The 144179-nt window shown below is 39.3% G+C and overlaps 2 protein-coding genes across 2 annotated transcripts; both read right to left on the minus strand.

Annotated features, from left to right (window-relative positions):
- Positions 1-27496: 27496 nt before the first annotated feature.
- On the minus strand, positions 27497-87887 carry asrgl1 (asparaginase and isoaspartyl peptidase 1). The gene is made up of 7 exons (XM_062058844.1): positions 87755-87887; positions 72057-72263; positions 54633-54775; positions 47758-47912; positions 45423-45544; positions 39521-39631; positions 27497-27746 (listed from the first exon to the last, which is right to left on the minus strand). Exons 2-7 carry the CDS (start codon positions 72247-72249, stop codon positions 27532-27534), a joined length of 939 nt encoding a protein of 312 aa, XP_061914828.1. The 5' UTR covers positions 72250-72263; positions 87755-87887; the 3' UTR covers positions 27497-27531.
- Positions 87888-125645: 37758 nt separating this feature from the next.
- soul2 (heme-binding protein soul2) lies at positions 125646-129797 on the minus strand. The gene is made up of 4 exons (XM_062057734.1): positions 129611-129797; positions 129387-129513; positions 127012-127177; positions 125646-126759 (listed from the first exon to the last, which is right to left on the minus strand). The coding sequence occupies exons 1-4, from the start codon at positions 129731-129733 to the stop codon at positions 126588-126590; spliced, it is 588 nt and encodes a 195-aa protein (XP_061913718.1). The 5' UTR covers positions 129734-129797; the 3' UTR covers positions 125646-126587.
- Positions 129798-144179: the final 14382 nt, after the last annotated feature.

Here is a 144179-nt window from a genome sequence, read left to right on the forward strand (position 1 = left end):
CTTCACCACTTATTTGAAGGTAGTCAATCTTTTGAAATATGTAACTAAAATGCCAGAAAGAAATCAACACATCACACAATGGCGACAAAAGTGCTTAGAAATGTTTAAGAAGTGTAGGTAGAACCACATTATAGCAGAAAGTAAGCAGTTATTAACAGGAAATTAACAAGTAGACTAATAAGAGTTTAGAGAGAGGATAATCTAACAACTGTTGACAAGTCAGCACTGTCATAGTCTGTCTACAACACGTAAGAGGGCGGATCGATCCTTGGTCGTGTCAACCGTGTCGATACTAAAAGGTAGTATTAGTATATGGTCGATACAAGAGTGATCAAATCATTTTTTTTATTCTCTCAATATTATTTTTTGTCGTTTTTGTTAAAGATTACAAATTCATGGAATTCCTTGGACCCAGAAGGAGATTGAGGGCAAAAACCAAAGGATTTTAAAGATTAATAGATTTTGCTCTTGTTTAGTTATTCTGTACTATTGACTTTGTTTTGTAAGGGGTATAGAAATTGGATGGATGGACTTGGTTTTGCTTAATATTAGGAAATAGTTTAAACATTGAGTTGATAATGTTAAAATGTTAATTTCACTCACCATAAAACATTTTAAAAAGGTGAAGTTTTTACATGTGTCAGTTCTGCATTGTATCAGCCTATTTCACTCATGAATAATCAGTATCTTAATCTGCAGCATAAAACCCTGATCGTAACATCTCTAAGTCTAACATAGGGCTGGGCGATATGGCCTTTTATTAATATCTTGATATTTGTAGGCCATGTCACGATACACGATATATATCTCAATATTTTGCCTTAGCCTGGAATTACCACTTGATGCATGTAATCACAGCAGTATGATGATTCTGTGTCTACATTAAAACATTCTTGTTCATACTGCATTAATATATACTATTTTTAAACTTTCATGCAGAGAGTGAAATCACAACTAAGTCAATTTTACCAAAACTGTATTTATTGAACATTTGTTAAACAGTGACACAAACATTCATGTAATTTCAAAACAGAAAGTGCAAGATTGTCAGAGACATTTTTAAAACAAGCTATCAGTGCACTTTTGTGCATGATGCCACTAAGATGACATATCAAAACACTAAATTAAATTGCACTTTTTGTACAGAATGCCACTACAACAGTTTAAAACAAATAGAGTGCACTTTTGTGCATGATGTCCCACAATATATTTCAAAAACTGTCAAATAAAAATTAGCTGCATAATAGGAAATCAAATAGTGTATGTCTGCGGACGTTATCTCCTTCTGTTGTTGACTATTTTTTTCATACGGTGTTGATTTGGTTGCTTGGGCATTTTGTTGGGTGGCACAAAACGGAGATGTTGACATGCGGAGTTTCAAGCACTCTTCACTCTCTAGCGGGTGACTTTTCAAATGATTGTACACATTAGCAGTGGTGCTACTTTTTGTAGCAACGCTTTTGCCGCATACTTGACATATTACGGTTGTCTGTTCTACATCATGCCGCTTGAAGCCAAATCACCGGCAGACGATGGACCCCGTGCGGTTTTTCTTGGGAATTAATTCTTCCTTCATTTGTTACCAGATTCGCATCTTCTTTCTCTCGTATTACCACTCAAACCACAGCTAACGTTACCCATGCCGCTACCTCTCTGCTCGGCGAGGGCGTATGACGTTGCACGCACGACAGTATGTGACATATGGAAGAAGGTGCGCTTGTTTTACGTCTCTGTGAGAAGGAGAGACAAGAAAAAGTGAGAAACGCCTGTAGTGTAATGCCCGCAGCTAAAAGCAACTGCGTGAGAACGTATACTTGAATATCACGATATAGTCATTTTCTATATCGCAGAGGCAAACCCGCGATATATCGAGTATATTTGATATATCGCCCAGCCCTAGTTTAACATTAACATTTCTAAATCACAGACTTAAATACTTGTTCAGGATCTTATCATTGTCTTTATTTCTGTAACTAAACTAAAAAGGACCTCCAGTGTAAGCTATTTAATGAGGTAAAAATACTTTCTCTCCTGTCTTTCACCTGGGAACATAAGGAGCACTTAACTTTTTGTTCCCAATTGTCTGAATGGTCCTAACTCCAAGAGGACCTCTGTAAAAAGAGAGAGTTAACAATGCAGTGCAAACATAATGTCCCAGGAATGCTTCTTATTTAACAGCATGTGTTATTTAGGGCTAATTGTGGGACAGAGTTACATAGTTGTGTACAGTTTGTCAGAGAAATGCAAATATCGGCATTTCTACGAAGGTAGATCATTTGTCCTTATGTACAACAACCAATGTATGAGACCAGGCAGCATAGCAGCCTTTAAGATACCACTCAGTTTCTCTCTCTCACTCAGGTCTCTAGGGGAACAAAGCAAACTTTATCAGACCACTGGATGCCTACATTCCCTAGATTCTTGGCAACTGGTTAACACACAGAATGAAGAGAGAAAAAGGGAGGGAGATAGGAGGAGGAGGAGGTGAAAGAGAGGAGAATGCCAATCGAGGTAGATGTGAGGAAAAAAATAGAGCAGGTGTATGCACTAATCTTTGTAATTACCCCACAGTTCAAGTGCAACCTACCAAATTACAGTATGTGCTGTAAATGACTTTTGGTGCGCATGAAAATGAATCAATGTTTCAGTTTTGCCTTTTTTTCAAAAATTAAAAGAAGACGGTCTATAAGTCATGAATTCAGAGAATGTCGAGCATACACAAAATGTACAACAAAATTAGACCTTTGGAAAGTACGACCCATCCCCGCCTGTCCCTGCTAAGCCACATTAAGAAAAATCCAAATTCAAAAATACAATACAAATAAATCAATTTAATTTGTTAAACAAAACGACTATGCTTTTATTTCGAAAGTTATTTATTTTGTGAATCATTCAACAACTCTCAATTCAATTTGATTCCGATTTTTGGGAATGAATCACTTCTCCATTCAACACAGTTTTTATTTCAAACTGATTCTCGATTCACAATCAATACTATTTTAGTAACCCAGCAAATTCTAGGATTAACTATATTTTTTAACGCTACGGTCTCTGTATGCCTGCAAGTTGCCTGGCCCTCTTCTACTAGGAGTATTAACAATACCGCTAGGTGGCAATCAATAATACGATACTTTATTGCTATGGCAAAAAAGAGGTCTCACTCTGTCACGGAACATGGCTGGTGATGTTTTATGTTGGTATAAGCTTGAATGTAGTCTTGTTTTCTATCCATCCATTAATATGGTGAAATACTACATGGACAAAGTTGTGTACATTTGATTTAAAGTCAGGACACACTTTCATGGAGAAGGATGTTGTTTTAATCGCGCGTGCATGTCATAAGGCGCAGGCTCGCGAGTATGTTGCTGGACAAAATGAAACCATCACTGGTAAGTAAATAAGTTCATGTTCTGTCGTCAAATAAGGTTTAAAACATGATATTGTTGCACATTGTATGAGACAGCTGTGATTGCCTTTTGGTTTTGGCCTATTTGGGACTGCACAACAAGGGATGGCACTTTCATGACTTCTGCTGTGCTTTTTGGTGCTTTTTTGTGAACTTTTGGATCTGGCCATGTTTGCAACAGAGACTAGCTGCTGGCTCTCTGCCACACCCTAGTCTATGTGGAGACACCGGAGGAGATGCGGAGTAATAGACATGGAGGTGGTGCTAGCGGTAAGACGGAGAGAGACAAAAAATTTTTAAAAAATCTAATATGTATTAACTTCTAAATTAATTTGTATTTGCACCCACCAATAGGTGTGGTTAGTTATGAAATACACCAAGTAGCCATGTCCATCCAGCAATAATAAATACAGCAAGATTTGGCACAACTACCGGTATTTGAAAATAGAAGGAATACAGTCAACGGTCAATTACCCTTGCCCTAGACAAGCACCATACAAGATTTCACATTGTGGGTGAGAGTAATTCTGAGAAAAATAAGGGCCACAATTACACAGGAAGAGCTTGGGGAGCTTGGACCACAGTCACCAAGAAAACCATGGTAACACACTTTCTGTAAGGGATTGAGATCCTGCAGTGCCCACAAAGTCCCACTGCTCAAGAAGGCGCATGTACAGGGCCGTCAGAAGTTTTCCAATGAACACCTGAATGATTTAGGCAAGGTTTGGAAAAATGTATTATGGTAAGAAGAGACTAAAATAGAGTTTTTTAAATCAACTTGTCATTATGGAGGCTGAAAATGCTGCATAAGATTCCTAGAACAGGGAGGAGGAAACATACTGTCGGGCTTTTTCTTTGCTAGGTAACAGGATGTCGATGAAGGGGGCTATACAGTCACTAGCTATGTGGACATGGACACATTTAATCGGATGAAAAGCCTGACCGAAATAAAAATGTTTCATGTGAACCCGCCATTCAGAATATTCTGACCCGATCACACACATTCGGATCAAAATTTAATTCCGATCAAAATGGGTGGTTTATGCCAATAGTCATTTGGATTGTAGCGCATGAAAACACTTTCCGGAATTCGGTTTGAAATTATCCTAACTGCGCATGTCTTTGATGTCAGCTAAACTTTGGTGGTCGAGGGGGATTACATTTAATAGTCTCAGAATGAAGCAAATGTTTTGCTGCTGTCTCCCCCCCATCCAACATGTACAGATATATAGCGTTGTATGCTGTCGAGTTTGTTGCTTTAAAACGAGACTAGCAAAAAAAAAAAAGCATGGTGTGGAGTCTCATGTGTCGATGTAACAATAAAAGAAAGGATCCATTGTCTTAACGAGCAGTTTTATTCACAACATTACAGCTACTCCAAGTGCTAACTGCTAGCCTCAAACACATACACAGAATGTCGTAACATGAAGACGCGTCGCAACCCGTACATAATCACAACATGAAGAGCACTGAACAGCTCTATTTCAAAAAGAGAGTTAAAACAAAAGTAGCCAACGGAAGGAAAAACATGATAAATAAATATTATGATAACTTCGGAAAAGCAGAAATGCACAAATCCATGTATGTTTACAGTGGAAGTCTGCTGCTTCTTCAGCGCCTGCAGTGAGCAAACTTGTCCAAAAGATGGAGTCGTATCACAAATAACAACACACCTTACTGTTTATGTTAGGTTCTGCGCATGACAAAGTAAAGTATTCCGATTGAAGGTGTGATACATGAAAATGCACGTCATAATCAGATCATTGTTTTCAGGGTCCATGAACACAGTAACATTTTAATCTGAATGATGATCAGATTAAATAAATGTTGTCCATGTACATGTGGCTATTGATGAGTCTTCCAGAATGACAAAAATCAAAAATATGGCCAGGGCAATAAAGGAGATGCTCAAGAAGAAGCTCATGAAGATCTTGGCCTACCAAGTCTCTGGACTTTTAATCCCAAAGCAATACTATGTTGGGAGATGATGCTTCGACTTGCCAAAGTATACAGTATACTTTCTTGTATTTTCTCATTTATATCCAAGTTTAATTTGTTTAGTATTGTCTCGGGTTTAACGGAATATTCGTTCGTATCAGAATTTTTCCGCAAGAAACCTTTGGTCTATTACATATTCCCAATAGGTACACAGTGTGAGGGACACAATGTGCCTTGCATCAAATGTCTCCACAGTAAAATAATGCAGGGCATCCCACTGCCCAGCCTTTGGTTTGTAGGAGTCATGGCTAGCGATAGTACTAAGGAGAAGACAACCCAGAGACTCTTTTCCGTAATGAAATGTTCTGTTTAGAAACAGTTGGTCTTTTGTAATAAATAAATATTAACTACGTAAATACAAAGACGAGTGGGAGATGGAAGTAGTGTGTCGCAATTGCCCAGTAGAGATGAGGAACAGTGTTAGAAACTGGAACTTGTAAAACACCAACTCGCCAAGTCTAAATAAAAGAAAATGTGGGCAAAAACTAAGAGTTAAGCGTTTAGCAAAGGCAACAATCATAAATGACAATTTCAGCACATACAGTGTTGACATCTATAGTTATATTTTATGAAATGCAACCTTACCCGAACAAAAACGATGCATAATTTATCTGGGAGAGTCTTGATACCAATTTCCTTGACCTAGCCACTAGAGATGCACGGTTTGCGGACACAACCGCGGAGTCCGCGGATAATCCGCAGATAATCCGCAGGTCGGGCGGATGCATGACGAAAAAAATAGATTTCAAATAGATTTGGGCGGGTGGCGGTTGAACCAATTCAGAAAAAAAAATACATAGTTAAATGTTGTTACCCACATACGAAAAACGAGCAGCACTCTTTTAAACAGGCAATTATTCATCAGGCACTGCTGCAGCTGTCACGCCAAATTTCTTACCCCCTACAAAAGCCTCCCCCCCCCCCCCATTTACTTCCGGGACTGCGTCCAATAAAGTCACAAAGTTGCCAGGGGTCCTTAACCTGCACACGACTGTCCTGTTTCGCGCCTGTACAAAAAAAAACAATAATCGATTTCTTCAGATTCCAGCAGCTGTCAAAGACGAAGTATCCTTCCAGCGACGGGCAGTCAAAGCCGAAGTGCTATCGATCGCTGTCAATGACGTAAGAGGAAACATGACCACGGAAGTAAATGGGGGAGGGGTGGAGGTTTGTAGGGGGAAGAAATTTGACGTGACACAGCACACCACAACACCACACAACAGGTGAAGAAGAAAAAAATAAAAAGATTGCAACGCCGGCTGCAAACATGATAGGCGACAAACTAAAAAAGGGAATACTAAAGACCAGGGAAAAAAAATAACAATAGTCAACACTTTCTTAATGGAAATGACAATAATATTATAATAATGATAAATAATATTATCACGCATTAATATCTCTTAGCCTCTAATGCGTGGCCAAGAGATATTAATGCGTAGCACGCATTGAATGTCTCTGAGGCATTGGATCAGTCTCCTTTCTGCCTTGCATCGTCTATATTAGATATATAACAACGGGTGGGTGGTTGTGGTTTTGATAAAATGTTAGTTCGGGTGGATGGCGGGTGGATGACGACTTTTGTGATGCGGTTGCGGATTAAATAATTCCCTATCCGCGCATCTCTACTAGCCACACACAGAAGAAGTCGTAGACCTCCATGCTTTTCCAAGTTTTAATCTGTTTTGTTGCGTAGAATGACGTTTGGAGCAACAGAGAGTTTGACATGTCTGGGAACGCAACCGACGGATAATCCTTGATATCACTTGACAAATATTTTATTGATAACGTATAGACATATATATTCTATTGCATAGTTTGATTTTTTTGCTTGTATGTGCTTTTAATGGTAAGATCCAAGACCCTTACGTACTCAGATAGTTCGCATTCTGTTTGTTGCACAGTAGCCATGTTGGTTTGGTGGCTCACCACTTCGTTTCCTTCCGTTCAAAAGTCTTGTGTCTTAATACAACCTATTGGAGAATTAGCTTGCTGCAATTTGTAGATTTTTTTGTTGTTGTTCATTTTAAATCCAAATCCAAATCGTGACCTTAGTACCGAGGAATGTACTGAACTGTGAGAATGCCGTACAGTTACACACTGAGAACATATACAGTAAATAAGTGGTTGCCAAGATATGAGTGCTCTACTTGCATTAGTGAGATACTGTCAATCAATGTCCTTCAGATGATCTCCAGCCGTGTGCCACAATTAGGGATGGGTACCAATTCTCGGTGCATGGGAATCAATACCCATACTCCAACCATCCATCCATAGGTATGAAAATATAGCATCGTTAGATTTTATGTGAATCGATACCCGGTAGTACTGTCAGAATTTGATCGGTGCCTATAAAAGTACCAAATTCTGTACCCATCCATGTCCAAAATATCAACAAATGACGTTAAATAAAATGCAAATCACAGCTTTTTGTCGGTCCTTTAATAATTTTGAAGTACAGTATAACTTTGCTGTAAGATATTCTATTCAATTGTATTTGAGATCACACTAGTTATAAAACATACAATGTTTTACCAGTCAGAAACACTGCTACTGCTACTTGTCTTTTGAACGGAAATGTAATTAGTGACTTTCTACATACATTTCTGTAGAGTCACGCAGAACCTCCATTCATCTAGTTACAGCTCAGCTTAGTGGGTTTTACATTGACAGGCTTCTCAGAATGGCCCTAATGTCAACAGCATGACTTTCCACAATTAAGCTTGAGGGTATGTAAGACTCTTGAGATTCCACAGAACAGCTACTTATCTTTTAGGAGGCAACACCTAAATATCCCACAAAAACGCACAGCATTGTTCAAATGGTATTACTTAATCTATCAATATTTGACTGCAAATGAGGCAACCTTGCTATGTAACCTTGGCAACAGTGGAGCATGAACTCTTCAACACAAAAACAATCCTGCAAACAGCCTCAACCTTTGCAAGTTGTCTTCAAAGTTTCCATTCTTTATCAGTTAGACTTTTCTGGCACCCTCCCTTCCTCCTTCACTCAGCTTTCTATTGCTGACAAGTTGACTTTGTACATCAGTCCATCGCAGCAATTTAACAGGCCACCGGATATTCCGAACAGGGTCCAGAATACTAACAGAGCTGGTGGCCCGTGTAACCAGAACTTTGATGATTAACACGGTTGACTCTAAAACATTTAAAAAGCAGGTTAATGTCCCTTGAGAACCCGGGGTTGCTTGAAATAACTTGAGATTTATGGCTATCAAACATGGACAAGGCGTTTTAACCATTTACTGAATTTTAGCAACTTAGCTCCATGTGGGTTGAGATCAGGGGAGATTGTTGTGAGTTTATAAGGGCTATATGAATGAATTGTGATTGATTAACCAAAGATACCCTGTGCCGTGAAAACTATTTGGAATTATCTTTGTTTTGAGAAAAAACATTAAGAGTGGTCATCATAGTTTCGGACACGATCATTGACACGATGCTGGGGTCGACAAAACGTGGTGTCAATAAATTATTATTGTCCATCAAATGGACTCAAGTCACTGATCAGTCACTAAATTTATAAGATGGATTTCTTGATTCTATTTTGTACACTACTGTATGTGGTTGACTTTATTAGACTATTTACCAGTACTTTATTACATTGTCACACTATGAATAATGTAACTGAAATAGAAATCTCCCCCTGACCCTTTCCCATTCTATTCTTTGTCTGTCATGAGTTAACTCCAGCTCCCTGGCAAATAACACACTCTGGGATGGGCTGAGAATTCAGGAAGTGACTCTTGTCGTCTCTATGGCAACGTTGAGGTCAACCCTGCATGGCCGGAGACCCCTCCTCAAACACAGAGGCCCAGAGGTCTGGATCAACACAAACAACCTAGCTTGGCCACACACATACACGCACACACACACACACACACATGCAGAGATTAAGTAAATCTGTAATAAACTGTATTGAACTCAAGAGGTGCCTTTGAGCATTAAACAGCATATCACATGACAATAAAGTCTTGTGTCCATAAGACTGCAGGGGTGAGGTTTAGAAAAACTGATTTGCTAAAAAAAAAAAGTAATCTACATGCTACACTCCCAGATAGATAGACCAGAGGGGTCAATTTCAAGGCCCACAGGCCAAATACGGCCCTACATAATATTTTACACTAAAATAATGTGCACCATGTCAAATATGTTGTAGATGCTGTGTGTCTTTAAATGACAGATATACTCTTGGGTGTGCAGCCTCATAAAAGTGTTGTAAGGAGCTTCTGTGTCCTTAAAATGGGTACTGCTCTTTTTAGAATGTTTATCTTTTTTTCCCTGGTGTCCTAAATAGTGTAAAACTGCTAGCAAGGGGCGGCTAACAAAACAGGTATTAGGGAGTCATCGAAAAACCCTCTTAAAAAAAAGCATCCAAAAACTGCCACATCGCTCCATTTAAATGCCGGGACCTGCCAATTGACCAAGCCATAGCTACATTTTATTTTAAGAGCTAACACCTAGAAACTACTTTTATGGGGTAATAACACAGCTCCTTACTCATAGACACACTGCTCCCAATGGCCACTAGTGAAAATGAAGCTAGCTACGGAGCTGCTGCTGAATCTCCTAAATTTGGAAAAGTTAATGCTAGATTATAAAGAATGCCTTGTACTTGTATAGTACAAGGTTGTGGCCTTTGACCGAGGAGTTGGTCAACCTTGAAATTCCACACGTTACTAACTAAAACTCTGGGCCAACTAAATCACTGATTACTGGCTCTCAACATAAACCGAAGAACATCAATCAGACAACTGAGCAAGATGATAGGTTGTTCTCAGCATTTTTTACATGAGCTGACTTTGATCAATTTCCCAGCTCAAATGGTAGCACAAGTCTAGTGCTGAAATATACAACCATTGCATCTGTCAGCATCCCAGTGAGAGCGGACATTGTAAGTGACTCTTTTAGTATGTTGTTGATTAAACGTATGACACTAGTCCTACTAGAGGTGGGGGAAATCATCGATTTTAGATTGCATCGCAATTCGGACATGGACGATTATAAAATTGATTAGTAAACTTAAATAATCGATAATCAATGTATTTATTGGAAATAAAGTAATGCAGACAGTTGTAAAATTTGTCTGACTGCAGCGAGCCACCTCACCGAGAGCTCCGACCAGCTCAGCTTATTATAGGGCACTTATGTTCCAGTTTTTCACACCTTTTTTAATAAAAGTAATTGGAATTTATTTAACTCTTTCTTATTACAAATGCACTGTTTTTAAAAGTTGCAAGTGATTAACGTGTATTTACTGAAACGAAAAGAAATGTAACTACATCAATATAAATAAATTACAAATGCATCAATAATACATTTTTAATCAAAATTGTGGCTTCTGAATCGTAATCGAATCATGAGGTGCCCAATGATTCCCCACCTGTAAGTCCTAAATGCTAACACTTGGACAATGGCTTAAAGGCCTACTGAAACCCACTACTACCGACCACGCAGTCTGATAGTTTATATATCAATGATGAAATCTTAACATTATAACACATGCCAATACGGCCGGGTTAACTTATAAAGTGACATTTTAAATTTGCCGCTAAACTTCCGGTTCGAAACGCCTCTGAGGATGACGTATGCGCGTGACGTAGACCGGGGAACACGGGTATGCCTTCCACATTGAAGCCAATACGAAAAAGCTCTGTTTTCATTTCATAATTCCACAGTATTCTGGACATCTGTGTTCGTGAATCTGTTTCAATCATGTTCATTGCATTATGGAGAAGGAAGCTGGGCAAGCAAAGAAGACAGTTGTCGGTGCGAAATGGACGTATTTTTCGAACGTAGTCAGCCACAACAGTACACAGCCGGCGCTTCTTTGTTTACATTCCCGAAAGATGCAGTCAAGATGGAAGAACTCGGATAACAGAGACTCTAACCAGGAGGACTTTTGACTTCGATACACAGACGCCTGTAGAGAACTGGGACAACACAGACTCTTACCAGGATTACTTTGATTTGGATGACAAAGACGCAGACGTGCTACTGTGAGTATGCAGCTTTGGCTTCTAAACATTTGATCGCTTGACCGTATGTGCGCAACTTTTTTTTGCGTATGTACGTAACTTTTTTAAAATATATAAGCTTTATGAACCTTGGGTTAGGTGAACGGTCTTTTGGGCTGAGTGATTGTGTGTGTTGATCAGGTGTTTGAATTGTATTGGCGTGTTCTATGGAGCTAGGAGCTAGCATAGGAGCTAGGAGCTAGCATAACACGAACCGTACCGTACGTGCGCGTCACGTACGTAACTTTTTAAAAATATATAAGCTTTATGAACCTTGGGTTAGGTGAACGGTCTTTTGGGCTGAGTGATTGTGTGTGTTGATCAGGTGTTTGAATTGTATTGGCGTGTTCTATGGAGCTAGGAGCTAGCATAGGAGCTAGGAGCTAGCATAACACGTACCGTACCGTACGTGCGCGTCACGTACGTAACTTTTTAAAAATATATAAGCTTTATGAACCTTGGGTTAGGTGAACGGTCTTTTGGGCTGAGTGATTGTGTGTGTTGATCAGGTGTTTGAATTGTATTGGCGTGTTCTATGGAGCTAGGAGCTAGCAGAGGAGCTAGGAGCTAGCATAACAAACACGCAGGTGTTATTATGCAGGATTAATTTGTGGCATATTAAATATAAGCCTGGTTGTGTTGTGGCTAATAGAGTATATATATATGTCTTGTGTTTATTTACTGTTGTAGTCATTCCCAGCTGAATATCAGGTACCGTGAGTATGCAGCCTTGGCTGCTAAACATTAGATAACTTGACCGTATGTGCGCGTCACGTACGTAACTTTTTAAAAATATATAAGCTTTATGAACCTTGGGTTAGGTGAACGGTCTTTTGGGCTGAGTGATTGTGTGTGTTGATCAGGTGTTTGAATTGTATTGGCGTGTTCTATGGAGCTAGGAGCTAGCAGAGGAGCTAGGAGCTAGCATAACAAACACGCAGGTGTTTTTATGCAGGATTAATTTGTGGCATGTTAAATATAAGCCTGGTTGTGTTGTGGCTAATAGAGTATATGTATGTCTTGTGTTTATTTACTGTTGTAGTCATTCCCAGCTGAATATCAGGTCACCCCCGGCTCTCACAGCATCTTCCCTATCTGAATAGCTTCAACTCCCCACTAGTCCTTCACTTGCACTTTACTCATCCACAAATCTTTCATCCTCGCTCAAATTAATGGGGAAATTGTCGCTTTCTCGGTCCGAATCTCTCTCACTTCATGCGGCCATCATTGTAAACAATAGGGAACTCTGCGTATATGTTCAACTGACTACGTCACGCTACTTCTGGTAGGGGCAAGCCTTTTTTTTTATCAGATACCAAAAGTTGCAATCTTTATCGTCGTTGTTCTATACTAAATCCTTTCAGCAAAAATATGGCAATATCGCGAAATGATCAAGTATGACACATAGAATAGATCTGTTATCCCCGTTTAAATAAAAAAAATTCATTTCAGTAGGCCTTTAATGATTTACTGTAGTAGGGCCTGCTTAGCACCCAGCTTCTAAATCTTGTAGCTCATCCTCCGTATAGTTAAGCTCAAACAAATAAGGTCCTGAATCTTCATATGTCCCAAAGTAGTCGTCATCTCTCACCAAGTCTGCCATGATGAGCAGTAGCAAACACAGAACACACTATCGATATTGTTGTTGTTGACCGATGTAGCATTCCTTACTATCACCCAGTGAAATCAATGCATGTATATAAAATGTTGCAGGTTTTTTATGTTTTATAGGGGCTTTTATAGGCAAAGTAAATACATTTGGTTACCTGTATTGTTAGTCCTATTTACAACGTATAGAAACGTTTCATATAGGGATTGTGGATGGGGGGCAAAAATCACTTACAGAGTCTGCATCTGCAAAAAAAGACACTGTCAGACAACATTCGTCCAAGTGCAAATAGGGTTTTGTATCCTTTTACAAAGAACTGGAGATGAAGACTAATTTAGATATTGAAAAATATATCCTTGTTTCTACATATAGCAGACAGTATGTTGATCTCATCTCAACGTTGAGTTTCACCAGAGATAACAACTTGGTAATCTTGTTTTATCAATATGTGTACAACAGGCTAATTGAAGCCATTCATGCAGTAATAACTTGCTTGTTAATTTGTCTTGCAAATGTAATTTTCATTTTAGCAATATTATGATGCAATATAATACAATGAATGTTTTGGTACATATAGTTGTATGGGTTCCTATCTGCTTATCATTATGCAAACAGAGTTCACTGATGCACAGTAAGTTGTTCTCAGAAGGCATCAACGAGGGTCCCAATAAAAATGACACCCTGAGATAGATTATTGTCTTTTCTGACCGGACTACTATGATGTCTTGTTGGAATAATTCATACATTTTCCTAACTGTGCTTCATCCACATATTCTGCCTGGGAACCAAAGCAGCCATTGTCCCAAAGGAGGGTAAAGAGCATGGATAGTCATGGCTCTAGGGCAAGAGTTGGCAATCTCTACCATCAAAAGAGCTATTTTCCCTTCTTAAAAAAAAAGTCTGGATCTGCAAACTTGATACAACAACAACTTATACACTTTTAAAAGTTTCATTCTTAATTTTATAGGCAAAGGAATGTGTCCATGCAGAATTAAACTCTATTTTTTAAGGGGTATGTATTCATGGTTAGCTTCCAGCGGGGTTTACACACTCAAGAAGCCGACATCTCTCTCATCACACGCACACACTAGGGATGTAACGATTAACTGTATTAAAGGGCAACTGCACTATTTTAATTTTGCCTATCGTTCACAATCATTATGAAATATATGACGAAGGATTGTATTTTTTGTATGCATTCTAACTCGTAAACAAATTTAATTAAACGTCCGCTTACCATGGAGCCAATGGAAGATCCTCCATTACGCCGATAAAACCCAATAAAAAAACTCCCAAAAAAGCACCAACAATATTTGATTTACCGTAATTTCCGGACTATAAGCCGCTACTTTTCCCCCTCGTTCTGGTCCCTGCGGCTTATACAACGGTGCGGCTTATTTACGGCCTGTTCTTCTCAGACACCGACGAAGAGGATTTCGGTGGTTTTAGTACGCAGGAGGAAGACGATGACACAATGATTAAAGACTGACTTTTCATATACCGGTAGGCTGGTTATTTTGTTAACGTACAGGCGAGCACTTTGTATTACTTTGCACCGTTGTATTATTTGTACTCTGCACGAATGCTGTTCGCCATGTCAAAGATGTGAAAGTTTGATTGAATGATTGAAAGATTTATTGTTAATAAATGGGACGCTTCGCGTTCCCAAACAGTCATCTCTGTCCCGACAATCCCCTCCGTGGTAGCAGGAACCCCTATATACTACGGTAATTACACATCAAAACCCTGCGGCTTATAGTCGGGTGCGGCTTATATATGGAGCAATCTGTATTTTCCCCTAAATTTAGCTGGTGCGGCTTATAGTCGGGTGCGGCTTATAGTCCGGAAATTACGGTACATTTTGTGACTTGAATATTAACCAAGTTTTAGTGATATTGTTATTATAAGTGCTAACACAGACAAACTATTTAAAGCAGCGCCGTGATCACTAGAATGTGTGCCTATGTTTACCTCATCGAGTGATAAGCTGCTTCCCCGCTGCCCTGCTCATGAACGTTTTTTCTAAATCATATATCATGCCTCTTACCTGGATAGTAGAAGGACGAGGATTTGACAAGTTGGTACACTTTGACAGCTAACTTAGACCAAGAATGGCGAGAACGACACAAAAGGATGCTTGGTTCCACCCCATTTCTTCACGAGGATTAAGAGTCATTTTTCATCTAAAACGGGAATATAACAAGATTCTATAATTTGGCATCCTAATGACAGCAGACCTTATACAGTAAGTGATGTTTTATTATGTTTGTTAGCTCTCATGAAGTCTGCAGTGAGTAATAATCAGTGATGTTGTTGAAGAAAACAAGCAAATGTGATGCATTTTGTAAATTAATGCGCCGTGTAAGCTTAAAATGATCAAAATATGTAAAATATTAAATATTATTAATGTGCCTGTTACTACAATACATATGTACTTACAGTATGTATATAAAACCTTAATGGAGGTGTTTGGATGTTTTTAAGCACTTTATAGGCAGAATAGAGCGACTCCCATATGCTCCATTGTAAGCGGACTTTTGATCCCATGTATTTAATATTTTGAATGCATAAACAGAGAGAAACATATGTGATCTTGACTTACATAAGGATTGTGAATGATAGGCAAAAAATCCCCAAAAAGTGCAGTTCCCCTTTAATGATAAACCGCGATAAAAATCCTGAGGGTTAGTATTATTGTTTTGAATTAAAATTATCGACGAACCTTGATTGAGAACCAAACTTTAAAATACTCTAACTAGCCTAAATACTAACATGAATACAAGAGACATTACTGTCTTTGTCCATTAAAAAAACTACAAACACCAATCTACATTTATATAAACACATTGCTGTCTGAGTAACTAAACTATTCAATTGTGCACACTGAACCTACAAGCTGTGCTATAGAAGAGAGCGATTGATTTATACACGGAGGAATACAATAAAGGCAGAGGTGTCTAAAACAGGAGGTCAACCCACAAACCTTAAGTGAAGAGCACAACGTATGTTTTGCCTTTACCAATAAAAAAACAAACAAACACTCAAAACTTTACAAATTAAAATGGACGAAAATAAACATATTTAAACATTGAAATAACAATATGGCTCTTAAGAAGCCACAACAATAGGTAATGTTTCTCCTGCCAAGAAAGTGTTGGTGTCAATTTACTTTTTTTTTTTTTCCAAATCAAACTTGGTTAAAATATTTCATTGTGTGTGCTTTCTCAGCACCTTCAACAATACCGCGATAGCAATAATAATAATAATGACCATTTTGGTCTCAACAACAATGATATAAAACAGTTATATTGTTACACCCCGAACGCAAGCACACACACTTCTTCCACGTTTCTCTTGCTTTTCTTTGTGCTAATCCAATGACCAGTCAGTCAGGACACATTCACGACCGCACAGACAGTCAGAAATAATGAAAGCATTTCCCCCCACCCCCGTCCTGATGTTTCTTCTCTGAAAGGAACAATAAGCAGGCTGCAAAGTCACATTCAACTCCAGAGTTGAAAATTGCTGACCCCTACTCTAGGGTCACTTGTTATTGATTTTCCCTTAAATGAACTTACCTCTGTGATTTGGGGGTAAAAGGTTACAAGTGATCAAATCATAAGGCAAAGTTTACTGAAGATTACTAATTTGCTTTACAAAACACATCAAGACTAGTAAACATAAATATTCCTTACATATTAAGAGAGGGATGTCAAACGTATTTTCCATTGAGGGCCACATCACAGTTATGGCTGCCTACAGAAGGCCATTTGTAACAGTAAAAATAAATACACACACACACACACACACACACACACACACACACACACACACACACACACACACACACACACACATACATACATACATACATACATATATACATATATATATATATATATATATATATATATATATATATATATTAGGGATGCAACAGTGCGTGTATTTGTATAGAACCGTTTTGGTTCAGAGGTGTACCGAACGAGTACACATGCTAGCAGCGACCGGGCTAGGACAACATGTAAAAGTCAGAGCTGGAAGACCCTCCTGCCTCGTTAAGATCTCCGGTTTGGGAACACTTTGGCTGTGCGATACAACAATGGAGGACGGAGGTTTGTCGACATTGTTCAGCAGCTGCTTCTGACAACACGTCAAACATGTGTTGCACCTTTCCCGTTTCCGGCTCCAAGATCGTAGTCGAGGAGCGCAGGGGAGACACTCCTCCAGGGCCGATGTATTCTCGGGGGCAACACCCTTCACTCTACCCGGCAGTGGGTCTCCACAGCCCCGGACTACAGAGTAAATGACGAGTCTGGCGATTAGTTGCAAATCGTGGCTTTATTGAGGTCTTGCACACAGCCAATCCAACAAAACACTAGCCAATCCAACAAAACACTAGCCAATCCAACAAAACACTAGCCCCTCCACGCACTCACACTACCGCTCCCTCACCTTGCTCGCCCACACACTCACCTCACATGCTGTGACATATTAAAGGGCCACACACACACACATACGCTACTCTCATAACACATGCTAACCCATTTGAAGCGTCACAACCGCATTCAAGCAGCCTCTCCTCGGCGAGTCAGGCAGGGCTAAAGCAATAACAAATGTTTTTATAGCAGCAGATATAAGTCCATATTGCATTAAAAACTAGATTTTGACCCACTTCTATGGTGGAAGAACAATGAGCTCATATATCCTCTTACTGCCAAATTAGCCAGGCTGGGGGGGGAAAGAAAAGTTAATCTGAGTATGAGTTTACTTGAAACTGTTTAATGTTGCACTTTTTATATGTAGAAGAAAAGTTTTGTCATTTTATATAATCTGAGCAACAACTTGAGGCAGTTTAATGTTGATTAACGTGGACCCCGACTTAAAATAGTTTGAAAAACTTATTGGGGTGTTACCATTTAGTGGTCAATTGTACGGAATATGTACTGTACTGTGCAATCTACTAATAAAAGTCTCAATCAATCAATCAAAAAAAGTACTTTATATGTAGAAAGGTTTTGTTAAGAAACCATTCTGAGCCTTATCTTATTTAGTTTTTATTTAATATATGTTGACCACATTAACACTGGCAATGGACCCTGTGTGTATATGTATGTTATGCCATTGTTTACAAATTTGGTAAATAAATAACCAAAAAATTTATATTTTGTTGTTTTCTTACTGTTCGAAAATGAACCGAACCGTGACCTCTAAACCGAGGTACGTACCGAACCGAAATTTTTGTGTACCGTTACACCCCTAATCAAATATTGGAAATATATATATATATATATATATATATATATATATATATATATATATATATATATATATACACAAAATAGCCTCAAAATAATATTACACAATTGCCTATGCATTTAAACATATTTTTAAATGGCCAAAATTGATGGATAACTTGCTTTCCAATAACAAGCTAAGGTGACTCATATTTTTACAAAATAAATTGTGATACAGTATATACTGATATTTTTTGCATGATCATATATTAACGTTTTAATGTGTGCGATTTCATGCAGTAGATATTTTTTTTACTGTCAAAACAAACACATTTAGTAAGATGAAGTCATCTATTGACTCATTATTTCCAGGATTTCACAGGCCACATAAAATGATGTCGCGGCCCGGAATTGGCCCCCGGGGTTTTGAGTTTGTTTGAGTTTGAAGCTCTCGTACTAAGATATAAGTTAAATCAGTGGTGTGCCGTCAGGGCCAGCAAGGCCTTCTCTGCTGGCCTAACATAACCAGAAATCATGATCATAATTAAAGATAGCAGTAACTTTTAATTTACTTTCCCTAAATATCTAAAAGTATTCATAATCTCTTCATGTCACATTATGCTCCTTCCAGCGCTGTTGTTTTTAGTTTATAGAGTTTGTATCCAATCAGAACTCAGCTAGCTTATGTTGCCATGCTGTACCAAATCTGCCAGAAGCCTTCAGATTCAGCAATGCGGGCGTCCGTGCACTGTAAGTGAACGGAAACATACAGTGATAGACAGTTTGCAATAGCCAATCAGATCACACGTTGTTGTCAGTAAGGCCTTTGAGATGGCCTAAGGCAGATATATTGTGATGTTATGAGCTAGGTAACATAAGAACTTCATTACCCAGCATGCCACAGTAGTGAAGAGCATGCGCAGTAGCCCCATTTAGGTTGTTTAATGTAGACATGCCGGCAGTGGGATGTGTTTGATGAGCACGCTGTGGAGTAAACTTTCAGAACTCAGCCAACACGCCTCGTCTGCATCGTTTATGATTAGACAAGACAACACATATTTGCGAAGCCATTTTCAAGAAGGATATTTAAAGATAAACTACATCTTGTGCGACGATGTCAGCCAACTCCGGAAGCTAGCTCAGCTGTCGATGAAATGTGAGTTCAGATATTTTATTTATTTATTTTTTCACGTTTAAAATGTTTTTTGCAATTTTAATTTTGACAGTACCACATAAGATATTTTTAATTGCTGATGCGGGTTTATTGATTTTTTTAAATGACCCAGAAAATAACCCGTTTTGTACAATGCCCAGTAGTGCGTGAATGTGTTTCTGTATAGTATTTCTCCAGCAATGGTCATGTGGGGACATCAATTATGGTATTTTGAGAGGTAAGCATTGAAGTCGGACATCACTGAAGGCCTAGTTGGGAAACGCACGGCCCGCCACTGAGTTAAATATGTCATATGCAAATGTTAGCTTATAAACATTTTTGTATTTGTCAATATGTTATAACAGTGATTCTCAAACTGTGGCACATGTCCCACTAGTAGTACACCGGCTGCATTAAGTGGTATGCCAAAGAATCGCTTGATTAAAGTACAGTGTTTTAGTTTCCTAAATTCAAACAGAGTGTTACTGTTCAAACTGTGTGTAATGTTACAGTGGCCAAAAATGTTGAATATACCTGTAAATAAAATGAATACTTGGGCCTACTATGCTACTGTATTTGAATGTTGGTCATTACGGTGGTACTTGTTGAAACAAGTTTGAAAACGACTGAACACATATTTGACAGAGACAATTTGACCACTTATTTGTACTGTACATCCTGTGAGATCGGGTGTCACCTGCAGCAGACCTATCCATCCATTTTCTACCGCTTGTCCCTTTCGGGGTCGCGGGGGGTGCTGGAGCCTAGCTTCAGCAGACTTTAGTTTTAATTACTTCAGATATTTTATCCCGAAACATGTAACTTTGACAGAAGAAAAACGTGGGCAAGTCCACTGCGGAGGACGCGAGTTCTCGGGAGGATATATTCCATCATCCATGTTAAAATGTCTTCAAAGGAAGCGGAAGTAGGACCGTAATGTGGGACGCAATGACAAACAAAATAAATGTATACATACACATTAGCCAATAATGAAGTAGTTGAATATACAATTAGAATGAGTAAGAAGGTGACATTGCTCTTCGACGAAATTCAGTAACGTGCAGAAAGGTTAGTCGTCTAGGGATTCCGGATGTAACTTGAACTTACCATGAGTACTTCACTGCCGACACAAGTTGTGGGAAAGAGGGGCTTTCGGGCACTTTGCATATCAGGATGAAAAGGCAGCTTCCATCCCTCTGAAAACGTCAAAAATGTTAGGCTAAACGTCTAATGGAGGTCAAAAGCGAACTTCAGTGTTTCGTGAACGATGTGGTTCACTTGTCCTTCACGTCCAGCGTCGAGGATAAGATGAAGTCCGTGTAACTCCCGCTGGTTTTAAAATGGAATTCTTCAGGAGACACAACGAAAACAAGTTTCTTGTTGGAAAGTTGTGTCGTCGATGCTGACGGAGGTTTTTGTAGGCGCAAGAGTGGACGTCGTCCTGCCCCCTTTGCTCTGACCACTGTGGTTTTCTTTAGCGCCTGGTCACACAGCTACCCAGTTTCCGGTTTGTATGGTTCCATTCAAAATAGCATTATAATTATTATAAGTATAATTCTATATTCTAACGACACAAGTATAATAAATAAACAATATTTTATCTACCTTGTATGATTTCATCACCATTGCAGATGCAGTACAGTACATGGTGGACATTCTTACATATACGCAAAGCCTTTATTTTGGAATTAATTATTTAGTGGTGTGTTTTTGTCTGGCTATGTTTAACTTGACTGGACTATACTCACCTTGCAGAAGCAGTCTCTGTAAATTGATTTATTTTCAAATGTCAGCCCAAGTTTTTATAAAATACATTTTAATTAACAACATACTATGCATTCAACCCTCTAAATGCATTCAAAATGTAATTTAGCATTAAACAAGGATGCATAAAAAGGCAAACACGAAGACCACACTCCATTTTTTGTTTCAACCCTGTCGAAATAAATGTATAGAATATATAAACAAGTAGATTTATGTCTTTTTTAACTCTAAATTTATTTACACATGTTGAAAAATTCAAAATGTGTGTTGGCCCATCGCAGGCAACAATTGTTTCCTATGGCGAAGATGACTCATTTTAGTAACAAGACTGAAAGTAACATGAGTGAGTTTTTAGCACATGAAATATAGCCACATTGTATCTATACTAGTAGCACATTGACATTAGGCATATTTAAACAAAAATATATTTTAAGAATAAACAAGCCTGTATACGGTAACAGGACTGTCCTGTGATTTGAAACATATTTAAATATACAGAAAAATAAATGAGTCAATTTACTTTTAGCCTTCCAGTGGCCCGCAGAGCCTTTGAATGATGCCACTACCTGTGTACCATAATAAATGTAATGTAATTAATTTAACTTTGCTTTTTTTTTTAAAGAGAGAAAATACTATAGTACACGTTACATAAGGAATAAAAAATAATGTGGAAAAAACATAACATTTCTGAAGTATAAAATAATCACATTTCATACTGATAAGTCTAATTTTAGTAAACTTGGACATGCAGAAAATGTGTCTATGTAGTTTAGTTTCATCTTTTAAATTGTATTTATTAAATATCATATCAACATGCAGGAAACTATTCTTTTTTTTAGACCAAACATACATTCATAACATTGCAAAGTTTTATTTGTGCTACACTGTAGCCTATATTTAAATATATATTTTCAATGACATTGGTATATTGACTCAGATTTGTTTGCAATGTCTTCAGCTCAAATGAATAAGCAAATTAGCTCAAATAATATTGTATTTACTTGAAACATATTGATTATTTATGCTGGGACAACATGTCTAATACAAACTTGTAATTGTGCCTCAATTCAAATCTGAAAAATAAATGGAATATTTTCTGTAGGTCACTATTGCTATGAGTGTCAACTAATACCCACATCACACTGGTGCTTTCAGTGTAAACACTATACTCCTCCGCCCAGAAGTTTACTGTATTTTATCTGCTCACATATCTTCATACCTGTAGCTTTATAGTTTCCACACAAAACAAAAAAAGAAATAACATGGTGGAAAAACACAGCAGTGTTATGTGGGCCTCATGACTTGTTTAATGTGCACAAGCCGTTCTCGTAGCATTTAATTCTCTAGCATGTAGCTGGGCTGCACAGTCCACAGTGGTCCATGAGAGCTCTTACATTGGGCATACATTTATATTTATATTACGTCCTTATAGAGAAAAATGCATACTGGATTGGTGTAAGGTGAGGATAATGTGTGTTCTTTCCTCTGTGGTTGGGTGAGTTATTAAGTTAACATGTGCCAGTTCCCAAAGAGAGGGGGGATCATGCTCTCCTTCAGAATGCCAGAGTACATGTTAGAATTCATGTTACCCCCAATGAACCACATCTCCCCAGAGTTGTCAGCACTCATGCAGAAGTTAGACACGAGGTAAGACCCTATTGTCTTGGTGTTCTTTAATTTCCCAGCTATTTGATAATAATGAGGGTGTGCTGACATTTTTTTTAGTAGATAATAAATCTTTACAGCTATACAAGCTAAACGTTGACTACTCTAAAGTTTGTGGAGCTATTGTAAGGCTATCATTTAAATTTAAATGAAACACTACATTTGAAACAAACAAAAAAATAAAAATGTTATGTGAATTTTGAAAAAGATGTGTCTTCAAAATAAAAATTAGTTTTTCATGTCCGATATAGTTATGATCCACTCGAGTCATTCTTTTTAATAGATGATTTATTCGTATTTTACTTTGTCATACATTTTAATATTTAAGATAACACATTTCAGATAAAACCTTTTTTTGTACAATTTCTAATTTATTTTTTTTCATTTTCATATACAGTAGTATACCACCATTTACAGGCTTGAATGTTTCTGTGACAAAGTTTTAAGTCAAAACACTTGTATCTCAAATCAACATCTCCCACTGAAATTAAATTATATCAATTTATTTGTAGTTTGCCCCCCAAAAAGCTCAATTTTAACAGGCAACATGCCTTTTAAAACAAAACCAATTAAAAATAATAATTGTATTAAAAACAATATAGTATGATAGAATATACTAATAACAACTACAGTAGTTTTATTAAGTAATGTAATAACAATGTACAGCATTTACCTTGGAGAGTCGACTTCTGCGGTATCTCCAAGCTGCCTCTCCATCAAACACACCATCAGCAGTTTTCCATATGTTCGTGGAGAAATGTATACCGTTTGGATATTATTTTAACATCCTTAACTGACTCATTCTGCTTCTGTATGGTGCAGACTACAGTAACAGTGGTACGCTCAAATTGCTTCGCCAAGTTGGCGACAAGCCCCGTCATGTTTTTGATTGATTATGTCTTTCTTTAATTCAATGAATATCATCCACTTCTACTCAGTACTATCCTTCACACTCACTTTTTCTTTCCCATGGTAGAAAAACATAGTTACGTCCATCTCTAGCTAAGTTCAGATGTTTTGGTTGGATCTTATGGAGTTCACTGGGACATTTGATACACCAACTAATGGCGGGGATGCTTGTAACTTAAAGCATAACAATTATCTGAGAGACAGACACATATGGAGAAGCAGTTGGCATAGAAGTCCACTCTCAAAGGTAAATAATGTACAATATTATTACATTACTTTGTAAAACTACTCTACTTGTTTGTAGTGCATTCTATTGAATTGTTTGTATACAACATGTATTTTCCAAAGGTTTAATTTTCTTTTTAAAATGATGTGTTTGGAGGCGGGCAAGCACAAATTAAATTGATTTCAATTAATTTCAGAGGGAGATGTTGATTTGAGATACAAGTGTTTTGACTTTGAAACTCCGTCACAGAACCAACTAAGCTCGCAAATTGAGCTACGACTGAACTACTAAATGTGCATTTTGCAGTGATGTAGAATATGCAAGCTGTCATACTGAGATATTACATTTTGTAATCTGAACATGAAAAACTCCTTGTTTTGCGGAAATTCCAGTCATAGATAAATGAAAAGCTTACATTGTTAAAATTGTAAACACTGGAGAAAATGTACGATAGCTCATATTGTGCTCAATGTGCTGGTAATAAGTCCGGAAATGCAGTATAGTGTCATTTGACATAGGATATATGGCCTACGAGGTAAACTCTAATAAAAAGTAGATGGAAATCTTTTTCTATGGATTCAGACAAAAATGATCTTATCCATTTTCTACCGCTTGTCCCTTCTGGGGTCACGGGGGGTGCTGGAGCCTATCTCAGCTGTATATTCTAAAGAAAATTGTACCTTCTTTCCAAATGTAACTGTATGATCTGGAGTCTTTCCCAGCTGACTTCGGTACCTGAACTGGTCGCCAGCCAAACACAGGCTACACTGGAGTAGACACAAACATATGTACCAGGCCGTCCCTATATTTCTGTATGATGTCTGACAGTAGCATCCTCTAGTGGCAGCAAATTATAAAACACTCTGATTACAAGAGCTTCAGGAAAACGATTTAATAAAAATAAAAAGAATCCCCTTTAAATAGTAATGGCAATTGGATTATACTTGTAAAGCGCTTTTCTACCTTCATGGTACGCTTTGACACTATTTCCACATTCACCCATTCACACACTGATGGCGGGAGCTGCCATGCAAGGCCCTAGAGTATCTATTTTATGTACTGTATATCTGACTCCTTTTCTCATAAAAAGGCCGACGTAAAATAATTTGTGAAAACTCATTTTTCTAAAATTTTTATTTGAATGTCATCTTTAACAACTTTTTGTAAGTACTAGTCAAAGGTAAACATGATTACTAATGAAAGTTAAAGTACCAGTAGAGTGGAAAATCACAAAATGCCACAAATTCAGTCACACATTTTGAATATTCTGCTCCGAAAGCCTTCGGTAATTTCCGTAGATTGATGTCACTGGAGGAACACTTCTGCTCTCTGACCATGGTATCAAATCAGTCATACTGGAAATACATATGGTTTTCTCTTTTTTATAAATTCTAAGTCCTAGATAAATAAATACATAAACAGTCCATCAACTCTCTCTCTCGTTTGAGTCACACATTAAGAGTGTTACTAAAACGGCCTTCTTTCATCTCCGTAATATCGCTAAAATTCGTTCCATTTTGTCCACTAGTGACGTTGAGATCATTATTCATGCGTTCGTTACGTCTTGTCTCGATTACTGTAACATATTATTTTCGGGTCTCCCTATGTCTAGCATTAAAAGATTACAGTTGGTACAAAATGCGGCTGCTAGACTTTTGACAAGAACAAGAAAGTTTGATCATATTACGCCTATACTGGCTCACCTGCACTGGCTTCCTGTGCACTTAAGATGCAAATTTGAGGTTTTACTACTTACGTATAAAATACTACACGGTCTAGCTCCATCCTATCTTGCTGATTGTATTGTACCATATGTCCCGGCAAGAAATCTGCGTTCAAAGAACTCCGGCTTATTAGTGATTCCCAGAGCCAAAAAAAAGTCTGCGGGCTATAGAGCGTTTTCTATTCGGGCTCTAGTACGATGGAATGCCCTCCCGGTAACAGTTAGAGATGCTACCTCAGTAGAAACATTTAAGTCCCATCTTAAAACTCATTTGTATACTCTAGTCTTTAAATAGACCCCCTTTTTAGACCAGTTGATCTGCCGTTTCTTTTCTCCTCTGCCCCCCTCTCCCTTGTGGAGGGGGGGGACACAGGTCCGGTGGCCATGGATGAAGTGCTGGCTGTCCAGAGTCAAGACCCGGGGTGGACCGTTCGCCTGTGCATCGGTTGGGGACATCTCTGCGCTGCTGACCCGTCTCCGCTCGGGATGGTCTCCTGCTGTCCCCACTATGGACTGGACTCTCACTATTATGTTAGAACCACTATGGACTGGACTTTCACAATATTATGTTAGACCCACTCGACGTCCATTGCATCCGGTCTCACCTAGAGGGGGTTTCTCATAGTCATTCACATTGACATCCCACTGGGTTGTGAGTTTTTCCTTGCCCTTTTGTGGGCCTTGAACCGAGGATGTTGTTGTGGCTTGTGCAGCCCTTTGAGACACTTGTGCTTTAGGGCTATATAAATAAACATTGATTGATCAATGGGGGCTCTCTATTCTAACCACAAAACCCTCTAAGTAACCATCCAAAACTCATCAACAATACTCTATATGCATATCGTGACCTGAATATTAACCAAATATTAGCGATGTTGTCATTACAAGCGCTAAAACAGACAAACTATTATTTAGTGGCAGATAACGCACAGCTAAGTAGCCCTCTGTTGCTTTCCTGTGAGCCAGCGGCGATATCCTGCTGCTCCCGCATCATCGCTTCTCGGCTTGTCAAAGTTATTAAAGATTATAAATCATGCCTCTCATCTGGATATTAGGAGGACTTAGCCTTTAATCTAGAAGTTGTTCATCTGTGACATTAAATGTATACCCGGAGATGGAGACAACACACTCAACCGAAGACAGTGTCTGCAGGGTGACTTCCTTGTTAACCCTTCGTGTGCATCATGATTAATTCTTCATTAAAACGGGAATGTACGGACATCCTATCAGTCGTCATCGCAGTGAGAGCAGACATTGTACAGTAAGCTAACGTTTTATTATGTTTGTAGTTTGTATTTATTTTTTAGCACTTAGCAATACTGCTTCATGATGCTTAGTGTTTTACTAAAGCTGGATCTGTGTAGCAGAGCTTCTAAAACTTGTAGCTCATCCTCCTTGTATTCAGTAACAACAATATAAGTTTCTGATAATAATTTTTCCCAAAGTAATCGTTGTTGGCTCTCACAAAGTCAGCATTATTTGCATAGTTGTTGGTGATGAAGAGGTCTGCGGTTCCTACATCTATGTCACACGAGCACGTGACTGGCAAGCTCATTTTCTCTCAAAATGGCTTGGGAATCTCCGTGAGATTGATAGTATTTTGATGTATTTACTCGCAAACTTTGAAAGTCTTTCAGTGTCATACATCAGATATATATGATAATAGCCTTAATTTAGAGGCAGCTTGTTTTTCCACTCTTTTGGTACTTGAAAGACGATTACTAATGAAAGTTAAAATTGATTACTGATGAAAGTTAAAGATGATTACAAACCATAGTTAAAGATGATTGTGATTAGCCTCCATTTGTCAGTGGGGCTCATCAAGGCCTTGGGTAAAGTGCTCCCCGCTGTTTATGCCGTAGTGTAGCGTGTCCTTCTGGACTGCAGCCCATGCCAGTTGAAGACTGGAGCAGCGAGCGGCCCAGTGACCCTGAGGATCCAATGTCACCACACCGCCCAGTCCCTGCACTCTGGACTTCATGTAAGCCAGGGCCAAGTCGCTGGCTTCCTCTACTGATTGACCTGTGGACAAGTACAGTGCCTTTAAAAGAAGAATATATGCTATTGACATGCAAACCTTGATCAACTGTGCAAATGCAAGCAAGAAAGATTACATTTACTGTAGGCCATTACTCTATATGAAAAATGACAACTGTGCAACAAAATCAAGTAAAAGAACCTCATAAAAAGCCCACTAAGACTCATGATAGCCACTTGCCTTGAAATGTATTACACATGAGTAACCAGCAGATAGAGCTCGTTCTCGGATTATCAAACGTGTATCAATGTGGTTTACTTTGCAAAGCAGCCTTGGTTTCACCATTCCTAGATTGTTTTCAGTACAATTAACTTAGTGGTGTGTGATTAAACATAACATTTTTTAATGTGCATTTTCTAACTGACACACTTTTATATGTCCTTAAGGGTTAATAAATATAAGTGTTCCCACTTAAAACACCCATGTTTTGTTTGACTAGCTGTCATAACTGAATTAAGTAGATTGTAAGAAAGTCGAGTAATGAAGTAGTATGTGTATTATTCTTCTGAGCTTCTGGTTATGGCTATTTTGATGTCTATGTCTTTGACAGAATGGCATAAAAGGTAATGACATGGTTTAAAGTGTGGGTAAGCTTTGGTGTAACAAACGTGATCATAGTCAAGTATTGTATTGTTCATAGTGGATGTAGGTTCCAGTGAGTAAAGCTTTGCTTTGCAATTTCATTGTCAAATAATGTCATAAAATAATAGTTATAATCAAACTGTGTTATAAATGTATTTGTCACGATTGGCTAAGCTGTAGTAAGACCCCAAAGCAGAGAAGAAACAGTCAACAATAATAACAATGTTTAAAAACAAAAGGCGCAGAAGTTGAACATTTTTTCGAAAAGCGCAATCAAAGAAGGGGAGGAGAAACAAAAGACGCACTCAAAAGGAGTGGGGAAAAATACAACACAGCAATACCAGGACGCAGCCACTGGAAAGGTTAAATGTGAGGAGAGCAACGAAGGAATGTCCTCTGGGAAACACCAAGCAAGTGGAAGAAGTCCTTGGAGGAGAGTGAAACATCTACAATCGACTGGCACTGAGACAACTGGCAGGGAGGCTTAAAGGTGCCGTTTACAAATTCCTTACAGTAGCAAGCAAAACATATAACAAGAACACCCCTAGCTAGCTTATGTTAGTGGTTTAACAGAACACATTTGTTTGACAATTGTCTATTTTTTTCACAGATAGTAAATTTAGGTTATTTAAAAAAATGTACCGGCCCGAATAAAATTACGGCGGTCACTCACCCGGTATCGTCAACACGTATGCGCAGAGAACACGTGCACACATGCAAAAGCCAGGAGAAGCAACAAACAATTTACAGTCATGTTGTTGTTATGATAGAATATACATTCAATGACAGCTAACGCTAGCTATTAAGATTGCAATTATTAGCTAACAACACTCAAAGCTAGTGCACGTGCATATGTTACGCATGTATAAGAGCCGCAAGACGGCGGGATATATTGTGTAAAATACATTGGAAAGTTAGCGCCCTCTCGGAATCTGTGTAAATGTCCCAAACAGCCCCTTTAAGTAGGCCAGCAGCAAATCGGCAGCAGGTGTGTGTGGGTGGGTCCACCCCGGAACACCAAAACCAGGTACTGCAGAAAAAGGAGGCAGCAGAGCAGCCAAACACATAACAGTATTTCTGTATGATTCCAACTCTATTTATCATTTACTTAAACAAAACTCGCTTAATTTACTCATTTCCTGATCAAATACAGGGCAACAAGCTGAGATAAAGCAGCTGCTCGTCTTCCCTGCATTAGTACTGTATTCTCATTTTCAATGCACTGCATTCAGTACACTCACTCAGCGTAGGGCCCTGCCTGTTTCTGCTTGTCAGCATGTCGCCAAATATAACATTTGCAGAGAGATTTATTGCACACACTGACTTAGTACAGCCTGTGTTATGTTATTAATGTAAGTGTGACATGTTTATGTTTACTAATCAGATTATAAACACAGAAAAAATTGGGCTCTGTAATACTCCAGCATAGCTCGGACCTACTTCCCATTACTGTCTACGGCGCTAAACTTTCTGGGTAATGTTGTATATAAATATTTATTTCCTAATTAACATGTATTTATATATTTATTTAACAATTATTATCCAGGGTGAGGCAATTAAGACCACATTGTCATTAGCAATAATGTTTTAGCAAAGAGGCAGCATGTATGACTGAGATGTTGACGTGTGATGACCCTTAAGGCAAGGCAAGGCAAGGCAACTTTATTTGTATAGCACATTTCATATACAAGGCAGACTCAAAGTGCTTCACAGACAACAAAGTGAAATGAAAGAAAATAAAAGCAAAATTAAAATGCAGACAATACAAATAAAAACAGTGCGGACATTAAAAGTTAAAAGATTTAGCTGAAAGCTAAGGTGAACATAAAAGTTTTCAGTCTAGTTTTAAAAGCAGTCAGAGTTGGGGAAAGTCTGACATCTTCAGGAAGTTTATTCCAGCTATTTGTTGCATAGTGACTGAATGATGCTCTCCCTTGATTTGAGTTTACTCTGGGAACCGCTAACAGATTGGTCTCAGAAGATCTTAGTGATCAAGAGGGCTTATATAGTGGGAGCATATCAGTGATATACTTCGGCCCTAGACCATGTAGTGATTTATATGTGAGCAGGAGGATTTTGAAATCAATTCACTGATGTACAGGGAGCCAATGTAAAGATTTAAGAATTGGTGTAATGTGCTCACATTTTTTGGTCTTTGTTAGAACTCTAGCAGTAGCGTTCTGAACAAGCTGTAGCTGCCTGACAGTTTTTTTTGGGAAGACCTGCAAGGAGACCATTACAATAGTCTAGCATACTGGTAATAAAGGCATGTACAAGTTTTACTAAGTCTTGATCTTAAGGTTACAAGAAACATTTAAAACATTAATAGCAAATTCATAAAATCACAAGTTTATTCAATGTTATTTGGACACAAATGAAGTTTTAAAACATTGCAATGTCTGCCACAACTTTTTGAAAAAGCTGCCAAAAGATGCAAGAATTATATTGTGGACATTGTCCGTCGACTCAACACATCCAAAACAACATTACAATACTAGAAGGTGTTAATAAGTTACTAATGCCTGCTCCTAAAAGTAAAAAGTCTAACATTCCTAACTTTAGCGTCAGTGGTTTATTACAACTAGGCTCTTGCCTAGAAAATAATCTACAGACAAAAAAGGTTACTTTCAAACTAGGTCCGTTCAATTCTTTATGGACCCATAAGGCTTATTATTTCTCTGAAATAATGTTCACAAATCTACAGTGAGAACTTCTCATTTGCTGAGATAATCCATCAGATCAAAATGCTGACTAGACCACAGGATTATTGCACACAGGCGTGAAAGCATTTTTAATGATTCACACAAATACTGATGGAGATTAAAATGATTTACTTCAAGACAAGACTTCAACAAGTTAAAAATTAGAGATGGGATTTATGGCTCTTTGCAGAGAGCCGGGTCTCTTTCCTTTCTGAAAGAGCCATTCGAAAGACTGGCTCGTTCTTTTTTAAAGTAACTTGTAACTTGTTTGCATCAATCACTCCTGACAGTAATAAGATAAGTTTGATCAATAAATCAAAATGTATACATTACACCAATGTAGACACTGATGAAGAGAATTAGTTTGAAATATTGACCCCAAAAGGGACAAGCGGTAGAAAATGGATGGATGGATAATATTCTAATTTGGCTTTTGTTTCCATTGTAAACATTCCACAAGATGGTGCCATTTTCCCATTCTTTAAAAATGATGTCACTATGTAACCCTTAATCTTTCTTGCCAACACCCCCCGCGCATTGCGATGACGTGCATCCAAATGTTACATTTCCTTTAACTTTTGTTCATTTTGATTTATTTTCCAGCTGCTAATATCTCTTTATAATTCTAAATACAACGGCTCCAGTAATTTCAGGTGCTTATTAAACTCCTCCCCTAAGATAACTGCCAGAACTAGAGGGCCTGCGAATGGCAGCTTTCACATGAATAGAGCCTTTTGAGCGGTGATTTCATTACTCCTACAAGAAATAAAGCCAATAAAGCTAATTGATTTTGATTCTCATTCTGGTTAAGAGAGGGCAACGTGGGCAATTTGCATAAAGAACAGCTCTCAAACAAACAACTTACAAATGCGAATCAGTTCTAATTGTTCACTTGAAAGAGCCCTTAAAGGCCTACTGAAATGATTTTTTTTTATTTAAACGGGAATAGCAGATCCATTCTATGTGTCATACTTGATCATTTCGCGATATTGCCATATTTTTGCTGAAAGGATTTAGTAGAGAAAATCGACGATAAAGTTCGCAACTTTTGCTCGCTGATAACAAAAGCCTTGCCTGTACCGGAAGTAGCGTGACGTCACAGGAGCTAGTATTCCTCACAATTCCCCATTGTTTACAATGGAGCGAGAGAGATTCGGACCGAGAAAGTGACGATTACCCCATTAATTTGAGCGAGGATGAAAGATTTGTAGATGAGGAACGTTACAGTGAAGGACTTGAGAGGCAGTGATGGACGTATCTTTTTTCGCTCTGACCGTAACTTAGGTACAAGCTGGCTCATTGGATTCCACGTTCTCTCCTTTTTCTATTGTAAATCACAGATTTGTATTTTAAACCACCTCAGATACTATATCCTCTTGAAAATGAGAGTCGAGCACGCGAAATGGACATTTAAAGTGACTTTTATCTCCAAGACAATACATCGGTGACACACTTAGCTACTGAGCTAACATGCTAGCATCGTTTTCAAATGAAGATAGAAACAAAATAAATAAACCCCTGACTGGAAGGATAGACAGAAGAGCAAAAATACTATTAAACCATGTACATGTAACTACACGGTTAAAAATTCTCAGCCTGGTAAGGCTTAACAATGCTGTTGCTAACGACACTAAGGCTAATTTAGCAACTTAGCAACCGGAACTCACAGAACTATGTACTCTCTCCTTTTTCTATTGTGTATCACGGATTTGTATTTTAAACCACCTCAGATACTATATCCTCTTGAAAATGAGAGTCGAGCACGCGAAATGGACATTTAAAGTGACTTTTATCTCCAAGACAATACATCGGTGACACACTTAGCTACTGAGCTAACGTGCTAGCATCGTTCTCAAATGAAGATAGAAACAAAATAAATAAACCCCTGACTTGAAGGATAGACAGAAGAGCAAAAATACTATTAAACCATGTACATGTAACTACACGGTTAAAAATTCTCAGCCTGGTAAGGCTTAACAATGCTGTTGCTTACGACACTAAGGCTAATTTAGCAACTTAGCAACCGGAACTCACACACCTATGTACTCTCTCCTTTTTCTATTGTGTATCACGGATTTGTATTTTAAACCACCTCGGATACTATATCCTCTTGAAAATGAGAGTCGAGCACGCGAAATGGACATTTAAAGTGACTTTTATCTCCAAGACAATACATCGGTGACACACTTAGCTACTGAGCTAACGTGCTAGCATTGTTCTCAAATGAAGATAGAAACAAAATAAATAAACCCCTGACTGGAAGGATAGACAGAAGAGCAAAAATACTATTAAACCATGTACATGTAACTACACGGTTAAAAATTCTCAGCCTGGTAAGGCTTAACAATGCTGTTGCTAACGACGCTAAGGCTAATTTAGCAACTTAGCAGCCGGAACTCACAGAACGATGATAAAACATTAGCGCTCCACCTACGCCAGCCAGCCCTCATCTTCCCATCAACAGCCGTGCTCACCTGCGTTCCAGCGATCAACGGCGCGACGAAGGACTTCATCCGTGGGTTTGGCGGCAAGCATCAGCTAGGCGTCTTCTATCAGGGTAAGTAGTCCTTGTTGTGTTGCTGTAAGTATTGTACTTAGCCGCTAAGACACCGATCGATCCCACCTACAACGTTCTTCTTTGCAGCCTCCATTGTTCATTAAACAAATTGCAAAAGATTCACCAACACAGATGTCCAGAATACTGTGGAATTTTGTCGAAGAAAACAGAGCTTTGTGTATTGTGTCCAATAGGGCCCAAACACTTCCGTGCATTTTATGACGTCACGCGCATAAATCATATCCAAAGGAGATTTTCAACCGGAAGTGTGGCGGGAATTTTAAAATTGCAATTTATAAGTTAACCCGGCCGTATTGGCATGTGTTTCAATGTTAAGATTTCATCATTGATATATAAACTATCAGACAGCGTGGTCGGTAGTAGTGGGTTTCAGTAGGCCTTTAAAAAGACCCGACTTGTACACGAACAACACATCTCTATTAAGAATTAAATGAAACAGGGATAGGCTCCAGTACCCCCCGCCACCCCGAGAGGGACAAGCGGTAGAAAATGGATGGATGGAAGGACCAACTCTTAATAGAGCTATGATGAATAAAAACATTTCTGACTTATACATTCCGTCACAACGTTTGATCACAGCGAGGTGGACACACTAATTAAAGGCCTACTGAAATGATTTTTTTTTATTCAAACGGGGATAACAGATCCATTCTATGTGTCATAATTGATCATTTCGCGATATTGCCATATTTTTGCTGAAAAGATTTAGTAGAGAACATCAACGATAAAGTTCGCAACTTTTGGTCGCTGATAAAAAAAGCCTTGCCTGTACCGGAAGTAGCGTGACATCGCAGGTTGAAAGGCTCCTCACATTTCCCCATTGTTTACACCAGCAGCGAGAGCGATTCGGACCGAGAAAGCGATGATTACCCCATTAATTTGAGCCAGGATGAAAGATTTGTGGATGAGGAACGTGAGAGTGAAAGACTAGAGTGCAGTGCAGGACGCATCTTTTTTCGCTCTGACCGTAACTTAGGTACAAGCTGGCTCATTGGATTCCACACTCTCTCCTTTTTCTATTGTGGATCACGGATTTGTATTCTAAACCACCTCGGATACTATATCCTCTTGAAAATGAGAGTCGAGAACGCGATATGGACATTCACAGTGACTTTTATCTCCACGACAATACATCGGCGAAGCACTTTAGCTACGGAGCTAACGTGATAGCATCGTGCTTAAATGCAGATAGAAACAAAAGAAATAAACCCCTGACTGGAAGGATAGACAGAAAATCAACAATACTATTAAACCATGGACCTGTAAATACACGGTTAATGCTTTCCAGCTTGGCGAAGCTTAACAATGCTGTTGCTAACGACGCCATTGAAGCTAACTTAACAACGGGACCTCACAGAGCTATGATAAAAACATTATCGCTCCACCTACGCCAGCCAGCCCTCATTTGCTCATCAACACCCGTGCTCACCTGCGTTCCAGCGATCGACGGAAGGACAAAGGACTTCACCCGATCATCTGTGCGGTCTGCGGCTAGCGTCGGATAGCGCGTCTGCTATCCAAGTCAAAGTCCTCCTGGTTGTGTTGCTACAGCCAGCCGTTAATACACCGATCCCACCTACAACTTTCTTCTTTGCCGTCTTCATTGTTCATTAAACAAATTGCAAAAGATTCACCAACACAGATGTCCAGAATACTGTGGAATTTTGCGATGAAAACAGAGCTTTTTTGTATTGGATTCCATGGTGTCCGAATACTTCCGTTTAACTATTGACGTCACGCGCAAACGTCATCATACCTAGACGTTTTCAACCGGAAGTTTAGCGGGAGATTTAAAATTGCACTTTATAAATTAACCCGGCCGTATTGGCATGTGTTGCAATGTTAAGATTTCATCATTGATATATAAACTATCAGACTGTGTGGTCGGTAGTAGTGGGTTTCAGTAGGCTTTTAAGGCATTAAAGGTGGCCTATTATGTTTTCTTACCTATTGGTACCTGTTTTTCTATATTTGGGATCTGCATAAGTTCTGGAAATGTGAACTCAAAGCATAGAGGCATGAAGAAGGTATTTATAAAACAATATTGCCTTCCTTTCATCTTCCAAATAAGCTGTTTGTGATTTGCCGCCCGTTGTAACGTTTTACAATTGGTGACATTAACGGATATCTCCACATATGGTAGAGCAGGGGCGGATCCAGAATATTTTGAGGTGGGGGGAAGCACACTCAGTAAATTAGACGTGCCACCTAATAAGGACATAAACAAAGACAAGCGCCTAATTCTACATAGTTGCTCGGTCATGAATCATACAGAAAACAATGATGTTATTATCCTGTATATAAAATGCCTAATTAGTTTTTGTAGCTAACATCTGTTGATGTGAAAAAAGTAAAACAATTTCAAAATGCACGACACTCTCATGCACAGTTCCATAACTAATTAAACTAATAAAACAGATGAATTAAAACTGCTTCTCCTGTTGGAAACATTTCTAAAAAGTAAAATAGTTTTAAAATTAGTCAGTGAATATGTAATCTCCTGGTTCAGTATTTGAGCTTGACAGTGAGAATGTCAATACAAAGTTTGAAACGAAAATATTTCTTTTCTGCAGAAAAAACATACATTTTTCAGTGTAATTCAAAGCATTACAGAAAGTGAACTTTAACAAATGAGTGTCAACTATCTTAATTGAAATTGTACTTATAAAAAAACTGCATTACAGCAGGTAAAACTACAAACGGGGCAACTAAGTGTTTGTTCTAGTACAACAATATGCTGAAATACATATTCAGTTCTTGTTGGTGGTTGTGTGGCTGTACGCGTCGCAGTTTGATTGCCCCTCACTGCTTTCTCCTCACAGTGCCTTTTACTTAATAAGTGCCACTTCACTCGTACAAAACACGCATTTCAAAATGAGAGGTCGACTGTCCGCAATGCGGAACAACGTCTCAATTTGTGGGACGTGTGAAAAGAAATGAAAATGCACGACTGTCCTGCACAAAGCGGGACATCTTATCTTTAACCGGATGTCGCAACACTCCAATCACAGAATACGCAAACTTTGTGGGAGTGCCTTACCTGCAGTTGTCCTCTGTCACATCCTGTTTGTAAAACTTCAAATTGAAAGACCCTTTTTGCTTTAAACTAGGGCTGCAACTAACGATTAATTTGATAATCGATTAATCTGTCGATAATTACTTCGATTAATCGATTAATAATCGGATAAAAGAGACAAACTACATTTCTATCCTATCCAGTATTTTATTGAAAAAAAACAGCATACTGGCACCATTCTTATTTTGATTATTGTTTCTCAGCTGTTTGTAAATATTACAGTTTATAAATAAAGGTTTATTAAAAAAAAAAAAGAAAAAAAAAAAGATTTATTAAAAAAAAAAATAAAATAAAAAAGCCTCTGCGCATGCGCATAGCATAGATCCAACGAATCGATGACTAAATTAATCGGCAACTATTTCTATAATCGATTTTAACCGATTTAATCGTTTAGTTGTTGCAGCCCTACTTTAAACATAGCGTTTTGTCAAAATAAATACAAATACAGTGTTTAAAGGCATACTGAAATGAAATGTTCTTATTTAAACGGGGATAGCAGGTCCATTCTATGTGTCATACTTGATCATTTCGCGATATTGCCATATTTTTGCTGAAAGGATTTAGTAGAGAACATCGACGATAAAGTTCGCAACTTTTGGTCGCTGATAAAAAAGCCTTGCCTGTACCGGAAGTAGCGTGACGTCACAGGTTGTGGAGCTCCTCACATCTGCACATTGTTTACAATCATGGCCAGCAGCAGCGAGAGCGATTCGGACCGAGAAAGCGACGATTACCCCATTAATTTGAGCGAGGATGAAAGATTCGTGGATGAGGAAAGTGAGAGTGAAGGATTAGAGGGCAGTGGAAGCGATTCAGATAGGGAAGATGCTGTGAGAGGCGGGTGGGACCTGATATTCAGCTGGGAATGAATAAAACAGTAAATAAACACAAGACATATATATACTCTATTAGCCACAACACAACCAGGCTTATATTTAATATGCCACATAACAAACACCTCCCCCCTCCCGTCCATATAACCCACCAATACAAATAAAACACCCGCACAACACACTCAATCTCACAGCCCAAAGTACCTCCGTAAAGTTCATACAGCACATATATTTCCCCAAAGTTACATACGTGACATGCACATAGCGGCACGGACGTACGGGCAAGCGATCAAATGTTTGGAAGTCAAAGCTGTACTCATGGTAGCGCGTCTGCTATCCAACTCAAAGTCCTCCTGGTTGTGTTGCTATAGCCAGCCGCTAATACACCGATCCCACCTACAGCTTTCTTCTTTGCTGTCTTCATTGTTCATTAAACAAATTGCAAAAGATTCACCAACACAGATGTCCAGAATACTGTGGAATTTTGCAATGAAAACAGACGACTTAATAGCTGGCCACAATGGTGTCCCAATATGTCCGCACAATCCGTGACGTCACGTGCAAACGTCATCATACCGAGACGTTTTCAGCAGAATATTTCGCGGGAAATTTAAAATTGCACTTTACTAATCTAACCGGACCGTATTGGCATGTGTTGCAATGTTAAGATTTCATCATTGATATATAAACTATCAGACTGCGTGGTCGGTAGTAGTGGGTTTCAGTAGGCCTTTAAGTTTTGAATCTGGTTGGTGATAGAATAGAGGGTAGCAACTGCTTGGCTGATAGCATCAAGAGCCAATGAAATTTTGGGGTGGTACACAGGGGGGCCAACTAGATCACAAAGGGGGCAGGTGCCCCCCATGCCTTCTCGGAAGCTCTCATTGTGGTAGAGATTTACCCAAAGTGCTTTACGTTAGTCTGTCAATGTAATCTGACGTTGTAGTCTATAAGTTTCTTCTTTTTCTCTATCTTCTTGTGGGCCAGACTAGCTTTTGCATGCTGAGAGCTTGACCTCTATCTTGTCACATTTTATGTGAGATTCTCGGGCAATGAATTGATTGCAACGGGACTGTTCAGATGGTCTTAAAACAGGTGTCCCCAACATTTTTTTGCATCAGGGACCGGTTTAATGTAAGCATTATTTTCATGCACCAGTCTTCCATGGGTAGCAGATGAATACAGCAAAAATAGGTGAATGAAAAATACAACTCAACATATCTCCGAATTAGTGGGAGCCCTGGGCTTGTTTCTTTGCAATGGACTGCATATGGAAATGAGTCTTTGGCTACAATCTGGCACGTTTACATTTTATATGTTCATTAATGTGCAAAACAAATATATAACAAATATACCAAATAGTAACTTCCTATCACAAGTTATATTATACATATATGAATAAGGTTATTTGTGTGTCAAGTGGGACAGGCGAAAGCTAGGTCTAAGAAAATGCTTGTTTATAAATGATTTAATGTTTCTTTGTGGCCCAGTACCAAATGCTTCACGGACCGGTCAGGCTTCATCACTTCCAGATCCAAAGTACTGTATTTATCCTCAGTAAGAGGGTTCATGCACATAGGCGCCTATCCCGTGGGTGCTTCGGGGCGGGATCGGCGCCAATGCACCAACGTGGGATTGATGGCAAATCCTTTCTCCCCACGTACCAAGCAAAAACCGCGCATGCTCAGAAAAGTAGCGTCAGATTTACCGCCTGTCCGAGCACCCACTGGCAGAAATGCAGATCGGCGCCTATGTTCATGCACAACAAAGCCGGTTTTGCTCTATTGTGGTACAAACCAAATAGAGTAAACACATAAAAACCACAATGAAACCATCCTTGTCTGGGTATGTCCCCTCCTGTAGAGGATTTAGCCTGCTCAAATGAGAGGTCAAACAGTCAAGTTACGTTTGATTAAATGTCCTGAAAATACAATGTCCTGAATAAATTAAAATATGTGTGTGTGTGTGCGTACTGTATATACCGTACCTTGCTCCATGTGAAACAGGATGAGTCTGGCAAGTGTAACGGTCATAATGGCCTCCCCATGGCCTGTGGTTGACACTGCTCCAACCTGATTGTCAGCATATCCTCCACACCCTGATACACATAAAACATTACATAACTCACATTTCCTGAACATCCTAACAGGGTTGTACAGTATACCAGTACTAATAAAGTACCGCAATACTAATGACTTAAAAGGTACTATACTGCCATTGAAAACTACCGGTACTTTTTTTTTATCGTCATGAGGCGCGCCGTGGTATCATGGTATACAAGCTGCGGCGCATTATAGTCAACAAACGCACACACACAGCACTTACAAGCAGATAATGTGTGAAAACAGAAGAGGGACAATGAACATATTTTGGCTTAAAAACTAACAAAGTATGTGGAGCTGTAAATACGGAAACGCTGCTCTGTAAGCGGTGCTTTAAAACATAACGTCTCTCCTAGGTGTTTTAGCTACTTCTAAATCACTAATTATTGCCTCCATGCGACAGATGAACTAAGTTTCTTTAAAGTATCAATCCTGCTGGACGATGGTTAGCTTAATATGCTTTACTACACACTGTAGGAGGATACAAGTATTCACAATGCATGTTGAGTAATGATGTCATCCAAAGTATCCAAACAACAGAAGAGTAGTGCTTCTTACATTTTAATAGAAGTGTACAGGACATGTAAAACAGAAAGTAACCAGATCCATCCATCCATTTTCTACCGCTTATTCGCTTTGGGGTCGCGTCGGGCGGAAGGCGGGGTACACCCTGGACAAGATATTAACAGTAAATAAACAAATAAATTAAGAATCCATTTTCTACCGCTTGTCCCTCATAATTTGACAAAATAATAGAATGAGAAACGACACACAGTGTTAACTGCATACGTCAGCAGCCAAATTAGAAGACTTTGTTACCCGTTTGCTTACTTACTACTAAAAGAGAAGTTGTCTAATAGGGATGGGAATTGATAAGATTTTTCCGATTCCGATTCCACTTTTGAGTCTGCTTAATGATTCGGTTATTTTATTGGTTCTCTTATCAACACTGCTCCCCAAGGGGATGGGTCAAATGCAGAGGACAAATTTCACCACATCCAGTGTGTGTGTGACAATCATTGGTACTTTAATCTTTTAATCTTTAATTCTTATTTGGAAAAAAAGCTAACAAAAGATGGATTATAATCAGTTTTGTTTAGTTTAGTGCTAACAGATTTTACAAAGCCGACCGCGAGGTCTTAAGAGGCACATAGCAGAGAAATAAACTTTTGAAAATAAACAGAAGAAAATTTAATTCTGTTGAATATAACGGAATAAAACATATGTGGAAATTACACAAGAATGTAACATTTTGTATCATTTTTAAAACTTTTAAGAATCTTTGTCATCTGCCTAAAAATATATTGTGCAATATATCGTGCAAAGGTGACACTACTATAATGACAAAGGCTCATAACATGCAACACAAGATATTTCAAGCCTTATTTTGATATAATGTTGATGTTCATTGCTTACAACTTATGAAAACCTTGAATTGAAAATATCAGAAAATGTGTTGGGGTTTTTTATAAACTGTAAGCCATGATCATCAAAATTATAATAAATAAAGGCTTGACATATCTCCCATTGCATGTAATGACTTTATATCACCAGTTATGAGCGTAACAAACTACATTTTGCTACTACATACTTGGCGGTTGCTTAGCTACTTTTTTAACACGTAGCTTTTCCTGTAGCTTAGCTTGAATGAGAACATCCATACATACAGACGAAATCCATGATGAATGGTTGGTGTTCATATGATGAGCCACAATTGGCTAAGGTTAGGCCTATATCAATCAGAGGCAAGATAAGGCGGGTCATCAAAACCAGTAAGAAAAATCATAACAGACACGCACTCATGTCACATGACGACAAGGGAGTCAGAGATAGAGGGACGCTTCAAGCTGACTACTCCAAAAAAAACATACTTGAAAATGGCAGAGGGATTCTCTCCCACAGATTAGATTTTGAAAACAATGCCCAAAACATTAGTTTTGAGTTGTTTACTCTGTAAACCAAAATCATAACTGCCCTCATCTCGTGTGTTCTCGTGGAATACACATTTAGGAACACACGTTTTAAGTTGAATTCATGAAAAGTTTTACTGCACAATTGCACATAACCATTACCAACTGTTCCCAAACAACACACCAGTCATTTGTTTTATTTTGTTAAGATACAGATAGATGCTGTTTTTTTTACTGTAGGTAGAGAAAATGAATAACATTATAGGTGTGGGACAAAGAAAAGGCAAACTAAATAAATACATACCGTGGGGTGCGGGGACCCTTAGAGGTAGTTGTAGGGTGTCCCTAGCTAAATGACAGATAGTTAATAGTAATGGACCCTTACTGGGTCTATTTGTACACTCTCAATTACATTAACGTTGCTATTATACATGTGGGCCCTTAGATAGAAATGCAGTTAAATTTAGCTTTGGTGTAGGAAGCTACTTTTGCCGTGGAGCTTGTAGTGTAGTTTGTTACAATTCTCGGGGGATAGCTTCCCCTGTAGCTCAGCTACATTTAATCGAGAGTAATTTGGAGCTCAGTTTACTGCATTTTCCAAGTAGCTTGCCCATCACTGTATATCACATGCTAGTTTCACATTTGAAGGTGAATTGCTGACTTTTACACAATATTCTAATTTTATGAATTCCACCTGTTTAATATAATGACTGAGTGAAAATGTGGTTCGAGGAGGAAATATGCAACTTTTCTCTGACTACAATTAAACATTTACCTACCGAAGGAGCACCCATGTGGCAAATTGTTGTAAGCTTTTGACCACAAACTTAGTCACTGCTCAGTGACATTAGTTGTTCCTGGCCGAGTGGTATTCTTCTCTGCCGCGGTGAAAGCTAGCAGCAGACGTGAAATGCCCGCCTCAAAACCAATCGGAATATGTCTCTTCATGCTCATCTAAATGAGAAGGCATTCATTTCAATTTACCAGGTTAAAGTTAAAGTACCAATGATTGTCACACACACACTAGGTATGGCAAAATGATTCTCTGCATTTGACCCATCACCCTTGATCCCCCCTGGGAGGTGAGGGGAGCAGTGAGCAGCAGTGGTGGACGCGCCCGGGAATCATTTTTGGTGATTTAACCCCCAATTCCAACCCTTGATGCCGAGTGTCAAGCAGGGAGGTAATGGGTCCCATTTTTTATAGTCTTTGGTATGACTTGTAATAGCACTAACATGTTAGGCGGTGTTAGCACCTGTTGTATTTAAGTCAGATGACTGCTGCTGCCTGGGATAATATTGGCGCGGTTGAAAAATGCGACATTCATTTATAGTTATTGCATGCTGTGTGTTCAAATGTTTCAGCATATTGCTCGTATGTCCTCCTCTTGATGAAATAGTAGCCTTGGAAATATTACAGGTAGCGCTGTTGCAATCTTTTCTTGTAAAATGTCGACAAACTTCAGTGCACTTCTTCCACCTGGACACCGCCATGTTGCTGTCTGACATCACTACGCACGTTGAGTAATGATGTCATCCTCACCCTGAAGAAACGTTAAGGGAATTGTTTGAAAAAATGGCAAGCGATACCAAGGAATCGATACACTGGGAACTGGTTCTGAACAAAAACCGGTTTTCGATTCCCATCCCTATTGTCAAGTATGTGCACTCTTATTTAATGCCAACGTTTTTCTTTAATTGCAATGTTTAATGTATTATAAGATATTTTTGTTAAAATAAAGCCAGTAATGACATATTTTTGTGGTCCCCTTTACTTTGAAAAGTATTGAAAGGTATCAAAATACATTTAGAAACTGGTCCAAAATCTGGATAACCGATATGCTAGATGACAGTTTGAAACGTATCCAACTTTTGATTTTTTTTTTTTCAAATAAGTTTTTGCACAATGTTAACAAATATAAAGCTTATTAAAAAAAATGTTGTTTCTTATTTTTACATTTGAGGTAAATATGGTGAGACAGTGAAGACAGAACTCAAGTTATAGTGATGACAACCTAAACTTATATTCTCATATATTGTGGGTTCTGATTAGATGAACGGGCAGAAACATGACCCTAATTGAATGTTTGTCAAGATGTTTCCTGTGTTAAAAGCAGTTAGCAAATTTTTTATGAATTATTTTGTTAATTAGTAATTGTTGTGTGTGCACATTTCTTCAGCCCCCTAAATGCCCAGAAGTAAACAGAAAATCAATTTAATTCACACTACTTTTAAGTTCAAATGATCAGACACACATTTTCAGGAAAAAGCCTGTGACAGCATGTATTTCACTTAACCTCAGCACGAAATAACTCCTCCTCTCACATGACCTCTTGCCCTTAATGTTGCACACCGAAGACAAATCACTTTAACTTTCTCAACTATAAATAATATGCACCAGTTGTTATATGACATATTGATGGAAAATAGAGGGCTCTATGTCAAATATTAACCTTGTTGGCCCCATTTATTGTCTAACTGCAGGTGATTTATTAACTACATGATATGCTATAGTTGTTTTTTTTCTCACAAGATCCCAGTAAAGTAATATATTATTAATTATTGTTGTATTGACACATACAATATATTTGTAAGTGTTTTGTTTAATTAATTAACGGTTTAAAGTACGATTGATGATACATTGTGTTTGCCATTATTAACACATGCGGCATATTACAGCACAAAGACATCACACCAGGCCTTGACTGTAAAACTATGAGCACACTCCCTCCCAAGTATTATAATATAACACATGGAGTTGTGTTTAGCAAGTAAAAAGAAGAAGCTGGTTGAAACTAGAAAATATGCTCTGAGAGTTGTGGTGAAAATAACTTGCAGAGTCAAATAGGCATATACATTCTATGCTATGTTGGAAAATGCATAAAAAGCTGTGTAAGTGTGTGAGTGGATCTTCCTCAAACATCAATTGATGTGAAGCGAAACAGTCCTCAGCTGGGATAAACATTTGATTGGTTCTACTTAAAATATATTCATCTTATAAATGTATTTAAACGGTAAATGGGTTATACTTGTACAGCAATTTTCTACCTTCAAGGTACTCAAAGCGCTTTGACACTATTTCCACATTCACACACTGATGGCGAGCTGCCATGCAAGGCCCTAACCACGAACCATCAGGAGCAAGGGTGAAGTGTCTTGCTAAAGTACACAACGGACGTAACTATGATGATGGAAGCTGGTGATCAAACCAGGAACTCTAGTGGCTGACACGGCAGCTCTACCAACCGAGCTACGCCGCCCATTTCTTTTTCTTGATATGTGTATTTATTCCAAATTCTGAACATGGCAAATTAACGTCATATTTATCACACAAAAATAAATATCACTAATTATGTATAGCCTACTTACTGTTTCCATGTGGTGTAGGGTTAGCACTGTCCAATTATGTTTGCATATCGAGAAGAAATCAACGAGCTTATGGCTTGATTAGTAACAGTTATTTTAGTTTTTGCAAGTTCAGAGAAGGTCCATTAATATTTACATGTTAAACAGATTGCAAGTGAAACATTTCAAAACTCAACCAAAATGTTCCAGAAAATACAATTGAAATACATTTAAAATAAAAATGTTTGTGTTATCACTGCATGTAGACTAGGGTACATAATTAATGTAACTTAATCTACATAGATCTTATGCTTGAATTATTATTCAGAATCTGGTGGTTATTATTTAAATAAGTGTGTCTGACAAATGTTTTGTTGTTGTTTCTATAGTAACTGGAGTATGAGCTAACGGCACATATATAATTTGAAGTTATTATTCTTAAATATTTAAACATTTTTAAATACATTAACAGCTCTGACTGTGCTTTCCTTTATTTATTTTGGCCATATTATCAACCAGATAGAATGACTGACCTATGCAGGATGTGTCACCAACACGTCCTTCCATCTTATTGAGAAGCCCACCAGTAGAGGTTGCACACGCTACATTGCCATCGATGTCAACTGCCACAGCTCCAACAGTTCCCATCTTTCCCCTACACAGGAAAATATAATATCAAACTACGTTGTCAATTTAGATACACATGCAAACAGACAGTATATGACACACTCCTCACATTTCTAAAAAAAATGAAACTTGGGTATATTGAGTAGTCAGGGTAAATATTGGAAAGGAATATACATTTACTGTACTTTTACTATAATTTAACAAAAGGCCATCATTGTCTGAATACCTATACACACACACACACACACACATTATATAGATAGATAGATAGATAGATAGATAGATAGATAGATAGATAGATAGATAGATAGATAGATAGATAGATAGATAGATAGATAGATAGATAGATAGATAGATAGGATATATATATATATATATATATATACATATATATATATATATCCTGAAAATATGCAAACAAAACTGTTTAGATAATTGATACTTTAAACTTGCATAAATAAATCTTAAGGAATATAACATAACTTGGCTTCTGAGAGCTTCAAAATGTAATGAATAAAATGCTAAGTTGTTGATAAACAAGCAATTATTTTAATAATTAAATATGGTCATTTTAAATGAATTATTATGATCATTTAAAATTAATTATTTCAAATATGTTTATTTTAATGTATAATTCTATGGCTGAATGTAATAAGGAGTCAGAAAAAATACAAATAAAAATACAATTAATTTTGAAGTTTTTAGCAAAATATAGTAAAAATGTATTTAGTTTTTTTTTTTTTTAATTAATAAATATATTTATTTTTAGGTAAGATAAACATAATAATACAATTTATCTCTAGTCTGGATGATTTAGTTCTTGTCACTCTGTTGTCCTCCCGTCTCTTCCGCGGGGATGGCTCCATGAGCTGGGCAAACGCCTGGAGATGCCCTACGTCAACAACACGGTCTGCGGCCCGTCGGTGCGCAGCTTGTACATCGCCGCCCTCTATTTCACCCTCAGCAGCCTGACTAGCGTCGGCTTTGGCAACGTGTGCGCCAACACGGACGCCGAGAAGATATTCTCCATCTGCACCATGCTCATGGGCGGTATGCCGGACGCCTCATATGGAATAACGTGATTGGGCAGGCACGCTGTTTATATCGTGGGAAAGCAGACGTGAAAACAGGCTGTCCTCACTCAGGTCCGCATGGAGCTAGAGGGGGCGTGGCCTCCAGCTCCGGCTGAAAATCAGGAGATTTTCGGGAGAATATTTGTCCCGGGAGGTTTTCGGGAGAGGCGCTGAATTTCGGGAGTCTCCCGGAAAATTCGGGAGGGTTGGCAAGTACGAAGCTCGGTAAGAACTGGAGAGGTTCTTTTTTAAAGTTAACAGTCTTCTCTCGTTCAAACATGGCTACCATCAAGAGCGCTTGTTTTCCCACCAGTCACACAAGTCCTGCCTTTACAATAATAGAGCTACGCGTCGCATCTGGTCCAACTGCGCTAGCAAAATAATGATCTCCAAAACAATTGCTTGCACTTTAATGAATGTTGATTACTTATGGAAGGATGATACTATTCCTAACTTACTATATATTACAGTATATGCATTGAGATCAGTGATATTCATTGCACAACCCACCAAGTTTTAATGTTCAGCTCACATGGTAGTTTCCAACAACATAAGTTGCCATGTTGTTTTTGTAATGTGGAGGGCCCCCAAGGTTGGCTCATTCACGTAAGAGACTAAATAGCTAACGACGCCCTTGCCTATAATGCATCCATCCATCCATTTTCTACCGCTTGTCCCTTTTGGGGTTGCGGGGGGTGCTGGAGCCTATCTCAGCTGCAGTTTTATCTTAATATAAATTGACAGCACTGTTAAGCTTGTCACAAAATCGGGCACGGTGCTCAATTTATCTGGTTTGTGATTACTAATAGCCATGTATGAAGAAGTAAAATATACCTTAAGGATTTTGGTATAACATTCCAATTACCAGCCCCACTTGGACACACCTGCCTACATGATTGAATTCGATTTGGTCTCTATTTAAATTAAGGGTTCTCTGCAGAAGCTTATCTTAGTCGTACTTTGCAGCAGTATGGAAAAATCAATTAGTGCAGTTTTTATTGTCATTTTTGAAACATAAAGAGTAATTTTGCCTGAGTAAAATTGCTAACAATAATTGTTTCATCAAAATACTGTATAAAAAAACAAATGCAAAAATCTAAAAACAAAACAATTCCTTCAGGGGGAGCACACATAAGACAAACAACATGTATGGTGTGACTTAACTCACATTTGGCACTCCACAGGGTTGGCAGCAGGTGCCAGGTTCTTTTTCCAACGCATTCGGGAGTATTCAGTGATGAGGGATTCTTGGGGGACCTCTGGGATGCGCATGACCCGAGCAAACTGATTTGCACCATGTGCTGTCAGACAGATATGACTCGTCTAGAACAGATTATCAACATTTATCTTAATAAAAGTTTGCAAACTGAGTTTTTATGGCATTCATTTATACACTTGTCTTTCTTTAATGAGTGTCTTCAGGGGAAAACAATTACCGTATTTTTCGGAGTATAAGTTGCTCCGTAGTATAAGCTGTGTATATAAGCTATAAAATGCATAATAAAGAAGGAAAAAAACATATATAAGTCACATTTTTTTGGGAAATGTATTTGATAAAACCCAACAGAAAGAATAGACATTTGAAAGGCAATTTAAAATAAATAAAGAATAGTGAACAACAGGCTGAATAAGTGTACGTTATATGACGCATAAATAACCAACTGAGAACGTGCCTAGTATGTTAAAGGCCTACTGAAACCCACTACTACCGACCACGCAGTCTGATAGTTTATATATCAATGATGAAATCTTAACATTGCAACACATGCCAATACGGCCGGGTTAACTTATAGAGTGCAATTTTAAATTTCCCGGGGAACTTCCGGTTCAAAACGCCTTTGAGGATGACGTATGCGCGTGACGTCAATCGTTGAAACGGAAGTATTCGGACTCCATTGAATCCAATACAAAATAGCTGTTTTCATCTCATTCTGGATTTATTCTGGACATCTGTGTTGGTGAATCTGTTGCAATTTGTTCATTGCATTATGGAGAAAGAAGCTGAGCAAGCAAAGAAGAAAGTCGGTGCGAAGCGGAGTATTTTGCGAGGGAAGTCAGCAACACAACACAGTCGGTGTTTCATTGTTTACATTCCCGAAAGATGCAGTCAAGATCGAAGAACTCGGACAACAGAGACTCTTACCAGGAGGACTTTGACTTCGTTAACAGACGCAGACGCGACGTGAGTACGCTTCCAAACATTTGATCGCTTGCTATAACTAGCTCGAGCTAGTAGCTAGGAGCTAGCATAACAAACACCTAGGTGTTTGTTATGCGGGATTAATTTGTGGCATATTAAATATAAGCCTGGTTGTGTTGTGGCTAATAGAGTATATATATGTCTTGTGTTTATTTACTGTTGTAATCATTCCCAGCTGAATATCAGGTCCCACCCGCGCGCTTCCAAACATTTGATTGCTTGCCCGTACGTGCGTGCCATGTACGTAACTTTGGTTAAATATATAAACTTTATGAACCTTGGGTTAGGTGAACGGTTCTTTGGGCTGAGTGAGTGTGTGTGTTGTGCAGGTGTTTGAATTGTATTGGCTGGTTATATATACGGGATCCCGTCCATATTACCCGCTCGAGCTATAACTAGCTCGAGCTAGTAGCTAGGAGCTAGCATAACAAACACCTAGGTGTTTTTATGTGGGATTAATTTGTGGCATATTAAATATAAGCCTGGTTGTGTTGTGGCTAATAGAGTATATATATGTCTTGTGTTTATTTACTGTTTTAGTCATTTCCAGCTGAATATCAGGTCACCCCCGGCTCTCACAGCATCTTCCCTATCTGAATCGCTTCCACTCCCCACTAGTCCTTCACTTGCACTTTACTCATCCACAAATCTTTCTTCATCCTCGCTCAAATTAATGGGGAAATCGTCGCTTTCTCGGTCCGAATCTCTCACTTCATGCGGACATCATTGTAAACAATAGGGAACTTTGCGTATATGTTCATTTGACTACGTCACGCTACTTCCGGTAGGGGCAAGCCTTTTTTTATCAGATACCAAAAGTTGCTATCTTTATCGTCGTTGTTCTATACTAAATCCTTTCAGCAAAAATATGGCAATATCGCGAAATGATCAAGTATGACACATAGAATAGATCTGCTATCCCCGTTTAAATAAAAACAATTTATTTCAGTAGGCCTTTAACGTAACATATTATGGTAAGAGTCGTTCAAATAACTATAACATATAGAACATGCTAAACGTTTGCCAAACAATCTGTCACTCCTAATCGCTAAATCCGATGAAATCTTATACGTCTAGTCCAGGGGTCGGCAACCTTTACCACTCAAAGAGCCATTTTGACAAGTTTCACAAATTAAAGAAAACAATGGGAGCCACAAAACTCCTTTGAAAATTTAAAAATAAATAACACATACAAAGCTTTTTTTGCTTTGTACTATGTTTTAACAGGGGTCTCAGACACACGGCCCGCACATTAATATAAAATGTAATTTTAGTGCGGCCCGCGAGTTTTAAATGAATGGCACTTAATAGCGTCATACTTGCCAACCCTCCCAATTTTTCCAGGAGACTCCCGAATTTAAGGGCGTGATGGCACTACCTTTAGCGCCCTCTACAGCTTGCTTAAACAGCGTACCTGCTTGACCTCATGTTGAATGCAGCTTCTGTTTGCACACGTAAGTGACAGCAAGGCATACTTGGTCAACAGCCACACAGCTTACACTGACGGTAGACGTATAAAACAACTTTAACAATGTTACGTTACAAATATGCGCCACACTGTGAACCCACACCAAAAAAGAATGACAAACACATTTCTGGAGAACCTCCGCACTGTAACACAACATAAACACAACACAACAAATACCCAGAATCCCATGCAGCCCTAACTCTTCCAGTCTACATTATACACCCCCGCTACCACCAAACCCTGCTCCCCTCAACCGACGCACGGAGGGAGGGGGTTGATGGGGGGTGGGGTTTGGTGGTAGCGGGGGTGTATAATGTAGACCGGAAATGTTAGGGCTGCATGGGATTCTGGGTATTTGTTGTGTTGTGTTTATGTTGTGTTACGGTGCGGAGGTTCTCCAGAAATGTGTTTGTCATTCTTTTTTGGTGTGGGTTCACAGTGTGGCGCATATTTGTAACGTAACAGTGTTAAAGTTGTTTTATACTGTCACCGTCAGTGTAAGCTGTGTGGCTGTTGACCAAGTATGCCTTGCTGTCACTTACGTGTGAAAGTAAAAGCTACATACAACATGTGGCCGGGCTGGCACGCTGTTTGTACAGGCCATAAAGGACAATAAATGTAGTGCTATTAGGGCACGCCCTTAATTTAGTTGTTAGGGTGAAAATCGGAGAATATTTGCCCCGGGAGATTTCTAGGAGAGGTTTGAGATCCGTAAGTCTCTTAGGAAAATTGGGAGGGTCGACAAGTATGCAGCTGAGCCGCATCAGAATGGTCAAAGAGCCGCATGCGGCTCCGCAGCCGCGGGTTGCCGACCCCTGGTCTAGTCTCTTACGTGAATGAGCTAAATAATATTATTTGATATTTTACGGTAATGTGTTAATAATTTCACACATAAGTCGCTCCTGAGTATAAGTCGCACCCCCGGCCAAACTATGAAAAAAACTGCGACTTATAGTCCGAAAAATACGGTACATGAGTCCTCGTAAAGTAAGAGAATTTAGCCAAGTTTCTTTTTAGCTGCAGAAAAGCAAAATAAGGAACATGAACAAAAGCAACACTCGTCTTCAGAGAGAAGAATAGAGACGACAACGCAAAAAGACTTAACTAAACTTCTGAGGAGTGACATTTGCGACATATTTGGCTCTTTATGCTCCCCATTGCTTGTTACCTGAGTCTTACTATGCACAGCTACTGTAGCTACATGAATAGTTCTTCAGGACACATTTGGAAGCATGCTCTCCATGCTTATGTTTAAACACGTTTTCTTCCTACAGTCCAAACACATGCAATTTAGGTTAATTAAAACCTCTAAATAGATTTGAATGCTAATGTGTCTACTGTATATGTGCCTTGTGATTGATTTTACCCAAAGTCTGAGAACTCCAGCTTACCTGTGGCGATGAACTTGATAATGTGGTAGAAAATGGATAAATGATACATAGTTTCCAAATTATGAAACCCTTGATGTGTTCAAATTTTAAGACTGTATTAGTAAAGTTTAGCACTCTGCACTGTAAGCACTACTACAGTATTAAGTCATTATATGCAGTCTACGGAGAAATGCTATGAAACATGCTTGATTTATCAATCAGGGCTTGTTCTAGATGTTTTATTTTCCCCCTGAACATCAAGATACTTTTGAACATTGCAATGATGATTGTAAAATTCCTGCTTTTATTCTATTTCCAGTTCCCATAGAATAGAGTTAAAGGCCTACTGAAATGAATTTTTTTTATTTAAACGGAGATAGCAGATCCATTCTATGTGTCATAATTGATCATTTCGCGATATTGCCATATTTTTGCTGAAAGGATTTAGTAGAGAACATCGACGATAATGTTCGCAACTTTTGGTCGCTGATAAAAAAAGCCTTGCCTGTACCGGAAGTAGCGTGACGTCGCACGTTGAAGGGCTCCTCACATTTCCCCATTGTTTACACCAGCAGCGAGAGCGATTCGGACCGAGAAAGCGACGATTACCCCATTAATTTGAGCCAGTATGAAAGATTTGTGGATGAGGAACGTGAGAGTGAAGGACTAGAGTGCAGTGCAGGACGTATATTTTTTCGCTCTGACCGTAACTTAGGTACAAGGGCTCATTGGATTCCACACTTTCTCCTTTTTCTATTGTGGATCACGGATTTGTATTTTAAACCACCTCGGATACTATATCCTCTTGAAAATGAGAGTCGAGAACGCGAAATGGACATCCACAGTGACTTTTATCTCCACGACAATACATCTGTGAAGCACTTTAGCTACGGAGCTAACGTGATAGCATCGTGCTTAAATGCAGATAGAAACAAAAGAAATAAGTCCCTGACTGGAAGGATACACAGAAGATCAACAATACTACTCTCAGGAGACACCGAACCAAACCCTTGACCTGTAACTACACGGTTAATGCTGTGCCGCCTGTCGAAGCCTAGCAATGCTGTTGCCAACGACGCCATTGAAGCTAACTTAGCTACGGGACCTCGTCAGAGCTATGATAAAAACATTAGCGCTCCACCTACGCCAGCCCTCATCTGCTCATCAACACCCGTGCTCACCTGCGTTCCAGCGATCGATGGCGCGACGAAGGACTTCACCCGATCATCGATGCGGTCTGCGGCTAGCGTCGGCTAGCGTCGGATAGCGCGTCTGCTAGCCAACTCAAAGTCCTCCTCGTTGTGTTGCTGCAGCCAGCCGCTAATACACCGATCCCAGCTACAGCTTTCTTCTTTGTAGTCTCCATTGTTCATTAAACAAATTGCAAAAGATTCACCAACACAGATGTCCAGAATACTGTGGAATTTTGCGATGAAATCAGAGCTGTTTGTATTGTGATACAATGTGTCCGAATACTTCCGTTTCAACCATTGACGTCATGCGCAAACATCATCATACATAGACGTTTTCAACCGGAAGTTCCCCGGGAAATTTAAAATTGCACTTTATAAGTTAACCCGGCCGTATTGGCATGTGTTGCAATGTTAAGATTTCATCATTGATATATAAACAATCAGATTGCGTGGTCGGTAGTAGTGGGTTTCAGTAGGCCTTTAAGCAGCAAGTATCTCAACATTTTAGTTCATATTGGTCCTGAACACCTAAAGATTTGTGTGTGTTAAAACTACAGCTGTCAAATTATTATTTAAAAAAAAAATCAGATTAATCACATTTTGGAATCTGGATTATTTATGATTAATGACAGGTGATTACTGGCTTGCATAATTAGAATTTGCTTAACAAAAGACCTCAATATTTGTACACAAATATAATTTTGTCAGAATGTCACAGGTTTATTTAAAGTTCTTTCAGGCTGTATTTTTGCAGTGAAATTTGCTCATTTTTGTTCTGACTACTGACCGTATAGCAGGTAAAAGGTAGAAGAGCTCTCGTACACTCAAAATAAATTGCATGATTAATCTAAGTGTGTACATGACTAATCCAATTTTTTTTTGTGATTAATCACGTAAGTGAACTCATAATTTTGACATCCCTAATCAAAACACAAGCAAACTTGTACGCACACATCAAGCTAATCTACTGAGCTTGTGCGCAGAGGATTGTGTCTCTTAACTGAGCAAAAAAAAAACCTCAAACCATTTAATGTGTCTGTCTTTATATATATGCAGAATTTGTGCTGATTATCAGAACGACCACAATATCGGGAGGAGAAAATGCTAATATAATAATTTACCGTAGCACATGCATTGTGATTTATCAAGACTAAAACTTTTAAGTGGGCGCTGTTTTGCGTCTATATTTAGTACGTTTGCAAAGGCTGCACAAACTGACAGTTGCGCAGAAATGGCTATAAAAAAGGAGGCAATCACACTGCAGGTCCATCATATATATGCTTGTCAACATATACTGACTATCAAAACTAAAAATATTGGACTTATTGTCTTTTTAGCAATATAATTTTATAACTGCTGGATGACTTAAGGGGCCTATTAAAAAAAATTATATTGATGCGTTTTGGTATCTGCTGGTGTGTTTAATGACGTTCGTTTTTTCATAATCTTCTATGAAAAACTTCCTGCAATATGCATTTTCTTGCATCTGGAACAATCCACTGCATGCGGTCAGCTAGTGCCAGCATCTCCCAGTGCGCACCTTCAGCGCGCTAAAAAAGTGGGTTTCGTTGTAAATCACGATGTAAAATGCAGAGGAAAAAGTGGTTATAAAAGTGGTCTGCTGCATGTTTCAAAAAGGTGGGAGCATTAAACATTGATGTGCAATAAATGAATGATGGAGTAAGCCGCGTAGTGCACGCAAAATCCTTAATAAATTGTACACGCAGCCCACTAATAGTACATAGTACAATTTTATAGTTTGCACACGCCTTTTAGCACGTGGTATTTGGATCGCACTGTGCTCATATTTACCTTTTCCATAACCAGCCTTGCTAGCTGAACAGGATTGGCTATATTGCGTACAGCAGAAACTGCACCACTAGCCAGAGTTTTTCCATCCATCACAATAGCATCCATCTCCACCTCCCCACCAGCGGTCAGCACTGATCCACATCCTAAAAACAAGTACAGATGAATATAGAAAATCTAGCTAGTGGATAATAAAAAGGTATTGGTGAGGGGAATTCCTTTTTTAGGTTAAAGCAAGAGCAAGATGTTTATGAAACCTATATTCACTTACCACAATAATGGATGAAAAATTTGTATAGAAGGGACATAATATATCATTATAATAAAGTATATAAAACAATGGTGGACAGAAAATATATTTGAAAGTATTCAATGGTCAGGTACACTACACGCAAAAATGGGTGACATTTCAGGATGAACCAAAAATGCAGTGTAAACTTTACAAGGTAACTTAATGCAATGCTTTTAAAATATTTTCTATTACGCCACCCCAGGAAGAAGAAAATATTTTGCGCTCCCCCCACTCTTCACTGTAACTATAATTAGTATAATTTGTCTATAAAATTGTTATAACTATACCTCAGCATAATATTGTAAGCTTATTAACATTAAAGTAAACAACACACCGGTCTTTCCTCGTCTCCCAGCGTGGTTACAGTGAAGCCAAGTCCTACATACACTTCATCATATTGTGGCAAGGCCCCACTATTTGAGAAAGACTGACTTAATGTGACTTTCTTTAAATGTTGAATGTTTTGAGTCCTTTTTGCACAAGTTACTGTTCTCCATTACGGAGAAAGGGGGCAACATTCACAACTAGTGACTTGTTATATTATTTTTTTGAACAGAGAGGCAGACTTGTAATGTTATCAGTGCTGAAGACTATGCCAGCGACTAGATAGGCATGTTTATTCTCATTAAAAAGTGGAAAGAGGTGGCGTGCAAACAAAAGCAGCAGCATGTTCACTCCCTGTCCTTGGCTTCTCCAAGAAACACACTTCTCTCCCTGTGTGCTTCACTGTGATAAGCCTACCGCATAACAACAACTGGGCAGAACAAAAATCTGCTATCCAATAGTTTGGGGTCATTTCCTCCCTGCCTTCCAACTGCTAGATTTTGTTTTTCTACAATTTCTTAGTTTTTTCGTGTACTGGCTGCTCCACCCAGTGTTGTTCTTTTGTGTTTCCCCCCTCTGCTTGGACAATAAAAATACTTAAATTAACCTACTTCTCAGCTTCTGGGGTCCAATCGGGATGTGCCAGTCGACCGGCTGCCAAACGGCATCGAATGATTTTCGTGAAAAAGTATTTCATGGGCCATTGCTGATTTAAGTCTTTTAAAAGCCTACTGAAATGATTTTTTAAAATTTAAACGGGGATAGCAGATCCATTCTATGTGTCATACTTGATCATTTCGCGATATTGCCATATTTTTGCTGAAAGGATTTAGTAGAGAACATCGACGATAAAGTTCACAACTTTTGGTCGCTGATAAAAAAAGCCTTGCCTGTACCGGATGTAGCGTGACGTCGCAGGTTGAAGGGCTCCTCACATTTCCCCATTGTTTACACCAGCAGCGAGAGCTATTCGGACCGATAAAGCGACAATTACCCCATTAATTTGAGCGAGGATGAAAGATTTGTGGATGAGGAACGTGAGAGTGAAGGACTAGAGTGCAGTGCAGGACGTATCTTTTTTCGCTCTGACCGTAACTTAGGTAAAAGGGCTCATTGGATTCCACACTTTCTCCTTTTTCTATTGTGGATCACGGATTTGTATTTTAAACCACATTGATATATAAACTATCAGACTGCGTGGTCGGTAGTAGTGGGTTTCAGTAGGCCTTTAATGCTGATCACAAACACCGATCCCGTCTGACACTAATGAGCTTTAGTCCCTTGGGTGCGAAGCGGCCAGCAACAAATAAGGTGTTTCCATACTCAGTGTGGCGCCCCTTCGCTAATAATAATAATCACCTTCATTACGGCAAATAAACTGCATTTTCTAGTTTCTCATGTATCTGTCACGGTGAGCGTTGCTTGAAGCGTAACCCTAAGGATGCAGAGAATGGCAGGCGGAATGCAAGTAAAAAACAATTTATTACTTACAAGGAAGAGGGGAACAAACAGAAACAGCACCCTCAGCATCAGTCTCTAAGGAACAGGAAGAGCAATGATCCAACATTGAAGGAGAGACCCAGGTGGAACTAAATAGAACTATTTAAATGAGGAACAGGTGTGCTGACAGTACATGGAACAGAAAGTAAAGGTGCTGCAAAACACAGAGACCAAACAGGAAACACTGACAAAACTAGAGCACCAGGACAGAAAGTGATTCTAAACACAGGAAAACCCAAACATAACCAAACTGTCAGTAGCAATTCTGACAGTATCATTATCAAGTATACTGTTATCACTGGAGGACGAAGCTAAACATGTTACACACCGAAAGCAAACCAGGAGCAGGCATACTAATAGCTAAGCTAATTGCTAAAGCCAACTTGAAACTAGGGCTGGACAATTATTCAAATTTTACTTTCGATTATGGATTCTCATAATTATGAAAATATAATAATTGAAAACAAAAACAAAAACGATTAATGGGCTGCGCAGGGATTCCAGAGCTTGTGACGGTGAAACAGATGAGCAAATGAGTGAAAAAAGAGCATGTCTAATCAAAGTTTGGGATTTCACCATGGTTACTATTTTTATTTGACACAACACTAGTATGCCTAATCAATAATCACAACATAAACATAAAAAACTCAACATAAAAAGTAAGGCATGTGATTTCCGCTGTAATGTAACCACCGACGGAGTCACATAATTGGCCAATAAAACGGAATCCGCTGATAAAGGCAAAACAATATGCGTAAAATGACATAATTGTAAATGAAATGTTGTCATTGTGAGGAGAATGGACATTTGTTTTGGAAAATAATGTGTTCGGTATCGCTCATTTATCCCCGGCACACTCAACCGCCCCGTCAACAAACAATGTTGAGACGGTCACATCAAACAGCGACTAAACTACAAAGCTAAAGCTAACAGGAATAATCCATACACCTACACAACACATCTCATCTGCTTGTGTTGTTGTGAACGACATCATCTATGTAACATTACTGTGCAAACAGAACAGCGGTCGCATATTGAGAGGCGCTCTCTTTTTTTCAAACAACAGCCTCAAGTGAGTTGCCTATTTACTCACCAAGCTGAGAACATAATAATAGCGCTGTGCGCCACATCCGTTCTGACCATACTTGCCAACCCTCCCGAATTTTCTGGGACACTCCCGAATTTCAATGCCTCTCCCGAAAATCACCCAGGACAACCATTCCCCCGAATTTCTCCCGATTTCCAGCCGGACTTAAGGCACGGACCTGTCCGTGCGGACCTGAGTGAGGAAAGCATGTCGTCACGTCCGCTTGGCCAACTAAAAAGTAACCACAGAACACTATTCTGTGGTTACTTTTTGGTTGGCCAACGGTTTACGTTGTATTGCGCATCCTGACGGCAAATGTGGGAGTCGGTTCTGAAGTATGAAGTAAAGAGACGTAACTTCGTCACCTCGCCTGGTTATTGACTCCAACCCAGAATATTACACTGCCCTACCTACGCTCCTTCAAAGGCTGTGCTACTGGCTGCAAAGCATTGCACTTTCAAATACAACAATGAGTAGAGAGGAGTTGAACACTGAAATTCAAGTATTTATTTTATTTATATGTATATATACATATATATATATAATAAAATACATATACATATACATATGTATATACATATATATATATATACATATACATACATATATATATATATATATATACATACATATATATATATATATATATATATATATATATACATATATATATATATATATATAGCTAAATTCACTGAAAGTCAAGTATTTCTTATATATATATATATATATATATATATATATAAGAAATACTTGACTTTCAGTGAATTCTAGCTATAAATATACTCCTCCCCCCTTAACCCCGGCCCCGCCCACCCCCACCTCAAACCCCCCCCCCCTAAATCTCCCGAATTTGGAGGTCTCAAGGTTGGCAAGTATGGTTCTGACTGCGCTAACAAAATAAAGGTTTCAAAAGATTGCCTTGCACAAACATACTTGAAGCACATATTGATACAATTATTATGCTTTGACCTAAAATGCCAGTCAAAATTGTCCAAAGATATATTGCAACAATAAATGTAATGATTTTTGTATTTCATTGAAAAACATTTTATTACATTTTATTTTACACAAAAAGCACACACTCTATTGGTGGTAAATTAAGTATAAAAGGTAAAAAACTTAATTAAAAATAATTAAAACAGTAAAACAGAATTGTTTTATTTTTTTTATATTGCTATTATGTCTATGTATTGTTATTCCTATTATTATTTTACTTGTTGTGGTTTATTTGTAACAAATGTATATCACATTTTTAAAACTATACTTAAAGTTGAGTTTTGGGGGTACAATAAATACTTTTGTTTTCAAATGAATAAATATTATCGTTTAATTAATCGTGATTACAATAACAATCAAAAATAATCATGAGTATTATTTTTGCCATAATTGTCCAGCCCTACTTGAAAAAACACCAAGAAATAAGTGCTTAGTAAAGTTTAAGAAGAGTAGATGGAAGCAAGTTACAGCAGAAAGTAAGCAGTTATTAGCAGGAAATTAAAACGTAGATTAATAAAGAGTCTAGAGAGAGCATAATATAACAACGGCCTTTTCACAGTCAGTACACAAAACGTAAGAGGTGGCCATATCGATTCATAAATTGGTGGCATCGATACTAGAGGTAGTATTAGTATATAATCAATATAAGAGTAATTAGATATATATTTTTATTTTCTCAATATTTTTGTTGTTGGTTTTGTTAATGTTTACAAACTCAGGGTAAAATTACTTGGATACAAGAGGACTTTTAGGTAAACAAAAATCAAAGGACTTAACAGCGAGTCATTTTTGCTTTTGTTTAGTTATTGTCTATTAGTAACTTTGTATTGCTCAAACAATTGTATTTAATAAAAAAAGAGAAAAAAAACTAGTTTAATTATTGTGTTGATTTTGTTAAACTGTCAATAGCACTCACCAAAAATAAATGGAGAAATGTACAGTTAATACATGTGATCAGTATTGGTATTGGTATCGACCGACCTTACTCATGGATGATCGCTATTGGAATCGGCAGCATAAAACCCTGATCGGAACATCCCTATTCTGAATGGGACTCTGCTACGTGCATAAATGAACAGTGGATTTAAATGTGTGATGTATTGCGCCATTTCACACTTGCAATATGCGCAAAGTATAGCTTTCATGGAGACACAAGACAACGATAATCCTATACTTCCTATACGGAGTCTGTCCTCCTGTATGGCTGCGAAAGCTGGACCCTGACACCCACCCTGCAGAAGTCCCTAGATGGGTGCTACACCAAAATGATACGAGCTGTTCTGAATGTGGACCAGAACATCCACATCACCAACAAGGACCTGTACGGGAAACTGCCGAGGCTCAGCAAGAAGGTAACAGCTAGGAGGATGCGGCTGGCCGGCCACTGCCACATACATCGGAGCTCCTGGCCAGCAGGCTGGTCTTATGGGAACCAACGCACGGGCATCGATCGCGAGGACGTCCCGCGCTAACGTACATGGATATCCTGAAGAAAGATGCGGGAGCTGAAAGCTCTACGGAGCTGGCCGGGTGTATGGAGAACCGGAATGATTGGAGACTGGAATGGAAGCTCGTCTGAGGACGACTGAGAGAAAATAGTCATGTGCTTTAATTCACTTGCAAGGTTAATGGATGGCTCCTTAAAACCCATTTTTAACAAATAATGTAGTATTTAGGGGTGGTGCGGCTCATATTGGCAGCCACTTTTCCATCGATCTCCCCCAGGACAACTATATTTACCAATGTAGCTTACTACCATAGAAGTCAACATTCAGTGTTAACATAAGAGGTTCAATGAAGCTATCAGACATGTACTATTTCAGGTTGAAGGCAGTTTGTGAATGTACAGTTAGTGTTTGGACAATTCACAAGTGTACTGAACATGTTCTTATGTATTAAAAGAACCTTACAAAAAAGTTTGAATTGATAGGATTTAATCACTAAGTAATGTAATCCTTTAGATCAGGGGTGTCAAACTAATTTTGGCTCACGGGCCACATACAGCCTAATTAGATGTCAAATTGGCCAAACCAGTACAACAATCAATCCATCCATCCATTTTCTACTGCTTGTCCCCTACGGGGTCGCGGGGGGTGCTGGGGCCTATCTCAGCTGCAGAGGGGCAGAAGGCGGCGTACACCCTGGACAAGTCGCCACCTCATCGCAAGGCCAACACAGATAGAGAAAACATTCACATTCACATTCACACACTAGGGCCAATTTAGAGTTCCCAGTCAGCCTATCCCCAGGTGCATGTCTTTGGAGGTGGCAGGAAACCGGAGTACCCGGAGGGAATCCACGCAGTCACAGCGAGAACATGCAAACTCCACACAGAAAGATCCCGGGATCGAACCCAGGACCTTCGTATTGTGAGGCCCGTACTAATCATGAAATCAAAATTATAATTCCATGTTTATGCCTTTTGTTCTTATGCAAAGAAGTTCAAGTAACTTTGAACATTTTAATATTTAATGAAATATTATTTTACAAAACATGTGAAGAACCTCCAACCCTCACTGGAAACGCGTCCGACTTACTGCCAAGGCTGCCCTTTGTCACCGATTCTGTTCATAACTTTTATGGACAGAATTTCTAGGCGCAGTCAAGGCGTTGAGGAGATCCGTTTTGGTGGCTGCAGGATTAGGTCTCTGCTTATTGCAGATGATGTGGTCCTGATGGCTTCATCTGGCCAGGATCTTCAGCTCTCACTGGATCGGTTCGCAGCCGAGTGTGAAGCGACCGGGATGAGAATCAGCACCTCCAAGTCCGAGTGCATGGTTTTCGCCCGGAAAAGGGTGGAGTGCCATCTCCGGGTTGGGGAGGAGACCCTGCCCCAAGTGGAGGAGTTCAAGTACCTCGGAGTCTTGTTCACGAGTGGGGGAAGAGTGGATCGTGAGATCGACAGGCGGATCGGTGCGGCGTCTTCAGTAATGCGGACGCTGTATCGATCCGTTGTGGTGAAGAAGGAGCTGAGCCGGAAGGCAAATTCCTCAATTTACCGGCCGATCTACATTCCCATCCTCACATATGGTCATGAGCTTTGGGTTATGACCGAAAGGACAAGATCACGGGTACAAGCGGCCGAAATGAGTTTCCTCCGCCGGGTGGTGGGGCTCTCCCTTAGAGATAGGGTGAGAAGCTCTGCCATCCGGGAGGAGCTCAAAGTAAAGCCACTGCTCCTCCACATCTAGAGGAGCCAGGTGAGGTGGTTCGGGCATCTGGTCTGGATGCCACCCAAACGTCTCCCTAGGGAGGTGTTTAGGGCACGTCCGACCGGTAGGAGGCCACGGGGAAGACCCAGGACACGTTGGGAAGACTATGTCTCCCGGCTGGCCTGGGAACGCTTCGGGATCCCCCGGGAAGAGCTGGACGAAGTGGCTGGGGGGAGGGAAGTCTGGGCTTCCCTGCTTAGGCTGCTTCCCCCGCGACCCGACCTCGGATAAGCGGAAGAAGATGGATGGCTGGATGGATGGATGAACAACCTCAGATTTAGGTCAAGTGTTTAGACACAAAGAAGCCTTAAGTCAAAGGTAGGTCGGATTGAACTATTGCACTTTAACATTTTTAACTTTAACATGCATTAACAATAGAATTCATCCATCCATCCATTTTCTACCGCTTATTCCCTTCGGGGGCGCTGGAGCCTATCTCAGCTACAATCAGGCGGAAGGCGGGGTACACCCTGGACAAGTCGCCACCTCATCGCAGGGCCAACACAGATAGACAGACAACATTCACACTCACATTCACACACTAGAATTCACCAAACCAAACCAAACTATTTTGGAGTAAAAATGTTGAATTACATTAAATTGCACATTTTCAACTATACAACAGCAATCTTTTAGAGCAGAACTGTATTCATTTAGTGCGGTCGTTGTCTGAAGCAACATTCTAAAGCAGTTCAGTCATGTCAAGACGACTACTATAGGATTATCAAGAGTGATGGGGCAGGACAATACAAGCATTTGCTTCTTTCTGCTTCTTTTCAGACACACATCATGTTTCTTTGTTTCTATTTAATTTTCTTTCAGTATTACACATCATTAAATGTGGCCCGTGAAAGTCACAAAATAATATATGCCAATAAAGCACTTTATATTTTCTTAGAGTAGTTTTAACATTTTGAAAGAAAAAAACATGTATTGCATGCAATGGCATATATTTTTAAAATGTACACGAGGGGTCCCCAAACATTTTGACTCGCGGGCTATACGTTAGGTCAGGTAAAAACACAAAGGCTATTTAATCCCTACAAGCCTGTTTTGTAGGTTTCCCTGCTCTTCGGGGGATTCTTATTGCAGTGAAACTTGCCAAGGGACATCATATAACCAATTATTAACATTGCTGTATGTATACAAACCCCGTTTCCATATGAGTTGGGAAATTGTGTTAGATGTAAATATAAACGAAATACAATGATTTGCAAATCCTTTTCAACCCATATTCAATTGAATGCAATACAAAGACAAGATATTTGATGTTCAAACTCATAAACTTTATTTTTTTTTTGCAAATAATATATAACTTATAATTTCATGGCTGCAACACGTGCCAAAGTAGTTGGGAAAGGGCATGTTCACCACTGTGTTACATGGCCTTTCCTTTTAACAACACTCAGTAAACATTTGGGAACTGAGGAGACACATTTGTTAAGCTTCTCAGGTGGAATTCTTTCCCCTTCTTGCTTGATGTACAGCTTAAGTTGTTCAACAGTCTGGGGGTCTCCGTTGTGGTATTTTAGGCTCAATAATGCGCCACACATTTTAAATGGGAGACAGGTCTGGACTACAGGCAGGCCAGTCTAGTACCCGCACTCTTTTACTATGAAGCCACGTTGATGTAACACGTGGCTTGGCATTGTCTTGCTGAAATAAACAGGGGCGTCCATGGCAACATTGCTTGGATGGCAACATATGTTGCTCCAAAACCTGCATGTACCTTTCAGCATTAATGGCGCCTTCACAGATGTGTAAGTTACCCATGTCTTGGGCACTAATACACCCCCATACCATCACAGATGTTGGCTTTTCAACTTTGCGCCTATAACAATCAGGATGGTTCATTTCCTCTTCGGTCCGGAGGACACGACGTCCACAGTTTCTAAAAACAATTTGAAATGTGGACTCGTCAGACCACAGAATACTTTTCCACTTTGTATCAGTCCATCTTAGATGAGCTCAGGCCCAGCAAAGCCGACGGCGTTTCTGGGTGTTGTTGATAAACGGTCTTGCCTTGCATAAGAGAGTTTTAACTTGCACTTACAGATGTAGCGACCAACTGTAGTTACTGACAGTGGGTTTCTGAAGTGTTCCTGAGCCCATGTGGTGATATCCTTTACACACTGATGTCGCTTGTTGATGCAGTACAGCCTGAGGGATCGAAGGTCACGGGCTTAGCTGCTTACGTGCAGTGATTTCTCCAGATTCTCTGAACCATTTGATGATATTATGGAACGTAGATGGTGAAATCCCTAAATTCCTTGCAATAGCTGGTTGAGAAAGGTTTTTCTTAAACTGTTCAACAATTTGCTCACGCATCCTTGTTTGTGAATGACTGAGCATTTCATGGAATCTACTTTTATACCCAATCATGGCACCAACCTGTTCCCAATTTGCCTGTTCACCTGTGGGATGTTCCAAATAAGTGTTTGATGAGCATTCCTCAACTTTATCAGTATTTGCCACCTTTCCCAACTTATTTGTCACGTGTTGCTGGCATTAAATTCTAAAGTTAATGATTATTTGCAAAAAAAAAAAGTTTATCAGTTTGAACACCAAATATGTTGTCTTTGTAGCATATTCAACTGAATATGGGTTGAAAAGGATTTGCAAATCATTGTATTCCGTTTATATTTACATCTAACACAATTTCCCAACTCATATGGAAACGGGGTTTGTACTTTTGACCCAGCAGATTTGGTCACATTTTTAGTAGACCCATAATAAATTTATAAAAGAAGCAAACTTCATTAAAGTTTTTTGTGACCAACAAGTATGTGCTCCAATCACTCTATCACAAAAAAATAAGAGTTGTAGAAATTATTGGACAGCCATGACATTATGTTATTTACAAGTGTATGTAAACTTTTGATCGCAACTGTATATATATATATATATATATATATATATATATATATATATATATATATATATATATATACACAGTATATATATATATATATATACACATACATACACATATATATATATATATATACACAGTATATATATATATACACATACATACACATATATATATATATATATACACAGTATATATATATACACATACATACACATATATATATATATTATATATATATATACACATACATACATATATATATATATATATATATATATATATACACATACATACATATATATATATATACACATACATACATACATATATATATACACATACATACATATATATATATATACACATACATACATACATATATATATACACATACATACATACATATATATATACACATATATATATATATATACATATATATATATATACACACACACACAGTATATATACATACATACATACATACATATATATATATATACACATACATATATATATATATACACATACATACATATATATATATATACACATACATACATACATATATATATACACATACATACATACATATATATATATATATATGTATAGCCATGAAAGCAGGAGGCGACGACATGGGCGGAGCCAGAGGCGAAGCAGGTGGCTCGTCTGTCGGCGCGGGCGGAGCAGGCGGCTCGTCTGTCGGCGTGGGCGGAGCAGGCGGCTCGTCTGTCGGCGGAGCCAGAGGCGCAGCAGGCGGCTCGTCTGCCGGCGTGGGCGGTGCAGGCGGCTCGTCTGTCGGGGTGGGCGGAGCCAGAGGCGGAGCCAGAGGCGTGGGCGGAGCCAGAGGTGAAGTAGACGAGCCGCCGGCGTGGGCGGAGCCAGAGGCGAAGCAGACGAGCCGCCGGCGTGGGCGGAGCCAGAGGCGAAGCAGGCGGCTTGTCTGTCGGCATGGGCGGAGCAGGCGGCTCGTTTGTCGGCGTGGGCGGAGCAGGCGGCTCGTCTGACAGGATGGCCGGGGCCAGAGGGGCAGGTGGCTGCAGGACTAAACAGGACTGTTCCTCCCTCTCCAGCTCCTTTAGCACCCCCTGGTACCATTCGTCCATCCATGCTGCGCTGTACTTCTCTGGCAGGTCCTCTTTGCTTTGCGGCACTGGAGCAGGAAGTGGGGCCGAAGCTGACAACGCCCCCGCTGGAGGAGAGGCAGGCAGCAACCTCAGTGGAAGGATGTCTGCTTGCCCCGCTGACAAGCAACCAGCACTGCCCCCCCCCTCAGGAAGCAGATTCCAGATGATAGATGGAGCTGGTGGGGGGGGGGGGGGGGCGGGGGAGGGGGGGGGGGGCGGTTGTGCTAGTCCAACGGAAGCAGAGGGCACGGGCGGGTGGGCTCTAAGAAGCCTGGGAGCTGGCCTTGTGCGTGTGCGCCGCTCGCGCCTTTCCGGACACTTGCCTGCAGGTGGTGTCTGAGGGGAGGAGAAGCCGCACGGGAAGAGCCTGGTAGTCAACGTTGGGGGCAAAGTGTCCGTCTTGTACCCCTTCTGCGCATGCGCTGAGCTAGCCTGCTGCCCGAGCCTTCGCGTACCAGGTGGGGTTGACGACGTCCGGGTGGCTTGAGAGTGGGAGAGGAAGCGGTTCTCTGCTTCCGTCATCTTAGCCATAAGCTGCCCCATGCTGCCATAGCGTCGGCCGGAAGGTCTTCTTTGGACAGCTCGGCTTCGTTCTCGTATTTCCACGGCTGGGTGTCCGCTTGGAGATCCAGGAGGACAGGAACACTTCGTCGGGCTGGGTCAATCTGTTACGTCTTGGGGGGCGCATTGCTGCGCTGGTAGCGTTCCTTCCAATACAGACGACAAGCAGGAGCGGCGTGCAGGTAAGATAAAGGTTTTTAATTATTTGAAAGGCAGGATCAAAAATACAAATTGAGGATACTAGCAAGCATGGAGCTAAAAAACACAAAATGTCACCAACGGTGAAAAACGAGGAATGCTATTGTATACAAACTTACTATAGCGAGGAGAAAAAACAGGAGAACGTAAATGTGGCCTACAGCAAACATTGACCCAGCAACTACTGCTGGGTGACAGCAAACTATAAAGGGGAGTGATTAACCAAAACACCTGGTGGGAACACTAATTGCAAAACTAAGACAGGTGAGGAGAATCAGTGCCCATGGAAACCAACAGTAAACAGGGAAAGAGGGTGCACCCAGGAAACAGACTAACACAGAAACATTACCAAAACATACATCATGCCATGACCCGGGTAACGGATCATGATAGTACTGACAAGTAGACACAGTGTGTAGACAGAATAGGGAGAATGGATCCATTTTGTCTTAAAAACCAACGATAAAGGTGAAGCTATAACACTGAAACGCCAACAGGAAGAGGTGCTTTAAGACATGGCTAGCTAGTTAGCGGCTAATGTCCATCCGCAATCGGCAGTGTTTCAGCTTCTTCTAAATCACTAATCCTGGCCTCCTGTACTGCTACGAGACAAGCTCTACCAGTTCAGCATGCCCGACTCCCTCTGCAGTTGGATCAATGACTTCCCGACGGACCGAAGAAAGCACGTGCAGCTGGGGAAGATTGTCTCGGACAGTCGAACCACGAACACTGGTACTCCTCAGGGCTGTGTACTTTCCCCCTGGCTCTTCTCCCTGTATACAAACTGCTGCACCTCCAGTCACCAGTCCGTAAAGCTGCTCAAGTTTGCGGACGACACTACCCTACACTCGTCGTCGGCGGTCACTCGAAACGAGTATGACTGTCCTCCAAGGGATGTTAGGGTGGATTCCCTATATGGAGGACGCCTGTGCGTGGAATCTTTTAATGTGGGGAGACTGGTGCACGGTCAGCCACCACACAGTCCTTGGCATTGAGCGGGCCAGGGTCCAGTGGCATGGAAACCAAGACGACTGGGGACCCGTCTTTGCTGCAGCCTTCATCCGCCTTCCCAGCCGTTGTGGTGCATTCCGCTGCCGCCATCTTCCGCCTGGTCCACCGTTGAGGCGGTTTTCACTATTCGCCCATAGCTGGGGTTATTTACCCATAGCTGGGACAGGGGTTGACTGGGCACCAGGGCATGTCCACACACCGGTGGGCCTGCATGCCCCGTCTCTGGGGCCCCCTGCTGCTCCGAGATCCCGTACAACTTAGCCTGGAACCGCGAGGTTCCAGTTACCGTGTGTGGCCACGAGGAGGCATGTACGAGTCTTGACAATGGAGAGGCTATGTACCGGCTGAGGAGGCTTATGCACTCGGCTCCTCTTTTCGCCCTCTGAGACAGAGGGCTAGCCGGCGGCACTAGCTGAAAGCAATGAGTATCAGGCAGAAGCAGCATGCAGCATAGCAAGCAAAAGCGGCATGCAGCATGCACTAACTACAGGTACTACTACTCCAAGGCTACTGCACTAGACGCATCACATCGCCCTGTGCGATGTTTTCTGCACACACACACTACCCTACACTATCGGGCTCATCTCGGATGGCAACGAGTCCGCCTACAGGAGAGAGGTGGACCGGCTGGCGTTAATGATTAAGGCTTCTGGCTCGGATTAAATTCCCAGTACAAGATGAAGCTCAGTATAACGCAAACAGTGTTAAAGACCTTCCATTTTAACAAAAGGTAGGCCCGACATGAGCTTAACATCGCTGTCAAAGAAGTTGTCAACCTTGGCCTCTTGGGAATACTAGCAGGATCTCAATGGGGGGGGCTGGTGCCACAAAATTGCGTACAGCCACCAGGCTCTAGTTCACTTCGCTGCCCAATACCACGTCTCTGCTTGATGTTGCAGTTCTCACACTTGCCTGATTTACAGACCTATTAACGATGCTTTGCGTATAGTGACCGGATGCCTGCGTCCCACTCAAACGGACAACATGTTGGTTCTGGCAGGCATTCAACCATCTGATCTTCGCTGCAAAAGAGTCACACCGTCTCTGGCTTGCCACGCACAAGATCCTAGACATTTTCTTCATGACAGGCTTTTGTCCCCACATTCCGGGTGGCAGCGACAACTTAAATCAAGACACCCATATGTACCTGCCGTACTGTAACTGCTGGATGACTTTGCAGACTCCAGCACGGTGGCAGCATGTTGGGTGGAATGCAATGAATCACGAAATGAAATAAGAGCATATCTAGACTCCATGCTTTCGTTACAGAAACCAGTTTTACCTCACCTCAGACTTTAACTGCCTTCAAATTGGCATTGAGCTATTCGACTCAACAATGCGCAAATGGGGTGTCTCCTACAGCGGTGTGTGAGTGTGGCACAGAGGAACAAACGGCTGACTACATCATAATTATATGCCCCCTTTACCTTCTTCCAAATCAGGCACGTGGTGTGGAAACAGTTTATGACAATACTTTGGCCTGGCTGTCCAATACATACCCAAGTATCTAAGGGATTTTACACATCTCTACTGGAACCATCACTCTCATACGCAGAACAGTTCAAGTAACTACTTCCATGATGTTAGCCATTTTTAATGACTTGCAACACAAAGCTTCCTGGTGTAAAATAAAGTGAAATGACCAGCAATGTCCTTTATTCTCTGTATTTTGTGACAATACCTGCTTTTCTTCCAATCATCACTGCCACGCTGTCCCAGTCCACTCCTTCTCTATTAAGCACGCCAACCACAAAATCCAAAATATCCTCAGCAGTTGTGGTGTCCATCATGCAAACTAACTGAAATAATTTCACAGTGACGGCTAATGTTTCATCAACTCCACATATATATTTAGCAAGTTGAGCAACATCTGTAATATCAGTGCTCTCATAAATTGTAACAGAAAATGCAAAGAATAACTTGACTACATGTTTCAACAACCAGTCTAAATCTGCCGATAGTTATGATATTCTCTGTGCCATCATATTCCTCGTCGAGCTAATGTTGGCAAATTCTTGTTGTTTCTCACATAAGTTCTGCAGCCTTCATGATGCATGTCTTGACAAATTCACTGTCGGAATACAGCTTTGACGCTAATGCTATCTCATTAGCAATTAGTTAGCTGGCTTTTACTGCTGCTTCACCAACCTCTCGGCTGCAGGTGAAAATGGACCTTCTTTTCTGCAGGCCCACCAGCCATTCATTCATTTATTTATTTTCTATTGTCTTAGTTGTCCGCGTTAATTGTTTTGCCATGATGAGTCTCGTAGTGGTGCTAAATGTTATATTGCTTGAGCACAGACATTTGTTGATTACACACTGGGGCTGCACAATTTTGACTTAACTGCGATTTTTCTCTACAAAATTGCGATGTCATTTGCAATTATTATAATTCATACATATAAATGCATAAAACTGCGAACACAACAAGTGAAGGAAGATGTAATATTTTTGGACTGTCAATCAACACATTCCTGTCTAAAGGTGCCAGATACAGTATCACAACAATATGTAATAATTTAATTTTAAAAATATTTGGCTTGAGGAAGTATTCTGACAAGTTGGTACACAATGCAGTATGCAGTATGGTAAAATATATTTTAAGCATTGCACAACATGAAAAACAACCTGCATGATGGCACCACTGAAGTTTTGTGTCATCTTGAGGGTGTCGGGGCACTCAACTTAAGAGGTCCCACCGTAAATGTGTGCTGCTCAGGATAAGTGAAGTTATGATAGATTCAGTAGAGCCCACACAGACATTTTTTTACTTTTTTTTATAAATTGTAATAACTGAAGGGAAATTGATTTACACCTTGCTGTATATGACAAAAAGTTAAAGGCCTACTGAAATGAGATTTTCTTATTCAAACGGGGATAGCAGATCCATTCTATGTGTCATGCTTGATCATTTCGCGATATTGCCATATTTTTGCTGAAAGGATTTAGTAGAGAACATCGACGATAAAGTTCGCAACTTTTGGTCGCTGATAAAAAAGCCTTGCCTGTAGCGTGACGTCACAGGTTGTGGAGCTCCTCACATCTGCACATTGTTTACAATCATGGCCACAAGCAGCGAGAGCGATTCGGACCGAGAAAGCGACGATTTCCCCATTAATTTGAGCCAGGATGAAAGATTTGTGGATGAGGAAAGTGAGAGTGAAGGACTAGAGGGCAGTGGAAGCGATTCAGATAGGGAAGGTGCTGTGAGAGGCGGGTGGGACCTGATATTCAGCTGGGAATGACTAAAACAGTAAATAAACAGAAGACATATATAAACTCTATTAGCCACAACACAACCGGGCTTATATTTAATATGCCACAAATTAATACCGCATAACAAACACCTCCCCCCTCCCGTCCATATAACCCGCCAATACAAATCAAACACCTGCACAACACACTCAATCCCACAGCCCAAAGTACCGTTCACCTCCGCAAAGTTCATACAGCACATATATTTCCCCAAAGTTACGTACGTGACATGCACATAGCGGCACGCACCTACGGGCAAGCGATCAAATGTTTGGAAGCCGCAGCTGCGTACTCACGGTACCGCGTATCCAACTCAAAGTCCTCCTGGTAAGAGTCTCTGTTGTCCCATCTCCACAAGCATGCGTATCCAACTCAAAGTCCTCCTGGTAAGAGTCTCTGTTCTCCCAGTTCTCCACAGGCCAATGGTAAAGCTTGACTGTCATCCTTCAGGAATGTAAACAATGAAACACCGGCTACGACGTAGCCGCTACGTGTTTGTGTTGCTGCAGCCGGCCGCTAATACACCGCTTCCCACCTACAGCTTTCTTCTTTGCTATCTCCATTGTTCATTAAACAAATTGCAAAAGATTCACCAACACAGATGTCCAGAATACTGCGGAATTTTGCGATGAAAACAGACGACTTAATAGCTGACCACAATGGTGTCCCAAAATGTCCACTACAATCCGTGACGTCACGCGCAAACGTCATCATACCGAGACGTTTTCAGCAGGATATTTCGCGGGAAATTTAAAATGGCACTTTACTAATCTAACCCGGCCGTATTGGCATGTGTTGCAATGTTAAGATTTCATCATTTATATATAAACTATCAGACTGCGTGGTCGGTAGTAGTGGGTTTCAGTAGGCCTTTAATAAACAATGGACTGAAAGCTGCATTTCCTACCTTTACATTGAAATGTCATCAGTAGTAATAATGTATGAAATGGCCGTGGAGATGTTGCATAATGCTGTTACTTAACCTGCATTGAAGATGGGGTTATTCTCCAGCTGGGTCACGGCCTCGACCACAGCATCCATGCTGCTGCCCCCCTTTTGTAAGATAACATACCCAGCTCGCGCAGCTGAGCAAACCCCAGAACGGGACTTGTCTGATCGCTCTTTTGGAATATTGCCTGCGCCCCCATGGACCACCACTACAGGAAGCCGGTCCATCACCCGTGTAGAAACTGGGGAGAGAAGACATAATACACAGTTATATTTAATTAATAATACTCAAGAGTTTCATCTTGGTTTAGAGCAGGCCTGGGCAATTATTTAGAGAAAAAAATGTGTCAGGGGGCCGGTATATCCGATTTTTAGGAAGACTAATACAAAACCTCACAAAAATGTCTAATTGAATGCTAAAAACGTTATGATAAAAATGGACTGGAATTTTTTATTTTTTTACTGAATGAGAATGTACATGTAAATAAGGAATGTGAGATTTACAATATTAACTATGAACGATAAAACACTGAATATTGACAACATATGTACGTTACACCCCCTCTCGATCGACATATTTTACAATCAAGGGAGACGCAACAAAAATGCAACAAACAGCAAAATATGAACGCGAAGAGTAAAAAAAAAACCCACCTACAATCTGATATATCACTAAGCTTTAGAACTTTCTTGTAAAAATCTCCTTCTGCATCTGTCCCTGACACCTGCATTTCAGGCTGGCCGCTCTGGAAACACTCCCCCACCCACACTGCTTAGTGCCTTGTCTGAGCTGCTGTGACATACATACAGTCGTGGTCAAAAGTTTACATACACTTGTAAAGAACATGTCATGGCTGTCTTGAGTAAGGCTGCAGCTAACGATTATTTTTCTATCGATTAATCTATAGATTATTTTTCGATTAATCGGTTAATCTATAGATAATTTTTTCGATTAATCTATAGATTATTTTTCCTTTTACCGATTATTTTTTATTTTATTTTATTTAAAATGAAGATGAAAAAATAAAAGTAGGCCAGTTTTTTCAAAAGGCGTGGCTTTTATTTACAAAAAAAAAAAGGATGGCCACTCAGTCAACATTGACAACAACATGACAAAATATTCTGTAACAATGTAAACATTTAAAACTTTTAACATTTAACAAAATTAAAAGTAGCTTATTTGCTTTTTAATGTGCAAATATAAAAGTAAACATCCAGTGCAAATCTTAATATTCTGCAATAGTATAAGCATTTCAAAAGTAAAAGTATTGCTTATTTTGCTTTAAAATGTGCAAAAATAAAGATAAACATCCAATACAAAAAAGTGCAAAACGAAATATTCTGTAACAACAGTGCAAACATTTCAACAAAAGTGAAAGTATTGCTTATTTGCTAAAATGTGCAAAAATAAAGATAAACATCCAATACAAAAAAGTGCCAATCTAAATATTCTGGAGCACTGTAAACATTAAGTATTGCTTTTAAAATGTGCAAAATAAACATCCAGTCCAACACAGTACACAATAACCAATTCTACTCATTCCAGTGAGTGACTAACAGTTGTAATGAAGAAAGGTTAGCATGTCTACTTGCTTTGCTTCTTTTCTTGTTTACAATATTCCCAGCAGCTGAAAATAGGCGCTCAGAAGGGGTCGATGTGGCTGGAACTGAGAGCTAATTACCGGTAGCCTTCACCTCAAGCCAGGACTGCGAGTGAGCTGAGCTGCAGTTTAAGTTTCTAGAAGGTCAACGGGCTCATAGTGATGTTACTAGTAGTTGACTGGGAGGTGTTTATTATCATTTGGGGAGAGTCCGCTGCCTGATGCTCACCTGCTAAACACCTATCTGCTCCACGCTGAAGCGCTGACTACATGCGCTATGAATACGCACTGCTGATTGGCTGGTAATGCTTCGTGTGTACCAATCAGATGGTTTTATGGGTGGGACAATGCTGCGTGCTGAGACAGAGGCAGAGGAGCAAAGCAACTTGTTAAGACTTTAGCAGCTAAAGTTAGCTTTAGCTTAGAAACTCGTTCGGTACACCCCCGTACCAAACCGAAAGCCCCGTACCGAAACGGTTCAATACAAAACACGTACCGTTACACCCCTAGCAGATACAAATGACACATTCATGTTTTTGTGTAATGATGACAACGTATGCTAACGCGGACGATTGACTAGTTGATGGTTGATGGTTTTCTTTTCAAATGTTCGTTCATAGCCGTTGTGCTGCTATGATAGGCCATTTCCGCTCGACACAGTGTGCATACAACAACATTATTAGGCCGTGTATTGAAATACTCCCACACTTTTGACGACTTTTGGCGTGCGTTTTTCCCCTCGCTCGCACAGTCTGCTTTGCGCTCCGCCATGACGGTAGTGTGACGTAAATATGCGACGCGTCGATGCACAAAAACGGCATCGACGTATTTACGTAACCGATGACGTCGATGACGTCGACTATGCCGACGCGTCGTTTCAGCCTTAGTCTTGAGTATCCAATAATATCTACAACTCTTATTGTTTTGTGATAGAGTGATTGGAGCACTTACTTGCTTGTCTTTTATGAATTTATTATGGGTCTACTTAAAATGTGACCTAATCTGCTGGGTCAAAAGTATACATACAGCAGACCTGTGCATTGTACGGCCCGCGGGCCGCATCCGGCCCTTTGCACATCCCTGTCCGGCCCGCGTGAGGCCAATCATAAATTACAAAATACATTTCAAAAAGTATCTATGTCGAGTGTGCAATACAATGGTGCTGCTTGTTTTGAAAAGCGTTATTTGTATTACTTCCGTGTGGACATATGCGCGTGTGCGATTGTGAGTGAATTGAACGGCGCAATCACAAATTACAAAATAAAGTTTAAAAAACATCTATGTCGTGCGCGCAATACAACTGTGTTGCTTTTATTTTGAAATGTGTTATTTATGCCGTATGTTCGGGGGGAAGCTGTGAGTGAAGGTGCATAGAGACAAGTGATGAGACGCTAAAAAAAGAAAAGTTGATGACGAATGGCGTGTTTTCAATAAGACATGGACTGCCAAGTATTTCTTTACATAAATTAATGGTAAAGCCGTGTGCTTAATGTGTGGTACACAGGTTGCTGTGTTTAAAGAATATCATTTTAATCGCCACTACACGAAGAAACACGAGGGAAAATACCGGAATGTGTCTGATGAAGCGCGCGCAAGGGACGCACTTTATTTATATAGCACATTTAAACAACAAAATGTTTCCAAAGTGCTGTACAACAATATAAAAAACAATATTCAAATATTATCCTTAGCTCCACCAATGACTGAATAAAAAGAAAAAACAATTGCATATAAAACCAATATAAAAAACAATATAAAATAAATATGATTAAAAACTATTTTTAACAACAGATGGTTGTCCAAATCTGACGGGGAAAAATGTTGGATAATGCAGGATAAAGTGACCATCAAAAGCAATCTGCTTTTGTATAAAGTTAAGTTAGGTTAAATTAAATTATTATTATTAATTATTATTATTATTATCATCATTATTATTTATCTTACGGTATATCAAAAATAATATTGAGCAAAATTTAATTGAAATATTGTCGTGTGGCCCTCCAGCAGTGCTCGGGTTGCTTATGCGGCCCCCGGTGAAAATTAATTGCCCACCCCTGACATACAGCAATGTTAATACTTGGTTACATGTCCCTTGGCAAGTTTCACTGCAATAAGGCGCTTTTGGTAGCCATCCACAAGCTTCTGGTAGAATTTTTGACCACTCCTCTTGACAAAATTGGTGCAGTTCAGCTAAATGTGTTGGTTTTCTGACATGGACTTGTTTCTTCAGCATTGTCCACACGTTTAAGTCAGGACTTTGGGACGGCCATTCTAAAACCTTAATTCTAGCCTGATTTAGCCATTCCTTTACCACTTTTGACATGTGTTTGGGGCCATTGTCCTGTTGGAACACCCAACTGCGCCCAAGACCCAACCTCTGGGCTGATGATTTTAGGTTGTCCTGAAGAATTTGGAGGTGATCCTCCTTTTTCATTGTCCCATTTAGTTCCATTAGCAGCAAAACAGGCCCAGAGCATAATACTACCACCACCATGCTTGACGGTAGATAATGATGAATAAAGGCAATCCTTTTCTCCTCCAAACATATTGCTGGGTATTGTGGCCAAACAGCTACATTTTTGTTTCATCTGACCACAGAACTTCCCTCCAGAAGGTCTTATCTTTATCCATGTGATATATCATTCATTTGCCCAGGTCTGGTTTAGAGCTTTGGAGGTGGCATCGCCACAAACATACATGAGTAGCCACCTCTAATGTGATTGCTCTTCTACAATTACAGTTAAGATTCATACATGCACGTGAAGAGCCTGTGTCCGGATGTGTGTCTGTGGATTACTAGGGTTTAGGCTGACAAACCAACACAAACCTGCAAACACATGAACGCATGCAGTATAGCTGAATGTATTGCAATCGCTCCTCCACAGTTACACTTAAGTAACTTCCACAATAGAAAAAGACTGTTATATTATAGTCTTATACCAAAATAAAGTTTTTTTTTATTAAAGTAGTCATATTATGCAAAACCCACTGTTCTTACCTGTTGGCACCTGTTTTTGTATACAGTAGTACGTACCTCAACTAGGGCTGGACGATTATTGCAACAATAATAATCACGATTATTTTAATTGATATTGAAATCCCAATGAATAACATGATTAATCATTCATTTGAAAACATGAGTATTTATTGTACAACCAAAACTCAACATTAAATATAATTTAAAAGAACTGGATATAACTTGGTAACAAATAAACAAGTTTAAAAAAAAAACAATAATAGTAACAATAACACATTAAGATAACAATTGCAATATGAAAAAATGAAATAAAGTTTTTCTGTTTTAATTTTTGGGAATTCCGTTTTTTACCTTTTACACTTTTTTTTTTACCACTGAAGAGTGTGTGCTTTTTGTGTCATATGTAAAATGTAGTAAAAAATGTTTTAGTTAAATGCAAATAACGTCACATTTTTTGGTGCAACATATATTTGGACAATTTTCACCAGCATTTTAAGTAAATTGCATGAATGTATCAATATGTGCTTCAAGTACATTATGCTTGTGTAATTATTTTTGAAACCTTTATTTTGTTAATGCCGTCAGACCGGATGTTGCGCACGGCCCTATTATTGTGAAGGGTGGAAGTGTGCTGTTGTTCTTAACTTGAGAACAGAGACGACTTGAGGCTGTTTAAAAAAACATCAACTGTCTCAAGATGCAACTGCTGTCCTGTTTGTATTTTGATCTTACAACGACGATGTCGTTCGCAATAACACAAGCAGATGAGATGTATTGTGGGTGTATGGATTGTTCTTGCTAGCTTTAGCTTCGTAGTTTAGTCAGTGTTTTAGGTGGCCATCTTGGCATTGTTTAATTCAGGATGGGGCGGTTAAGTGTTATGAAGATAAATGAGCGGTACCGGACACATCATTTTACCAAATGAATATTCAATCTCCTGACAATGACAGCATTTCGCTCACATTTATGTAAATTTCATTGATATTCGGCATTCAACAGCAGATTCCGTTATATTAGTCAATTCTGTTATTCCGTCAGCGGTTACGTGAACGCGGAAATCATATAAATTCCTTTTTTTGTTGAATTTGGTGACTATTGATTAGTCCTAACAGCGCAATGTCAAACAAAAAGTAGCAACCACTGTGAAATCTTAAACTTCTAGTAGACTCATTTCACTCATCCGTTTCACCGTTACAAGCTCAGGAAATGGCATGCACGTTGTTTCATCTGTTTTTTTTTTATTATACTATTTTTATAATAGTGACAAACCAAAATGAAAATCGTCATTTAAAACTGCTGTTTGCAACTTCCTCACAGTAACATTTTTCAAAGCAAAAAATATAACAAGAACACCACCGGCTAGCTTATGTTACCATTAGTGGTTTAACAGAACACATTTGTTTGACAATTGTCTATATTTTTCACAATTACAAAGTTCATGTAATAAAACGTTTTTACCGGCCCAAATAAAATGGTTTGTGTTTACAGCTGTCACTCGCCCAGTCTCCTCAACATGTACGCGCAGTCCAAGAGAAGCAACAAACAATTTGCAGTCATGTTGTTGTTGTTATGATAGAATATACATTCAATAGGCCCTTTTCCACTGGTTCCTGGATCTATAGGGTCCTGTAGAAGTGTGCGGTTTGTGTATCCACTGCATTTCACAGTTCAGAAAATGTGTAGTTTACACAAATGAGGGTGATGACGTGTGGAGGAGTGGTTAAGTATATTTCTATACTGATAACATGTAAATAAACAGACAATGTTAGATCACAGTTACTAAAAAGTAAGTAAATGAAATACAAAGCAATTATATACAAAACAATATGATTTATAAAATAAAGTGTAAAGCACTATGGAGCGTCAAATACCACAATGGTGACCCCGGACCGTTGAACTTAAGCTGTACATCAAGCAAGAATGAGAAAGAATTCCACCTAAAAAGCTTCAAAAATTGGTCTCCTCAGTTCCCAAACGTTTACTGAGTGGTGTTCAAAGGAAAGGCCATGTACACAGCGGTAAAAATGCTCCTGTGCCAACATTTTTGCAATGTGTTACTCCCATTAAATTCTAAGTTAATGATTATTTGCAAAAAAAAATTAGTTTCTCAGTTCTAACATTAAATATCTTGTCTTTGCAGTGTATTCAATTGAATATAAGTTGAAAGGGATTTGCAAATCATTGTATTCTGTTTTTATTTAACATTTACACAATGCACCAACTTCACTGGTTTTGGGTTTTGTGATACGCTTACCACTACAACTCCACATTTCTCCCCATGATGCCAATCATGGTCCTAATTGTGAGTGTGAAAAAGGAGTTATGCAGATAGATGTTCAACGCAAACATATGCCTCAGTGTTTTTCTTGTATAGTGTGTACCCCTTTGTATCCCATTGATGAGCAACAGCACCCCTACATGTGATTACTAATGCATTTCACCCAAGGGCCAAAGTAGATGTCGTCCCTGTGATTTGATGCTAAAACCGATTTCTTCTTTTTCATGGGAGTAAAAAGGACAGGAACATTTTTAATTGATCATTACACTGTACATTGGGGGGGGGGTAAACAAACTGAAAGTACAGCGTGTTACAATACTGACAGACTAAAGTTAAGGGACTTGTTTGAGGTCCTTTCAGTGCAGTCTCTGGTGTAATCAGCTGCGGTCACCCTCCACTAAATCTTGAGGTACCTCGCCGACATCAGCCTGATTGATAAACGACAGAACAATGCTTACACATACAGGATATATGAAGGCAATGTTTTTACCATTCAATTCATAAATGATGATTCAATAATCTAAGCATTCAATGGCATATAACTAGAGCATATTGCGAAACAGTACAATAAAGTACAGATTAGGGCACCAGGCAAAAATGTGCTGTACATTATGACAACTACATAACTACACTCGATGCAAGATAGGACAATGGGGGAATTATGTGGTTGCAGTACAGATACAAAAAGTCTACAAAAAGTTGTACTATACAATACTTTGTACTTTGTAAAAACATAGTCAGTTGTAGTAATTATTGAAAACACTTATGCCTCGTTCTAGGCCAAGTTACAAGGACCTAAAAACAAACTCATTTAGGTAGACCATAACAAATATTCCCTGCCAAATTTAACTTTGTTTCACTATAAAATAAGTTACAGTTAGACCATTGACATTGTGTTTCAAGGCAGAGGTATTTAAAGGCCTACTGAAATGATTTTTTAAAATTTAAACGGGGATAGCAGATCCATTCTATGTGTCATACTTGATCATTTCGCGATATTGCCATATTTTTGCTGAAAGGATTTAGTATAGAACAACGACGATAAAGTTTGCAACTTTTGGTCTCTGATTAAAAAAAAGCCTTGCCCCTACCGGAAGTAGCGTGACGTCACAGGAGGAAGGGCTGCTCACAATTTCCCATTGTTTTCAATGCAGCGAGAGAGATTCGGACCGAGAAAGCGACGATTACCCCATTAATTTGAGCGAGGATGAAAGATTTCTGAATGAGGAACGTGAGAATGAAGGACTTTGCTCTGACCGTAACTTAGGTACAAGGGTTCATTGGATTCCACACTCTCTCCTTTTTCTATTGTGGATCACGGATTTGTATTTTAAACCACCTCGGATACTATATCCTCTTGAAAATGAGAGTCGAGAACGCGAAATGGACATTCACAGTGACTTTTATCTCCACGACAATACATTGGTGAAGCTCTTTAGCTACGGAGCTAACGTGATAGCATCATGCTTAAATGCAGATAGAAACAAAATAAATAAACCCCTGACTGGAAGGATAGACAGAAAATCCACAATACTATTAAACCATGGACATGTAAATACACGGTTAATGCTTTCCAGGCTGGCGAAGCTTAACAATGCGGTTGATAACGACGCCATTGAACCTAACTTAGCAACGGGACCTCACAGAGCTATGCCAAAAACATTAGCTATCCACCTACGCCAACCAGCCCTCATCTGCTCATCAACACCCATGCTCACCTGCGTTCCAGCAATCGACGGAGCGACGAAAGACTTCACCCGATCATAGATGCGGTCGGCGGCTCGGAGACGGAGGAAGTCAAGGTGAGGTCGGCGGCTAGCGCGTCTGCTATCCATCTCAAAGTCCTCCTGGTTGTGTTGCTGTAGTCCGCCACTAATACACCGATCACACCTACAACTTTCTTCTTTGCAGTCTTCATTGTTCATTAAACAAATTGCAAAAGATTCACCAACACATATGTCCAGAATACTGTGGAATTTTGAGATGAAAACAGAGCTTTTTGTATTGGATTCAATGGGCTCCGAATACTTCAGTTTCAACGATTGACGTAACGCGCATACGTCATCATTCATAGACGTTTTCAACCGGAAGTTTAGCGGGAAATTTAAAATTGCACTTTATAAGTTAACCCGGCCTTATTGGCATGTGTTGCAATGTTAAGATTTCATCAATGATATATAAACTATCAGACTGCGTGGTCGGTAGTAGTGGGTTTCAGTAGGCCTTTAAGTCCACAGTAAGTTACAGAAAATATTAAAAGATTGGAAGAAATCTGTACTGAGAGGCTAACTTTAGCCCAAAACTAGCAAGCTAACTCGGCAGGGAAAGCACAGGAAACAAAGAACGTTATGAATCTCAATCTATGTGCCAGCCTCCAGCAAGGGGATCAAGTGATTCTCCTTTAGATTCTGATTTACATTTCGACAGTCACATCAAATCAGTAACAAAATCGGCCTACTATCACCTCAAAAATGTAAAAAGACTTAGAGGGCTCATGTCAGCTCAAGACTTTGAAAAACTTGCACATGCCTTTATTACCAGTAGGCTAGACTATTGTAAAGGTCTCCTTGCAGGTCTTCCCAAAAAAACTGTCAGGCAGCTACAGCTTGTTCAGAACGCTGCTGCTAGAGTTCTAACAAAGACCAAAAAATGTGAGCACATTACACCAATTCTTAAATCCTTACATTGGCTCCCTGTACATCAGAGAATTGATTTCAAAATCCTCCTGCTCACATATAAATCACTACATGGTCTAGGGCCGAAGTACATCACTGATATGCTCCCACTATATAAGCCCTCTAGATCACTAAGATCTTCTGAGACCAATCTGTTAGCGGTTACCAGAGTAAACTCAAATCAAGGGAGAGCATCATTCAGTCACAATGCAACAAATAGCTGGAATAAACTTCCTGAAGATGTCAGACTCTCCCCAACTCTGACTACTTTTAAAACTAGACTGAAGACTTTTATGTTCACCTTAGCTTTCAGCTAAATATTTTAATCTTTTAACTTTTAACGTCCGCACTGTTTTTATTTCTTTTGTCTGCATTTTAATTTTGCTTCTATTTTCTTTCATTTCACTTTGTTGTCTGTGAAGCACTTTGAGTCTGCCTTGTGTATGAAAAGCGCTATACAAATAAAGTTGCCTTGCCTTGCTTTGCCTTGCCTTTACCTCTCAACTTTACTGGATGCTAAATACCAATTAGCACATAATAAACACTAAACTATTGTGTTATCATTTGCAAATAGCACTAGTGGTTAGCATTCATTCGACAACAACAAACAATTACTTACAATGTCCGCTTTCGGGAAGCTGACTGATGGGATGGCTGAATCTTTTAGCACACTTGTACTTCCAGTTGAAATGTTAAACTCAGATAAGTTGTCAGGTAAAAAAAAAATGTAGAGAACTTTGGAGCGACGTCGCCATATTCGTGTTGTTTTCCAAGACAGGATCCATTGCTTTGGTCGGTCCAGAGTTTTAGTTGCTAAGGAGTGGAATTTCAATACTAAACTACTTTATAACTTATGGCCTCAATAGAATGTACAACAAACAAATACAGTAGTACCATGAAATAATATAATAATATTGTTCATTCTTTGCCTTGAGGAGCAGACTGTTGTAGGTGTGTCTCCTAAGGGCTGTTTCTCCGTCATGTAACAATAGGAGCACTCAGCATCAAAGGGTTGGAGTTGGGGGTTAAATCACCAAAATGATTCCCGGGCGCGGCGCCGCTGCTGCCCACTGCTCCCCAAGGGGATGGGTCAAATGCAGAGGACAAATTTCACCACATCTAGTGTGTGTGTGACAATCATTGGTACTTTAATCTTTAATCTTTAATAACAAAGTCAAACAGCTTGTATCTCAAAATTTTCCGTGAATTAAGTCACTCACAAATTCAGGTACCACTGTATTGTGGGCTTTTTGATCATGGAGAGTGCCATCTACTGTGCTTCCAGGTTGTTACATTTGGAAGAGGACTGGCAAGTCTGTACAATGCCACATCCGACGATTGATTGATGGGACATGCAAGAGGAACTGTTTTTAATGTTAATCCCTTCCCCTCAAGTCAAAAACCTAAAAAAATGTTGATATGTGTTTTGGAAAAGTTAGTTCCAACACAATGAAGTCATTAATTAGTGTTTTAGAGCATTTACTCATACGGAGTGTCTGAATGTGGGGTGGTGACGCTACGTTTAGGGTGGAGTGGTGGCCCTTCAGGAATCAAATAATAAATCAGTAAAAAATACTAAAATTGGGTCCAGGGCTGCACGATTTAGAGAAAAAAACCTAACTGCAATTTTTGTCTCCAAAATTTGGATTGCAATTCGATTCGCGATTTTTATATCTTATACATAAAACTGCCAAAATAAATAATGAAGGAAGAAATGTTACTTTTAGACTGTCAATCAACATATTAAGTGCTACACATTAGAACATTATGCAATAATTTACTTTAAAAAAATATTTGGCTTTATGCAGACAGACTCAGAATTTTTGTCTACGTCATGCTCTTAAACTACAGAAAGAAAAGATAAAAACTATACAGTGATCATAATATAATGTAATCATATCATAATAATAATGCAAGTAACCATTTAAAAGGATAATTACACTTTTTTTCTCATTACTGTAAAATTGTTTACCATTGTACTGTAACTGGAAGGTAAATAACTTGTAGTTATTCTAGATAAATAAACTAACACAAAAATAAAATGGACCCTCCTTTCTGTAAGCAAAAATTAGAAAAATTAAACATTGAAAATCTTTTAATGTGCATTTTCCCCAGTTGGAAAAAATAGGTTGTTTTTTATGACAGATTCTGGCATTGGTGCTCGTGGGTCCGTGTTAATGGAATCATACTGCCCATCCGGTTTGAAGCTGAAATAGTCCCACAAAGGAACATTTGGCTTTGGAATATAATATTGTTTCTCCATTTTTTTCTCTGTCCGTGCTTCCTTCCTGTGTGTGTGTAAGCACACACGCATGAATAAGATGATCTCATTTTTTAAATAAGATTTAATATGTTCAAGCGGTAGAAAATGGATGGATGGATAGATGGATGGATGTTTATCAAGATTCTTCTTCTTTATACTTTGTGAACACTGAGTTTGAACAGTTTCTTAAACTGGATCATATTATTACTTTGGCTTCATTGCTTAACCATTCCATAATTAAATTCCATATACTGATATAATAAAGGTTAAGTGTTTTTACGTGCATAAAATTGTTTTAAATTAGATGTTGATTAATCGTGCAGCCCTAAATGTTGATTCGAGCCACAAAAAGAGGTTTTCAAAGTGTGGCAGAGTGAGCAACTCAGAGAAGATCATGTGACCCCCACTACTCCCTGTAAAATAGATTTTATAGATTTTCTGCTCACCCTAATCTGTTTACGTGTTCATATTCAGAACAAAAAATCTTTTTTTTTTTTTTCAAAAGGGAACTATGTTGAAATTCATCTTTTCTAACTGCTGCATGTTGTTACAAAGTTGGATGCTAAACAGTGTCCAAGTATCAAATCATAAAGTTTATGCATTTAGATGTGAACTTGCATATCGTTTTGGATGCCTCTTTTCACAGGATTTTTACAGTGGGAGAGAGGCTGTACTTATTGTGCTCAGGACATGAAAAAATGCACACTTAAAAGTTTTTTGCATATAGGACCTTACCGCTTGTCATATGTTAATAATATATATTCTGAATTAAAAAAAGAACGCCATTGAAAAAAAGCCTCCAGTAGACACCAAAATACATTATATATGTTTTAGTTATTCCTTTGAATCACATAGCATGCAGCTATAAAATTGCTATAAAATTACAAAAATATTTTGCTGAATAGACGATATGTCAAATTTTATTTTTTTTCCTGACCATCCAAGTATGTTGACAGTGACACACACACGTAGGATTCTCTGTTCCTTGTCTGTCTTTGCAGCGCTAGCACCGGTCCCGCAACGACATGTATAACTGTCAGTTTGCACTTACTTTTCAGACGTGCTAAATAAAATGCAAAATATTGCTCGCAAAACAGTGATGTGTTGATAAATCACATTGTAGCTGCTGTATAATATATTTGCATCTTCTACTTCCAGTATTGTGGGGCATTTATTCTGCTTATTAATAAAGCGAGACGCAAAATGCATTGCACAGCTTATTCTTCTCACTTTACAAACATGATCCACTTTGCACACGTTTAGTAGATCAGCTTTGCAAATGCTGTCAAGTTTGCACATGTTTTTGTAGACACACACCTTTAGTAAATCAGGCCCTAAGTCTAGCTCTCAAACAGAAGTAGAGGAGTGCTTCCCCTCTGCTGCAGGCAACGAAGAAACACAAAAAAGGTAGGATAAAGTATTTCCATATAATCTTGGGATGCACGTAACAGCAACGTACAACATGCCGTGATGTAAATGTTGCCAAAAGCAGCTTTTTTTAATGCAGCTACTGTACTGTAGTCTGATCTATCGGCGAGTGTGCATGTGTATCTAATGATATGACCAGCTAATATATCTAACTTTTTTGAAGTTTATTTTCGACCGTGTCTGGAAAAAATTAGCGGTGACATATACAGGTACATCTAAAAACTGTACATTTTTAAAAGATAATAATAATAATAATACCTGGGATTTATATAGCGCTTTTCTAAGTACCCAAAGTCGCTTTACATGTTTTAAAAACCCGTCATTCATTCACACCTGGTGGTGGTAAGCTACTTTCGTAGCCACAGCTGCCCTGGGGTAGACTGACGGAAGCGTGGCTGCCAATTTGCGCCAAGGCCCCTCCGACCACCACCTATCATTCATTCATCATTCATTCACCGGTGTGAGCGGCACCAGGAGCAAGGGTGAAGTGTCCTGCCCAAGGACACAACGGCAGCGATTTTTTATTTTTTTTGGTAAGAGGCGGGGAGCGAACCTGCAACCCTCAGGTTTCTGACACGGGCGCTCTACCCACTACGCCATGCCGCCCCAAATCTAGGCGTGTAACAAATCGTTTTAACAACAACAACAATTCAAAATGTGTGTTTGCCGAAACAATTCAGGGACGATGTAATTTTTTTTAGAGATTTGTATTTTATTTTTTTGATTAAATTACTTAACCTTGTGTTACAGAGGTCAACGCATCACCCCTAACATGCTCCGCTGTCACTTCCGTGGTATCTGTCGTGTCTTTTGAGGCTTCAATTTGAGGCTTCAACTACTCAGTGGCCTAGTGGTTAGAGGTAGGTTGTGAGTTAAAACCCCGGCCGAGTCATACCAAAGACTATAAAAATGGGACCCATTACCTCCCTGCTTGGCACTCAGCAACAGGGGTTGGAATTGGGGGTTATATCACCAAAATGATTCCTGGGCGTGGCCACCGCTGCTGCCCACTGCTCCCCTCACCTCCCAGGGGGTGAACAAGGAGATGGGTCAAATGCAAATGAAAAATTTCACCACACCTAGTGTGTGTGTGTGACAATCATTGGGACTTTAACTTAACTTAACTTTAATTGTTTTCTGGCTTTATTGTATTGTGTTGTGTCATTTGTCTTTGTTGTCGGCTTTTGCAATCGTGCTGTCGCTGAAAGATTTTGTGTTGTAATTTATGACATTGTCTTGGGACGTTTGCTTTTGTTATGACCTTTCTCGGTCACTGTACGTATCCACCATTTGTGTTCTGATGACACCACAGACGAGCAAAAAGACTCAATGTTTAACATTCTTATCCTTAAAAGTGCTAAACTCCATATAATGTCTGCTGTTCTTAAATCCAAGGTTTTCCTTTTCACAGTTTCTATAAAATCAATCGATTCTCTTTTAAAACGATCTTGGATTGATACCTATCTTTTGGAAGGCAAACTTGCCAAACACGAATAGATATGCTTGAAATTTTGCAATATAAATCAATCTAACAATATGCCAATCGATTCTTACAACAAGCGGCCAGCTTGCAGACAGACGCAAAAAACGAGTGACTGTGGGGTAAAATGTACGCAATGCTTATCCAAAACATAAATAATCCAAAACATGATCCATACACCACAAATAAGGGCGTTAAGTGTGGAACAAATCATCATGGGGCCACTTTAACATAACTTCAAGAAGCTAGCATAGGAAAACATGTTTTTCTTTATTTTTCTCAAGCTCATGTACCAGCCCTGAAGTCTTCCTCTACATGAGAGAAAAACCCTGATGTAAGGAATATGGCCAAAACAATTATTTAAAAAATGCTACCAAAAATCTTCTTAACATAAATATTTGTACTTAATATTTCCACACCAACTAGTTTTACCGCAAGACCTATTAAACGTCGTTATGGTTAAAAATAATTAAATAAATAAATACATACATAAATAAATAAATAAATAAATAAATAAATAAATAAATACAAATAAAATCATATTTAAAAATATATATTGATTGTATTCTGGAGTAACTGAAAACGGTTCAATATAACTTGGAAAGAGCAGGATACAAAAGTGTAAAAAACTAAAAAAATTATTTTATTTTATTTACTAATACTAATTTCGAAACGAAGTTGAAGATAACTTCGGAGTGAGATGAACTACAACCAATCCTGCTCAGTGTCAATTGGCTTTATTAACCACCATTGTTTACCTTATTCAAATATTATTTAATATTATTAACGGTTATATCGGGAGTATGAACACTTTAAAACAGTGACGACAGGGATTGCCAGAGGGGAGTATTAGCCTAGCAGTATTTACACAGCAATGTAATGGAGCTGTTGTCTATCTAACCGTTAATGAGCAATGAAAGATAGACACATTCGGTTTCTGTCAAGAAATATGAACATGTGTTGACTATATTGTCTATTGTATATGTGTAACCGTAGAAACATGTTGACATAATTCGGCAAATTGCACTTACCTGTACGTGTGTAGCTGCTCCGACTTTAAAAACTCTTCTCATTATTTCGCTCGTCAATGTTTGTTTCCTTAATCTCCAACCTCGCGCAGACAAACAGCCAATAGGATTAAGCCTGATCTTCCTTGGACTTTGCAGGAAACAAAGCTGGTGCATGTCGCCCCCTACTGGAGGCCAGCATGAATCCACTCATTGATCATCAAATAACAAGTCTGTTGCTTAACAGCATGAATCATTATTATTTTTAATGTCTTTTATTTTTTCAAACAAAGCAATTAAAAATGTAATCCAAAAATAAATATTTTTGACAAGTAACGATTTCGATAAATAAATACAACAATGAGAAGGAAAAAAAGCTTTAAGGGTGTAATTTATTTTCTTTTCTTCAGGGAATGATGAGTGCTGATATTCTTTTATTATTTTGCATCCAGGCTGTAACAATGTATAGAGGGATTCAGATTTTTTTTTTAAATTTCCCACAGTACATTGCCGGCATGGAGTGTCCGCCCTGAGATCGGTAGGTTGTGAGTTCCAACCCCGGCCGAGTCATACCAAAGACTATAAAAATGGGACCCATTACCTCCCTGCTTGGCACTCAGCATCAAGAGTTGGAATTGGGGGTTAAATCACCCAAAATAATTCCCGAGCGCAGCCACCGCTGCTGCTCACTGCGCCCCTCACCTCCCAGGGGGTGGAACAAGGGGATGGGTCAAATGCAGAGGGTAATTTCACCACACCTAGTGTGTGTGTGACTATCAGTGGTACTTTAACTTTAACTTTAATACATATGAAGGGCGGAAGTTAGTGAAACGCTAATTGTCACCGACAATTTATCCATCCATCCATCCATCCATTTCTACCGCTTGTCCCTCTCGGGGTCGCTTGGGTGCTGCATCCTATTCCTTAATATTCATAATGCCGGCGACAGAGATATCGCATTCCTAAGCGAATTTCTGGACAAACTGAAGTGGCTGAAAAGAAGAGTGATCGGCGAAGGCGAGCATGGATTGCTACAATACAACCGAGATGTGACATGCTGACAACTTTGTGCTTGTTTGGATCATTTCATGTAAAACATTTTGCAACTAAAAAACAACCTAAAATAAATAACAGCCCCTCTTTGCATATAACTGATGTGCTTGGTCGAAGAACTTTGATAGTAGTTGTGTTGATAATGGATACTTATCCGAACTGTAGACTCCACATAAAACAAAATTGAAGCAACATGAGAACATCTTCTCCCAATACTGCCATACAGTCACAGCGTGCTGAGATGACATTAGATTGGTTATTCATGATTAACCAGGGTGTCAAAGTTGGGTCGGATAATTTCTGAGAGTACATTACTCTAGCTTGGCTTGAAGACACAATGTCCACATGTCTACAGATGAACACAAATGTCACGATCCCATCCACAAACAAAGCCGTCATAGCTATATTGACTCTTATTTTTTTTAAGTCTTTCAAGGTGTAAAATGGGCTGGATTGAACAATTAAGTAGTTCACAAAGTCCGGATATGAGACATCGAAATATGTTGTGCATGGTCTCTGCTCCACTCAGACTTGTCGATCTTGTACGGATCCTTGAATCCATTTACAGCTATTTTCTCCTTATAATAACAAAGGGACTTCTTATCCAGAGACTCAGAGTATTTCTCCATCGTATCGCAGCCGGTGCAATGTTATTTTCCACTTAATCGTTCAGAAATATTACGTGCAACTCTATCGTGAGCAATGACGCTTGTTACAATATGTTTGTTATGTTAATACACCAGCATATCAATACATGTTGCAGGGGGGGACGTTTAGAAGGAGACCCACTGTACAGGAAGTAAGCGGGCGAGTGTGAGTGAGCCAGCTTGGATTGTAACTGCAACTGAAGTTGATAATAAAGTTGAAGTGAGCAACTATACTGCTCTAACCGTCCACTCTTCATGGTTGGGAACATAACGGACTAGAGTGAAACATGGTGGCAGCGGTAGTTAAACTTTGAGACCGCCACGAACGTGAAGAGGCGCTGCTAGCCGCTGACGGCTAACAGCTAGCGGGACCGGAGCTGACAGAAACTGTGGCATCGAGTTACCTGAGTGAAACGGAAATGGAGCAACTGAGACCTCTGCCGATACTTTTTGGAAAGAGGAGTTTACTCTTTACATGGAACTGACGATGCCAGAAGCAGAGGAGGCTATGAAGGTGAAACTTTTATACTACCTCATCCGCAAAAGTGGAAGGGAGCTGCTGAACACGCTAGAGGGCAGCATTGATTTGGCGAGGAGGACAGTGAGATCTATGATGTTGCTGTTTGATGGACACTGTTACCCTAATCTGAACGAGACAGTAGAAAGGTACAGATTTTTTGTGCGCAATCAAGGATTGGAAGAAAATATTGACAAGTATGTCACAGACGTGACAATACATGCAATTTTGGGGATATAAAGGACTCCATAATAATCCAGGATTGCTTGTGGCTCACACAGCTCTACAATTAGAGAGAGGCTGTTAAGGGAGGAAAACTTAACCCTGGAAAAGTGCATGCAAATATGCAGTGCGGCAGAGCTGTCAAAAGAAAACAGCAGAACTCTGCAAGGACAGACAGTGAAAGAAATACATGCAGTGCAGAAAGTGCTGCAACATAAATATATGCTCAGTTGCCATTTTTGTGGTAAAACACATGTAAGGAACAAAACATTGTGTCCAACTCTTGGTAAGAAATGCAAGAAATGTGGCAAAGACAATAATTTTGCTGCCCAATGTAGGTCACATACTGAACGAAATAAATGCTTATGTATATGAAGACGTCGCCACAATAACAGAAACATGAAGAGACCAGGAAATGGTGAACCATCAGCAGGAGAACAAAGCTCAAAGTCAACAACTTTTCACAGGTATGTATGTTGCTAAACCAAACAATTCTTGACTTCCAAATAAACTGTGGTGCCACGTGTAATGTTATACCTATTCAACTGCTGAGCCCAAACACACAGTTCGAGTCAACAGAAAAGGTGTTGCTGATGTACAACAAGAGCAAACTGTGGCTATTGGGCAAGTGTAAGGTAAAAATCAGAAATCCTCGCAACAATTAACCTCTGGATTGGCAGACCGGTGTGGTGGTTCCTCTCTTTAAGAAGGGGAACCGGAGCGTGTTTTCCAACTATCGTGTGATCACGCTCCTCAGCCTTCCCGGTAAGGTCTATTCAGGTATACTGGAGAGGAGGCTATGCCGGTAGTCGAACCTCGGATTCAGGAGGAACAGTGTGGTTTTCATCCTGGTCGTGGAACTGTGGACCAGCTTTAGGGTCCTTGAGGGTGCAAGGGAGTTTGCCCAACCAGTCTACATGTGCTTTGTGGACTTGGAGAAGGCATTCCCGTGTCCCCCGGGAAGTCCTGTGGGGAGTGCTCAGAGAGTATGGGGTATCGGACTGTCTGATTGTGGCAGTCCGCTCCCTGTATGACCAGTGTCAGAGCTTAGTCCGCATTGCCGGCAGTAAGTCGGACCCGTTTCCAGTGAGGGTTGGACTCCGCCAAGGCTGCCCTTTGTCACCAATTATGTTCATAACTTTTATGGACAGAATTTCTAAGCGCAGTCAGGTTGTTGAGGGGATCCGGTTTGGTGGCTGCAGGATTAGGTCTCTGCTTTTTGCATATGATGTGGTCCTGATTGCTTCATCTGTTAAGTTAAAGTACCAATGATTGTCACACACACTAAGTGTGGTGAAATTTGTCCTCTGTATTTGACCCATCCCCTTGATCACCCCCTGGGAGGTGAGGGGAGCAGTGGGCAGCAGCGGTGCCGCGCCCGGGAGTCATTTTTGGTGATTTAACCCCCAATTCCAACCCTTAATGCTGAGTGCCAAGCAGGGAGGTAATGGGTCCCATGTTTATAGTCTTTGGTATGACTCGGCCGGGGTTTGAACTCACAACCTACCGTTCTCAGGGCGGACACTCTAACCACTAGGCCACTGAGTAGGTGTAGGATATTCAGCTCTCACTGGAAGCGACTGGGATGAGAATCAGCACCTCCAAGTCCGAGTGCATGGTTCTCGCCCGGAAAGGGGTGGAGTGCCATCTCCGGGCTGGGAAAGAGATCTTGCCCCAAGTAGAGGAGTTCAAGTACCTTGGAGTCTTGTTCATGAGTGAGGGAAGAGTGGATCGTAAGATCGACAGGCGGATCAGTGCGGCATCTTCAGTAATGCGGACGTTGTATCGATCCGTTGTGGTGAAGAAGGAGCTGAGCTGGAAGGCAAAGCTCTCAATTTACCGGTCGATCTACGTTCCCCTCCTCACCTATGGTCATGAGCTTTGGGTTATGACCGAAAGGACAAGATCACGGGTACAAGCGGCCGAAATGTGTTTCCTCCTCCGGGTGGCGGGGCTCTCCCTTAGAGATAGGGTGAAAAGCTCTGTCGTCCGGGAGGAGCTAAAAGTAAAGCCGCTGCTCCTCCACATCGAGAGGAGCCAGATGAAGTAGTTCGGCCATCTGGTCAGGATGCCACCCGAACGTCTGACCAGTAGGAGGCCACGGGGAGACCCAGGACACATTGGGAAGACTATGTCTCCCGGCTGGCCTGGGAATGCCTCGGGATCCCCCGGGTGGAGCTGGATGAAGTGGCTGGGGAGAGGGAAGTCTGGGCTTCTCTGCTTAGGCTGCTTCCCCCGCAACCCGACCTCAGATAAGCGGAAGAAAATGGATGGATGGATGGATGGATGGATGGATGGATAGATTGTAGTTTCAAGTGGTGGACCAGAAGGATACGCTTCCTTTGATTGGCAGGAAGGCCTGTGAGGTCATTAAGCTGATTAAAGTACAATATGATAACATTATGGCGATGGACAGTATTGTTAAAGGACATTGTGCTGTCGAAGACAACGTCAAGAGAGGCATGACACTGGACAACATCAAGGTGAAATATGATGATGTTTTCAGTGGTGTGGGATGCCTGGAGGGGGAGTACCACATAGAGCTGGACAGAAGCGTATCCCCAGTGAAACTGCCTAAATGCAGAGTGCCAGTAGCTCTGCTGACACTTCTAAAAAAGGAACTGGCAGAACTACAAAAGAAAGAAATTATTGCACCAGTAGAATGTAGCACCGACTGGATAAGCAGCATGGTGACTGTGATGAAACCCAATGGAAGACCTAGGATTTGCATTTATCCTAAACCGCTGAACAAGGCGATGAAAGGTAACCATTTTCCTCTTCCGACCATTGATGACATACTTCCGGAGCTTTCGAAAGCAAAGGTGTTCACAGTGTGCGATGCCAAGCATGGCTTTTGGCACATGAAGCTGAGTGAAGAATCCAGCTACATCACAACCTTTGCAACCCCATTTGGCTAACGTTGGCTCAGAATGCCGATTGGAATCAGTCCGACTCCTGAAGTTTTTCAACCAAAACGTATTCAGGCACTTAAGGGTCTGCATGGTATATATGTTATTGCTGATGATGTGCTTATTACTGGGGAAGGTGAAACAAAAGAACAAGCAGAAAGAAATCATGATGACTTGAGGTGTTTCCTGGCTAGATGCAGGGCAAAAAACATTAGACTAAATGCAAGGCAAGGCAAGGCAAGGCAACTTGATTTGTATAGCGCTTTTCATACACAAGGCAGACTCAAAGTGCTTCACAGACAACAAATTGATGCAGACAAGTTTAAACTGAGGCAACAGTCTGTGCCTTACATTGGTCATCTGTTGACTGCAGATGGTCTCCAGATTGACTTTGAAAAAGTGCAAGCAATTAGCGAGCCGCCCCGACCAACTGATGTTAAAGGGGTACAGAGGCTTGTAGGTATGGTGAACTACTTGTCCAATGTTTTTGATCATCTACCTCAGTGGTCCCCAAACACGGGGCCGCGGCCCGATACCGGTCCGCACAATAAATAAAAAATAAATAAATAATATTTTTTTAATTTTTTTATTAAATCAACATAAAAAACACAAGATACACTTACAATTAGTGCACCAACCCAAAAAACCTCCCTCCCCCATTTACACTCATTCACACTCATTCGCACAAAAGGGTTGTTTCTTTCTGTTATTAATATTTCTGGTTCCTACATTATATATCAATATAGATCAATACAGTCAGCAGGGATACAGTCCGTAAGCACACATGATTGTATTTTTTTATGACAAAAAATAAAATAAAAAATAAATAAAATTTTACCAACTTGGTATACAAAATGGTATTGAATTTAGGGGCGAAAGGGGAGTTATACCTGATAAACTGAGAACTGATCTTACACGCCACATTCATTCATCACATTTAGGAGTCGAGGTATGTCTCAGAAGAGCCCGTGAATGTGTATATTGGCAAGGCATGAACGACCAGGTAAAGACTTTTATTTTGAAGTGCAACATTTGTAGATCAGTAGACCCCAAGCAGCAAAGAGAGACACTGAAACCGCAGGATATGGTGTTAAGACCATGGGCCAAAGTTGGAACTCATTTGTGCAAATAGAAAGACAGCGATTATTTGATTACAGTAGATTATTACTAAATTTTCTGGGAAGTAAAAGACTGCCAAGCGACTTAGAACCTTTATTTAACCAGATGAGAAGCGACTTATGCTAAAAGCTGAAGCTGCCCGGCAAGATTCATACTTGGCTATGCTGGATCATCAAAACACACCCAGTCAAGGCCTGGAGACAAGCCCTGCACAGAGACTGTTTGGTAGGAGGACTCGGTCCCTGCTGCCAACGAAAGATACCCTCTTGACACCAAGGGTCATGGACTGTGAGCAGGGACTGAAAGGCAACAGACTGAGGCAGGAAAGAGACTATAACCGCTCAGTCAGGGACTTGGATTGTCTCAAGAGTGGAGACAGTGTGAGAGTTGAGCCATTTGAGCCGTGTAAAGTCTGGAAAGTCGCAAAAGTAGTAAAGCAGGTGCACCCCAGGTCTTACGAAGTGAAGTTGGAGTCGAGGTGTTGTCCTGTGGAGGAACCGTCGACAACTCAGGCGCAGCCATGGAGCTCCTGCCACACCTCTGCAATCGGGAACTTTCAGTGACACGACTACGATGGATATTCAGCAACGTAGAGATGACCAGTCGGTTGCTGTGACCAGAGCAGGTCACAGAGATATTCGTCCACATTCTCTGAAAGACTGTACATAGTGACTTTTGAAGCTTGAAAACAGTTGTAACAAGTTGCTGGGTGACATGTTCTTTTGGCCATGTTAGAAAACAAAAAGGGAAAAGCAATGGGGAAGATGCAAATATCTTGCTATTTGATTTGAAATGTATCTGAGAAAAAGAAAACCATACTGTAAAAATTAAAAATGACAGGAGATACTGTTATGTTTTGTTTTCATTCTGGGTTGGTTTGTAAATAAGACGATACTTTAATTTTCTACTGTAAATGTTTTATAGCATGTCTACAATTTAAGTTTTATTATATTTTGCATTACTATGTTTTTCTACATAATTAGGCGGTATAGAGTTAGGGTAAAGTAATCTCTTTTGAAAAAAAAAAAAAGAGAAAGGATGTTACAATATGATTGTTACGTTAATACTCCAGCATATTAATACATGTTGCAGGGGTGAACGTTTAGAAGGGGACACATTGTACAGGAAGTAAGCGGGCTCGTGTGAGTGAGCCAGCTTGGATTGTAACTGCAACTGAAGTTGATAATAAAGTTGAATAACTATACTGCTCTAACCGTCCACTCTTTACGGTTGGGAACATAACGGACTAGAGTGAAACAACGCTTGCCCTTCAATGCACTTACGGGAAAAATATGAACCCCTCTATAGCATATTGTGGTGTATCAGATGATTATGTATTATATTTTGTAGTTAATTATGAATCACTTAATTCTGTATAAAGAATTAAATTACATTACAATAACATACATTTCCTTCATGTATCGAGAAGCATGTGTCTGCAGACCCTAGGCTCCACGTTCAGACCCGCACTTGTGGGCCTGCACGTTCAGACCCCTTGGTTTTTTGGTACAGGAAGATGGATGGTGGTAGGCATGTGAGTATTGAACGTGAATTACATTGTCTGTTGAACTTTATAAAAGTTTTTTACTCAAGTAAAAGTAAGGAGTAGTCACCCAAATATTTACTTGAGTAAAAGTAAAAAGTATGTTGTGAAAAAACTACTCAAGTACTGAGTAACTGATGAGTAACCTGTTCGTTTAATGATGACGGCAACAAATAATGCACAAAAACATAAAAATAGCAATGAGCAAATTCAGAGCCAGGAATATCTCTTAAGCAACTAAAACAATAATATATATTAAATAATAATACATTAAAATTACAAAAATTAAGGCAAATTGAGCCACAATAACTTAACAGCACCATAGGCTCAGTAGGTATTCATTGATTGATTGATTTAAACTTGTATTAGTAGATTGCACAGTACAGTACATATTCCGTACAATTGACCACTAAATGGTAACACCCCAATAAGTTTTTCAACGTTAATCAATTCATGGTAAACACACTTCTGATTGGTGTTTCTATGCATGCGTGTGTGTGTGTGTGTGTGTGTGTGTGTGTGTGTGTGTGTGTGTGTGTGTGTGTGTGTGTGTGTGTGTGTGTGTGTGTGTGTGTGTGTGTGTGTGTGTGTCTGTGAGTCTGCAGTGCGTTAATAAATGTCCCCACACGATGTACATTTGACAGTGATTCATAGCAGGGAAGCTAACATCAGCCTACGGTGACAGCCAAAATATCTGCTAACGTTACTTACCGCGATGTGCGTCCTCAAATTTGAAGTTGAGTTCATGTAAGCCAGGGGTGCCCACACTTTTTCGGCAGGCGAGCTACTTTTTAAATGACCAAGTCGAGGTGATCTACCTCATATATACATATACATACACACACATATCATATATATATATATATATATATATATATATATATATATATATATATATATATATATATATATATATATATATATATATATATATAGATATATATATATAAATATATATATCTATATATATATTTATATATATATATCTATATATATATATATATATATATATATATATATATATATATATATATATATATATATATATATATATATATATATATATATATATATATATATATATATATATATATATATATATATATACACATACATTTATATATACAGTATATAATTTATATTTATTTATTTTGCCGGTTTTGTTCACATGTTAAAGGTGTTTTAATGAATATACATGCACGTTTAACATATAGATTCCTTTCTTTCATGAAGACAAGAATATAAGTTGGTGTATTACCTGATTCTAATGGCTTGCATTGATTGGAATCAGACAGCAGTGCTGATAACGTCCACATTTTCAAATGGAGGAGAAAAAAAGTTCCTCCTTTCTGTCTAATATCACATGAAAGTGGTTGGTTTTTGGCAACTTATTTGTCCAGGTTCCATATTCGTTTTTATACACTTTACAAGAAATACATTGGCGGCAAACTCCGTAGCTTGCTAGCTTGTTTGCACTGGCTTTCGGAGACTCTTATTTTGTTAGCACAGGCGCGATGGAGCGGCACTTTCATTGTGAAGACAGGAACTGTGCGGTCAGTCTTTAGGCTTTTGACGGGAGGTACGGTTTAAATAAATAAGTGTCTTTTTTCCTTCACACTTTTGATTGATTGATTGAAACTTTCATTAGTATATTGCACAGTACAGTACATATTCTGTACAATTGACCACTAAATGGTAACACCCAAATAAGTTTTTCAACTTGTTTAAGTCGGGGTCCACGTGTGACGGTCATGTGACCGCCTGGCTCTCTTTGATTGGTCCAACGTCCAGACTCACCAGTGACTGCATCTGATTGGTGAAACGGAGTCAAACGTCACCAGTGACTGCATCTGATTGGTGAAACGCAGGCATGCGATAGATCCTACTTTGAAGGTCTGTCTGACAAACCAAAACAAACAAAACGTGCATTAACAGATCGATAAAAATCAGTAGCGAGTAGCGAGCTGAATGTAGATAAATGGAGCGGAGTAAAAGTAGCGTTTCTTTTCTATAAATATACTCAAGTAAAAGTAAAAGTATGTTGCATTAAAACTACTCTTAGAAGTACAATTCATCCCAAAAGTTACTCAAGTAGATGTAACGGAGTAAATGTAGCGCATTACTACCCACCTCTGGTAGCTGGACATCCCAGGCAGTCCCTGAGCTTTGCTCTTTTATGGCTGTAGACTTTCAATCAATCAATCAATCAATGTTTATTTATATAGCCCTAAATCACAAGTGTCTCAAAGGGCTGTACAAGCCACAACGACATCCTCGGTACAGAGCCCACATACGGGCAAGGAAAAACTCACCCCAGTGGGACGTCAGTGAATGACTATGAGAAACCTTGGAGAGGACCGCATATGTGGGTAACCCCCCCCCCTCTAGGGGAGACCGAAAGCAATGGATGTCGAGTGGGTCTGACATAACATTGTGAAAGTCCAGTCCACAGTGGATCCAACACATCAGCGGGAGTCCAGTCCACAGCGGGGCCAACAGGAAACCATCCCGAGCGGAGACGGGTCAGCAGCGCAGAGATGTCCCCAACCGATGCACAGGCTAGTGGTCCACCCGGGGTCCCGACTCTGGACAGCCAGCACTTCATCCATGGCCACCGGACCTATGCAACTCCCCCTCGCAAGGGACAGGGGAGAAGAGGAGAGAAGAAAAGAAACGGCAGATCAACTGGTCTAAAAAAAAGGGGGGTCTATTTAAAGGCTAGATTATACAAATTAGTTTTAAGATGGGACTTAAATGCTTCTACTGAGGTAGCATCTCAAACTGTTACCGGGAGGGCATTCCAGAGTACTGGAGCCCGAATAGAAAACGCTCTATAGCCCGCAGACTTTTTTTTGGCTCTGGGAATCACTAATAAGCCGGAGTTCTTTGAACGCAGATTTCTTGTCGGGACATATGGTACAATACATTCGGCAAGATAGGCTGGAGCTAAACCGTGTAGTATTTTATACGTAAGTAGTAAAACCTTAAAGTCGCATCTTAAGTGCACAGGAAGCCAGTGCAGGTGAGCCAGTATAGGCGTAATATGATCAAACTTTCTTGTTTTTGTCAAAAGCCTTGCAGCCGCATTTTGTACCAACTGTAATCTTTTAATGCTAGACATAGGGAGACCCGAAAATAATACGTTACAGTAATCGAGACGAGACGTAACGAACGCATGAATAATGATCTCAGCGTCGCTAGTGGACAAGATGGAACAAATTTTAGCGATATTACGGAGATGAAAGAAGGCCGTTTTAGTAACACTCTTAATGTGTGACTCAAACGAGAGAGTTGGGTCGAAGATAATACCCAGATTCTTTACCGAGTCGCCTTGTGTAATTGTTTGGTTGTCAAATGTTAAGGTGGTATTATTTAATAGATGTTGGTGTCTAGCAGGACCGATAATCAGCATTTCCGTTTTCTTAGCGTTGAGTTGCAAAAAGTTAGCGGACATCCATTGTTTAATTTCATTAAGACACGCCTCCAGCTGACTACAATCCGGCGTGTTGGTCAGCTTTAGGGGCATGTAGAGTTGAGTGTCATCAGCATAACAGTGAAAGCTAACACCGTACTTGCGTATGATGTCACCCAGCGGCAGCATGTAAATACTAAAGAGTGCAGGGCCAAGAACCGAACCCTGGGGAACTCCGCACGTTACCTTGACATAGTCCGAGGTCACATTGTTATGGGAGACGCACTGCATCCTGTCAGTAAGATAAGAGTTAAACCAAGACAAGGCTAAGTCTGACATACCAATACGTGTTTTGATACGCTCTAATAAAATATTATGATCGACGGTATCGAAAGCGGCGCTAAGATCAAGAAGCAGCAACATAGATGACGCATCAGAATCCATCGTTAGCAATAGATCATTAGTCATTTTTGCGAGGGCTGTCTCCGTATAGTGATTTGCCCTGAAACCGGATTGAAAAGGTTCACAGAGATTGTTAGTCACTAAGTGTTCATTTAGCTGCTGTGCAACAATTTTTTCGAGAATTTTGGAAATAAACGGAAGGTGGGAGTAGTAAACTACCTCACGGTAGTTTACCATGAGGTCAGGATCGAGGTTAGGTCTTTTGAGCAGAGGATGAATAACCGCTTTTTTGAGTGCTAGGGGAACAGTGCCGGAGGAAAGTGATAAGTTTATAATATTTAACACTGATGGACCTAATAATACAAACAGTTCCTTGATAAGTTTCCCAGGAAGTGGGTCAAGTAAACATGTTGTTTGTTTTATCCCACTTACACGCTGTAATAATTCCTCTAATGTTATTTCATCAAAAATAGAGAGACTATTTTGGAGGGCAGTGTCCGTCGTATATACAGTCGTATTTGTGTTAATAGAACCCAGTTGTAGCTGGGATGCGTTGTCTTTAATCTCCTTTCTAATGAGTTCAATTTTCTTATTAAAGAAATTCATAAAATCATCTGCCGAGTGGGTGGAGCTACTGGGAGGAGTCCCTTGTTGGGTTAGCGATGCTACTGTACTAAACAGAAATTTAGGATCTTTTTTGTTGAGGCGGATGAGATTTGAGTAGTATTTAGCTTTAGCTAAGGTAAGCATGCGTTTATAAGTTATTAAACTATCACTCCATGCTTGATGGAAAACCTCAAGTTTAGTCGCGCGCCATTTGCGTTCCAGTTTTCTACATGATAATTTATGAGCTCCAATTTCTTCTGTAAACCATGGGGTGCGCCTTTTAGGGGCCCTTTTTTGCTTTAGTGGTGCTATACTATCAATAATTTCGCGCAAGGCATCGTCAAAGTTGTTAGTGAGGTTATCAATAGAGCCGACATAATTTGGGAATGGTGCCATTACCGAAGGCAGTAGGTCAGCAAGAGTCATCGTTGTGGCAGCATTAATGTTGCGGCCGCTATAGCAGTTATTATTATTATTAGCTTGTTGACAATGAGTCAAAACTTCACATTTTATAAGGTAATGATCGGACATTACTTTAGTATATGGAAGTATCATAACTTTGGAGGTGGTGACACCCCTGACAAGCACTAGATCTATTGTATTACTGTTGCGATGCGTGGGTTCATGTATTATTTGTGTAAGACCACAGCTATCAATTATGGTTTGGAGCGCCACGCACTGAGGGTCCGATGGGGTATTCATATGGATATTAAAGTCCCCCATTATGATTATATTGTCGGCGTGCGTCACTAGATCAGCAACGAACTCTGAGAATTCACTGATAAAGTCCGAATAGGGCCCAGGGGGGCGGTAGATAACAGCCAGGTCGAGAGGTAGCGGTGTGACAGACCTCATAGTAAGCACCTCAAACAATTTATATTTATTATTTAGGTTAGGGGTAAGGTTGAAATTTTCATTGTATATTAGTGCGACACCCCCTCCCCTTTTAAGAGGACGGGCAACATGCGCATTCGTATAGTTAGGAGGAGATGCCTCATTGAGCGCAAAAAATTCAGTCATGCCCCCAAGGAAAAGTCCACCAACTAAAAATGAATCCTAATCTGAGTCTAATACAGACTTTGTTCTGATCTCTTCTCACATTTTGATGCAGCGCACAATTCCAAAATGTCCCATCTTGTTGCATTTGTTACACTTTCTGTTAAAAGCATGACAGGGCTGACCTTTATGTCATCTTTTGCACCTTGGACAATTATGCTTGGCATTGCCATTTTTCTGTCCAAATGACTGCACCGGGGTGTGTCTTGTCTTGTTGGAGTCTGCGCATTATCATAGCTCCGCCTCCTGCTGGTGTGTTTTTTACATCTCACTTCGTTCAGTCTACTCCACCTGCTCAGCGCTTTGCTGCCTAATTTGTTCACTTTGTCGTGAGAGCGTTCATAGTGTTGCGTGAGCTCGTACAGGTTTTGCACAAAAGCCTTCACCGTCTCTCCCGCCATCTGTTTTCTTCTATGAAAACATACATGGTCATGAGTGATGTTCTGCTTGGGGACCTATTGTTTATGAAACTTTTCCACAACGGTTTTAAAGTCTAACTCAGAGTGTGACATATCCTCAGTGGGAGCAAAGAAAACATATGAGCTCAGCGTTTTTTCCCATGGAATAAAGAAAATAATTTGCTTGTACTTCCCTGCTCTCCCGGTCTAGCTTTGTCACAATACGAATGTGTGAAAACCACTGCCTCCGTGGCGACCGCTCTACCGGAACTGAAATATCAAACGACTCTGGGGGTCCAAACTTTACCATCCTTCAGTCACTGGGGGCGTTTAGTTCTTAACTCTTACACCATGTCATGAATGATACAGCCATACTTGCCAACCCTCCCAAATTTTACGGGAGACTCCCGAATTTCAGTGCCTCTCCCGAAAATCTCCCGGGATAACCATTCTCCCGAATTTCCCCCGATTTCCAGCCGGACAAAAATACCCTCCAGGTTCATGCGGACCTGAGTGAGGACAGCCTATCGTCACGTCCGCTTTTCCTCCAGTCACGTTATAACATCTACGGCTTTTGGAGAGTGCACAACTGCACACACAACAAGAAGGAGACGAAGCAGAAGAACGAAGAAGAGATAGTCATGGCGACGAAGAGTAGGAAGAAGAAGTACGCTTGCAAGTTCCAAAATGATTGGAAACAAGAATTTCAGTTCATCCAGGACAGCTCGAAGGGGAATGGGTATGCTGCCTGCAAATTTTGTAGATCCGACTTCTCCATTGAACACGTTGGCCGAATGGATATAGTCACTCATGAACGGTCAGAGAAGCACAATATATATTTATTTGTATATATATATATATATATATATATATATATATATATATATATATATATATATATATATATATATATATATATATATATATATATATATATATATATAGCTAGAATGCATTGAAAGTCAAGTATTTATTTTATATATATATATATATATATATATATATATATATATATATATATATATATATATATATATATATATATATATATATATATATATATATATATATATATATATATATATATATATATATATATATATATATATATACATATATATACATATATATATAAACGAGGGATGTCCGATAATATCGGACTGCCGATATTGTCGGCCGATAAATGCTTTAAAATGTAATATCGGAAATAATCGGTATAGGTTTCAAAATTAGCGGTTTCAAAATGTAAAATTTATGACTTTTTAAAACGCCGCTGTGTACACGGACGTAGGGAGAAGTATAGAGCGCCAATAAACCTTAAAGGCACTGCCTTTGCGTGCCGGCCCAGTCACATAATATCTACGGCTTTTCACACACACAAGTGAATGCAAACCATACTTGGTCAACAGCCATACAGGTCACACTGAGGGCGGCCGTATAAACAACTTTAACACGGGAGAACATCCGCACCATAACGCAACATAAACACAACAGAACAAATACCCAGAACCCCTTGCAGCACTAACTCTTCTGGAACTCTACAATATACAACCCCCGCTACCCCCTACCCCCCCACCTCAAATCCCCCCCCCCCCCCCACAACCCCGCCCACCTCAACCTCCTCATGCTCTCTCATGGAGAGCATGTCCCAAATTCCAAGCTGCTGTTTTGAGGCATGTTAAAAAAAATAATGCACTTTCTGACTTCAATAATAAATATGGCAGTTCCATGTTGGCATTTTTTTCCATAACTTGAGTTGATTTATTTTGGAAAACCTTGTTACATTGTTTAATGCATCCAGCGGGGCATCACAACAAAATTAGGCATAATAATGTGTTGATTCCACGACGGTATATATCGTATCGGTTGATATCGGAATCGGTAATTAAGAGTTGTACAATATCGGAATATCGGATATCGGCAAAAAATGATTGGACATCTCTAATATATATATATATATATATATATATATATATATATATATATATATATATATATATATATATATATATATATATATATATATAAGAAATACTTGAATTTCAGTGAATTCTAGCTATAAATATACCTCTACGATTGTAGCTGAAGCTGAGATAGGCTCCAGCGCCCCCTGCAACCCCAAAGGGAATAAGCGGTAGAAAATGGATGGATGGATATATATATATATATATATATATATATATATATATATATATATATATATATATATATATATATATATATATATATATATATATATATATATATATATATACAGCATACCTGATACTTCAAACTTGCATAAATAAACCTTAAGGAATATAACATAACTTGGCTTCTGAGAGCTTCAAAATGTACTGAATAAAATGCTAAAGTTGTTGATAAACAAGCAATTATTTTAATAATTAAATATGGTAATTTTAAATGAATTATTATGATCATTTAAAATGAATTACTTAAAATACGTTTATTTTAATGTATAATTATATGGCTGGATGTAATAAGGAGTCAGAAAAAATACAAATAAAAATACAATTAATTTTTATGTTTTTAGCAAAATATAGTAAAAATGTATTTAGTTGGGTTTTTTTAAATTAATAAATATATTTATTTTTAGGTAAGATAAACATAATAATACAATTTATCTCTAGTCTGGATGATTTAGTTCTTGTCACCCTGTTGTCCTCCCGTCTCTTCCCCAAGGATGGCTCCATGAGCTGGGCAAACGCCTGGAGATGCCCTACGTCAGTGGTCCCCAACCTTTTTGTAACTGCAGACCCGTCAACGCTTGAAATTTTGTCCGACGGAGGTTAATAAAAAAAATACAATCATGTGTACTTACGGACTGTATATCTGCAGACTGTATTGATCTATATTGATATATAATGTAGGAACCAGAAATATTAATAACAGAAAGAAACAACCCTTTTGTGTGAATGAGTGTAAATGAATATAAATGGGGGAGGGAGTTTTTTTTGGGTTGGTGCACTAATTGTAAGTGTATCTTGTGTTTTTTATGTTGATTTAATAAGAAATAAAAAATAAAAACATTTTTTTTCTTGTGCGGGCCGGTACCAATCAATCCACGGACCGGTACCGGGCCGCGGCCCCGTGGTTGGGGACCACTGCCCTATGTCAACAACACGGTCGGCGGCCCGTCGGTGCGCAGCTCATACATCGCCGCCCTCTACTTCACCCTCAGCAGCCTGACCAGCGTCGGCTTTAAACGTGTGCGCCAACACGGACGCCGAGAAGATCTTCTCCATCTGCACCATGCTCATCGGCGGTATGCCAGACGCCTCGTATGGAATAATGTGATTGGGCAGGCACGCTGTTTATATCGTGGGAAAGCGGACGTGAAAACAGGCTGTCGGTTTTCGGGCGGAGCTCCAGCTCCATGTGGACGCAGCGGAGCCCCACCACCCCCCCTCACCCTGATTGACTCTCCCACCCCCGTACCCATTGTGGACTCCTTCCGTTTCTTGGGCACCCGAATTTCGGGAGATTTTCGGGAGAAAATTTGTTCCGGGAGGTTTTCGGGAGAGGCGCTGAATTTCGGGAGTCTCCCGGAAAATCCGGGAGGGTTGGCAAGTGTGCTCTTATCTCCCACGCTATTCGGCCATTCGGGACATGGGACAAGAGAGAGCTATCATGTAATTGTAAATAAACAAAACTGTTAAATAACTATTGCATGTTAACCACGTGCTGTATGGTTATGTTCAGAGTTCACAAATGTGTCTATCTATACCAGGGGTGTCAAACGTACGGCCCGAGGGCCGGATCAGGCCCGCGAACAGGTTTTATCCGGCCCGCGAGATGAGTTTGCTAAGTATAAAAATGAACCTGAAATTTTTGAATGAAAGAAACTGCTGTTCTAAATGTGTCCACTGGATGTCGCAAAAGCAATTCTTTGCATCTTTGTAGATGATGCTATATTTGTACAAAATAAACCACATGTTAGTACATCAATCGAGGAAAATGATCAAACCACATAAATAACATCCTGTAATTTGATTTTGATATAATTTTTTTTATCTTGATCGATTGAAAATTAACACCAATGAGTTGACTCATGAACATTATCACATAATTTACTCAGAAAGTATAAATAACGACAAATAAAGATAGAATACTATTGTAAGTGTAAAAAAAAACAAAAAAACATTGTGATATGTACATTTTCAGAATGTGCTTCTTCTATTTTTAAACAAAGAAAACAATCTGAAGTTGTCCTTATTTTTAAGTTATCATCCCGTGATTTTACCAGTCCGGCCCACTTGGGAGTAGATTTTTCTCCATTTGGCCCCCGATCTAAAATGAGTTTGACACCCCTGATCTATACTGTGTCTGAATTATTATTGAAGGAGAATGAGAAGTGTTGTTTGTGAGAAAAAAAGACATGTGCGCACCAGAAAGAATATTTCGGAATTTAACCTATGGTTAGCACAAGATTTACAATAAAAGTTGAAAAGAGTGTCGTACTCCCCCTCCACTCTCAGACACTGTGCGGACCAGCTGGCTCCTGTCTTCACTGACATTTTTAACACCTCTCTGGAGCTATGCCGCGTGCCGTCCTGCTTTAAGACCTCTACCATTGTCCCTGTCCCCAAGAAAGCACGGATCACAGGACTAAATGACTACAGGCCGGTCACGCTGACGTCTGTGGTCATGAAGTCCTTTGAGCGCTTGGTCCTGTCCCACCTCAAGGACATCACCGCCCCCCTCCTGGACCCACTGCAGTTCGCCTACAGAGCCAACAGGTCTGTGGATGATGCAGTGAACCTGGCCCTCCACTTCATCCTGGAGCATCTGGACTCCCCAGGAACCTACGCTAGGATCCTGTTTGTGGACTTCAGCTCTGCCTTCAACACCATCCTCCCTGGACTGCTACGAGACAAGCTCTACCAGCTCAGCGTGCCCGACTCCCTCTGCAGTTGGATTAATGACTTCCTGACAGACTGAAGACAGCACGTACGGCTGGGGAAGATTGTCTCGGACAGTCGAACCACAAACATTGGTACTCCTCAGGGCTGTGTACTCTCCCCCTGGCTCTTCTCCCTGTATACAAACTGCTGCACCTCCAGTCACCAATCCGTAAAACTGCTCTCAAGTTTGCGGATGACACCACCCTCATCGGGCTCATCTCGAATGGCGATGAGTCCGCCTACAGGAGAGAGGTGGACCGGCTGACGTCCTGGCGCAGCCTCAACAACCTGGAGCTGAACGCCCAGAAAACAGTGGAGATGATCATGGACTTCAGGAAAGTCACAGCCCCACCATCCCCCCTCACCCTGATTGACTCTCCCACCCCCGTACCCATTGTGGACTCCTTCCGTTTCTTGGGCACCACCATCACCCAGGACCTCAAGTGGGAGCTGACCATCAGCTCCCTCATCAAGAAGGCCCAGCAGAGGATGTACTTCCTGCGGCAGCTGAGGAAACTTAAGGTGCCGACCGAGATGCTGGTGCAGTTTTACTCAGCCATCATAGAGTCCATCCTGACCTCCTCCATCACAGTGTGGTTCCCCGGCGCCACAGTCCAGGATAAGAATAGACTGCAGCGCATCGTACGTGCTGCTGAGAAGGTGATTGGCTGCAAGCTCCCATCCCTCCAGGACTTGTTCTCCTCCAGGACCAGGAGGCGTGTGGGTCGGATCACAGCTGACTCTTCTCACCCTGGACACACGCTAGTTTCCCCTCTCCCCTCAGGCAGGAGACTACGCTCCATCCAGACCCACACCTCCCGCCACCTGAACAGTTTTTTCCCCTCGGCCATCAGGCAAATGAACAATAACTCCTAACAGCAGCTCCTTGAATTCCTTGAATTCTTTCTAAGTCTATCTGATAGCTCAGTTACAGCTCTTTTTATTACCAAATATGTGTTATATGTTTTTATGTCGCACGTTTGCACCAAGAAAAATTCCTAGTTTGTGAACCCGTTGTCAAACAATGGCAATAAAACTATTCTGATTCTGATTCTGATTCTGTACTTTGTGACTTATTCTGGGCGCAACAACACAATACACTGAAAAACAGCACATACAGTAATTAATTTAGAGCGCACCAATGCACTTGTTTAATCACTGTTGTTTCATTTCATACAATAATTTGTGCATTTCAAGCACAATTAATCAATCAAAGTTTATTTATATAGCCCTTAATCACAAGTGTCTCAAAGGGCTGCACAAGCCACAACGACATCCTCGGCTCAGATTCCACATCGGGGAAAGAAAAAACTCAACCCAATGGGCACAATGAGAAACCTTGGAGGAGACCACAGATGTGGGGACCCCCGCCCCTGGGCAACTGGTGCAATTGATGTCGAGTGGATCTATTTAATAATGTGAGAGTCCAGTCCATAGTGGGTCCAGCAGGGGATCATTTTGATTGGAGACAAGTCAGCAGCGCAAAGACGTCCCCGACTGATGCACAGAGGAGTGGTCCACCCCGGGTCCCGACTTTGAACTGCTAGCGAATCATCTGTGGTCACCTGATAACCTCTCCACGCAGGAGAGGGGGGCAAAGCAGAAAAGAAAAGAGACGGCTGATCAACTGGTCTAAAAAGGGGTTCTATTTAAAGGCTTGTGTATAAGATGGGACTTAAATGTTTCTACTGAGGTAGCATCTCTAACTGTTACCGGTGGGGCATTCCATAGTACTGGAGCCCGAATAGAAAATGCTCTATAGCCCACAGACTTTTTTTGTGCTCTAGGAATCACTAATAAGCCGGAGTTTTTAGAACGCAGATTTCTTGCCGGGACATATGGTACAATACAGTCAGCAAGATAGGATGGAGCTAGACCGTTAAGTATTTTGTATCTAAGTAGTAAAACTTTAAAGTCGCATCTTAAGTGCACAGGAAGCGAGTGCAGGTGAGCCAGTATAGGCGTAATATGATCAAACTTTCTTGTTCTTGTCAAAAGTCTAGCAGCCGCATTTTGTACCAACTGCAATCTTTTAATGCTAGACATAGGGAGACCCGAAAATAATACGTTACAGTAATCGAGACGAGATGTAACGAACGCATGGATAATGATCTCAGCGTCGCTATTGGACAAAATGGAACGAATTTTAGCGATATTACGGAGATGAAAGAAGGCCATTTTAGTAACACTCTTAATGTGTGACTCAAACGAGAGAGTTGGGTCGAAGATAACACCCAGATTCTTTACCGAGTCGCCTTGTGTAATTGTTTGGTTGTCAAATGTTAAGGTGGTAATAATAAATAGATGTCGGTGTCGAGAAGAACCGATAATCAGCATTTGCGTTTTCTTGGCGTTGCGTTGCAAAAAGTTAGCGGGCATCCATTGTTTAATTTCATTAAGACACGCCTCCAGCTGACTACAATCCGGCGTGTTGGTCAGCTTTAGGGGCATGTAGAGTTGAACCCTGGGGAACTCCGCACGTTACCTTAACATAGTCCGATGTCACATTGTTATGGGAGACACACTGCATCCTGTCAGTAAGATAGGAGTTAAACCAAGACAAGGCTAAGTCTGACATACCAATACGTGTTTTGATACACTCTAATAAAATATTATGATCAACGGTATCGATAGCAGCGCTAAGATCAAGAAGCAGCAACATAGATGACGCATCAGAATCCATCGTTAGCAATAGATCATTAGTCATTTTTGCGAGGGCTGTCTCCGTAGAGTGATTTGCCCTGAAACCGGATTGAAAGGGTTCACAGAGATTGTTAGACACGAAGTGTTCTTTAGCTGCTGTGCAACAATCTTTTCAAGGATTTTCATAATAAACGGAAGGTGGGACACCAGCCGGTAGTTTACCATGAGGTCAGGATCGAGGTTAGGTCTTTTGAGCAGAGGATGAATAACCGCTTTTTTGAATGCTATGGGAACAGTGCTAGAGGAAAGTGATAAGTTTATAATATTTAGCACTGATGGACCTAATAATACAAAAAGCTTCTTGATAAGTTTCCCAGGAAATGGGTCAAGTAAACATGTTGTTTGTTTTATCCCACTTACACACCTTAACAATTCCTCTAATGTTATTTCTTCGAAAAGAGAAAGACTATTTTGGAGGGCAGTATCCGTCGTATATACAGTCGTATCTGTGTTAATAAAGCCCAGTTGTAGCTTGAATGCGTTGTCTTTAATCTCCTTTCTAATGAGTTCAATTTTCTTATTAAAGAAATTCATAAAGTCATCTGCCGAGTGGGTGGAGCTACTAGGAGGAGTCCTTTGTTGGGTTAGTGATGCTACTGTACTAAACAAAAATTTAGGATCGTTTTTGTTGAGGCGGATGAGATTTGAGTAATATTTAGCTTTAGCTAAGGTAAGCATGCGTTTATAAGTTATTCAACTATCACTCCATGCTTGATGGAAAACCTCAAGTTTAGTCGCGCGCCATTTGCGTTCCAGCTTTCTACATGATAATTTAAGAGCTCTAGTTTCTTCTGTAAACCATGGGGTACGCCTTTTAGGGGCCCTTTTTAGCTTTAGCGGTGCTATACTATCAATGGTTTCGCGCAGGGCGTCGTTAAAGTTGTTAGTGAGGTTATAAATAGAGCCCACATAATATGGGAATGGTGCCATTACTGAAGGCAGTAGGCCAGCAAGAGTCATCGTTGTGGCAGCATTCATGTTGCGGCTTCTATAGCAGTTATTATTATTATTATTAGCTTGTTGACAATGAGTCAGAACTTCGAATTTTATAAGGTAATGATCGGACATTACTTTAGTATACGGGAGTATCATAACTTTGGAGGTGGTGACGCCCCTGACAAGCACTAGATCTATCGTATTACCGTTGCGATGCGTGGGTTCATTTATTATTTGTGTAAGACCACAGCTATCAATTATAGTCTGGAGCGCCACGCACGGAGGGTCCGATGGGGTATTCATATGGATATTAAAGTCCCCCATTATGATTATATTGTCGGCGTGCGTCACTAGATCAGCAACAAACTCTGAGAATTCACTGATAAAGTCCGAATAGGGCCATGAGGGGCGGTAGATAACAGCCAGGTAGAGAGGCATCGGTGACAGACCTCATAGTAAACATCTCAAATGTTTTATATTTAATATTTAGGTTAGGGGTAAGGTTAAAGTTTTCATTGTATATTAGTGCGCCTCCCCGCCCCCCTTTTTTTTTTAAGGGGAAGGGCAATATGCACATTTGTATAGTTAGGAGGAGATGCCTCATTCAGCGCAAAAAAATCGTCTGGTTTGAGCCAGGTTTTGCTGAGACCAATGACGTTTTCACTGCTGAACTCTGGCTGGGTTCCGCAGCCTCCGAAGCAGAACCTCCAGGTTCTGTAACAGCTTCTTCCCTCAGGCCGTAAAACTCTTGAACGCATCATAATTCAATTATCCCCTCAACTCCCCCCAAAATGGATTAACTAGCTGGAATAAAAAAGACAATGTAACATACATCCATAAACGTGGACGCATGTGAAAAAGTGCAATATATTTATCTGTACAGTAATCTATTTATTTATTTATATATATTTATTTATTTTATATATATATATGTATATATTATTTATACATATTTATTATTTTTATATGCACCTTATTGCTTGTTTATCCTGCACTTCCATGAGCTTATGTAACAAAATTTTGTTCTTATCTGTGCTGTAAAGTTCAAATTTCAATGACAATAAAAAGGAAGTCTAAGTCTAAGTCTAACATTGTTGTCTCTAATGACCTCATTAACTAATAACGTTTTGGAAGACAATGATCTTATGTTTAAAAAGCCCATATTATAGGTAGTGTGCTGTTTTGAGTTATGTGAGTTGTGTATTATTCTAAGAGAATTGCTATGTGTGCAGGGATTATCCAGCCTGGCGCCGGCTAGTTCTATCTTAACTGACTCCTCACCCGGACTAGCAGACTCTGTAATTGCCTGTGAACGGGCTTGCTCTAGTGTAGTTAGTCAAGTGTGACTCAAACCGAAATCTAAACTTTCTCTTTGTAATCTCTGACTGTCTCATCCTAGTGTCATTAGAGCCAACGTGTACAACTATGTTCGCATAACTAGTGGTGCGATTAGCCTGTCGTACGTGTTTACTTTGCCTGTTGCGAGTTAGTTCCCTAAGATTAGCTTCAATGTCAGGTGCTCTGGTCCCGGGAATACACTTAATTGTGGCTGGTTTGCTAAGCTTTATGTTTCGGGTGATGGAGTCCCCTATGACTAAGGTGTGGTGCCCGGTAGACTGGGGTGTAGGACTAGCTAAAGGGCTAAATCTAGTATGCGTCTCAACCGGTTCACCATATCTTATAGGCCGCTTAGGACTGCTATAAAGTGGGCTAGTTAGCTCACTACAGCTAACGCTAGCAGATGTGTCCGCAACATCTAAAGTTACGAGATTACTCTGCTCTAACTGGCGGACACGGCCCTCTAGCAGAGCCAGCCTATCCATTAGTAAGGTGCACGAAGCGCAGGAAGCCATACTCACAGTATTTTCTGTCACCGAGTGAAGTTCCTGCTGTCTTCCGGGAAGTGGTTGCGATGTGCGAGCAGTCAGCGAACCGGAGTGTACAAGAATGGTCAGAGTAGACTCTTCTTCTAGAGGAGGCTGAGACCTTTTGATGTGAGCAATCTGATGTTACACATGTTTTATCAGTCTATTGTAGCAAGTGCCATTTTCTCTGGAGTTGTGTGTTGGGATGGTAGCATGACCTCGAGAGACAGAGCCGGTTGGACAGACTGATCAGGAAATGTTTCTCTGTGATGGGGAAAATGTGGACTCTGTGGGAGCTGTGCTTGAGAGAAGGATGAGGGCTCTCATGCAGGGCATCCTGAGTAACCCCAGACATCCTTTGCATGACACTATGGCCGCTCAGAGGAGTAACCGTAGCAACAGGCTCCTCTCATTACACTGAAGAACGGAACAGTTTAAGAGATCTTTTGTTCCTTCGGCCATAAGACTGTACAACAGATGTGTCTGAACTATACTTTTAGAAGTAAGTATTTGACATTATTTTAGGTAAAAGTGGATATGTTTTTATGCTACTGGACACCAGAATGTCCCATATGGGGGATCAATAACGTATTTATCTATCTATCTGTTAACAAAAACTTCCTGTCAATGAGAAAGGACGCAAAAGAAAAAAAGCTCCGCTTCTGCTACCGGAGTTTTTTGTTAAGTCTGAAGATTTTGACCACTGAATTGCGATCACAGCCACAGGAGAGTACCCTGGCATCTTCGATCTGATTTTGGTCAGTCGAGAGGCACTGATACGCTGAAATAAGGCGAGTTGGAAGAGCCGTTAGCCTCAAGCCAAAGGCGCCTTGCCGCAGTTCAAAGCGGTTGCCTAGCAACCAAAAGCTACGGTGAGTTTACAGCTGTTTTAAAGTGATCCGATGTCGCAGAGTGATATAAGTTGGCAGGCTGACGCCTCAAATTGATCTCTGAACGACGCAAGATACGAAATTGTTGGAAAAAACAAGTTAAAGTGCCGCAAGTCGCTAAAGAAGCATCTGCCGTCAAGACACAAGAGGCACTGACGTCAGCGATTGCCGCGATGCGAAAAGGTAAAGGAAAGATTGAAATCCCGAAACGTTCGGGGTCAGCTGACAAAGAACACAACTGGGAACAAGATTTGAGGTTGGACACAGGACATGATGGGAATCAAGAAGCGATACTACAAAAACTTTACCAAATGAAAGAAGAAATGAAAGAAATGAAAGAAGAAATGAAAGAAATTAAAGAAATGAAAGAAGAAATGAAAGAAATGAAAGAATATCTGAGAAAAGTAACAACAGAACACCAACAAGATGTGAAAAGTCTGCAGCAAAATATAGAAAATCTGCAATCTCAGAACAACAGAAGAAATAATGAAGCCACTGAAATGGGCAAACAAATGAAGACCCTACAAGAAGACAACAACATGCTGAGGAATATCATAGATGAAATGGATCAGGACAAACGAATGAATGATATCATCGTGACAGGGCACCAACTTAAACCAAGATCCTATGCGAAAGCTGTGAATAATGAAGGTGAACCAGATGAAATGGATATGGTCTCAGCAGAACAGCAAGTGGTCAACTTTCTGCAATCAAAGGAAATTGAAATTGACATTAACACCATCGAAATATGCAACCCAACTGAACGGAAGAAACAACAACGCCACTCCAGTAGTGCTCGTGAAACTCGTAAACAGAAAATCTAAAATGGCATTGCTGAGACAGGGAAAGAAGCTGAAGGGAACAAATGTGTACATGAATGAGCATCTCACAAAACGTAATGCTGGAATCGACAAGACAGCACGCGACTTGAGAAAGGAGGGAAAAATCCAGGGAACTTGGAGCGCCAACTGTAAAATCTACATCAAGCTGAATGGAGGTCCAGAAGCAAGAGTAATTGTTGTCCATGACATCAAGGACCTGGACAATTTTTAAAGTTGAAACAGCTTCCACAACAACGATGATAATGGACTCTGACAGAAAACAAACACCCAGCATCGACACTACTATGTTCCAAGGGACGACTAAACAAGAAGACCTACATTCAGGATTGCATCCACCTACACTTATAGAGATTATTGAAACAACATCAAAGATTATTGAACAAGAAAATATGGAACTAAAAAATGTCTGCAACAAAGATCACAAAAACCAGGATTTGGAAAATGATATAGATCCAGATACAAATTTTTTCTCCCACATCAGTAATAATTGTTTTTTATTATACAGATGATCAATATAATAGCAACATTACATGTGATAACAAATTGTCAATTATTAATTTTAATAGCAGAAACTTGTATGCAAATTACAACAACATTAAGAACTTTTTGGAACACATCAACGAACCCTTCAAAGTGATTGCTGTCACAGAAACATGGATTGATGATAAAAAAGGAAAAGATTTTGATCTGGAAGGATATGAACTAAACTACATCAACAGAACCAATAAAAATGGAGGAGGAGTAGCTGTGTACGTGATGAAGAACCTGAACTACAAAGTGGTAAAAAACATGTCATTTGCTATAGATAATATCTTAGAATGTATAACCATTGAAATATGTCAGGAAAAAAGCAAAAACATTTTCATTAGTTGTATATATAGATCACCTAAGTCAAGTATAGAAACATTTGAAGAATGGATTAAGGCTACTTACATGGACAATGATCAAAGAATAATTTTCTTATGTGGTGACTTTAATATTGACTTATTGAACCCTAACAAGCAAAAGTCTATTGATGACTTCATTGATACAATGTACAGCATCAGTTTATATCCTAAAATCACAAAGCCAAGCAGAATCACAGGACACTGTGCCACGCTTATTGATAATATTTTTACCAATGATTTTGATAATAACACTACAAGTGGTCTACTTATAACCGACGTTAGTGATCATCTGCCAGTTTTTACAATATATGATGGAAACTACAAGAAGAACATGGAAGACAAAAGGACATTTCGAAGACTGTGCACAGAGAAGAGGATGATTGCCTTCAAAATTGAGCTACAAAAGCAAGATTGGGACAATGTGTACAATGAAAAAGAGGTTGATGAAGCATATGAACATTTCTTAAACAAGTTCATAATACTTTAGACAAACATTGTCCATGGATACAACTCAGTAATAATCAGAGAAAGAATAATCAACCATGGATGACAAGAGGATTAAAAAATGCTTGTAAGAAGAAGAATACACTATATAGAAAATGTTTAGCACAAAGAACTACAGAGGCAGAAATTAAGTACAAAAAGTATAAAAACAAGTTAACAAACATACTACGATCATGTAGAAAAGAATATTACAGTGAATTATTGGACAGGAACAAAAATAACATGAGAGCAACATGGGGCATCCTCAATAGCATTATTAAAAATGGCACAAAGAGGGACTACCCCCAATACTTCTTAGACGGAAATAAAAAAAAATGACAACATAAAGGAAGTAGTTGAAAGCTTCAATAATTATTTTGTAAATATTGGACCAAAATTGGAAGAAAGGATCCCAGACCCAGTTTCAATCGAGGACTATAATGATACCATAGAGCGAAATCCCAACTCCATGTTCCTCAGTAATGTGACACAGGAGGAAATAGTTACAATCGTGAAAAAATGTAAATCTAAGACTTCAACTGATTGTAACGGAATTGATATGGAAGCGATAAAAAAGGTTATAGAAGAGATCTCAGGACCATTAATGTATATGAGTAATCTATCATTTCAAACAGGTACATTTCCAAACAAAATGAAAATAGCTAAAGTTGCACCAATTTATGAGACTGGAGACAAACATCAATTTACAAATTATAGACCTGTTTCTTTACTTCCACAATTTTTTAAAATCATTGAAAAACTGTTCAATAACAGATTAGAGAGTTTCATAAATAAAAATAGAATACTCGAAGAGAACCAATATGGATACAGAGCTAATGTTTTAACTTCAATGGCTTTAATTGAAATTACAGAAGAAATTACCAATGCAATAGATAGTAAAAAATGTGCAGCAGCAGTGTTCATGGATCTAACTAAAGCAGGGGTCACCAACCTTTTTGAAACCAAGGGCTACTTCTTGGGTACTGATTAATGTGAAGGGCTACCAGTTAGATACACACTTAAATAAATTGCCAGAAGTAGCCAATTTGCTCAATTTACCTTTAACTCTGTTATTATTAAAAATTAATGATATTTATCTTTGTGGAAACACTGATCATCTTAATGATTTCTCACAATAAATATATATAGAAACAGATAAATATCAATATGCAACACTTTATTTTTATATTTTCTCTAAGTGCACATTTTTCAAATTGAACATTTTCAAATGATCACTTCTAAGACAGTCTTGTGAAATTACAATATCCCATTTTAACTAGCTAGCCACAAACATTTTTTAACAAATCATGAATTACTTTGCACCATGTTTGTACAAATAATAACTCATGTAAAATACAAAAGTAAACTCTCGAATTTTTAAATCATGTCACACTTTGAACTGGACACCAAATCTGTTATCTGTTTCTTTGTCAGTTAGTGGGAAGCCTGGCATTGCATGCTGTTAACTAGTGTGTTGTACTCTGGTGTGTAACTTGACACTGCAACTCTGAGTGAGTCTTGCAGATGTGCATCAGTGAGGCGTGTTCTGTGTTTGTTCTTGATGAAGTTCATGTCAGAAAAGGCTGATTCACAAAGATAAGATTTTTCCTCATTGTTTGCGGAACCTTCTTAATCTTTTGGACATATTTTCACAGCAATCTGGCCTTAAGCTTAATTATGATAAATGTAAAATGTTAAGGATCGGAAATCTAAAGGGAACGTCCTTTCGAATGGAATGCAAAGTGCCTGTTTTGTGGACAGATGGACCAGTTAACATACTTGGTGTTGTTGTCCCAGAAAATCTGGAAGATCTAGGCTCAGTAAATTATGATAATCGACTAAGAAAGCTGGACAAAATTATGCAATTATGGAAAGGGAAATCCCTAACCTTGTATGGTAAAATGTCTATTGCCAACTCGTTAATTATTCCTCAATTTATTTATTTGTTTTTGTCATTACCAGCTCCATCACAAAACTTTTTTAAGATTTATGAGCGGAGGGTCTTCGATTTTGTCTGGAACGGCAAACCAGAAAAGATTAAAAGAAAGGTTTTGTACAAAGAGTATGAATATGGGGGCCTGAAACTTCTCAACCTTGAACCTATGTGTCTGTCTTTAAAAGCATCAATTGTTCCAAAGATGTATTTAAACATTGAGTGGTACACAAATGTCCTGTTGGACAAAAAACATGTACTGTATCAAAAGAAAATGTATCCTTTTTTACAAGTGATCCCCTCCCAGAGAGTCTGCTGGGAAACATGGCGGGGTTCATAAAGGAAACAATCCACTCATAGTGGTGTTTTCAATTTTATGTGCCAGAAAAAAGAGACGATATTTTGCAGCAGTTAATATGGATGAACTCTAATATTGTAATAGATGGAAAGCCTTTCTTTTGGAAAAATATGTTTGAAAGAGGAATCATTTTTGTCAATGATATCATCAATGAGAATGGTAAAATTATGAAGTATGATGAATTTAGAGCTATGTATGGTGATGCTTGCTCAAGCTTTTCATTTTATCAACTAACTGGAGTAATTGGGAAAAGATGGAAACAAATAATTAATTATGGAACTACTAAATTATTAGTTTGTAAACCTCTAATAAGAAATTCTAGTTGGCAAAAAGGAACTAAAATAAATAGAAAAATATATAATTTTTATTTAATAAAGAAATCTTTGAAGGCTGCCTCATACAACACATATGGAAAATGGGAGGACTTTTTTGACTGCCCGTTGCCATGGGATGCCATATTCAAACTAATCTATAAAACCACTATCGATGTGCAAAATCGTTATTTTCAAATTAAAATTATTTATAACTTTTAACCCACAGGGAAAATGTTAAAATTATGGAATGTGACAGAGTCAGATGATTGCCGATTTTGTTGTCAGGAGCCTGAATCCACCCTACATTTGTTTTGGTATTGTCATATTGTGTCTTTGTTTTGGGTGGAAGTTGAAAAAATGTGTTTAGGGATTGGTTTGTTTATGAAGCTTGATGTGGTTTCTGTTATTTTAGGAGAGTTCATTGACAATCATGATTTAGTCAATTTAATTATAGTACTCTGTAAAATGTTTATTTTTAAGGCCAAAAACAGATATTCACTTAGTATTACTTTCTTTAAAACATTTATTCAGTATTCTCTAACTTTAGAAAGTTACATGGTTGAAAACGATAATGATGCCAAAAAACATTAAAAATAAGATGAGAAGTCCTCAAAGGCTTATTTTGAAAGTATAATTATGTTTATAGATTATATGATATCTGTTGTTGTGTTCCCTAATTTGAGTGACCTGGACATAATCTGGACTGTACATAAATGCTTATTTTGAAAATGTAATTTTGTTTATAAATTATATGCAATCTGTTGTGTTCCCTAATTTTTTTCTGTGTACATGAATGAAGGTGTGTGTTGCTGAGTCCGACTTGGACATTATCTGGACTGGGCCTGGTTTAAAAACCCTTTAAACAAATCTAATTTCATTGACAACCTGGTCTGTTGAAGATAAGGCCCTTTTTTAAAAAATAAAATAAAATAAGATAAATAAATAAAAAGCATTTTCTTGGATAAAAAAGAAAGTAAAACAATATAAAAATAATTACATAAAAAATAGTAATTAATGAAAATGTTAATGGACCAGCAGCCTATACAATCATGTGTGCTTCAGGGACTGTGTCCCTTGCAGATGTGTTGTCTGTGTTGTGGGAACCAGAATATTGGTAGCAGAAAGAAATAACCCCTTTTGTGTGAGTGGGTGTGGATGAGTGTGCATGGGGGAGGTTGTTTGGGTTGATGCACTGATTGAAAGTGTATCTTGTGTTTTTTCTATGTAGATTTAATTTAAAAAAAAAAAAAGTATTTATTTTTTTTTAATTGTTTTTTTACATTTTTTTTTAGAACAGGCCCGCGGGCGACTCATCTGGTCCTTACGGGCGACCTGGTGCCCGCGAGCACCGCATTGGTGACCCCTGAACTAAAGCATTTGACACTATTAATCACAATATTTTAATGAAAAAACTAGAACGATATGGCATCAGAGGGTTAGTCTTAAACTGGATAAGAAGTTATCTGACGAACAGGAAACAATACGTGAAGCTAGGCGAACACACGTCTACAACGCTAAATATATCCTGTGGTGTACCTCAGGGATCAATATTAGGACCTAAATTATTCAATCTCTATATAAATGACATTTGTAAAGTTACAAAAGATTTAAAGTTAGTATTATTTGCGGATGATACAACAGCGTTTTGTTCAGGAGAGAACACACATGAGTTAATACAAATAATAACAGAAGAAATTAACTAATTAAAAAGATGGTTTGACAAAAACAGACTATCGTTGAATCTCAGTAAAACTAAAATAATGCTGTTTGGTAACAGTAGAAGAGAAAGTCAAACACAAATACAAATAGATGGAAAAGAAATTGAAAGAGTAAATGAAACCAAATTTCTAGGTATAATGATTGATGATAAATTGAACTGGAAATCTCACGTGAAAAATATACAACATAAAGTAGCAAGAAACACGTCAATAATGAATAAAGCAAAACATGTTCTAGACAAAAAATCACTTCATATTCTCTACTGCTCACTAGTGTTACCATATCTGAGCTACTGTGTAGAAATATGGGGAAATAACTACAAAAGTACACTTCATTCATTAACGGTGTTACAAAAAAGATCAGTTAGAATAATACATAATGTTGGATATAGAGAACATACAAACCCTTTATTTATTGAATCAAAGATACTGAAATTCCACGACATAGTGAATTTGCAAACAGCTAAAATTATACACAAAGCAAACTATAACCTGCTACCCAAGAATATACAACAATTCTTCTCAAAAAAAGAGGAGAAATATAATCTTAGAGAAAAATGCAATTTAAAACATTTGTACGCACGTACAACACTTAAGACCTTCAGTATATCAGTATGTGGAATTCCATTATGGAATGGATTAAGCAAAGCAATCAAACAATGTACTAATATGATCCACTTCAAGAAACTCTTCAAACTTAAAGTGTTTACAAAGTACAAAGAAGAAGAACCATGATAAACATTCTGAATTTATTTAATTCATCCATTCTTTCACTCTCAAAATAATCTTACTTATCTCATCATATAAAATGTAACTTACTTCACCAATTATTATTTATCTATTTGTATTGTGATTACTTAAGGAGTACATTGTGAATAAATTGAGAACAGGAAGTGAACAAAAAAGTTTAGCAACTGTTATGTAAAAGAAAAGGGGTAGGATTAAATAAGCTCTGCTTCTTCCTACTCCTTTTCGAACATGTTGAAAAGAGAAACTGGAAATTGTGATGTATCATGTTGTATGCTTGCATGTTCGAAATAAACTCAAACTCAAACTCAAACTCAAACTCAAAAGCGTTAAACTTTTAGCAAAAGCAGCAATCATAAATGAAGCATTCAGCACATACACAATGTTGACATCTATTGTTATTTTTTAAAGATGGGGAAAACCACGCTTACTCGTAAACGGCGCGCACAACAACAACAAAGCAACACACCTGCTTGTAAACGCGAAGTTTAATCATGAAATGCAACAAAAACAATGCACGATTTATCTTGAAAGTTAATACCAATTACCTTGACCCAGCCACACACAAGGACGTTATTGACCTCCATGCTTTTCCAAGTTTGTTTTGTCATGTAGAATGATGTCTGAAGCACCAGACAGTTCGACATGTCTGGGAACGCGACCAACAGATAAAACTTCATATCACTCGACAAATCCTTTTTTGATAAAGTATAGGGATAGATTCTATTTCATAGTTTGCAGTCTTTGCTCGTATTTGATTTTAATTTTAAAATCTAGGCCCCTGCGTACCTCAGATCGTTCGACCTCTCTTTGCTGCAGAGTAGCCATGTTAGTTTGGTGGCCCACCATTTCGTTCACTTACGTTCAAAAGTCATGCGTCCGAATACAACAATAGGCGCCATGGCTGCTATACAGAGGACGTGTGCGGCTGTGCCCGGAAGCATGCAATTGAGTTGTTCTGACGTTAGTTTTCCTGACGAAATATCAATCAATCAATCAATCAATGTTTATTTATATAGCCCTAAATCACAAGTGTCTCAAAGGGCTGTACAAGCCACAACGACATCCTCGGTACAGAAAATAATACGTTTAACTGTATTTCTAAATATACTCCAGTTCATAAACATACAATAAAACATGCTTTTATTTTGTCACAGTAGCATATTCAATAATAATTTTGGGGTAATTTTGCGTCCATTTTTGAGACGCTCCACCGCTATATTCATGCAGTCTTCAGTGACCAGCGGCTCTCGAACACGCAATGTACATAAGAAAATACACAATGATCAAAAATAAACGTATTACCCTCTTTTTGCCAAAACCCTCATTAGCTTTGGACCAACAATTACAGAGAAATGATTACTTTTGTGTGAAGTATGTCAACTTTGGTGTCTGGCTCCAATGTATTCTTTGTTGCGTTATATATGCCTTTGCTTTTACGTTTTTGAATATTTTTGAGAAGTTTTGCTGTGGCGAGTCATGGCTTCCTGATTTCATTATCACCATATTAACATGAATACTGAACTGATGCTGCTTTTTACTGCAATATTTGTTAGTTAAGTTTGGATTACAGGTGACATGCAAAAAAGGTGCAATTTTGAAGCAAAGTTTTGTCAGGCAAAGTGTATTAATTCACTGTTACTGAGAGTGAGATATAGCACATTTCCCATGTGTGCGCTGAGCTTGTTGTCGTCATTGTTTAGGCTTGTTAATAAAGAGACAGTCCATCACTTCCTTGTTATGTGTGTTTGATATACAGTTCTGTAAAGCACTTTATATTGTGTTCAAATTGTCACTAAAATAGTGATTTTGGTTGAAGCTGGAACCCATTATTCATATTCACATTGTTTGTTATGAAGAAATTTGCTTCACTGTTACAAGTTTTTCATTTACGAGACCTGTTCAAGAACCAATTAGGTAGGTAGGAAGGTCTTTATTGTCATTGCACAAGTACAACAAAACTTTGTCTTCAGCACAAACCCGTTCAAGATTAGACAAACAAACAGTGTACAGGGTTACAGAACAGGAACACTGATGGGTCGCCACAAGGCGCCCCGTAAAAGATCGGAAAAAGGTCAACGCTGGGGGAGGATGAGTAAAAAAATACAATCTAGAATGGGCCCCCTTAGGAACCCAATCTGAAGTGTGGGGGAAAAAAACTCCATAGCAAAGCACATATACATATTACAACATACAACTCGAGACTTGCAACAGAGGGGAGGGAGTGGGGGCTACAGTGGCAGGGTGCAGCTCTTCAGGTGCTGCCCAGCCGTCCATCACCCCGAAGGGATTTGCGTCAAGGGTGTTAGATGGGGGGTATGTGTGTGTTTTAAGTTTGTAAACCGAGGTTTCACTGTATTACAGTATGTGATCAAACGGGTGGGAGGGGGGAATAGCGATTGATTGATTGATTGATTGATTGATTGATTGATTGATTGATTTAAACTTTTATTAGTAGGTTGCACAGTGAAGTAGATATTCCGTACAATTGACCACTAGACTTAGACTTAGACTTCCTTTTTATTGTCATTCAAATTTGAACTTTACAGCACAGATAAGAATGAAATTTCATTACATAAGTTCATGGTAGTGCAGGATAAAAAAGCAATAAGGTGCATATATAAATAAATAAATATATATAAATAATATATAAATATATATATATATAAAATAAATAAATATATATAAATATATATAAATAAATAAATATTACTGTACAGATAAATATATTGCACTTTTTCACATGCGTCCACGTTTATGGATGTAAGATCGGTAGGTTGTGAGTTCAAACCCCGGCCGAGTCATACCAAAGACTATAAAAATGGGACCCATTACCTCCCTGCTTGGCACTCAGCATCAAGGGTTGGAATTGGGGGTTAAATCACCAAAAATGATTCCCGGGCGCGGCACCGCTGCTGCCCACTGCTCCCCACTGCTCCCCACTGCTCCCCTCACCTCCCAGGGGGTGAACAAGGGGATGGGTCAAATGTAGAGGACCAATTTCACAAAACCTAGTGCGTGTGTGACAATCATTGGTACTTTAACTTTAACTTAACTTTATGTTATATTGTCTTTTTTATTCCAGCGAGTTAATCCATTTTGGGGGGAGTTGAGGGGATAATTTGATTATGATGCGTTCAAGAGTCTTACGGCTTGAGGGAAGAAGCTGTTACAGAACCTGGAGGTTCTGCTTCGGAGCCTGCGGAACCTCTTTCTAGAGTCCAGCAGTGAAAACAGTCCTTGGTGGGGTTGGGAGGAGTCTTTGCAGATTTTCTGAGCCCCGGTCAGGCAGCGGCTTTTTGATTATTTACAATCCGAAGAGGTATGATGAGGACGGGAGGGTGTTAGTTTAGGGTTGAAGTTGCCTGGAGGTGTTCTTTTAGTGCGGTTTTGAAGGAGGATAGAGATGCCCTTTCTTTTACATCTGTTGGGAGTGCATTCCATATTGATGTGGCATAGAAAGAGAATGAGTTAAGACCTTTGTTAGATCAGATTCTGGGTTTAACAGGGTTAGTGGAGCTCCCTCTGGTGTTGTGGTTATGGCGGTCATTTACGTTAAGGAAGTAGTTTGACATGTACTTCGGTATCAGGGAGGTGTAGCGGATTTTATAGACTAGGCTCAGTGCAAGTTGTTTTACTCTGTCCTCCACCCTGAGCCAGCCCACTTTGGAGAAGTGGGTAGGAGTGAGGTGTGATCTGGGGTGGAGGTCTAGAAGTAATCTGACTAGCTTGTTCTGGGATGTTTGGAGTCTAGATTTGAGGGTACCAGGAGGTGCAAGCGTAATCGAAAAAGGGTTGAATGAGAGTTCCCGCTAGTATCTTCATGGTGCTTTTGTTGACCAGAGATGAGATTCTATAGAGAAATCTCGCGGCCACCAGAATCCTAAGAAAAATGTGTTAAACAGATGAAAATGCTAAAATCAAGAGAGAGGATAAAAACACACCTGTCACCAGTCAGCCGCAGTCAAGACTGATCGCCTTGCTCGGAGGATATTTAAAGGGGCCACTCTCGTTACAAAGCAGAAAACAATTTACCAAAATGTTTGGGAAGGGAGGTCTACTCTGCTGTCTTCAACCCATACAAAACACATGTGGTAGGTGTGGCATAATTTGACTGCAGACGGTCACAACTGGTCAAGAGTCAATAGAGTATCAAGAATCCAATCCCAAACAATACGGTGCAACTCGCATACGAGACCACCCCAAATTGACTGACTTGTCCGAAATAATTGGGCCCCCTGGCACATGTTATGCAGATCTTCAAGAGTTAGGTGGAGAACGTTCATGTTTTTAAGAGCAGGCTTAAGACCCACCTTTTTGATTTGGCTTTCACCTGATATTAATTATTTTATTTAAGTCATTTGTATTTTACTTTTTATCCTATTACGGTAGTTATGCAATATTTTTTTTTGTTATGTTTATTTATTTATTTACTATATATATATATATATATATATATATATATATATATATATATATATATATATATATATATATATATATATATATATATATATATATATATATATATATATATATTGAATCTTTTTATTATTTTTTTTGTATTAATCTTCATATGTCTTACTTGTATTTTATTCTTTATCAGCCCTTTGAGACTTTTGTGATTTAGGGCTATATAAATAAACATTGATTGATTGATTATATCTACACAAGGTTCTTACTATTTTACAAGTTTTATTATTTTTATTTTCCAACGTTCCTCAGATGAGCCATCTGCCTCAGGGGTTATCGGCCATGCTTGTGGGGGCTTTTGTGTCAGCGTCCTGGTAGCCATGGTCTGATGACCTCCTGGTGCAGATGGCTCCTGTAATAGTGTTTACTCACATGTCTCCTCTGTACTCAGTCATGCAATCATTGGTCCATATAGTTGCATATGTGTGTATGTTGTGTGTGTGTGTTTGTGTTTGGTATCTGTGTCCGTGCGTACATATGTGATAATGGGGGAAATGGGTCACCCGGGTATTGTTTTTAACTTTGTAAAGCACTTTGCGTTGCATTTATTTTATGTATGAAAAGCGCTTTATAAATAAAGCTTGATTTGATGATTTGATTTGATCCGTCATGGCAAGGCACACATAAAAGTCTCAAAAATCCATGTTCAGGTAAATACAGGAAGTCGGCAATTTCGATTCAAAGCAGCCATTTTATGGGACAACCAGTCTTTGCAACTTTGACCAAATGAGCCCAAATGAAAATGATTGATGGGCGATGATACAATGCGAACCAGCCATCTTTAGCCCACGCCTTGGGATATGGGCGGAGCCATTAAAACTCGCCAAGCAACACCAGAATGGAAAATGTTAACTCCACAAGGTCAGAAATTGATTATTATTTGACACCCTGGCCTGAACACAACCACATGACACATCCCCAATTAGTTAGTGACAGTACCTCCTGGTGGCGACAGGAGGTGTCCCCAAATTACACGCCTCACGCATTTACCTATTCTTCCTATGTACTTTATTGAATCAATTTCATCTTTTTACAGGGCACATTGAACAAACTGATTATGTTAAGCGTGATGATTGATAGCATGTGGGTGGACGGGGCATGAGTGTGGAGATGCTCCTCGCCATAAACCATCAAACTGTCATTACTTCACTTCAGATGATTTAGGAGTCATCCAGACTTCCCATTTTCATTCTAACTAATGATACCGGCATCTGGTCCGGCGTGCCCGCCGACTTGCATGAACCCCAAGGTGCAAGTGAGGGCAAGGGTCCTTTCAATACTGCGAGCAGCTTTGATACAATTTATATTTTTACCTCCCGTAATTTACACCTTTCCTTTATTTTTAGCAGACAGAACTTTCTCTGTTGTCTGTCAGAACGTTTTGAGAGTATCCATGCTTCTGCAGAAATGTCCGAATGTTTTGAGAGTATCCATACTTTTGCAGAAATGTCAGAATGTTTTGAGAGTATCCATGCTTCTGCAGAAACAAGTTAAACAAGATGTGCATCACATTTCTGAATCACATGTTCATGACAGAAATCTGATGATAACGTGCAAACAAATGTTTTGTTCTGAAGACGTAGAGGCAGACATTTCAGGCCAAAAAAATCACAAGACACACTTTTAGTTTGTCAATTATACAATACAAACTTTTCCGTACTTGGTTATACAGATTATTGTCAATATGTTTTTAAAAGACAAACAGGCAAATTAAGATTGTGAAACTATTGCAGAGAATCAAGGTAAAAATAGTAACTTAACATAGTTTTCCATCTGGATGTAAAAGCATTTAATTTGTTATATGAGATGTATATGGTTAAAGTTAAAAAAGTTCAAGTACCAATGATTGTCACACACACACTAGGTGTGGCGAAATTATTCTCTGCATTTGACCCATCACCTTGATCACCCCCTGGGTCCTTATAAAGCTGACATCCAGATTTCGCTGTAGTGACTCAATGCCCAGTAGGTAGTATAGGCAGCCCCAGAGTAGGTGTTTGCATCAAAGTGCTTCCCAGCTCGAGTCAAATCCTCACGTAGCTTCTCTCTATTTGTCTGTCCGTTGGTTAGGTTTGGTAGCGTATGGAATACTCTTTATAAAGCGTGGAAAAACAAAGAATATAAGTCAGTTGTTAGTTAAAAAAAACAAAAACATTTTCCCGGTTAAGATTTGTTTGATTTCCAGTGTGTGGCTCTGCAAAATGTATGTTATTCTGACCACGAGAAACATTGCACTTTGAAAGTTGATTTCAAACTATTTATATCAAATGTGCATTGAATGAATGAGCAATGCAAACTTGACGGATAAAAAAAAGCATTGGCTTTAAAAGACAAATCATCTTACCTGACATAAACGGTACCACCGGGTCTTGTTTGCAATTTCACATATGGGTCACTGATTTCAGCCATGGGTGTGTTGTTCGGGACAAACCAGGACATGAAGTCATTCTCCTCATCTTCATCTTTGATGACTGTGATCAGCACAGGCCAAGCGTCAGTCGTTGTATAACCTGTTTGTACACAACTCTGCATCATTACAGGGGACATACAACTTGCCAGACAATATTCATCAAAATGATTGTAGCAGAATAACAATGCATCATACCAAGGGAACCACAATAATAAATTTAATTAAATACCAGATATACCAAGTTATATGAAACAAAAGTGTATGGCTGCGGAAATAGAAAAAAAAGTGTAAAATTAGATGGAAAAAGTTAGCATGCTTAAGTTAGCTTGCTAGCATGCTATTGTGCTATCGTTTGCATGCTAACAGATAACAAGTGTCACATACCAAGTTATATAACTCTGGATTAAACGGTTGTAAAACTAGCCAAAAAAGTTAGTATGCTAATGTTAGCATCCTAGTAAGCTAATGTGAGCATGATAATATTTAGCTTGTGTCACATACCAAGTTATATGACTCTAAGGTGTATGTTTTGGGAAATAGAGAAAAAACAGTAAATTTAGCAAAAAAAAGTTAGCACTTTAATGTTAGCATGCTAAAGTTTGCATGCTAACAGTTTACAAGGGTCACGTACCAAGTTATATGACTCTGGGGTAAACGATTGCAAAACTAGCTCAAAAAGTTAGCGTGCTAATTTTAGCATGCCAGCAAGCTAACGGTACCATGTTATCAGTTAGCATGTGTCATATACCAAGTTATATGACTGTAAGGTGTATGGCTGTCTAAGTAGAGAAACAAATGTAAAGTTAGCTAAAAAGGTACAAATCAACAGATTCAGAATCAACATTGTTTTATAAATATCTCCGGAACCCATACTTGCCAACCCTCTCGATTTTCCCGGAAGACTCCCGAATTTCAGTGCCCCTCCCGAAAATCTCCCGGAACAATAATTCTCACGAATATCTCCCGATTTCCACCCGGACAACAATATTGGGGGCGTTCCTTAAGCGTCCTCTCCAACCCGTCGTTACGTCCGCTTTTCCTCCATACAAACAGCGTGCCGGCCCAGTCACATAATATATATGCAGCTTTTACACACACACACACACTCACACACACACACACACACACACACACACACACACACACACACACACACACACACACACACACACACACACACACACACACACACACACACACACACACACGCACACACACACACACACACACTCACACACACACACACACACACACACACAAGTGCATGCAAGCCTACTTGATCAACAGCCGTACAGGTCACACTGAGGGTGGCCGTATAAACAACTTTAACACTGTTACAAATATACGCCACACTGTCAACCCACACCAAACAAGAATGACAAACACATTTCGGGAGAACATCCGCACCGTAACACAACATAAACACAACAGAACAAATACCCAGAACCCTCTTGCAGCACTAACTCTTCCGGGACGCTACAATATACACACCCCGCTACCATCAAACCCCGCCCCCCCAACCCTGCCCACCTCAATGTGCCCCCCCCACCCCCCGCCTTAACCGTCCCATCTCCCGAATTCGGAGGTCTCAAGGTTGGCAAGTATGCCGGAACCAATAGGTAAGACAAGTTAGTTTTGCATAATAGTTGCCCTTTAAGGAGCCACAGCGTCATTTAGTGGTCGATGGCATGCTAGTGTAGTAATGATATTTTGTTGTTCATTCAGCCATTTTTGTTTTTTGGAAATGCATAATTTATGCCAAAATATGTAAAATATGCTGAAAAAGACTTAAAACTTAAAAAATCTGTCATATAGTGAAGTTGTAAACTTGGAAGTGCAATGTTGCGATGGAGGACTGCTAATATATTTTATAATATAATATGATTGTATTACTCTTTTTTTTTTTACTGAAAGCTTTAAAAAGATTGGATGTATGTATATATATATATATATATATACATAAATATACAAACTTTTCAGCATATATATAGTCGAGGGTTCTGTAATTTATCCGTTATACAGTGCTATACAGTATATATATGGGATAGGCTCCAGCAGCCCCGCGACCCCGAGAGGAACAAGCGCTAGACAATGGATGGATATATATATATATATATATCTATATATATATATATATATATAGATAGATATATAGATATATACATATGCATTGCTATTATTTTCCTTTATTTCAGTGTTGACATCTTAGATTTAAACTCCTTCACTTCGAATATAACCCCGCTGAAATTTGTAAAATGATTTTTCTTCCTCATACAAAATGATTTTGTCACACATTATTTTATACCTACCTGCTTGCTTGTGTGTCTCGCAGAAATTCTTTAACCTGGAACTTGCAGCAGCCAATTCAGGTAAAGTCCTGCTTGCTACTTTGGTGGTAATCCAAAGCGTGTCAGAATACAAACGGGTCTCAAAATCCTGTGGGGGGGAATGGGGGGAGGGAAACAAGTGATTTTTGGACAATGTTTTAATAATCATTATAGATTTTTACTTACATATTCAGCAGATAACTTACTTGGTTTGACTCGAGCAAAGTAAATTCCGGGCATGTTTTTTCTTGACAGAAAGTTTGAGCTGTCTGTCCTTTACAAAGGGACACCAGGACAAAACCGAGCAGCGCAAACACAGACCGTTGCATCCTGAAATGCTGTTGCAGTCACTAAAACTAAGTCAAAGTCAAAGTTACACGTTTATCAAGTCACAGATACTCCCACATACAGTAGACTGCAGTCCAGACCAGTGAGGGGAGGATCTAGGCTGGCAAGGCACTGACATTTTTTAAAACTTGATATTCTTGTTCACTAATCAATGTTGATCAGATGATAACACTAAAAAGAAAGAAAACAATTCACTTTTAAGTGTTTTTAAATGATGTCTTAAGCCTACTAAATTACCTCAAATAAAATGTGAATATCCTGTCACGCTATGCAGTAGAATGGTCCCCAGAAGCAAAGAGGTGCTTACCAAAAATAGTCTTTAATACAAAGCCCAGGGTGATAAAAAAATGTTTTTGATGGAAAGAAAAGAAAACAATCGCACTGGAGGACACAGCCACAGCCATGAAAAATGCCAAAAGAATAAAAGTAGCAACTAAACAATTAACCAAAAGGCAGACTGGAGACACAGAGCCAATAGAAAAAAAACAAAGTAGGGATAGGAATTCCAAAATGAAAACACACATGGACACGCCTTAATCTGATTGTGTTGTGTTTTTTAAAAAGAAGATTAAATCACCCCGATTATGTGATTAGAAACCAGTTCTCTCTGGTAGACCAAAACGCTGCTCTTTTCCTACATTATTTACAGGCAACGAAGAACAAGTCCAGGACTGTTTACACCAGGCCCACTAACAGGTTTAATCCAGCCCAAGACCCGCAAGATAAATTTGATAGGTATACAAATTAGCTGCAATTTTTTCAATAAAATTAACTGCAGTTCTAAGTGTGTCCACTGAATGTTGCAATAGCAATTCAAATATAACCCACGTCACACATGATACTGTTTAAAGATGATATGTCACCCGACATTAAGCGCCCTTTGGATTGGCTTCCGCTACTACAATCAGCGCAGGTGCAAGCAATCAGCTACTCCTGTTTTGGCCAGCAACAGATGGCGGCAGACTGATGCTGAAGCGACACACAATATGTTCCTTCATTGTAAATTATCCACTCAACGGATAAAATAACGAAACGGTAAAATGCAAAGACTTAAGTCAACATGACCATCATCTTTGAAGAAGTTATAATTTCGTGCATCGCTCGCAATTGCGCACCCTGAACTCCTTTGTAAAAATGTCTGCATCTGCATTTGTTGTTTGTCCTATTTTATTTTATGCTTAAATCCACCATCTTCACATTGATTAAATTGGTGGTAAAGTTTCCTTTATTTTGACTCTAATGTCATTTTGATAATTGTTTTGTTTATATTATGATTGTAATATTTCAATGATAATAAATCAATGTGTTGCGGCAGTTGCGGATGTCACCAATGCAGCGTTTTGAGGAAACACTTGGTCACTTTTCCAAGTTTAATGGTGAACTGCCAAAATGAAAATGCTACACAGGAAGTGCTTTAAGTTTAATGACTTTGTAAAGATACTGAGACAAAGTCTATGTTCATTGTGTTCTTCATGGTATTTTTGAAACCGCAAATTTTTTCTTCAGAATCCTCAGAAGTGTTTTGCCAAGAGCATTATTTATAATGTATACATTTTCAGAATGTGCTTGCTTTTTGACCAAAGTAAGACAAAGAAAACAATTTTAAAGTTGTCTTTATTTTTAAGTCATTATGCCCTGATTTTACCAGTCCGGTAGGCGAACACACATCTACAACGCTAAATATATCCTGTGGTGTACCTCAGGGATCCATAGTAGGACCTAAATTATTCAATCTCTATATAATGACATTTGTAAAGTTACAAAAGATTTAAAGTTAGTATTATTTGCGGATGATACAACAGCGTTTTGTTCAGGAGAGAACACAGAAGATAATACAAATAATAACAGAAGAAAGGAACAAATTAAAAAGATGGTTTGACAAAAACAGACTATTGTTGAATCTCAGTAAAACTAAAATAATGCTATTTGGTAACAGTAGAAGAGAAAGTCAAACACAAATACAAATAGACAGAATAGAAATTGAAAGAGTAAATAAAACCAAATTCTAGGTATAATGATTGATGATAAATTGAACTGGAAATCTCACGTAAAAAATATACAACATAAAGTAGCAAGAAACACGTCAATAATGAATAAAGCAAAACATGTTCTAGACCAAAAATCCCTTCATATTCTCTACTGCTCGCTAGTGTTACCATATCTGAGTTATTGTGTAGAAATATGGGGAAATAACTACAAAAGTAGACTTCATTCATTAACGGTGTTACAAAAAAGATCAGTTAGAATAATACATAATGTTGGATATAGAGAACATACAAACCTTTTATTTATTGAATCAAAAATACTGAAATTCCACGACATAGTGAATTTGCAAACAGCTAAAATTATACACAAAGCAAACTATAACCTGCTACCCAAGAATATACAACAATTCATCTAAAAAAAAAAAAGAGGACAAATATTATCTTAGAGAAAAATGTCATTTAAAACATTTGTATGCACGTACAACACTTAAGACCTTCAGTATATCTGTATGTGGAATTAAATTATGGAAGCAAAGCAATCAAACAATGTACTAATATGATCCACTTTAAGAAACTCTTCAAACTTAAAGTGTTTACAAAGTACAAAGAAGAAGAACCATGATAAACATTCTAAATTTATTTCATCCATCCATTCTTTCATTCTCAAAATAATCTTACTCATCTCATCATACGAAATATAACTTACTTCACCAATTATTATTTATTTATTTATTTTTATTGTGATTACTTATGGAGTTTATTGTGAATAAATTGAGAACAGGAAGTGAACAAAAGTTTTAGCAACTGTTATGTAAAAGAAAAGGGGTAGGATCAAATAAGCTCTGCTTTTTGAGTGAGCGACAAACTACATACTTCTTATTGACAGGAAAGACACCTGGGGCATCACGTACAAAGAGTGGCGTGGCTTTTCTTCTATATGGACGTACGATCAAATCCAGCAAATGGCGTATGCCAGTGAAAATTCAGATGTAAGAAAGTATTCGCACGCACAAATCCAAGCATATTTCTTTGTTACATGGCAATCTACTTGAAATCGAACGCAGACGTGTGCATGGCTTGGCACGCCCAGACCACGCCCCTTTACACGTTCGCAAATCATATTGAAAGTAGTCATGTGACTGGGAACGCACACGTTTGTTACATGGCAATCTACTTGAAATCGAACGCAGACGTGTACATGGTTTGGCACACCCAGACCACGCCCAGGCCACGCCCCCTTACACGTACGCAAATCATATTGAAAGTAGCCATGTGGCTGGGAACGCACGCGTTGGCCAATGAGGACTCAGTAGGAGGGGCTTCTTTCTCCTGCTACAAAACAGCACAGAGTGTTATGTATGCAGGAGGGAGTTGACGGCACATACACAAGGGGGCAGTATAGCTCTATGAATTTTATTATATATATTACAATATATATAATAATCAACAAAGCAATACAATTATTTTTTATTTAAACATGCTAGCACTATAAAAAGGAATATGAAAGACTTTGACTTGTTTGATTACTCAATATATTATTACAATATACAAGTGAGGACAGTCGCAGCCGTACAGTACGGGTTCTGTTCTCCACATGACATTTCCCTGCGCAGTGTCATGTGCGCCACCTGCTTCTGCCCGCTGCAGTCACAGTAAGACATTGTGGTGAAATGATTGCCAAGATAAATAAATATATGTCCTTACAATTAAAAGCTAATTTTGTGTCCTTGCTTCAATGTTTTTTATACGATATAACATAAAATAGATATAACATTTTAAGTAATAGTCAATATGGGTTTCGTCCCAATCACTCAACAACAACAGCAAAAATTGATTTGGTAGAAGAAATTTCAACTGCAATAGATAGAAAACAATATTTAGAAAATATTTTCGTAGATCTCGTCTCGTTTGAGACGCTCATCATAAGTTATTATTGGAATATGGAATAAGAGGAGTGGCTCATGAGTGGGTCAAAAGTTACCTGAAGGACAAAAAACAGTCTGTGGAAGTTAACAATTGGAAGTCTGCCTTACAAACTATTACAAAACCCAAAACCAGTGAAGTTGGCACATTGTGTAATTCATAAATAAAAACAGAATACAATGATTTGCAAATCCTTTTCAACTTATATTCAATTAAATATACTGCAAAGACAAGACATTTTTTGTTTGAACTGAGAAACACATTTTTTTTGTGCAAATAATCATTAATTTAGAATTTAATGGCAGCAACACATTGCAAAAAAGTTGGCATATGGGCCTTTTTACCACTGTGTTACATGGCCTTTCCTTTTAACAATACTCAGTAACCTTTTGAGTACTGATGGGACCAATTTTTGAAGATTTTCAGGTGTAATTCTTTCCCATTCTTGCTTGATGTACAGCTTAAGTTGTTCAACAGTCTCCGTTGTGGTATTTTACACTTCATAATGCGCCACACTTTTTCAATGGGAGACAGGTCTGGACTATAGGGAGGCCAGTCTAGTATTAAGATTAAAGATTAAAGTACCAATGATTGTCAAACACACACTAGATGTGGTGAAATTTGTCCTCTGCATTTGACCCATCCCCTTGGGGAGCAGTGGGCAGCAGCGGCGCCGCGCCCGGGAATCATTTTGGTGATTTAACCCCCAACTCCAACCCTTGATGCTGAGTGCCAAGCAGGGAGGGAAACGGGTCCCATTTTTATAGGTTTTGGTATGACTCGGCTGGGATTTGAACTCCAACCTACCCTGAGATCGGTAGGTTGGAGTTCAAATCCCAGCCGAGTCATACCAAAGACTACAAAAATGGGACCCGTTTCCCTCCCTGCTTGGCACTCAGCTAGTATCCGCACTCTTTTAGTATGAAGCCACACTGTTGTAACATATGGCTTGGCACTGTCTTGCTGAAATAAGCAGGGGCGTTCATGATAACGTTGCTTGGATGGCAACATCAGTTGCTCCAAAACCTGTATGTACCTTTCAGCATTAATGGTGCCTTCACAGATGTGTATACACCCCAATACCATCACAGATGCTGGCTTTTGAACTTCAGACTCCAGAGAAGGAAAAACAGGAGGCTGGTACCTGTAGGCAGATTAAAATGGAGAAATGCCTGTAGCAGAATTGACTAGTGTATTATGGGAGTACTCAATCCAAGGGAGGTCGGCTGCTGGTGACAAACGCAGCAGATGGCGTCCTCCAGATCTTGTACCAGCAACTGCGCAGTCTCGAGTACAGAGGGCAACCTGGGGAGAGCGATGAAAGAGACTATCTTGGCAAAACGGTCCACCAATGTCAATATAACTTTGTTCCCATTGAATGTTGGAAGTCCTGTGACAAAGTCCAACGCCACATGGGACCACAGGCGGGAGGGAAGTGGGTGCAGAAGACCAGTTGGTGCCCAATGAGAAACCTTATTCTGGGCACAGGTGGCACAGGCAGACACAAACCCCTTGATATCAGCCCTGAAGGTAGGCCACCAGAAGCGCTGCGATAGGATGAGACATCTACGAGTTATCCCCGGGTGGCAGGCGATCTTGGAGCTGTGGGCCCAGTTCAGGACTTATGGATTTCAGGATTTTGGTGGTCCATGAACACAACAAAATGAATCTCTGAGCCCTCCAGCCCGTGCCTCCATTCTTGAAGAGCCAAAACAACAGCGAGTAGTTCTCTATTGCCAATGTCTAAATTGCGTTATGCTGGAGTCAGGCGATGGGAGAAGAAGGCGCAGGGGTGCAGTCTCTGTTCGGTGGTCGAGCGTTGGTAGAGGACAGCCCCCATGCGTCGACCTCAACGAAAACTTGAGAAGAAGTGTTAGGATGAGCAGATGTAAATAACAATTGAGTCTATCCAAGGAAGATTGAGCCACTAAGGTTTACAAAAAGAGATGCTTAGTGGATGTAAGTTTCGTCAAAGGCTCAACTACCCAACTGAATTTACGGACAAAACGGTGATAAAAGTTTGCAAAAACTAAGAACATTTGGAGGTGCTTTCTGGAAGTGGGAGTGGGTCAATCAACCACCGCCTGGATTTTATATAGATCCACTGGGAGTTGACCCTTCTCCACAATAAATTCCAAAAAAGGAACAGATTCGGAATTTAGCGCGCATTTCTCTGTCTTTACAAAAAGACAGTTTTCGAGAAGAACATATTGAATGTGTATTTCGGGAGTGGGTTGAGAAAACAAGAATATTGTCCAAATAAACCACCACAAAGCGGTGATGAGGCTTTGAAACGGCAGGAGCATTGGTGGGACCAAGCGGCATAACAAGGTATTCGAAATGCCCGAGTGGTGTGTTGAATGCGGTTTTGCATTCATCACCTTCTTTTATTCTAACTAGATTATATGCATTGTGGAGGTCCTGTTTGGTGAAGTGTCTAGCAGCAAGTAGAGTAGGGCTGTGAATCTTTGGGTGTCCCACGATTCGATTCAATATCGATTCTTGGGGTCACGATTCGATTCAAAATCGATTTTTTTCGATTCAACGCGATTCTCAATTCAAAAACGATATTTTCCCGATTCAAAAGGATTTTCTATTCATTTAAAACATAGGATTTCAGCAGGATCTACCCCAGTCTGCTGACATGCAAGCAGAGTAGTAGATTTTTGTAAAAAGCTTTTATAATTGTAAAGGACAATGTTTTATCAACTGATTGCAATAATGTAAATTTGTTTTTAAGTATTAAATGAACCAACAATATGACTTATTTTATCTTTGTGAAAATATTGGACACAGTGTGTTGTCAAGCTTATGAGATGCGATGCAAGTGTAAGCTACTGTGACACTATTGTTCATTTATTTTTATTTTTATAAATGTCTAATGATAATCTCAATGAGGGATTTTTAATCACTGCTATGTTGAAATTGTAACTAATATTGATACTGTTGTTGATAATATTCATTTTTGTTTCAGTACTTTTGGTTTGTTCTGTATCGTGTTTGTGTCTCCTCTCAATTGCTCTGTTTATTGCAGTTCTGAGTGTTGCTGGGTCGGGTTTGGTTTTGGAATTGGATTGCATTGTTATGGTTTAATTTAAAATAAAGATCTGATCTGTTGTGTAGGACTAGATGTTACAATCCCCTAATGCATACTTGAGATACCTATGCGACTTTGTGGGATGGTCAAGTGAGTGAAGGCATCCTCTGGGTTATCAAGTGGGCGCCCCCCATCCTCAGTGTTTCGCTGATAGGCCCACGACACCTCCAGAGGGTTCAGCAGTGAGTCCCAGCGTCCCAGGATCACTCCCTAGATGCCATCACTCACTTGAAAGCCCAGGTGGAGTCCCTTCGCTTGACCCACAGCCACTGACTCCCCTTTTCAGCGGCTTTTGAGAGGTCTTTCACTGCCTGCCGGTGGGCCTTCCCTCGCACTCCCATTTCCCTGAGGAGCCTGGATGTTGAGGTGGCCACGAATAAATAAAAAAAAATTAAAAATTTAAAAAAAAAATAATAATAATAATAAATAGATTTCTTTAAAATGAGAACCGATTCTGAATCGCACAACGTGAGAATCGCGATTCGAATTTGAATCGATTTTTTCCCACACCCCTAATGTAGAGGGTTGAGAGTTGAGTCGAGACGCAGGAGAGGATATTTATTTTTAACAGTAACATTATTAGGGGCGCGGTAATAGATACAAGGGTGTAGTGACTTTTCTTTCTTTTCCACAAAAACAAAAACGCGGCTAGTGGGGAGTTGGAGGGATGAATGAGACCAGATGCAAGATAAGTGTTGATATAATCCACCAATGAATCCCTTTCATGTTTAGAAATGTTGTATAGTCGCAAAGAAGGGAGTGTAGCATCAAGTAAGAGACTAAAACTACAATCATAGGGACGGTGTGTAGGTAAAGACAACGCACCATCCTTGCTAAATATCTCTTTGAGATTGTGGTATGCAGTGCAGAGGACAGACAAATCTATCACTTCCTGGGCGTCAACAAGAGGTGGCGTGTATGAGGGCATGCGGATGGGAGACAGTGTGTATGACAAAATATTCCCCAGTTTAATGATGGTAGCCTCGGCCCAGTCGATATTGGGATTGGGGTCTAGTAAGCCAGGTAAGTCCGAGCACAATAGGAGCAGAACAACAGGAGATGGCTAGAAAACAAATAGACTCTAAATCAGGGGTCTCAGACACGCGGCCCGCGAGACGTTATTTTGCGGCCCGCACCTTAATATGAAAATGTAATGTTAGGGCAGCCCGCGAGTTTTATATGAATGGCGCTTGACAGCGTCACACTTACCAACCCTCCCGATTTTTCCAGGAGACTCCCGAATGTCAGGGCAACCATTCTCTCGAATGTCTGCCGATTTTCACCCAAGCAAGAATATTAAGGGCGTGCTGTGATGGCACTGCCTTTAGCGCCCTCTACAACCTATACTAACAGCGTGCCAGCCCAGTCACATGTTGTATTTGGCTTCTGTACACACCCAAGACATACTTGATCAACAGCCACACAGGTCACACTGAGGGTGACCGTATAAACAACTTTAACACTGTTACAAATATGCGCCACACTGTGAACCCACACCAAACAAGAATGACAAACACATTTCGGGAGAACATCCGCACCGTAACACAACATAAACACAACAGAACAAATACCCAGAATCCCATGCAGCCCTAACTCTTCCGGTCTACAACATACATCACCAAACCCCGCCCCGCCAACCCTGTCCCCCCGCCCCACACATCAACCCCCCCCTTGCAGCCCTAACTCTTCCGGTCTACAATATACACCCCTGTTACCACCAACCCCTCCACCCACCCTCACCTCTCCGTGCGTCGGTTGAGGTGGGCGGGGTTTGGTGGTAGTGGGGTGTATATTGTAGCCCGGAAGAGTTAGGGCTGCAAGGTGTTCTGGGTATTTGTTTTGTTGTGTTTATGTTGTGTTATGGTGCGGATGTTCTCCCGAAATGTGTTTGTCATTCTTGTTTGGCGTGGGTTCACAGTGTGGCGCATATTTGTAACAGTGTTAAAGTTGTTTATACGGCCACCCTCAGTGTGACCTGTATGGCTGTTGATTAAGTACGTCTTGCAGTCACTAACGTGTGTCTCCAGAAGTCTCATACAACATGTGTCTGGGCCGGCATGCTGTTTGTATGGTGATTAAGGTTGTTGAGGACGTTAAAGGCAGTGCTATCACGGCACACCCTTAATATTGATGTCCGGGTGAAAATCGGGACAAATTCGGGAGAATGGTTGCCCCGGGAGATTGTCGGGAGGGGCAGTGAAATTCGGGAGTCTCCCGGAAAAACCGGGAGGGTTGGCAAGTATGTTGCTAGGGCGGGATAGCCATTCAAAGAAGGTGATTTAATTAAAAAGTGCATGTTAGATTTTTTTAAGAAATATTTTCTTGCGGCCCAGCCTCACCCAGTTTCTGCATCCAGTGGCCCCCAGGTAAATTGAGTTTGAGACCCCTGCTCTAAATGGTTAGCAGATCATTGAAGGGATAGGGGATTAGTCGAGTAGCGCACATGTATGTCTGTTTGGCTGTGTCAAATATAGCATTGTCTTGAGGATTTTGCTTTGCTCCTCATGGGGGAGTTATGCACATTGTCTGCTTGTTCCAGCCTTTATTTTGCACTGTACGATTGCACTCATATGGATCCACCTTTTCCAGCTCTATCGTGGCTTGTGGTGGACGCCATCATTGTTTGTTGGGGTCATCTGCGTTTGATGTGCGTGTAGGTATGCTTCCATCTTCAACCCTCAGTCGCCCTATTATTTTCATTCTTGTTTAGTGTGGTGCTTTTGTGTACGCTTTAAAGCATGTTCTTTGGAGTGCACTTCCATTGGGGTTTTGAGATTGGTACATGCTGCTTCTCTAATCTAAATTCTAATCATTTTGGTCTTCTAAGTTTGGTGTTTTAAACCACAGCTGGGTCAAGCTGAACCACTCGTGTCTGCTGTGGGCTCGAAGGGCTTTGTCGGGAGGTGTTGGTGACGAACCCCAAGATGCAGAAATGGCAGGCTTGATGCAGGAAAACATTATTTTAATGTCCAAAATGCAGAGAAAACATGAACCAGGATAACAGACTACAGGATATAGGCAAACTGGAAACAGCGAACAGGAACCAGGAAACGAGGAACTAGGAGACAGCAAACTGCAAACATCTATCAAAAATCCAGCACTGACCAGAGGGCGAGGCAGGTATAAATAGTAGCCTGATTGGCAATAGCCACCACGTGTGCCAGACTGCCAATCAGGTACAGGTGAGGGAAACAAGCGCTCAGGGAGAAGTGCAGGAAAAGGAACCAAAATAAGAGCGCTGACAGGAAATAAAACACAAACAGAGGAAAAACCAAAGCAAAACCAAACTGTCAGTGACAAGCCTGACAGGCTTGCACTAACCCAAGTGCCGGTGTTCTGTCAAATTTGGCAACTTCCTCGAAAAAAGCTTGGGTCTATTGAATTGCTCTGACGCATTAAAAAAAAATGCTACTTTAAGTTTTGGAACGCCAATTTGGACATCAAATTGCAAGAATTGCAAGTATTACTTTATCTAATTGAGGTTATGTTTTCACCAGGTTTACTTGGTCTGTTACTTTGAAACGTCGATTTGGATATCAATTAAGGCCCCCATTGTACAGTTGATGTTAGTACCTCTGTAAATGAGTTTATGTTTTTTGCCAGTATATTAGTTAGCAAAATAATATGGACATATTCTGATACATTTTTGGGAAAATGTCCGAAATAGGTCTAAGAACGACTGATTTTCTAGTTTTTTTTATTCATAAATAAGTTTGTCAAAGCACTTATTGTTGGAAGTAATTTTTGTTACCCTACTGTATAGACCAGGGGTGTCCAAAGTGCGGCCCCACGGCACATTCTAAAAATACGATGAAAAAAAAATTAAAAACATAAAAAGTGGTATAAAAGAGCAAACAGGTGACATGTAACAAGAAAATGTTGCATTATTTACTCTAATAACACAAAGCTGCCATGCAGGCTTTTTATAAATGATAAATGATAAATGGGTTATACTTGTATAGCGCTTTTCTACCTTCAAGGTACTCAAAGCGCTTTGACAGTATTTCCACATTTACCCATTCACACACACATTCACACACTGATGGCGGGAGCTGCCATGCAAGGCGCTGGCTAGCGCCAGCAGCCATCAGAGGCAAAGGGTGAAGTGTCTTGCCCAAGGACACAACGGACGTGACTAGGAAGGTAGAAGGTGGGAATTGAACCCCAGTAACCAGCAACACTCCGATTGCTGGCAAAGCCACTCTACCAACTTCGCCATGCCGTTTCTTTCTTTAAAAAATAATAATGAATCAAAATCAATGTCATTATGAATTATTGACCTATTCAAGGCTCCATTTACTTCACATTAAATATTCCACTTTGAGATATTTTTTGGGGAAAATGTTGCATATTTTTTGGTTAAAGAAGGACCTAACGAACAAACAAAAAACATAAACAACAATAAAACTTATAATTGACGGATAGATCTGAAGTTGATCTTGAGACTATTGTGGTAAAAGTTAAAAAAATGTTGGATTTATTTTTTTAAACTTTACTGGGCCTTTTGGATCCCCAATAATTTTAGTGGGACTTTTTTTTTTTAAGTGTCATTGCTCAAAAAAATAATGAATTAAAATCAATGTTGTTATGAGTTATTGACCTTTTTTAAGACTCCAATTGTTATATAATCTCAAATATTCCACTTTAAAATTTTATTGGGGGAAAATATTGCATATTTTGTGTTTTTTTCCATAAAAAAAACACGGTTTTCCTTGACAAAAATGGCATACAACTTCAATCTTTAAAAGCGTTATATTGACAGATAGACCTAATGTTGATCTAGAGATGTAAACCTTGAATAATAATAATAATAATAATAATAATAATAATAATAATAATAATAATACTAAATAATGACACATTTGTAATATTTTTTTGGACCAAAACCTTTTGGGGTCCCCAGGATCAAGTCTGAGTGGAGGCCTAAATGTATCTTTTTTATACATATATTGTATTGTTTTTTAAAATAAAAAATATCAAAATGGCCCCCGCTTGCTTTCATTTTTCAGTGTGCGGCCCTCAGTGGAAAAAGTTTGGACACCCCTGGTATAGACTAACACCTATTCATGCATTTTAAGATAGTCATTTCTGTTTTGGTTTGTTTCCTAGAATGTAAAATAATGCATACAAATTAAACAACCACAATAAATAGGTTTTTATGCTATTTTCAGAGGAAACAGATGGCCCTGTATCCAGATCTAAATTATGGCCTTCTGCTGACCTCTGTTGGCTAATGGCATACACTGTACATCAGGGATTTGCCTTGGCGCAGGTTTGTGCTCTCTGAGTGCTTTTCTCGTTTAGTAATTAATGTATAGAAAACAACATTTAGAAAGTATTTTCGTAGATCTCGTCTCATCCCGCTACCTCACCGGATATTGGATGCATTGATCATGGTTCAAAATGAAATCAAGGGAACTTTATTAAGGAAGTGCAGCGGTGAGAACAGAGTGCCCAGCTGGTGGAAGTGAAGCAATGGTGCAACTGTGTCTGCACAATGATGTGCGCCCTAAAAAAATTTAAAAAATTAAAATAAAATAAATTCCATAGAGGATTGATAAAAAAAAAAAAGCTGAATTTTTTTATGTGTGGGTGATTTTAGGACTCAGCGGTTAACTATGGGGTGCCGAGTGTGAAAGTTCAGTCACACTTTTCGAGAAAATATATTTCTTAAATTTAACTAACTTTTCTCAGTTTTAGCTATTTTTCATCACATGGTGACTCTAAATATTATATCTAAATGTTAAATATAAACCTACATTTTGAATATAAATATATATGTTGAATGTAAATCTTAAATCTAAACATATATGTTAAATATAAACCTAAATTTGAAATCTAAACCTAAACGGTAAATCTAAATCTAAATGTGAGCTTTAAATGTTAAATCTAAACTTAAATCTTGAATGTAAATCTAAATGTGGGCGCTAAAATTCTCGCCTGATTGTTACATAGATAATATGACAATGTTTTAATAAGTGATTTGCTCCTCAAATAATTCACAATATTTTCCGGGATATATGACTAATTAATATGAGGTTATGTTTAACTATATCACAATAGCGTAACAATAATGTTTATTCCACTAGGTTTGTAATACTATTTAACATACGATTGTAGCTGAGATAGGCTCCAGCGCCCCCCGCGACCCCAAAGGGAATAAGCGGTAGAAAATGGATGGATGGATGGATATTATATTTTTATACCTTGTTATGTTTAATTGTATCAAAATAGAATTTATGTTTAATCCCCTCGGTTTGTAATAATATCTAACACATCATTTTTAATTGTCTGTCATTACATTGGAGGACTATTAATAGTTTTCCTCTTTTGGTACCACAGTGTTTAAACAGGTTTAAATGTCTACTTTTTTATTATAGTATATTTTGTTGTGTATTCTTGTCTAATACACCTAGTTTTTTCAATAGCAATTATTTTTAATTGTTATTCATTACACTGCAGGAATATTGAAAGTTTTCCCGTTTTTTTTTACCATGTTTAAACAAGTTGAATGTCCCTTTTTTTTATTTGTCTATTTTTCTTGGCCTATCCACTTAGTTTTAAATAACAACTTACATTTTATTATTGATTGTCTGTCACTATATTGTAGGATTATTAGTCGTTTTTCTCTATATGTGATTACTGTTCTGGTTGTTTATTAGGATCCTTCTTCTTGGGACCTTGTAACTGCCGTTTTTAACTGTCCCGTTGCGTTTTGGGAAAAACCGTAACCCAGAATAGTATTGGATTTACTTTTGATTAATAAAATATATAAGTCCGTTCATTACAAAATCATTGATAAGCAAAAGTTTTGCTTTTTGTCTAATTTGCTTCAATTTTCTGGATAATATGGCAACTTGATTTGACTTTATGATTTAAATTATATAAAAAAGGAATTATTGTCTTATCCAGTTGGTTTTTAATGACACATTTTTGAACGGCTGTCACTACATTGTAAATGTCTCCTTTTTTATTTGTCTATTTTTCTTGTCTAATCCACTTAGTTCTAAATAAGAACTAACATTTTATTATTGATTGTCTGTAACTATATTGTAGGAATATTGGTAATTTTTCTCTGTTTCTGATTATTGTTTACATGTTCAATATATACATATTGTGAATTCAAGTTGCATTAGAAGTGTCTCGTGAACAAATTTCAGGGGTTTATCTCAGTAAAGATACTAAATAATTAGAATTAAAAGCTTTTATCGTCATTGTACCATAACATATACAACACAATTTTATTGAAAAGCTGCAATTGAACCTTAGCCTGTTGATTTTATAATGGTTAAACAAATGTAGTGTGACTTTATAGGGATTATAAAACTGTCATGCATTCCCACCGTTGTATCATTGTTTTTTCCTTCAATCACTATTCTGTTTACACATTACAAGAGATGTATACCAGGCTTTCTTTTAACT

Source organism: Entelurus aequoreus, linkage group LG09 (assembly GCF_033978785.1).
Source record: "Entelurus aequoreus isolate RoL-2023_Sb linkage group LG09, RoL_Eaeq_v1.1, whole genome shotgun sequence".
NCBI lineage: Eukaryota > Metazoa > Chordata > Actinopteri > Syngnathiformes > Syngnathidae > Entelurus > Entelurus aequoreus.

Bases quoted from the DNA above. Each gene is read 5' to 3' on its own strand.
- asrgl1 (XM_062058844.1), bottom strand. From the start codon at position 72,249: ATGGACCGGCTTCCTGTAGTGGTGGTCCATGGGGGCGCAGGCAATATT. The intron at 47,913-54,632 runs GTAAATATGAGC...AATCTGTTCTAG, and splicing joins CAAGGCTGGTTATGGAAAAG to ACGAGTCATATCTGTCTGAC. The intron at 27,747-39,520 runs GTACGGTATATA...ACTTGTCCACAG, and splicing joins CCTGTTTCACATGGAGCAAG to GTCAATCAGTAGAGGAAGCC.
- soul2 (XM_062057734.1), bottom strand. From the start codon at position 129,733: ATGCAACGGTCTGTGTTTGCGCTGCTCGGTTTTGTCCTGGTGTCCCTT. The intron at 129,514-129,610 runs GTAAGTTATCTG...TCCCCCCCACAG, and splicing joins CTTTGCTCGAGTCAAACCAA to GATTTTGAGACCCGTTTGTA. The intron at 127,178-129,386 runs GTAGGTATAAAA...GTGTACAAACAG, and splicing joins CGAGACACACAAGCAAGCAG to GTTATACAACGACTGACGCT.